Source organism: Hyperoodon ampullatus (genome assembly GCF_949752795.1).
Source record: "Hyperoodon ampullatus genome assembly, chromosome: 5".
NCBI lineage: Eukaryota > Metazoa > Chordata > Mammalia > Artiodactyla > Ziphiidae > Hyperoodon > Hyperoodon ampullatus.
The window spans coordinates 135,739,413-135,880,692 of record NC_136918.1 but is presented as its reverse complement, the minus strand read 5'-3'; the positions used below and the strand labels follow the sequence as shown (position 1 = coordinate 135,880,692).

The window sequence follows — 141,280 nt, the reverse complement described above, 5'->3', positions numbered from 1 at the left end:
AACAAGCCCCTCCCTTGAGTGTGGGCAGGCCCTGTGACTGTGACGGGCTATCACCCCCATGATGATATCATCTTATTTGGGAAAAGGGATTTCGCAGTTAGAACGCAGTACCCGACTCAGTTGACTTTGAGTTAATCCAAAGGAAGATGCTCCCGGGTGGGCCTGACCTAATCAGGTGAGCCCTCAAAGGAGGGCAGAGCTGTAGCAGGGTTCTCCTGGCGGGCAGGAAGGGGCAAGCTGTGAGAGGAGGGCCGTGTGCCAGGCACCTGGGGGCAGCTTCTAGAAGCTGAGAGCAGTCCCTGGCCAACAGCCAGCTAGAAAAGGGGATGTCAGTTCTACAGCTGCAAGGAAATGACTTCTGCTAACAACTGCGTGAGTTTGGAAGAGGACTCCGAGCCTCAGGTGAGATCGCAGCCCTGGCTATAACCCTTGACTCCAAGGGGGTCTCACCTGCGGAGAGACCGTGAGCAGAGGACGCAGCCATCACAGACCTGGATCCTGACCCACCGAAACTGGGAGATGATAAATGTGTTCTCTGAAACTTCCAAGTTGGTGGTAATTCGTTGAGCAGTGATAGAAAACTAATACAGAGGTGTAAGGTGTAACCTCAGAAGGGAGGTGTGGCATCTTCATCGGGCCAGAGTCACAGCACCGCATGGCCTGTCCAAGGCCAGCTCCTCTGGGGCAGCCTGTGTGGCCCTGTGAGCTGTCAGCCCCAATGAACCTGATCTCTCCTCAGGCCATCTCTTTACTGCACGCTGCAGGCCATGTGGACTCAAACACTGATCTCTCCTCTCCCCTTTAATGCGGCGTTTATAAATGTATTTTAGTAGTTACATTAAGCTCTTTCCTAAGCAATTTTGCAACAAAATACAACTTTGAATTTGGGTGGGTTTTGGGTTTTTTTTTTCCAAAGATACAATACTCTTAGTACAAAGCATTGTTATAAAATGTGCAAAGTAAGATTACTATGATTTTAAAAATCAGGCTTCCCATGATTATCAGAACCAGTGGAAGAGTAGAAGCCCAGATAGCGCCACACATAGGCCACTGCACTATTGTCATATTTCACTCAAGACTCACTCAGTAAGTATTTATTCAGCATGCAGATGTGCCAGGCACTGTTGGCAGAGCTGGAGATGAGGTGATGGAGATCAACACAGAGCCCACTCTCACAGCACTTCATAAGAGGAACTAGACAATAAACATGCAAATAAATTAATTAAATAACTTCAGATAGTGAGAGATGCCATGAAGAAGATAAACAAGATGCGTTCATTTCCTATGGCTGCTGGTAGCAAATTACCACAAATGCAGGGCCTTGAAACCACCTACATTTATTATCCTACAGTTCTAGAAATCAGATTTCTAAAATCAAGGTGTCCTCAGGACTGCATTCATTCCGGAGGCTCTAGGGGAGAATCCTCCCCTTTTTTAGCTTCCAGAAGCCACCTGTGTTCCTTGGTTCATGACCCCTTCCTTGCACACCAAGCCTTTGCTTCTGTCGTCTGTTTTAATCACCTCCCTTTCACCCTCTTCGTGAAGGAGGTATTCCTACCCCAGGGTTATGGGGATGGATGAACACACAACACCCAACACAGGACAGATGAGATAAAAAGCAATTTATTAGTCACACACACTCACAGCCCAGGAGAGGGGAATACAGCATACCATGCACGGCACATGGGGGTTACACTCAGAACAGAGTGAACAAGCAGGGTGGTGGAAGGCAGGCTCTGTAGTAACAAGAGGGTGGGGTGGCCCCTGGTTCCCACGGGAGGATGTGACCGGCTTGTCTGAGTAATTCTACCAGCCGGGAGGGAACAGAAACCCACTACTCAGGGGTAAGCAGGAACCGAGCCTGATCTGTTTGATAAGGGGCAGCGGGGCTGGGTGTTTAGCTGGGGGACCTTATCCACCGGAACAGAGTGGGGAGGGAAACTTGCTGTTGGGCCATAAGAGGGCCTCCAATTTCACCAGATGTCAAGACCACATCATCTCGAGTCTCATTTGATGTCTTACACCACATGGTCACATCTATTGTCAGGAAGTGGTTGAGTCAAAATTTCAACCTGTATTAGTCTGATGTCAGAGCTGTGGTTCTAACCACTTCACTGCTCATCCCTCTTGCACTGTGAACAGTGGCAACCAGTGTGCAAAGATGGCTCCCAAGGAGCCACACCTGCCAGCATCAGTGCCCTGGTGACGTCTGCTCCCACACTGAGTCTGCATTGCCTCTAAGACTTGACTAAACCCATAGAACATGCTGAAGGTGACACTGTGCCTGTTCTGATCCTAAGAGGGCTTGGCAGCCTCTGCTTCTGCCCTCTTGGCAGCCAGCTGCCGTGTAAGAAGTCCAGCTACCTCTTGTGGAGAGAGGCCACACAGAGAGACCCTAGAGGGTAAGACCCCTGCATGGAGAAAAAGGCCACAGGGAGGAGCACCAAGATGGCAGAGACGTCATCTTGGAATGTTCTAGCAAAATAGAGCCCTCGGAGACTGTACTGCTAGCCAACCTCATGGCGCAGAAGAGCTGCCAGCTCACACCAGCCAACCCACAGCCCAGTGTGAGAGAATACGATGGTGGTTGTTTTAAGTCACTACGTTTTGGGGTGATTTTTTACTTCTACATAATTAAAATTCCAGTTTATATCTTCTCTTAGCTAACTTTATATCAGTCCCATTAGTGAAGCATAAATACTTCAGACCAGGGCTGTAGTAAGGAATATGACCTAATTCTCTCTGTGTGAGAAGAACACTTGGGTGAATATACTTGTATATCAATAAAAAAAGGGTGAAGAGGGCTTCCCTGGTGGCGCAGTGCTTGAGAGTCCGCCTGTCGATGCCGGGGACGCGGGTTCGTGCCCCGGTCCGGGAAGATCCCACATGCCGCAGAGCGGCTGGGCCCGTGAGCCGTGGCCGCTGAGCCTGCGCGTCCGGAGCCTGTGCTCCACAACGGGAGAGGCCACAACAGTGAGAGGCCCCCATACCGCAAAAAAAAAAAGAAAAAAAAAGGGTGAAGAAGGACCTCTAGCAGTATTGCATTTTTTATCACATATATTCACTTCTATGGATATTTTTATAAAGGTGTCCAGTGACTGCTTGCTCACTCTTTGCATATTTCCCATGTTTAAAAAAATACATTCTGTCCTAATGTTTGATTATTCTGAAGACTTTCAAGAGGGAGTTACCTCATAGATGTCCTTCCAGAAAACACCAAATCGTGAGTTAAACCGATTAGCTAACCTAGACCTGAGGCGATGAGTTAGACTCTTTGTATGCCTCCGAAGAAAGATGGCCTGTGATTCTAGATGGTGCTGTCATTGTGCAGTCCCTGGTCTAAAAACATTCTAAAAGCCAGAGTAAGTGTCTCTACATTTTTTCAGATGCTAAAGCTGCTGGTCCTCAGTGGTCCTCTCACCTCTTACATGGTTTGCGATGCAGTGGAGTTTTAAGGCCAAGCATTGTATTAAACTGAATAGGACCTGCTCAGTTTCCTCTCATCACCGACTCAGATCCTCTCATGGGCAAGGGAGAGCCTGGGATATGCTACCCCTGCCCCATCATTTAATTCCCCCCAAGAAATATATTCAAGGCTGACCTGCTGGTGTGTGTTTATGTCTCGCACCATCAGAGATGTGCTTTCCTTGTTTCAGAAAGAAGTCTTGACATGCTTATGTGGATCAGGCCCTTGTTCCCTGAGCACTTTTCCACCCAGCCCTCTTTCAAGAACTCCAGAATTGACTATCCGGCAGGGTTTATTGATTTCCCACCCGCATTTCCAGATCTCAGCCCTGTCCACCCAGCGACTCAAGCTAGGGCCATGGAAAGCGGCCTCTGTCTCCTTATCCCCAACTTCAGTCACTTTTGCAAGTCCCGGTCCCTCTCTGTTCTATCTTTAGGATGTGCCCCCTGTGTTCCCACCCCATCAGACCCTCACCCTTTCTCACTTTATTATAGGCAAAGCGTCGCCCATCCATTCTCCACACAACAAACAGCTCAAGTGAGCTTTCTAACACGTATGTCTGATCTTCATACCTCCTTCATCTTCATCCTAAAGTCCAAACTCAGTCTCCTAAGGTGCATCCATTTACACTGGGAATTCTTTCTCACCTCCCACTGAGACAGCAAGCACAGTGGGCATCTGCGCTTCTCTGGACGTGCATGCCATACTTCCACTTCTGTCTTCACCTGCGATGCCTTTCTCTGACTTTCCAGCTTCTAGTTGTTCTCAGGGAACTTCTCAGGCATCATGTCCTTTGGGATGACTTGCCTGCTGCTTGCCTGTCCCATCAAATGGAACTGTGTGTCCCTGGGACTTGCCTGGCGGTCCAGTGGTTAAGACTCTGAGCTCCCACTGCAGGGGGCGTGGGTTTGATCCCTGGTCGGGGAACTACATGTCCCTGCCCCAGCTCCTGCAAACCCATTGAGTTCCCAGCACAGGTCTCACCCCACTGATCTAGACCCCAGTGGTTGGTCTCCCTTCCAACCCCCAGCCAGTTCACCAGCTCTTTTGATTTATTTGTCTCCGGTTTCTCAGCACCTAGCAGAGGCTTGGAATAAAATCATCACTCAATAGCTATTTGTTGAATGAATTGCTTACAACCCAGCTCGATCCCTTTTTCTTTAACTCTGTATGGATGTAGTTCCCTCAAGCACTATTGAGTGGGCCGTGTCTGTGTGGGAGGCTAGAACCTAAGGCAGGTGATGCACACGAATATTTCACCGGGGTGTTTTCTGGGTGCAGACTCTGTGCACCAACATGGAAACTGGGCCTGGCTTTCCCCAGATGCATCCAAGAGAGGCTGGTTCTTATCTCCACGCCCCCAGCTGTGTTCACATTGTGATCTGCCGGATCTATCCAACCAGCGGAGTTAAGCTAAAGCAAGAAATCACTGAGTGATGAGAAAACATTTCAAAGATATGATTAGTCTAGACACCTAGCAGTTTTCTGAAAGATTGTCCCCTTGGCATCTGCCGGGCCCGCCTTAAGGAGCTGGGACAGAAGAGACATTCCTGAGTTTTTGACCTGGACCTGCAATATGGAACCCCTGCAGCCACAGAATTCTTTTTTTTTTTTTTAAGAAGAAACTATTTATGTATTTATTTTAAATAGATAAGGGTTTATTTGTTCACATATACGCAGAAGCCCAAAGATTGGCAGGTCAGATCTGACACAGTGGCTCAAAAATCAACAGGGAACCCAAACACCTTCCCATTTTTCTTGTTGCAAGGCAGTCTCTATTGTGTCTGCTTTTGTACTGTCTTCCACGTGAAAAGCATGAGTTTGGAGGCTTAGTTTGATTATGATGTTTATTTCAATTTTTAATACATTGAATATGTAGCATCACATACATGGAATTCAACTGATATGGCTATCTTTGCTTCTTATAAAGTAAGGCACAGTCCTTCGGTCCTAGATAAATAACATACTCTTAATATATTAAAACTCATGAGAGGTACGAACTTCTGCATCACCATTTGATGGGTAGGAATAATAGTTGTAAAACGTGGTTGCTGAATTGAGGTGTTCTTTTGTAAGTGTCAAAATGGTAGCATAGGGAAAGAGTACAGGTTGGGGGGGGATATGCATTAAGAATCTTGTTATTGTTGCCGTCTAAATAGAATGGAATAAACAGATTATGAAGACTTGTATTTATAAAGATAAAAAACAATGCAGCCACATAATTCTGAATGCACAATAGTGATTCATTCCTGAGGAATTCCCTGTTGGGTCTGAAAACACAATAATCTCCGAATGTGAGGCATTTAACATACAAGTGCTATACAACTCACCTGACAAAGAGTATATGTTGAAATTACTTTTAAACAGTGTTCCATAAAAAAAAATACTGCCGTTAAAAAGTTTTTGTTTTTGTTTTTGTTTTTTTTCCCAGAAACTTCTGTCTTGTCTCACTAAGCTCAACACATGGGAATTTTTACCAACTTCGAGGTGGAAGCTAGATGTCTTGGGGGCGGGAGTGGCTAGGAGACAGCCCAAGCCAAGGTGTTTTCAGGGGTGTAGTCTGGCCTCTTTTGAGCTGGAGTAACCAGTGGAGTCTTTGCATGCATGTTATTTCACTTTTTCTCAGACAAGAGGGGAGAAGGAGAAATCTGCAAGATTTCAGTGGTGCTCAGGACACATTGACAAAGTGAGTACAGAGGAACCAGCACATTCCCAGCTCCTAGGGATTGCAGTGTGGATTAGAGGACATGTTTGCACCCTGATGTCAGCTGGTCCTGCTCTGGTCTCTAAGACATGGGTGAGTTCAAATCCCAACTCCATAGCTTAGGAAGCCCTGAGCCTTGTCTGGTGTCTGCTGCTTCCCACCTCACTCCCTCCCCACTTGCCTCTGCCTCTATTGGGACCCACATCTCCCAGGTCACCAAGTGTGCCTCAGTCACCAGCTGCCACAAGAAATCAAAAGGACAGAAAGAAGGTCTTTGATTTTGTCTGTTTGTTTTAAACGTCTTTATTGAGATATAGTTCACAGACATACAATTCACCCCTTTAATGTGTACAATTCAATGGTTTTTGATATATTCACAGATATGGGCAACCATCACCACAGTCAATTTTAGAACATTTTCATCACCTCAGAAAGAAACCCCAAACCCTTTATTATCACCTCCCTTATCTCCTCATCCTTCCCCTGCCCCCACCCCCAGCCCAGCCCCAAGCAACCAGCAAACTACTTCCTGTTTCTATAGATTTCCCTATTCAGGAACTTCATACAGACAGAATCATATAATATGTGATCTTTTCTGACTGGCTTCTTTCACTTAGCATAGCATTTATTAGGTTCATCCACATTGTAACATGTATCAGTACTCCATTCCTTTTTATGGTTGAATAATGTTTCATTGTATAAATATACAGCATTCTGTGTATCCATTCATCAGTTGATGGACATTTGGGCTGTTTCCATTTTTTGGCTTTTATGAATAATGCTGCTACAAACGTTTATGTGCAGTTTCTATGTGGACCATTGAAGTTTTGTTTCCCTTGGGTAGATACCAAGAGTAGCATGACTGGGTCATATGGTAACTCTATGTTTACGCATTTGAGAAACTGCCTTTCTGTTTTCCAAAGCAGTTGAACCCTTTTATACACCCACCGGGAGTGTATGAAGGTTCTGATTTCTCCACATCTTTGCCAAAACTTATTGTTTATTGTTATCTGATTTTTTCATGCTGGTCGTCCTAGTGGCAGAAGTGGCATCTCATCGTGGTGTGTGTTTGCATTTCCCTGATGACTAGTGATGTTGAGCATCTTTTCCTGTACTTAATTGGTCATTCATTTTGATTTGAGAGAAGCAGGTCTCATCTTGCAGAACATTCTACCATCTCCCTCTCCCTCCCTCTCTTCTTCACACTGTATCCTCCTGAATCCCACCCACCCACAAACGCTCACCTAGATCCAAACTACATAGAGTGGCTTCCTCTTCCTCTGAAGGCCCTGCGCCAGTCAACACAAGGTCCAGGGCTCAGGGTCTGCCACACGTGAGCTCACCTGATAAAGGCTGGACCTCTGACACCAGCTGCTTAGACGAAAATTTCTCTATCTTGTTGCATCTGTGTAACTGGAATATGGGAGGGGCTTACTAGGAAATAACTCTTGGTATTTACATGTGTTTGAATGTGTGTGTTTCCTGCTTTGGAGTGTTACAAATTCACAAGGTGAAGAGCTACTCCAAATGTTCAGAGTGAAGGAAAGAGTTTGGTGGCATATGTTGAAATTCTGGACCCCCAAAGAGCTCACTTTTTGTAAGGATGTACTTCCCTTAAAGTAAAGCAAGTGGTTTCCTAAAGGAGGAGACTTTGGAAGATGAGAACCTCACCCATGCCTGACAGTAGCTATGGTGAGATTGTATGGAAAACTCAGAAATTCTAGAGCCACCTTTCTTAAGGCAAACTGCCTGGCTTAATAAGGAGGATTGTGACCTCTGATCATGTGGTCATCTGACCAGCCTTGGCTGAGTTCCAGTCTCAGGCCAGTGCCCTTAACAACTATTTGCACTTCTCTTGTCTCAGTCAAGAATAATCGACAGTATGTCCTCAATGTACTCTTGTTGATTGATGGAGGGGCCAAGTCATCAGGTGGGGTCAGGTGAGTGAGTACAGGGGATGGGGTGGGGTGGGGCATGGGTTTTCCTCATTGTCGCACAATGTGAGCTCCACCCAGGTAGCCACTAGGGATTATTAGGAGTGACCAACAACAAAAACTCCATGGTAAGTCTACACCTGTATGAAGGACAGGACATGCCCTGAAATGAAAAAGCCAATCTGATTTTTGGTCTTTATTCCTGGTTGGTTCAAAGAGATGAGAAACTAACAAGCTGGGTGACTTTGTCAAATGGGCAAACCACCCTCAGAGTAGTTTCTGCACCTGATTTCATTCATTCATTCATTCATCTCTGAACATTTATTGAGTACCTGCTAGGTGCCCAATACAGGACAAAATGATGGAGCTAGAGATGAGTCAAAATCCTTATAATCAAGACAGGATGAAACCAAGCAGGACCCTGTGGGACCCTCCTGAGTATGAAAGCCTTTCTGTGTCCCCCATTTCTTGTGTGGGGGGAAATGGTTTCAGCCTCTTAGACCTTCCCTGAGTTCCAAAGGGCAGATTCAAACAGTCACTAATTAGAGGAATGAGGCAATGCAGAAACAAAGGAAAGGCAGTCAAGAAACAATAGTGCAGGGATGGGGCAGGGTCCTGGTTCCTCCTGGGGGATATACATGGCAATATGCCTCTGAGTTCTTCTATTGGAACCAAGGTCCCCGCCCATGAGGACCCCAGACTGGTTGGAAACAGAAGGCTGAACACCAACCTGCTACCTCACCACCAGCCAATCAGAGGAAGGTCACATACACTGCAGCCCACCCCCAAATTTTGCCATTAAAAACTCTTCCCTCGAGATCATTGGGGACTTGGGGCTTTTTTAACATGAGCTGCCTGTTCTCCTTGCTTGGACTTCCAATAAACTTTTCTCAGCTCCAAACTCTAATGTTTCGGTTTGTTTGGCCTCACTGTGCATCGGACACACAAACTTGGGTTCATCAACAAGGACTGAATGCAAGAGGAAGGATTGGGCCACTCAACCTAAGGGGACCCAGGAAAGGTTCCTTCAGCAACGTGATGCTAATGTTGACTCTTGGCAGACAGGAAGGACTCTCCCACATGGATCAAAAAAGGAAAGGTGTTTTAGATGGTTGGCACAAAAGCAAACTCATAGAAATGGAGTGCTTATCTCGTCTGTCCCCAGTTCCCAGGGCATCAACATTCCCACTCTTACCGAGGTATGGGACTTCCAGGTCCACACCCACTGGTTGGTGATAACACCAAGCTCAAAGCCCACCTTGGGATCTAGTGCTCCCCAAGGCTTACAGAGGTTCCAGATTATTATTGAGTTCACTCCTCCTGGAGTCCAGAGTGTAGCTGAGGTGTACCTTGACTGGAGAGTAACAGATGCTGCCATCATTAGCTTGCAGAAGTCACGGACACTCTGACTGCAGAGTGGGGGCCTGCGGGGATGAGGTCATAGTTCAGCGGTGGGTTCTCTGTCTGGGCTTGATCCTGGAGCACTAGCATGGAGCCCATGGACCTAGAGCTTTCTTCTGTGTACCCGCCTGTATGGTCCCAGGCTCTAATGGCTCTTTAAGACTCCCCTGTTCTCACCAACCACAGTTCTTGGACCCAAAGACTGTAACCCTTCTCATCCACCTCCACCCGGCCCTCGGGGTCCTGAAACCTATTTTTCAGGCCCTGACACCTGCAAGGTCTCATGATCTCATCTTCTTTCTCGGAGAGTTAAGTATCAACCTCTAGGACAATAACAAGAGTGGAGTCCAGGAGATGGGCATTTCCTCCCAGACCAGTGTCCACACTGCCATGCTAAGAAACCCCTTTCCCATTCCCAGTAGAGCTGTGAGCAGCAATCCTCAAGTTCTACCTGGGAAGGTGCTCTCATCTTCTCCTGGAGCAGACAACTTTTGTGTTTAAGAATGTGGGGGACCTTTTTCCATCGCTTTTTCTTTGGGCAGTAACTTACTATAGCAGGTAACCCTGACCTGCCTGGTCCTACTCTCTGCTGTGATATGTATGTGAGTTCCTGATCCCCCTTCTGTGAGATTTGGGATGGCCTCCACTGGTCAGCTCATGTGTGCTTATTGGGCAATCCAACTTCTATGGCAGTGCAGTTCCTACCTGGCATTTACACATGCTTATCCCACTTCGCTAGAGCAGGAAACAGCAGTGGCAGACCAGAACCACTCCTGTAGCTTTGGGTCGAGGGTGCCTGAGTCTGGAGTGATGCCCCCAAAGTCTCACCTCCCTCATCCACTCCCAAGCAGAATTTGGCAGGCAACACCTAATGTTAAGAAAAATTAAAATTCTCATGCCTTTGTCAAAGCAGGAAGTTACAACTTGGAGCCAGAGAGACAGGGAGTCAGGGTACCATCTTCCTGGATGTTCACATTTCAAAGAGATGGCTCCAAGGCCCCCAAGAAAGACGTCTCTGGAGAGTCAAACTGGTAAAGGGTTATTAGGTTATTTTGAAAGGCTTACACAAAGCTCAAAGAGACAGGGAAAGGATTGTAAAGGAAACACCCTAAGAAAGGGAGGGAGGGAGTTCTCTTTCCTTTCTGGCACCAGGGAAAATCTTTTCTTTCCATTTGTAGTTACCCTTACACGGCCTAGGGAAAAAGGAGCAGGTGAAGATCTGCTGAGGGGCCGAGCTGCCTGGGAGGAGGGTCCCCCAAGTGACAGTGCCCCTGTAGTTCAGGAGGACTGGCCCTCCTTTTCCTGTTCGCTGGCTGCTTCACTTCTCGGGCCACTGGTCAGTCCTGGGGCTGCTGTCTATCGAGGTCTCACAAGCACCCTCCCAGGTCTGGGTTCCCACATTTCCCTTCCTCATCCCCATCCCCATTTCTCTGTCTGAAACCTACCATATGCTGCATGGAGTGACCTTGGAAACACAACCATTTTTCTTCTTTTTGAGCCGCTGGAATCTGCAAATAGTTCAAGAAGGTGTCACCAGGTCTTGGGGAAGTGAACTAAAACTCTGGATACCTGGGACCCTCCCCAGACTGATTAAACCAGAACCACTGGGCAGATTTTGTTTTTGGTTTTTTAAAAATATTTATTTATTTGGCTGTGCCGGGTCTTAGTTGCGGGATGTGGGATCTAGTTCGTTGACCAGGGATCGAACCCAGGCCCCCTGCATTGGGAGTGCAGAGTCTTAACCACTGGACCAGGAGGGAAGTCCTGATTGGGCAGGTTTTCAAGCTCCCAAATCCTTAAAGGATTCTAAAATGTAGCCAAGGTTGAAAGCTGCTGGCAGGGGTCAGAAGGTGGAGGGATCTTTTGTGTATTATTAGGGAGTCCAGACTGGAGCCTTTAGAGAAAGGGAAGACCTTTGAATTTTTGTAGGGAGAAGGATAGTACTGATAGATTGGGGATTTTGAAAGATGCTCTGGCAGCCGTGTGAAGGGTGCACAGGAGAGGAACAAGCCCAGGGAACCTGGTAGGAGACTGTTGGGTGATCCAGATGAGAGCCTGGGCTGGAGTGGAGGCAGCAGGACAAAGAAGAAGACCCTCAAGGTCGTCCTTTCCCTGTCTCTCTGCTCTTAGGTTTCCGCAGCCTCTAAATCAGTTTCCAGAAGAACAGGAGTTAGCGTTCACATCTAGAAGTGAGGCAGATGTCCCCTCATGAAGGGGCAAAAACATCTGCTTATGTCATCCATCAAATTCAAGTGTAAGGTAATTCTAACAGAGCAATGATATGGGAGAGAGATTCTGGATAATTTTATCTGTTCTCAATTGTACGTGTTTTTGTAACATGGTTACATTACGTAGGTATAGGAAAACCAAGTCCATGATAGTGAAAAGCATCATTAAACAATTTCTTCTCGTGGTTAACATTCTTGTGGCCGATTTGAAGTTCCTGGGATGGAATGCTGGAGATTAAACCCGGGATTGCTGTCTTCAGTTTTCTTTGCCTTGTTTCTAACAATCTGTGAAGGAGAATGACCAGTTTCCCAATCTACTTGGCAGTAGAATTCCCTAAAATGGAATAATAGAGCCTTTAGTGTGGGGCTTAAGTCCTGGGAGCGAGCTGAGGTTCACGGAAATCTCAGGAGTGATCTAATCAGCCAGTATTTCTTCCCAGTAGGGGGCAGTGTTTGCTGCTCAGTCCTCCACAATGATGTACGGTGCCACCTGCAGGGACTGACTGGTATCTTCTCTTCCTAATTCATCCTCTTTGTTCCTGTTTCCAAGCATTGCCACAGGAAAATGTTTCTCCTGTGTGAGAATTCAGCAAGAATGGTGGTTGCATCTATTTTTCATCTGGAAAACCTCGATCTACTTTTGCATTTTCCTCTTATCAGACATTTCGGCGACCCTTGCCAGTTAACCACTCCCTCCTTCTGGAGACGCTTCATTTTCCTGACTCCCAGGATGGTGTTTTCCTTGCTCTTCCTCCTACCTCGTGCTCTTCCCTCTTAGTCTCCTCTTATGCTTTCCTCTCCAGAGAGACTGAATATACAAATGGACAATAGTCAGATCATATATAGAAAGAGAACTCTGACCCACAATCTGCAGCAACCTGTCCAGGAAACCAACCCCCTGACTACAGTAACCAGCCCAGGAAGCCAGCCTGCTGTCAGTCCGACGTGTAGGCAGCTAGACTGCCATCTCCAGTAACAATACAGGAAGTTCATCAATAACTTCTGCAACAACTGACCCCAAATGGCCAGGACTTAATAACGGACAGCTTTCCAATTTTTGTCCCCGCTTCCAACTTAAGGCCAACAGAGAAAGCCAAATATGCACCCTAAGCATTCACATAGGATGCCCCACTCTAATTACCCCACCTCCAGCTTCCCGAGGCCCACAGCCTCGAATCAGGGACACTGAAGCCGTCCCTTTCTTACACTACGAGGTTTTCCCGCTCTTCTGCCTGCCTTTGAGTCTCTGCCAAGATGCAAGTGATGGTGGCCAACTCCCTTGCTGCAGAAAGCTCTGGAATAGCCTTTGTTTTCTCATTTGGTTCCACACTCCTCTGTGAGGCTCGAATCCCTGGAGTGTCTCCAGACTTGAACCTCAGCCCTCTCTTCCCTAGCTACCTTTTCTCCATGGGGGTCTCATCAAGTCCCCTGACATGAAGTACCATCAGTATACTGATGACAGCCAAGTGTATATCTCCTGCCTGATTCCTCTCTGAGCTTCAAATTCAATATACAAGCGCCCACTTCTAGACTTGGACTTTGAAAGTCATCCCGAATTTCCCATGTTCAAAAGACAAACTTCCTAAATTTCTCCCTCATCTTCACCATCTCAGCTCATGACACCAGCCTCCATGCAGCCACTCAAACTTTGCTGTCAACCCTAGCTGCTGTCCTAAATTCCTCTCCTCATCTGTTGGAGTCCTGGGCTCTGCCACATTCTTCAGAGCCATTCAGCGACTTCTGAGAGCTCAGCCTCAAAACGTTTCTCTCTATTTGTTTGTTGACCTCCCCTCCCCCACTCCTCTGCTACCAGCCGAGTTCAGACCCCATCATATCTCACATGGTCCGTGCTGCAGAGTGAATGAACAAGCAGCTGGGTTGCTTTCTCATCGGCCTCCAATATCTGACTGTTCCCAGTGGTTCTAAAGAGCCTTGTCAGCAGATGTAATTTATCTTCCAGGAAAATTTGAGATTACATTTCATGAAAGATATGTTATTAACAAGGGGGTGGTGAAATGTAAAGGTAATTAATCTTTGAGTTAGGCTCTTCATAAAAAAAAAGCCATATGTTTCCATATTGCAAAAGATTTACGTATCCATTCATCCTCAGAAACCCTGAGGCCAAGTATTGATCACAAAATACTTATTAATTCTCCTAGGTTGTTATTGTTCTGTATGGTATTGGTTGCATGTTCTTATACCCCTTTCTCTCTCTCTCTCTCTCTCTCTCTCTCTCTCTCTCTCTCTCTCTCTCTCTGTATATATATGTACAAATATATGCAAGTGTACTAGGAAAAAGAACAGAGGTTAAAATCATGATTACCCGTGTAGCTGAACCCAACTATATCACAACTTTACATCTTGTAACATGTATTCCAGATATTTCGTATTTATAAAACATTATAAAGACCCTCCACACCTCACTCCTTCATTCTATTTCCATTCTTCCCTCTGCAGAGGCAACTGCTCTCATGAGTTTACTATTTATAATCTCATGTGTGCTTTTGTACTTAGACTAAATTTTATAAGTCTGTAAGTAAGATATAGTTTGTTTTACTGATGGTATGTTTTTTAAATGGGTATATTTTAGGCATTATTTGGCAAATTACTTTTAAAATTCAACATTGTTTTTTATGTTTACCCATGTGGGAACATATTCTGATTCATTCTTCATGCACCCTTGTTTTCTTTCCATCACTGAGGTTTATTGAGTTGTACAGAAAAGTAGACAAATAATGAGCATCAGCTCAATCAGTTTTCATAAAGTGAACATATGCCATGTGACCACAAACTGGATTAAGACATTGAATATTAATTACACCCCAGAAGCCCTCACATGACATCACCTGGCCATCACCTGCTCCACTTCCCCAGAGAAAACATTTCCCTAACTTCTCACGCCATAGTTGCCCGTTTAAGAACTCTGTATGGAAGGAATCAGAGTTTGTAGACTTGTGTCTGACTTCTTTCACTCAACTTTATATTCGAGAGATTCACCTATGTTTTTTGCATAGAGGTAGTCTGTTCATTTAAAATTTTCCCTTTAATAGACTTTACTTTTAGAACCATTGTAGACTGTCAGAAAAATTGGGAAGATAGTACAGAGAGCTCCTATATACCTCATCCAGTTTCCCCTATTACTAACCTCTTACGTTAGTATGGTACATACTAATGTAACCAGTATCGATACCTTATTATCAAAAGTTCATAATTCATTTTGATTTTCTTAATCTTTACCTAATGCTCTTCTTTTCTCTTCCAGGCTCCCACATGACATTAGTTGTCAGGCCTCTTTATGCTCCTGGTGGCTGTAGCAGCTTCTCAGACTTTCCCTCTTTTGATGCCCTTGAGAATTTCTATGAGGTCTGGTCAGGTATTTTGTACAGTGCCCCAATATTGGGATTTGCCTGGTGTTTTTCTCATGATAAGACTGGGTTTAGGTTGGTGGGAGCTAGACCACAAAGGTGAAGTGCTATTTTCATGACACCATAGCAAGCATATGTACTGCCAACATTATTGATGACTGTTGATGGTGGCCTTAGTCACCTGCCGGAGGTAGCGTTTGTCTTGTTTATCCCCTATAAAGTGACTCCTTTTCTCTCCCTTTCTATGTTGTACAGTTTGGAAGGAGGTCCTTCTGCACAGCCCTCACTTACAGAGTGAGCAGTTTTACTCCCTCTCCTAGGAGGCAGCGTATCTACATAAATTCCTTGGAATTCTTCTGTATGGGAGATTTGTCTCTTCTTCCTCATTTACTAATTTATTCAATCATTTATTTACATCAGTATGGACTTGTGGATATTTACATTATTTTCTGGGTTATAATCCTTTGACCCCTGGAACTCTTTCAATGGGCAACTGTGGTCCTTTGTCCTTTGACGTACCGGTCAGTGTTTTATTTTGTTTTGTGTTGAGCTCTTCCTCACTTTCAGGGACTACCAAGTTATCCAGGTTCATCTTCTATATGTCCTGCCTAGTCTTAGAATCAGCCATTTCTCCAAGGAGCCCTGGTTCATCTTATTGGAGAATGGTGTTAGAAACCAAAATTTGGGTACCAAGCCATGCTTGTTGATACTGGGATGTCATTTCTTGTTAGATATCTCCTAAGACAGAGCAAAAAATATATGTGTACTAAGTGGTGTGTATATAGTGTAACTATAAACCCTTGTATATGTGATCATCTGTATATTAAGCAAAGCATGAGTTCGTATTGATATCTCAAATCCATTACTACATGGATCCTACCCTTGTTTATCCATAAACTTCCATTCTAATACTGAGAAACCTGGCTCCACCATCGGCCATACGTTGATGTGATTGTTCCAGTCTAGTATACATATATAGTTGTATCAGAATTGTTAACCAGTACCCCGAGGGAAACAGCTTTATCCACTAGTGTACAGAGCTCATATGCAGTTCCTTTTGCCTTTAGTCTTAGAGATCTCACTCATTTCCAAAGACACTTAGGTCAACACCTCTCCCCACCCCACCTACCTATACCTTTCAGTGAGGTTGTTTCATGTTTGTAATAGTTAACTTGAGAACTGAAATAGTTAACAAGTTAGGGCTTCCCTGGTGGCGCAGTGGTTAAGAATCCACCTGCCAATGCAGGGGACACGGGTCTGAGCCCTGGTCCGGGAAGATCCCACGTGCCGCGGAGCACCTAAGCCCGTGCGCCACAACTACTGAGCCTGCGATCTAGATCCCTCATGCTGCAACTACTGAAGCCCGCACGCCTAGAGCCCGTGCTCTGCAACAAGAGAAGCCACCGCAATGAGAAGCCCGCACACCGCAACGAAGAGTAGCCCCCGCTCGCCACAACTAGGGAAAGCCTGCATGCAGCAACAAAGACTCAATGCAGCCCCCCCCAAAAAAGTTAACTAGTTAACTTCTCTTGTCACAGTCTGCATTCCTTCCTGAGTTCCCCCAACTTCTTAAATGATTTTTTAAAAAATTTGCAGTCATCAGATTTCACTCTTTGCTCTATAGATTTTGACAGATGCATGGTATCTTGTAGCCACCATTACTGTAAATTTACTGCCCTAAAAACTTACATTACAACAATGTTATTGCCCTAAAAATCCCTTGTGTTATTCATCCCTCCCCCTTCCTCCTGAACCCTGGAAACCACTGATCACTTTACTGTGTCTACAGTTTTACATTTTCCAGAGTGTCATATAAGGGGAATCATACTATATGTACCCTTTTCATACAGACTTCCTTTCCTTGGCAATATGCATTTAAGTTTCCTTCATGTCTTTTCATGGTTTGATAGTCATTCTTTTTATTGCTGAATAATATTCCATTGTATGGAGGCACCACAGTTGGTTTATTTGTTTGTTTAATCAGTTCCTGCTAAAAGTGTGTTAAAATTCCACCCTGTTTGTAGATTTGTCTTTTTCTTCTTTTTTTTTCCTACAATTTTTGCTTTATAAACTGATGGTATATTTAGTACATACAAATATAGAATTTTTATATCTCTCTGATGAGTTGAGTCTTGTCATTATGAACTTCTCCGCCTTATCTCTAATACGCTTCTTAGTCTATTTTGTCAGTTATTAGCATCCGTCTGCCAACTTTATTTTGTTTAGTGTTTGCATGGCATATTGTTTTCTGTTGTTTTGCTTTTAGCATTTCTGTACCCTTATATTTAAAAGGTGTCTCTTATAAAGCACATATAGCAGGCTTTATGTTTTTATCCTGCCTGATAATCCTTGCCTTTTAATTGAAGTATTCTGTCTTTCATATATAATATAATTACTGATGAATTTGGGTTTAAATCTACCATCTAAATAATTATTTTCTGTTAGTTTCACTTGCCTATGTTTCTTTTCTTTCTTTCCTTTTTTGGATTATTGAAGTTTTTATTTCATATTCCCCATAATTAATTTATTATCTATGCATTCTTTCATTATTATTTTAGTGACAACACCAGAGATTACAACATGTTCCTTGAATTATTAAAATCTTTATTTTGCTTTCAATTTTAAAGGATATTTTCACTGGGTATAGAATTCTAGGTTGGCAGTTATTTTCTTTCAGCACTTTGAAAATGTCATTTCTTTTTTTTTTTTTGGAGGGGGAGATTCTATCATTCCTTTTGAGAAATAAGACATATATTTTATTGGTGATTCTTTAAGTTATGTATATTTTTCTTTCCCCATCTCATTTTAAGATGTTCTCTTTGTCTTTTGTTTGCTGCATTTGTATTATGATGTGCCTACAGGTGACTTTCTTTGAAGTAATTCTGCCTGATGTTTTTAATATTTTTTTAATCCGTGGCTTGATTTTTTGAAATCAGTTTTGGGAAATTCTCAATCTCTACCTCTCCAAATATTTCTTCTGCTCCATTTACTTTCTTCTCTACTTCTAGGACGCCAGCTGCACTTGTGTTAGTCCTTTTCCCTATATTTCTTATACTCCTTTTTTGTACTTTCCATTATTTTTTTCCTTGTGCTTCACTCTAGTTATTTTTAACCTACTTCTTCTAATTCATGAACTCTTTCTTTAGCTGTGTCTAATCTACTACTAAATCTATTCACTGAATTGATATCTTTTTATAGATTCTAGCTTTCTGCTGAAATTGTATTTATTTATGAATTAACTTTGGTAATTTATTTTTTGCTGGAGAAATATTTCATCTAAATATTCAAATTATGTTTCTTGAGTGGCTTTTCATTTAGTTGATCCTTTCTATTTTTCTTTGTTCTCTTTTTTGTTAATTTCTGTTCTTGGCTTAAATTTTAATTTATTCTACTTTCTTTAGTTTATCTCATAGTTTTTGTGTGTGTTTGGTTTTTTTTTTTTTTTTTTTTGCCACATTGTGCAGCATGTGGGATGCTGACCAGGGATCAAGCCTGTGCCCCAGGTTAGTTCCCTGACCAGGGATCAAACCCATGCCCCACTGGCATTGGGAACATGGAGTCTTAACCACTGGACCACCAGGGAAGTCCCTCTTCTTTTGCTTTTTGAGTTAAGTTTCATTTATTCATATTATTTTTCTTTTTAAAAATGTATTTAATGCTATAAATTTACCTCTAAGAACCACTTTATGAACCCAGAGGTTTTCATATATAGCACTCTATGTCATTTAATATCTTATTGTTTCCACTGTGTTTACTTCTTCAGCCAATGAGTTAAGTAGACATATATTGATTTTTTGGTTCTCAGATATAAGAAGGTTTATTGACTATGTATTTATTATGGATGCATAACTTTTTTAAAAAATAAGAAACAGGATTTATTTTTCTATCAAATCTCTAATCCATGTTCCAGCCAATGCATGGAGCATAAATCAAGCCCCATGTAGACTCTTGGTAAAAACAATTGTAACTTTCTACAGGGCAAAAAAAAAAAATCAGCATTTTTTTAAAATTGGAAAACAATTATATTTTGGAAGAACTCACTACATAAGGTGACAGAATTCCAAAATCAAATTACTTGAAAATATACATCACAATTTCTTTGTACAATAGGTGAGAAAAATCTACAGTATGGAGAATACAGGCAAAGAAATATGAAGGGCTGAGGAAAAGGGTATGTGGGTAAACAGCATTTTAAATAGCAAACCCAGAAGTTAAGTAGAAAGCCTGTAGCTGTGCATGATTTATTCATCCAATATTCACATTAGGTAACTGAGGGCAAAAATAAAACCAAATCAGAATTTTTTACTGTTTGGGGTACATTTCAATAATTTTAAATCTGAATTGAATTCAGAACCAGCTCTTTTTAGTCCTTGGGGATAATGACTGAATTCAAGAGCTCTCAACAACGAAAACATGTTATTGAAATATCCAATCCAAGAGATGGATGCAAATATAATACAAAAGGCACCTAGTGACAACCATTCCTCTGAAGGCATCATTAAAAATCAAATAGTTGCTTATTGAGTGTTTCAGTATTTGCACTAAATGATTTGAAAACTTCCTGGTAGACAGAGGAGATAAAAGCAAAGGGAAGTGTGTCAAAACAAAGAAGATACAAAGTTTAGTAAGTGAAAAGAGTTTAATGAAGCCTCAATAGTTTAAAGGAAATTAAATGGAAACTTTTAATCCTAACTGCTTTTTATCTGACATGCTTTAAGGAGTCTTTTAAAACTGATAAGAAACAATGAATAGGAAAAGAAAACCTGCTAAAATCTTTTTAGAATTTACATGATTCTTATTTTACTACAAGAAAGCATTATTGGGTACAAGGTGTGTTTGTGGATGTACATGAACAGTATATATACTTTCCGGATCATGTTGTGCTCTATACAGGTCTTTACAATTCTTCCTGAAGGTTAAAACAGTTCTTTAGAATTCAAAATGCGTAATCATCTGTAAGTTGGCACTTGTTAGGCTCTTGTCAGCATTGATACTGACATGATTTATTGCAGCCCAGTTCCAGCCAGTGTTTGCCAAATTCTTACAACATAAGTCCAGCAATGGGTGGGTAGAGTGCAGGAAAAACAGTGCCATGTTTCTCGATCGGAGGTCCTGAAATGAGTGAAGTTACAGCTGTTGAATAAATGTCACTCAAAAGCAGTCTCTTGCTTTTTCTTACACAGCGGGCAACTTTCCTTTTGAATTCTCCATTTCTGTCTTCCCTCCATTCTTTTGCAGGATCAACATTAGCAGGTGAGTCTCCATTAGGATCTGGCAGCATAGAAATGACACTAATCATGATGGTTTCCACGGTGTGAATAGGCAGCCAGTGTTCCTCTGGCTTTTCATAGCCATATTTATCTTCCCCTGGCTAGTGAAGAATAGAAATGCATGCATCACCATTTTTGTCAACATTTGGGTGCCAGATTTCTGTAACGAATTTCATTTTAGGAGGCCTAAGGGGATAATCTTTTGGGAAAGTGAGATAAGCCTGAAAAACATCGCCTTCATAAAATGTATCTGGAGGACCAATCATGACTTTCCATCGATAGAGATCATTGTCATCTATTCAAGTTGCTGAAAAGCCTTCCACTGGATTTTTGTTGAGTTCTGCCAGCTGTCTTTGCAGCAGCAGCGCAGACTGCAGCTCCGTCATCCTCCCCGCCAAGGGCCCGGGCTGGCGCCGGGGCTTCCAAAGGACTGGGGACAGGCTCTGGGGCTGCTGGACCTGGGTGTGCTGAGGAACCCAGGCCCACACGACGGGAGCGCCGAAGGCGACGGAGGCTGGGCTGGGGCAGCGCCTCGCTGCCCGTGGAGTCCGCTCGCTTCTGCATTCCTCACAGCGCCTCACGCCCGGAAAAGGAGGGTGCCCGTGCCGCCGCGGTGCGCACAGGGCAGCATTTTTTTCTTTTAAAGAATATTCTGGATGTTTTTGTGCAGATGAAAAAGTTCACATATTACATGGGTCTGTGCTCTCTTCGTTTATGTACTCAAATGTTCCCTCCCTGCTGTCAATTCTGCACAGAGGAGGCATGAATCATTGCTCTGCAGCTGCACTAACGCTCCTATCTCCACGTCGCTGCACTAACGCTCCTATCTCCATGTCGCTCCATAGTTTGGTAGCCTAGAACCATGGTATGATTTCACTTTATAATGCAACTGGAGCAACTGGAAAGTTCTGAATTAAAGTCTTCAGACCTTTTTTGAGTGCCTACTCTTAAATCACCAGGAAATGCTTCCCACTAGCTATCTATTTTACATTTGGTAGTGTATATATGTCCATGCCACTCTCTCACTTTGTCACAGCTTACCCTTCCCCCTCCCCATATCCTCAAGTCCATTCTCTAGTGGGTCTGTGTCTTTATTCCTGTCTTACCCCTAGGTTCTTCATGACATTTTTTCCCTTAAATTCCATATATATGTGTTAGCATACGGTATTTGTCTTTCTCTTTCTGACTTACTTCACTCTGTATGACAGACTTTAGGTCCATCCACCTCATTACAAATAGCTCAATTTCATTTCTTTTTATGGCTGAGTAATATTCCATTGTATATATGTGCCACATCTTCTTTATCCATTCATCCAATGATGGACACTTAGGTTGTTTCCATCTCCTGGCTATTGTAAATAGAGCTGCAATGAACATTTTGGTACATGACACTTTTTGAATTATGGTTTTCTCAGGGTATATGCCCAGTAGTGGGATTGCTGGGTCATATGGTACTTCTATTTTTAGTTTTTTAAGGAACCTCCATACTGGCTGTACCAATTCACATTCCCACCAGCAGTGCAAGAGTGTTCCCTTTTCTCCACACCCTCTCCAGCATTTATTGTTTCTAGATTTTTTGATGATGGCCATTCTGACTGGTGTGAGATGATATCTCATTGTAGTTTTGATTTGCACTTCTCTAATGATTAGTGATGTTGAGCATTCTTTCATGTGTTTGTTGGCAGTCTGTATATCTTCTTTGGAGAAATGTCTATTTAGGTCTTCTGCCCATTTTTGGATTGGGTTGTTTGTTTTTTTTGTTATTGAGCTGCATGAGCTGCTTGTAAATTTTGGAGATTAATCCTTTGTCAGTTGCTTCATTTGCAAATATTTTTTCCCATTCTGAGGGTTGTCTTTTGGTCTTGTTTATGGTTTCCTTTGCTGTGCAAAAGCTTTGAAGTTTCATTAGGTCCCATTTGTTTATCTTTGTTTTTATTTCCATTTCTCTAGGAGATGGGTCAAAAAGGATCTTGCTGTGATTTATGTCATAGAGTGTTCTGCCTATGTTTTCCTCTAAGAGTTTGATAGTTTCTGGCCTTACATTTAGGTCTTTAATCCATTTTGAGCTTATTTTTGTGTATGGTGTCAGGGAGTGATCTAATCTCATACTTTTACATGTACCTGTCCAGTTTTCCCAGCACCACTTATTGAAGAGGCTGTCCTTTCTCCACTGTACATTCCTGCCTCTTTTATCAAAGATAAGGTGACCATATGTGCGTGGGTCTATCTCTGGGCTTTCTATCCTGTTCCATTGATCTATATTTCTGTTTTTGTGCCAGTATCATACTGTTTTGCTTACTGTAGTTTTGTAGTATAGTCTGAAGTCAGGGAGCCTGATTCCTCCAGCTCCGTTTTTCGTTCTCAAGATTGCTTTGACTATTCGGGGTCTTTTGTGTTTTCATACAAATTGTGAAATTTTTTGTTCTAGTTCTGTGAGAGATGCCAGTGGTAGTTTGATAGGGATTGCATTGAAACTGTAGATTGCTTTGGGTAGTATAGTCATTTTCACAATGTTGATTCCTCCAATCCAAGAACATGGTATATTAAGAAAATGGGAATAGGAACATACATATCAATAATTACTTTAAATGTAAATGGATTAAATGCTCCCACCAAAAGATACGGACTAGCTGAATGGATACAAAAACAAAATCCATATGTATGCTGTCTACAAGTGACCCACTTCAGACCTAGAGACACATACAGACTGAAAGTGAGGGGATGGAAAGAGATATTCCTGCAAATGGAAACCAAAAGAAAACTGGAGTAGCAATTCTCATATCAGAAAAAATAGGGCTTCCCTGGTGGCGCAGTGGTTGAGAGTCCGCCTGCTGATGCAGGGGACACGGGTTCGTGCCCCGGTCTGGGAGGATCCCACATGCCGCGGAGCGGCTTGGCCCATGAGCCATGGCCATTGAGCCTGCGTGTCCGGAGCCTGTGCTCCGCAACGGGAGAGGCCACAACAGTGAGAGGCCCACATACCGAAAAAAAAAAAAAAAAAAAAAAGAAAAAATAGACTTTAAAATAAAGACTATTAGAAGAGACAAAGAAGGCCACTACATAATGATCAAGGGATCGATCCAAGAAGAAGATATAACAATTGTAAATATGTATGCACCCAACATAGGAGCACCTCAATACATAAGGCAAATACTAACAGCCATAAAAGGGGAAATCGACAGTAACACATTCATAGTAGGGGACTTTAACACCCCACTTTCACCAATGGACAGATCATCCAAAATGAAAATAAATAAGGAAACACAAGCTTTATATGATACATTAAACAAGATGGACTTAATTGATATTTATAGGACATTCCATCCAAAAACAACAGAATACACACTTTTCTCAAGTGCTCATGGAACATTCTCCAGGATCATATCTTGGGTCACAAATCAAGCCTTGGTAAATTTAAGAAAATTGAAATTGTATCAGGTATCTTTTCTGACCACAATGCTATGAGACTAGATATCAGTTACAGGAAAAGATCTCTAAAAAATACAAACACATGGAGGCTAAACAATACACTACTTAATAACGAAGTGGTCACTGAAGAAATCAAAGAGGAACTCAAAAAATACCTAGAAAGAAATGACAGTGTAGAGGCGATGACCCAAAACCTATGGGATGAACAAAAAGCAGTTCTAAAAGGGAAGTTTATAGCAATACAATCCTACCTTAAGAAACAGGAAACATCTCAAATAAACAACCTAACCTTGCACCTAATGCAATTAGAGAAAGAAGAACAAAAAATTCCCAAAGTTAGCAGAAGGAAAGAAATCATAAAGATCAGATCAGAAATAAATGAAAAAGAAATGAAGAAAATGATAGCAAAGATCAACAAAACTAAAAGCTGATTCTTTGAGAAGATAAACAAAATTGATAAACCATTAGCCAGACTCATCAAGAAAAAAAGGAAGAAGACTCAAATCAATAGAATTAGAAATGAAAAAGGAGAAGTAACAACTGACACTGCAGAAATACAAAAGATCATGAGAGATTACTACAAGAAACTCTATGCCAATAAAATGGACAACCTGGAAGAAATGGACAAATTCTTAGAAATGCACAACCTGCCAAGACTGAATCAGGAAGAAATAGAAAATATGAACAGACCAATCACAAGCACTGAAATTGAAACTGTGATAAAAAATCTTCCAACAAACAAAAGCCCAGGACCAGATGGCTTCACAGGCAAATTCTATCAAACATTTAGAGAAGAGCTAATACCTATCTTTCTCAAACTCTTCCAAAATATAGCAGAGGGAGGAACACTCTCAAACTTATTCTACGAGGCCACCATCACCCTGATACCAAAACCAGACAAAGATGTCACAAAGAGAGAAAACTACAGGCCAATATCACTGATGAACATAGATGCAAAAATCCTCAACAAAATACTAGCAAACGGAATCCAACAGCACATTAAGAGGATCATACACCATGATCAAGTGGGGTTTATTCCAGGAATGCAAGGATTCTTCAATATACACAAATCAATCAATGTGATACACCATATTAACAAATGGAAGGAGAAAAACCAAATGGTCACCTCAATAGATGCAGAGAAAGCTTTCAACAAAATTCAACACCCATTTATGATAAAAACCTTCCAGAAAGTAGGAATAGAGGGAACTTTCCTCAACATAATAAAGGCCATATATGACAAACCCACAGCCAACATCATCCTGAATGGTGAAAAACTGAAAGCATTTCCACTAAGATCAGGAACAAGACAAGGTTGCCCACTCTCACCACTCTTATTCAACATAGTTTTGGAAGTTTTAGCCACAGCAATCAGAGAAGAAAAGGAAATAAAAGGAATCCAAATCGGAAAAGAAGAAGTAAAACTGTTACTGTTTGCAGATGACATGGTACTATACATAGAGAATCCTAAAGATGCTACCAGAAAACTACTAGAGCTAATCAATGAATTTGGTAAAGTAGCAGGATACAAAATTAATGCACAGAAATCTCTGGCGTTCCTATACACTAATGATGAAAAATCTGAAAGTGAAATCAAGAAAACACTCCCATTTACCATTGCAACAAAAAGAATAAAATATCTAGGAAGAAACCTACCTGAGGAGACAAAAGACCCGTATGCAGAAAATTATAAGACACTGATGAAAGAAATTAAAGATGATACAAATAGATGGAGAGATATACCATGTATCTAGCATTTCTGCATCTATTTTCAGAAGTGATATTGGCTTGTGATTTTCCTTTTTTGTCTTTTTTTATCCGGTTTGGTATGAGTGTTCTAGCTTCACAAAATGAGTCAAGGATTTTTGACTGTCCTTCATATTATATTTCTTCACATGTTTTAGAGTTTTGATTTTTAGGCTCATTTTGAGTGGGTTTTTGTTGTTATTCTTTTCATTTTTCTGCTCACCTGCCTCCACCCCACCCAATGAGCTTTTCCCTGATGATCGTTTTGTGATAGTTTTCACCTTGACTCTGTGACTTCATCCTGGACCAGTTTTTATAAAGGCAGTTTGGGGTTTCTGTGCCATACTGATTGTGTGGACACCCATGCCATCATGAGGCCAGCATGTGACTAGGCTCTGTTTTTGGCTGGGGCTTGGGTCTCCAGCCCCACATTCCTAGACTCTCATTCTTCTAAAATATTGGTCTCCAGGAAATGGAAAGCCATGGGGCTCCCACCCCAGTTCTTGACTTAAGCAATGTACTTAGCTCCTGTCTACCATCTTGGGTGTTTGTGTCTTGGGTTTATCCCATAGGAGCAAAACTCCCTGCTGATTTTAGACAAAGAGCCCCCTGGGTCAGAGGCTTCCAGGAGTTTTCTTCTGCCTCTGTTGAGCCAGATATCTCTTTTTAGCTTTCTATTTTTATACCTTATCTGTCATGGTTTTGTGTTCAGGCTAAAGGATGGATCAAAGCTAGAACTCATTGAGCTGCCTGTTCACAACACTCTTCCCTATCTTTCTTATTTTCAATTTACTGCCTTGTCTCACAGGGATTTAAAGAAACTATTTTACTTCATGATGCCAATGCAATGAGTCAGATAGAGCAGGTGTCCCTATCACCCCGAGCGACAAATGAGCAAAACAAGAAACAGAGAGTTCAAATGCTTTAGTTCAGGTTTAGGGAATAGCTGGTTACCTGCAGAGCCTGTTCCCCCAGAGCCCATCCTAATTTTACTTTTTAATCATTCTTGCCGCCAAGAGAAATAGAACACTGAACGATCACGGCATTCATTAAAGACAATTCCCTTGACCAATTTTTCAATGCTTTTGATACCTTGAGCATTTTGTAATTTCAAGAATAGTATCAGAGGAGAAAATGTCCGATCTGCTGTCACGGCACTGGATTTTAATTTAGATCGTGTCATTCCCACTTATTCCTCCCATTTACTTTTCTAGTACAAATTTCCATGCTCCAAAGTTCAATTCAATTCAGTTCAATTCAGCAAATGTTCACTGAGGCTCTGTCGTGCTCAGACACCACCAGGTGGTATGGTCTGGTCCATGACTGGTCCAGAAAGGGGCATCCCCCAAATCACGCATAGATGAGCAACTCGTTTTCCACTCAAGAAATATCTAGGAATCTCTTTCCACATGCCGAGCTCCTTGCTGGTCATAGTAGATGACTGAAAGGCAAGTCCCTTGGTAGAGGCTGTCCCTTGGTAGAGCTTACTGCTGGAGGACAGCTGACATGGTCATTGATTACTGACATGTGAGGCAGAAAATGAAGAGTGGTGAAGTGGACCATACAAGGATGGATGAAGAGGGCTGGACTGGGCCAGGAGATCAGCCCTGAAACTCTTGTGAGATTCCTGGTAAAAGTCGATACAGACTGGCCTTTGGTAGGGGCTTCAGAAATGAAAAGAAGTCCTGAGATCACTGTTGGGGGTGGAGGGCGTAGTCATAGGTGACACCCTGGTGCTGTTGGAACCTGCACAGCGGTCCCCAGCAGAGAGAGAAGATCACTTCTGCCAGAAAGTCTTTGTGTGTGTTGGTGGGGACATGGGGGAGGTTAGCAAAAGAAAGGATATTTTAGCTCTCATCTGCAAGATGGGTGAATTTGAACATACATTAGATTGGGCGCTCTACAACCTACCCATAGAGGAACTCAATAAAGACTGAACTGAACTGACTAGTCATCCAGGGAAAAGATTTATTTCTTGGGAAAAATTGTAAGGAAAGGGATCCGAGTTTAAACTAGGACACTACTTAGAATAAGGATTCAGTTTGAAAATCAAGATTGTTGTCAACCAACAGGACCTACTGTCTAGCACAGGGGACTATACTCAGTATTTTGTAATAACCTATAAGGGAAAAGAATCTGAAAATGAATATATAAATATAACTGAATCAGTGTGCTGTACACCTGAAACTAATACGATATTATAAATCAACTTTACTTCAATAAAAATTGTTTAAATAAAATAAACGACAATTTAAAAAATTAACAAACAAAAGACTGTTAACCAAAATCTTTTCACTGTTTACAAATTTTGCACTTAAAAACGAACTTTTTGGCCAACCCAATATTTTGGAATTTGCTTTTCTAAAGATTTCCTTTGAATATTTTTCCTCTCATCCCCTTTTGAGTCATGCTGGACACCACCCCTGATTTCTTCACTTTTTCTTTCAATCCCCGTGGAGGACCTGCAGCAACCCACATGAATCCAGACTTCCAGGCTGAGGTCCTGGTTGAAATAACACAGAAACCATGACAATGGCTGTGGACAGTCCGTTTCTAAAAAAAAGTGACCTTCACACACATTCCCAGAAAGGCTGTCTGCACTGGTTTTAAATTCAGGCTTGCCAATGCATTTCCATTTCAGGCACTTTGGCCACAAGAGTGCTTCTGTGTTATCAGGAATTGGAGGTACACTGAAATAATCTCAGACATGCAAAGAACTGAAGAGATGCTAATCTCACTCCTGCGTCTCCTTGTTCTTTGGCTGTGTAGAACAGCCAGCATATTGTTACCTTCGTGATTTGTAAATCCACAGCATTTAAAAGGATTAGATATATGTCAGTGTAAACTGGATGGATTGAGGGTTTTTTTTTTAAACATAAGGACTATGCTTGTATTCAAATGTCAAACAATGTATGTGTAGGTTTAGTGTTCTTTCTTAGCCATAAATAACATTCCAGGCTGTAATTAATTTATCCATGTTCCTATCAGCACAGCATTATTCCAGGACATAAAGGGGTGGAGAGAGGCGGGGGGCGGGGGCAGAAAACAACACTGTTATTTCTTTTGGAAAAGCTTTCTTAATTGGATCTGTGCTCTTTTCATAACAAGGTGAAGGCTGTGGTTATTTGTCAAATGCAAGGGCAGCTGGGATGCCTGAATCCATGGGTCTGTAGCCAGATGCGTCGTCTTCTTTGAATGACTCGAGGGTGACAAAAATTAGTGCAAGTGCCCCTGAGACCTGGGCAGAGGCTGCTTAAATGACTATTTTATTGGACAATCTTGCCATCCACCCACCAGGCAACACTCAGTGGCACCATGCATTGCAGAGCCCCATAGAATTGATGCCACAGAGTTGAATTTGTTTTATGGGAAAGACAGTCCTTGCCCTAAATCATTAGTTCCTAACACAGCAGCCAAGAATCATCTAGCACATCAGGGATCCATAAGTCTGCGGAATTGTAGCTAAAATGTTGCACGCGTGTGCATTTGGGGTAAGGGTTGGGGAGAGCCATAGCTTTTCTCAGATTCCCAAAGGAATCCTGAAAAATCCAGAATCATTGCTCTAAAAGGACAAACAGAAGATACACATCTGAAACAGCCAAAAAGCACGTGCAACACAATATCTGAGCAAGGCCAAAACAAGTCAATGAGGAAGTGAGTTCCCAGGTGTGCAAAGTGAAGGAACAGCCAGAGAAAGGGCATTGCAGGAACTTTTTCCTGGAAGGGAAGGGCCTAGAATAAAAGTGACAAACTCAGTCCCTGCAGAACCAGGCAGGGCATTCCGTAAGCGGGGCCTGCTGAGTGTCCTTGTCAGGGAGAATGTGGAGTTTGCATTTTTCTGGAAAGGGGCTGGTGCCCTCAGCTCCTGCCTCTTGTTCTGTCAAATATGGGCATACGTTTCTAAATCCACTGGGTTTTGTGAGAGAAGCCAAAGTCTAGGTATTTAGAATAAGAGCTCTCAATTTTTTTAATCTAAAAACCAATTCAAAATTAAAGCTAACAGGGACTTCCCTGGTGGTCCGGTGGTTAAGACTCCGCACTTCCACTGCAGGGGGCACAGGTTTGATCTCTGGTCAGGGAACTAAGATCCCACATGCCGTGCGGTGCAGCTAGTCTAAGACTAGCATTCCCTAGTCTTAGACCTTTGCTGAAGATCTGGGATTTGAAAAAGTCCTGAGCTCCAGCTGAAGGATTGGAGCTTCAATGACCATCATCAACCTCTGGTTTGTTAAGCTGGAAGCAGAGGGCCGACCCCATGAACAAGGGCCTGGAGCAGGGGGAAAAGATGGGCAGTGCCCAGGGGATGGAGGTGCCTCGTTTGCTGGTCTGGGAGCTCAGAGGGGCTGAGCCCTGGGAAATGAGCTTGGGAGCTGGAATGGCCTGTAGGGTCCCAAGCAGACTGGGAGTAGTTTCTTTTTGGAACAGGATCAGCCCTCGAGAGGGTTTTAGACGAATGCCAGGAGAATACCGCGTTTGGGAAGGATGCATCTTGTGTGCAGGACTCCCACCTAAAGAGGAGTCCTGGGAGGAAACTGAAGCTGGCCTCCTGTGACCAAGTGAATCAGGTGGGAGCTGTTGGCTAAGGAAAGGGGACAGAAAAAATGCGAGCATTGAATGGCCAGTAGAGAAGACGCAAACACGTCCAGCCACCTGCGTGGGATGGTGATGGAGCTGGGGCGGCCGTGGGGGGACCACACCCGAGGCCGCGGGGCCGGGCTCTCTTCCATCACTCTGTACCTCCTCACCCGTCACCGGGGGCAGGATGGGGACTTCAATGACCTTCCTCCTCCTTGTCTTTCTCGTGAGGAGGAAGTACTGCAATTTTCGCGTACTACGGCACCCAGGTTATGCTCTGTGGCTGCTCAAGAAAAGTTGCTGGCTTTCCAGGTGTTTCTCACCGACAGGTGAGAGCTGCCCTCGAGGGTACCAGAAGCTGTGCAGTAAGGGTCAACAAAAAAGAAGGAAGGGGTCCTAAGGGAAAGGAATGGTCCCCAGGCTAACACAGGGGCATCTGGATGCCAATGGAACAGCAGTCAGAGAAAATGGCAAAGAGCTATCTGCACGATCCTGGGTTCTGTATGTGCGTCCTGGGTGGGTTACAATGAAGACAGTCCTCTCTGGTGACAGGGACTCTGTTTCTCTGGCAGCGTGTGGAAAGGGTTAGACTCATGAGCAGGAACTCCAAGCTGCGAGTTGAGATTTGAGATCTTTCTAAGAAAGAACGAGAAGCGGCTGGAGCTCTGGCTTTGGATGTCACCTGCATTGAGGGGGGAGCTCGTGGAAGATGACGATAAACCCACCGAGAAGAGCAGAGCCCACATTTGCCATCCCCTCTCCCAAGGGACAGTTCCCAGTGAGGGGACCAAGAGGAATGGAGAAGGCGGAGGAGCCAGAGGAAAAAGGGAGATGACCCGAGGACCTTGTCGCTCAGTTGTTATGCTTGTTTAAGACCAATCACACCTGTACGATGGGAAGAGGCGAGAAGGAAAGAGTAAAAGGAGAAGGAAGAGAAAGAGAAAAAAAGCCATTTCAAGTTCGCCAAAGGCAACAAAATACGCTCTCTTATCCGTAATTGTGTTTTATCATTACGAACAGGGCATGACAACAACGGTATCACTGCAATAAAATAATTCATCACACGTGGGATGGAGAGAACCAGGGAGAGAAATAAGAATATCACCACTATTAGGACTCTGTGCTTGCTTCCACTGCAGGGGGCATGGGTTTGATCCCCGGTGGGGATCCCGCATGCCACAAAAAAAATTCACCACTCCCAGAATACTTTACTTTTTTTTTTTTTTTTGGCTGCGTTGGGTCTTCGTTGTTGTGCGTGGGCTTTCTCTAGTTGCGGTGAGCAGGGGCTTCTTTTGTTGCAGAGCACAGACTCTAGGTGCATGGGCTTCAGTAGCTGTGGCATGCGGGCTCAGTAGTTGTGGCGCACGGGCTTAGGTGCTCCGCGGCATGTGGGATCTTCCCTGACCAGAGCTCAAACTGGTGTCCCCTGCATTGGCAGGCAGATTCTTAACCACTGCGCCACCAGGGAAGTCCCTACTTTACCTTTTTGAAGACATTTCCAAACACACAGTCTGCACAGTAACTGGGTGACAGGTGGGCAGACATCGACCGCCCCATCCCCTGACAGGGGGGTCTCTGCAGTTGGTCTGGAGCACACTGTCCATGCATGTTTACCTGGCCCATGGATTATTACTGAAAGAGTAGCACATAAATTCTACAGGACAAACATTTTTGCTTCAATGATCCATTTTTTCCTTCCTGGTGGAGTCCTTTTGTGGAAAGGTGAGCAAAAAGATACTAAATACATACAGCATGACCTTGAGGGGGTAGAATGCAGAGAATTTTCAGATAAAGTTTATGTCTTTTTTCCTAAATATTAGAGAATATAGTTATTGCAAAAAAAAGGAAAGGAAAACATAGAATGTATAAATAAGAAAATAAATACCATGTAAACCCATAACTAGCACACAGAATTAACATCATGATGTGTTTTCTTAGTCTTTTGAAATAATGCATAGCATCTTGTATGTACAATTTAGGGGTTTGCATTTTTCACTTAACATTACCAACTATTTGTAAACATTATCTTAATGACCACATAAAACATTCCAGTATGTAGAATAATATTCTATCATATGTAACATAATGTAACCACTTTTCTATTTTGAGACATTTAGATTCTAGTTATTTTAAGTAAAACTACAAAGAACTTTTCTATGCATAAAGCTTTTCTACAGTTCAGATCCCCTCCATAGAATAGATTTCACACAGTATAAATACACATCAAGGCTATGGACATTTTAGAACTTTCCAGAGTGGCTGTGTGGGTTTAGACTAGCACCTGTGGTGCAGGGGAATGCCAGCTCTGCCTGTGCTAGCTGGGCTGCGTCCTAAAGTGCCACATCCAATGGACCCCCTCCCACAGCCTTCAGTGGCCTCCTCCCCAAGAGAGCCCCCAGGCAGAGGCTCAAGCAGAAGTGACTGGCCCAGGAAGACTAGGAGGGTCTGAGAAAATGTCTTCTATCTCTAGGTCAGGAATCTAATTTCTCTGTTCCCTGCCTGCAGACCACAAGCCTGGACCTTATTCCCCAGCGCTTTCACTGTCGTTTGGGAACTGCCCGTCTCACGCTCGCCAACCCTCTACCCCTCCCCAAGCTGGTAGGCAGCTGCTGTGAAATTTGCCTGGAGGTTCCTGGGGCCAAGGCTCAGTTTGCTCCTGGCGGCCTGAAAGGCTGTTCCCACTGCCCCAGGAACTTCGGAGCTGGGGTGCCAACGCATGGGTGGCTCCAACCACCGACACCTGCGCACGGGGACCCCTGTCTGTCTGGTCCACAGCTGCACCCCCAGCTCAGGACGGGACACCTGTCAGTAGGTGCTCAATAAATGCTTGCCGATAGTTGCATGGCCACTGCTGGGGTTCAGGACGCAGCTAAAAGGAGTCTGCTGTGGTTTTGAGCTGATCTGAAGTTCTTGTTTGGAGATGTGTGAAGGAGTGTTTGGCGAGTGCTTGGCCGACAGTGGGGTTCTCCGGGACGGACTTCTTTTGGCCACTGCGGCTTCTTGCCTGCCCGTCCCGAACTCCTCAGGAAGGTGTATCTGGCTGGCTGGCTGGCTGGCAGTTCTTATACAGACTCTCTGCCGGCTCTGCGCTTACCCTGGGTGACAGAGCGCTTGCTGGAGACGCAGGGTGCGGAGGATCCGGGGGGCCCCGGGATGGCCTGGGGTGGCCCGGGGGCCGCGGGCTCGGCGGGGACGCGCGGGGACGGGGCGGGGCGCCCTGTGGCTCCGGAGGCCCCGCCCGCCCCGCCGCGCACTTGCCCGCGGAGCGCGCCGCCTGGGGCGCGGCTGTCGGTGCCCTGCGCTTGGCTGCCCTGGACCCCGCTGCGCTCCCGGCTCTCTCCGCGCCCCAGACCTGGTAAGTCAAGGGCTCCTGGCTCCCGGCTCCTCGCCCGGCGCGCGATGCCCCAGGCCGGCGACCCTGAGCGGGCTCCAGGCACCCAGTCTCAGCCCCTGGGCCACAGCGGGTGCCCCCAGGCAGGAGGCGCCGCGACCCCCTTAGTGGGAGACAGAATCGGTGGCTCGGCCTCACGCCTCCTTTCCCTCTGCCTTCTACACTTCTAGAACGCATGCCTAGAAAATCATCTCACCACCAAACAACGACAACATTTTCCCATTATTATTAAATTACAGTCGTTCCTGGAGAAAATTGGGAAAATACTTAAAAGCATCCAAAGAAAACTAAAACCGCCCATGATCCCAGCCCCCCGCTTGGTTTCAAAGACCTCCAGATGGGGCAATATTTGCAAACACACCCGGCCTCAAAGGGAATCTTCTGTGGCTTTTTTTGGACCAGAAAAGTCTCTTGGGCCTTGGCATCTCCCCAGGGAAAAGGCAGGGGACACGCAGAACGTTACTGGTATCTGATCTTGACTGTAGTAACTGGGGGAAATGTGGAACTTTTAGAAGAAAGTGGACCCAGTAGCAGTCACGTGTTATGTGCTGAGTATATCACGTTACTCGGCCCCGCCCCATCCCCGCCCCCTGCCCCCGACCCTCCATTTTTCAGACTGCTATATGTGAGCTGTTTGAGTCCACTTTTAAGTTAAGAAGGAGCTTCCAGTTCCATTGAGGAAGGGCCTTGTCAATAACCACGTTGTCACGTATGGTCACCATGGCGGGGAACTTTGCTGTGATCACACCGTTGCTTTAATTCATGTGATGAGTGAATCGCCAGAAGGCGCTGTTGACTCTGCTCTATGGGTTTCTAACCAGGGGGCAAAACCCCTCCGCTTGCTCGGCTCGGTTTCATGCTGCTCATCCGAGATGAGCTGAGGACGGGTCTGAGGAAGGCATTCTCAGCTTCCAGAATATTCAGGTATGTCTTGCTTTTGACAGGTTATTCAAAAGTGGATTGTTTTGAAAATAAAAGTACCCCGTGAAGACATCAGAGGGATTCACTCCTGTCACCTTAAGTCTCTGAAGGCAGAGCCGGTGAGACAGTTTCTGTGTGGTTCGGGCTTTCCAGTAGTTGAGGGGGACATTTATTCACTCATGCATCCGTGCATGCACTCCTGCATCTGTGAATATAGGCTGTGCTCCTGCCACATGCCAGACACTGTTCTAGTCTTCGGGATACATGGGAACAACACAGGCAAAGATCCCTGCCCTCAAAAGCTTACATTTTCATAGGGAAGACAACCAATAGACAATGAACAGAATAAATAAGAAAAACTATACTAGGTGCAGGTGATCAAGTACTATGGATAAACAGGAGAGCAAGATAAGAGTTATGGGAATTGGGGAGGATGCGTGAAAATTATGCTGTATTATTGACAATTATTGATGGCTTTAAACCTTTTTAGGAATAAGGTGGGTTGCAGATATAGATAGTTATTAATATAGTTATACATAACTATATTAATAATATAAAATTTAATATACAAAATAAAGAATGCCAGTAAAATAAATATACATAAAAATAATGTAAATTTTATTATATCAAAACAGACTACATTGAAAGAGGTTTTCATTTGCTTACACCAAGCTCTTTCCAGAGTGTATTCTACTTTGTTGATCATTTGCCCTCACATTCACATTGTAGTTGTATTAAATTTAATACTTTGCATGCCCACTGAATTCAGCAAACCCATATGGACTCATTCTGGGGGCTGGAGTGAGGACAAGGTGAGCGATACAGTCTCTGATCCTCCTGAGCTCCTGGAAATGCATAGACAAGCCTACAAATGACTACAACACAGCTTAGAATCTGAGCAGTACGGACTGGGCACTATGAGGGCTCAAAGCAGGGGACGGGACATCTGGAAGGGGCTTCACAGGTTAGCATAGGAGTGCGCTTTTGGAGGACCAGTAGAATTTTGGCAGGCAGACATGGTGGTCATGACTGTCTTGCAGAGAGAGCAGCAAAAGCAAGAGACAGGAAAGTTGTGGGCTTGTTTCATGCCTCCCCAGTCGTCCCATCATCCCCAGCTTTCAGATGAGGAAACTGGGGCTCCCCAAATTCATTTAATTTGCTAAGGGTGATATTCTTCCTTCTATGTGACTTCAGCTCCCCTCCCAGAGTCTGGGAATCCTGCTGCCATCCATTCTCCATGCCAAAATGCTCATCCTTTTTCCAATGTTGAGTTTGACTGGGTCCCTCTCATCAGCTCCCTGGTTCACATTTCCACCTTCACACCCCAGAGCTCCTCTCTGCCACCCCTAGAGAGGTCTGGGATGCTCTTAGCCCTGTGACCAGACTCAAGAACCACACCACACATCCAGCAGGGAGGCGGCAGAAAGCCCTTTACAGATCTTTGAGGACAGGCAAATGTGGTGCCTCTGTATAGGTTTCATCCTGACTGTTTGAAACCTTGGCTACCTTAGTGATTCCTCTCCCGGGAGAGAGGAAGGTGAGAAACCCAAGACAAAGCCAGCTGACTGCCTGGAAGAGTCTGGGCCCCTCTTTGCTTCTTTGCTGCTAGGAGGTAAATATATCTCCAGAATTTGGACATCGTGTTTCGACAAAGTTGAAGACAGTTGACAGTTATTTCCAGGGAAAATTGGCTCACAGAATTCTTGACTCAGCAAGATCGATCATATTCCCCCAAATTAAGCTTATCCATAATTGTTTCTACCCTAATTCTGCTTCCTGAAACAAAAAGTGAGGATTTCAAAACTGGATGCTCTTTCGAGGAAATGCTGACAAGAATGGCAGGAATGTCATCCCCATCCCACCTAGATAAGCAAGCGAGGGTACCGTCTGGGAGCCGCGAGGAGTAGCTAGGACTGAGCCAGGGCTGGAACTCGGATCCCTGACGTTCCTCTTTCCCTGACTTGCCCCCAGAATCTGTCCCTCTCAGTAGAGAGCTTGGAGTCAGCCATGAAAGCCTTGCCCTTTAAGTAAATACGTAAGAAAGAATGAGAGGTGCGGTACTAGGAAATCTGTTCTAAAAGCCGGTTAGCGGTGCTGATATGAGACGGATCTGGAACTCCTGGGAGAAAAGCAGAAGGGGCGGTGTGTGCCGGGAACAGCGTGACATCACCTACTTCCCCCTCTCCCCTGGGTGCAGTCGGAGCGTTCGCAGGATCCCGGGGTGCTGGAGGCCCGCTTGCTGTCCATTTGCAGCTCAGCTCGGCTGTCCACAGTCCCGAATCCTGAGTGATTCTCAGTAGACCAGCAGCTCTGGGACTCAGCTTTGACAGAAAAAAAATTGCAGTAACCTTTGTTTGGGGCAGCGTCTATGCCTCCCGAAGAGTCTCAAACCCAGGCAGAAGCAGAAACTTCTAGACCCCCACCCCACTTCCTTCTTTCTGGGTCCAATAAGGCCAGTTTGAGAATGTTTATAGCACAGGCTGAGCATCAAACTGGTTGTGTTTGGAGCTGGACCTCCCTGGTCCCTGCTGCTTCTTCCTCCTCTAGCCCCCTATTCCCTGTGCAAGCTACAAAAAGCTGTGGTTCTCGCCAGTGGGGCAGAGGGGTCTTCTGATGGCATATGTAGGTCAGAAGCCAGTTCCCAATTAGGTAGACTCAGTTTTACCTGATACAAGTAGCCGGTTCCTTGGTCCCTTTGAGCTTAAATACAGATCTGCCTTCTCTCTGCAAGGTCCTGAGAACTCCCTTTTCTATGCTAATAAAATGTGAGTCCATGGCTAAAAGATTAAAGTTTAGATGTATTTTTGATCGGAGACGTGACCTTGGGCAAGTCAGCTCACCTCTGTGGAAACCAGTTTTCTATGAAGTTAAGACTGTTGGATCAGCTGGTCTCCAAATCCATTTGAGTCCAACAGTCCTAACTGTGGCCACTAGACAGTGCTTTGGCATTATAATGGATGTGAACTTGGGACATAAACCCACAGCTGTTGTGCAGATTGGGTTCTGTGCCGTTTACACCATGCTGATTATTAGAGAACATTGCCAAACTCATTTTGTGACTCAATACACAAAAACACCACGTGACCCAGCATGCAGGCCTTGAGGGCACAGAAGGCATTTAGCAAAAGCGATACAATAAATTAAGTGTAAAGTCAGCAAAAGATTTTTCGTTAAAAATGCAGAGTTGTTATTTGAAAGGCAGTTAAGTAACTTGGCTTTTCTGGTCCAGCATAAAGTTACGACAGGCTTATCATAATTTGAGGTGCCAACGTGAGTTAGGACAGGGACAGCTGAGGTCATGGTGATGACTTGAGAATTTCTTTCCGCAACTCCTGTTCAGATTTTCTCAGGGACATGCAAGACCGAAAAAGAAAATCTGAAAAACAAACAAGATTGGAAAATTATGCTATGACGTTATTATTTCTCTTCTTATATAATTCTTTCGGGTACTCTGCAGCACAAAAGACTGATTGGTTGATTTCCTAAGGGCCCACATCATAGCTCAGTGGTTCTCAATCTTGACTGCAAAGTAGGATCACCTGAGAAGCTTTGAAAAGTCCCAATGCCAGACAGGAACCCAGACCAAGGTCTGTCTTCCTCTTCTTATAAGGCCACCGTCCTATCAGATTAGGACCTTACCTTTGTGACCTCATCTAACTTAATTACCTCTGAAAGACCCTACCTCCAGGTTCAACCGCATGAGGGGTTAGGGCTTGAACATATGACTTGGTGGGGAGCACAATTTGGCCCATAGCGTATAAATTAAAAGGCACACGTACGACACAGTGTGTGTATTAAGGGAACCCGTTCTGGTGATCACCTATGGAGGTAGGGACTGGGAGTGGTGAGTAGAAATAAAAGTGAATCCATTTATCCCTTGATCAGACAAGAGAGGGCATTATGCAGATCCCAGGTGGCACACACCGTGACCGAGTACTCCTCCGTCATACTCTGGTAGGACACCCCTCTCACTGAGATTTTTAAAAACTGTGTGGGGTGTGTGTGTGTGTTGGGGTGGGGGGGTTTGGGCCAATACATATTTTTTGATTTCAGGTTGCACTTTTCTTTTAGAAAGTTTTCCTGGGAAGTTCCCTCTCCCGCAGTGAAACCTTGACTCCCAGGATGATCCTGTCTAACGCCACGGCTGTGACACCCTTGCTGACCAAGCTGTGGCAGGGGACAGTTCAACCGGGCAACAACACATCCAACCTAGCCCGCAGGTCCGTGGGCCACGATGACGGCAAGCTGGCGGCACTCTATATCCTCATGGTGCTTGGCTTTTTCGGCTTCTTCACCCTGGGCATCATGCTAAGCTACATCCGCTCCAAGAAACTGGAGCACTCCCATGACCCGTACAATGTGTACATCGAGTCTGACACCTGGCAGGAACAGGACAAGGCGTACTTCCAGGCCCGGATTCTGGAGAGCTGCAGGGCGTGTTACGTCATTGAAAACCAGCTGGCTGTAGAACGACCCAGTGCATACCTTCCGAGATGAAGCTGTCATCCTGACCCCGAGACTGGTCAGAATTGGACAAAGCCTCCCTGATGATCTGATTTTTCCAATTACATGTTCCTTATATTCTTTACTGCATGAATATAATTCGGCTTTTTTTTTCTATCATAAGGGGTGAAAGGTGGATTAGTAACACTATATTTCTAAAATCACTTTCCTTCTATAATAGGCTGTGAGCCGTTCCCCAGTATGTGTGCCTGCCTTGTTAATTGCAGCAAAATCCCTGAGATCATGGCCTCTGAGAATAAGAGCTGTCTTTCCCTGACTTCCTTGCAGCTAGCAAGGTCCTGTGTATGAAGTTATGGCCAGTTGAAGTGGGAATGATGAGGGCAATTTCCCAGTGAGCCTTGAGAAGGAAAGGATGCGTCCTCCACTCCCCTATCTCCCTTCCCCGTGGCTGGGACATGGATCAGGTGGTGAGCCAGTTTGGACTCTGGAAAAGGACAGTGTATTCACAGATGGCAGAGAAATAAGAGTCTGGGTCCCTGGGCCATGGCATGGGGCAGGGTCTGGTCAATCACCAGCTCAGACTTTAGAGGAAAGGGAAACTAACTCCGATCTTCCTTGGGCCAGTGTGATTTTGGTTTTTGTTAAAGTAACAGAATCAATATCCTAACGAATACGCCTTCCTTATGGGACTGAGACCAAAGGTATCATGTTTCCATATTTGTTGCAAGCACACTTCCCCACTTGCTACGGGACAGGACTTTGCCCTTTTCACTCGTACCCTCACCATGGTGGCTCTATCCTTCCCTTCCTCTCCTGCCTCCTCTTCCCCCCCATGCCCACCCTTCACACACACACACCCCAAACACACGCTCATACCCACAGGAACACACATGCACAGAGAAACACAGAGAAACACACACAGATACACAAGAATACACACATACACTACCTACTCACATAGCGCAGTTGAGATGCAGAAGGAAAAAAGTCCTGCTTCAGAATGTGTACCAAGGGGAAGGTACTCAGTTTTCATGGCAGGAGGGAGGGTTGCATCCACCACCTCAAGAGCTCAGGGGAAGGCGTGGGTGTGGTCAAGGGGCAACACATGGGACTGAGGTGGCAGGGCCTTTTGAGGTAACGTGCCCATCGTGGTTGAATTGTGACCCCCCTCTCTTAGCCCTTCAAGTCCTAACCTGTGTATGTGACCTTATCTGGAAATAAGGTCTTTGCAGATGTGATCAAGGAAGGTAAGGTCATTGGGGTGGGCCCTAATCCAATGTGATTGTCATCCTTATAAGAAGAGGGAAATTTGGGCAGAGATAGGAGTGATGCAGCTGCAAACCAAGGACCACCAAGGATTGAGGGCCACCACTGGAAGCTGGGAGTGGAAAGGAAGGATTCTCCCGGTCAGCTTTCAGAGGAAGCAGGGCCCCAAGACCCCGTGATTTCAGGCTTCTGGCCTCCAGAACGGGAAGGCAAGGGGTTTCTCTTGCTCAAAGGCACTCAGGCTGGGCTAGTTTGTTCCAGCAGCCATGGGAAGCTCACACAGCGCCTCTGCCCTGACCACCACTCCAGAGACAGCGCTTTCCTCCTGGCCCTTCTCCTCACAAGACAGAGATTCCCTTGGAAACTTCCCTCCCAACTGAGAGCTGGGAAAGGAATTCAGGGGTGGAGGCAGACGGTACCAGGGACTTGCTCACGGCAGTGGAAGGAGCCTCGTGAGCATGGCCTGGCCTGAGGGACTCAGAGGACGTATGACCTGGGTCTCAGCCTTCTTCCCTGACTGCCCTCGGTCACCTGCGCCGTCCTGAACACTCGCCTGCCTAGGCATTCCTTAAGAGGGTGGAATACTTAAATAAAACATACTTGTTAGAAACCTGCACATAATATAAATTAGAAGCAACACATAAGCATCGCTGGCCATCCTCCAATAGGCGAATGGGGCCCAGTCCTTGCTTCATGTAATAGACAGCGATTCCTTTGTGGACTTGGGGGCAGGACTCCCAATGGGACATCTCTTGGGCAGAAGCCTGGCAGAGTTACTACAGTCCTTGAGACCAGTGGTTATTTGCGTCAGAGTCCTTTGAAAATCTAATGAAAGCTATGATCCCCCCAACTCGCACACAGACACATTTTACCCACAATCTTGGGGGTTCTTGGGCCCCTGGAAGCCCACCTATGACTGCTGGCATCTCCTGGCCGCGTGTGACTTCCCTGCTGTGACAGACACAGCTGGCCCCTAGTGAAGGAAAGCAGGCTGGGCCTGAGAGTTTGGAGAGGGACCCAGAGCACACGTGGTCCACAGCGTGATTCACAGCGGCAGGCAGACTTGGGTATTCCAGGCACACAGACTAGTTCTTTATCACTGGTTCCCTTCCCCGCTGAGGTTCCTGCCCCTTTTAAGGCAGAGGGAGATCCCATGAGCTTTAGTCCTCCCCGTCGTTGAAGCACCAGGCATTCAGCTCACTTCCCCACACCCCTCAAACCTCTTATAAGCCACACATGTTCAAATGCTTGTTACCATATTTAAAATTTTGGGTGAGCATTCGTAGAATGCTTGCTAGGAGCCAGGCACTGTTCTAAGCCCTTTCAAACTAGAATCTCAGTGTTTTGTGCACAATATTTTATGTGTTCATTGAATAGGACAACATGCCTTTTGAGGTATTAAAAACATCTTTTTAAAAAACTAGAGTCTTTTATCATGATGTGTAGTGTGTGTTTTGTTAATATCACTATGATCCTTTTAGAAATTGGATGTGGGTTCTTGGGGGGCTCCGGAATAAGGAAGTATGATTGCCCATGGATAAACTCTGCCATAGACACCCCTGATCCTACAAGCAGAAAACAAGGGAGCAAAGCCCCAGGTGGAGCTGCAGGCAGACTGCCGAGCACCCCCTCCCCTATTACCCAAGCCTCCTGCTGAGGGGGTGGGAGGCTGCCACTGCTGCTGAATCCCAGACGTCCTCAGCCAGCCAGCAGCTTGGACAGACTCTTGATGGACTTGTGAGATTTTACTAGAAGTTGGAAATCTGGATATTTATTTGATTTTTTTTAAAGTTTTTGGCCTCACCCCACGGCATGTGGGATCTTAGTTCCCCAACCAGGGTTTGAACCCACGCCTCCTGAATTGGAAGGCAAAGTCTTAACCACTGGACCACCGGAGAAGTCTGGATATTTTTTGAAATCTCCTGATTTTTGAATGTGGACAACTAATTCAATTTATTTTTTTAAATGTGTGGGCCAAACAAGCTATGACCTTGAACTGACTTCTGCTCAAAGACCACTGATTTACAACCTCTGCTTTAAGGAGAAAGAATATCTCCGGGCCAGCCCCAGGCCACACTTGATAGAAACCAGAGTCAGGGAGGGGAAGCTGCATCTGAAGGACTGCCCAGGGCTTCCCTGGTGGCGCAGTGGTTGAGAGTCCACCTGCTGATGCAGGGGACACGGGTTCGAGCCCTGGTCTGGGAAGATCCCACGTGCCGCGGAGCGGTTAGGCCCGTGAGGCATGGCCGCTGAGTCTGCACGTCCGGAGCCTGTGCTCCGCAACAGGAGAGGCCACAACAGTGAGAGGCCCACGTACCGCAAAAAATAAATAAATAAATAAATAAAATGAAGGACTGCCCGCCATGGTGGCAGAGGCAGGTAGAATCAATGGCAGCAACCCCCGAGGTGTGGGCCTGGCCAGTGGACCCTCAGATCCCAGCCCTCTGATAGGATGCTGCATCGGGCTGTCTTTACCTGGCGCCTCCCATTCAGATGCCAGGCCCCTCACTCTCTGTCAGTAGAGAAGAGGGCATTACAGCTCCAATTTTGCTCTGCAGATTCTTGGAACCAGTTGTGGAGTCCGCCCTGGAGAGGTGAATCCACTCTATGAGCAGACAAACCAGGCTTGTCTACAAGACTGAGGGCTGACCATGGACTGGGGTACACTAGCCAATACGAAGAATGGCATGGCACCTCACGTCTCCTGGAGGCACGCAGCCTGGCTAGGCGAATGGCTCCAGATTAGATATGCCCCACGTGCAATTCACCAGACAGCTGGCCTTGGAGAGCAAGCTCCCTGAGGTTTAACTAGACCATGGCTGTCACTTAAACTGCTGAGGAAACTGAGGGTCAGCGAGGTTCAAGGACACACCCAAGGTCATCGCTTACCTGAAGGAGAAAGCCGGCAGGAGGTGTGCTTCCCTAATGTCTGCCCTTGCTGACAATTCAGGGGTTCCTGGGGGTCTGTGAGGTGGGGAATGAATGACGGGGCTCTGATTTTATTCTTTTATGCACACTAACTCGACTTGATCGTTCTTTTTTTTTTTTTTTTTTTGCGGTACGCGGGCCTCTCACTGCTGTGGCCTCTCCCGTTGCGGAGCACAGGCTCTGGACGTGCAGGTTCAGCGGCCATGGCTCATGGGCCCAGCCGCTCCGCGGCATGTGGGATCTTCACGGACCAGGGCACGAACCCGTGTCCCCTGCATCGGCAGGCGGACTCTCAACCACTGCGCCACCAGGGAAGCCCGACTTGATCATTCTTTACAGGATGTCATTTAATAATATCAGACAATTTACTCTCCAAAAGGGTCCTCCTGGTTCCCTCCCTTTCTAGGCCCTTTAATGGCTATTGTTATTCTCCTTTTTAGCCCTTGTTTGTCTAACCTTTTGGTTTAGTTTGTGTCTTTTAGGCTCCAACAGTTTGAAGTAAGGCTCATGATGGCTCAAGGAATTCAGCCAGTTCCAGAGGAGAGTGGCCCAAGTCCCTACAGGTCCTTGGAACAGTCAGTGAGGGACTTCTATACCTCTAGGATAGGCTAGGGTCTGTGGCCCCCATCCAGCAGGAAGAAGTTTCAGAAGAAGAGACCTTCGGCCCCTTACCCCTTAAGAATAAGGGTGTAGGGTCTCTCAGGGGGGAACGAGACAGGCTGACCCTTTGCTGCAGTGCTGCAGTACTTGCACCTGGACACACCTCAGGCAACAAAATACAAAGAAACTGTATGAGCTAAGTACAACTGCATGCATGCACAGTTAGGGCAAATTCTGGACAAAAGATACAAAGAGACCAAAAAACTCAACTGTCAATTTTGAAGAGCCCACAGGCAGGGGGTCCAGGGCACTGTGCATGCCTCCTGCCTGCAACACCATCTCAGGGGTGGGCAAAGCACCTAAGTCACCACTCCCCCCCGACCCCTGGACACACCCTTATTCTCACCGCATATATGGAACAAGCTCGCCTCACCTCAGCGAGCAAGCAAGCAAGGGAACCTATTGTTTGTTCTCGCTCCCCCTTGCTGCAGCAGGGACCCCATAAAGCCTTGCCTGAAAAAAAAAAGTATCCTAATACCATCTGCACTGTATACCTAGAGGTCTGCTTAGAGAGACAGAAGGTAGTCCAGCTTCTGAGCTGGGCCATTTTAAAAAAAAGGCAAACTGAGCCAAAAAGAAGCCAATTGCAAATTCTGATAATATGGCTTGAAATACTGTCTTTGCCCTGCCCCTGAACTTCAGTTTCCCCTCAGGATACTATGGTAATTCGACAGTAGCCATAACAAGAATTAGAAATAAGCTGACAGGCAGAGAAAACTGTTATGGATTCCACAATCTCTGAATCTCCAGACAAGCCTGTGTGTGACTTGTGTGTTAATGCGTGTGACTCTCTCCAGAGGATGCCCGATCTTAAATCCACATCAGTAGATGGCTTCTCTATGGGCACATACATACTAAAAAAAAATGAGAAGTAAATACTAAATCAGATTAAGGGAGATAGCCAAAGGCTATGAGAGCTTGAGGACAAAAGAAATGTACAGAAAGCTAAGGATGGATTGAGAAGTGGTGGTAAATTCTTTAACTGATTCACAAACAAATATAAATACAAATACAGAAAGGAGTCAGGGACTTAGAGCAATTGGCCCCTCAGTTTCCTCGGTGTGTCTGCTTAAGGTCAATAAAGCCAGGTGTCTTAGATATTTCCAGAAATACGGGGTTTTGTCTTCCAGTCTCCACGGGCAGAGGAAGGCGCCCTGGGTGTGGCTGCCCCCTGGTGGTCAGGTTGAGAATTTCCAATGCACATGGAGCCCCGAGCACCTGGAGCCAGGTGGGTGCCTGCTTGGGGCCGGCGAGGTTCTCCGGGTGGGCTTCAGACATCCTCTGGAGGCTAAACTTCTACTCGCTCATCAAGTTCAGCAGGACAGAGCCCACCATGGTCATCATTACGAAACAGGAGGGAGACAGAGAAGCAGGCCGCTGGAGGGGCCTTGGGAGGCACCTCCTCCGAGCAGGGGCCCTGGGGGCTCAGAGTTCTCAGGAAGTTGCTAGGACCGCTTCTCCCTTCCTCTGTGCTGGAACCTGCCCACCCCCTTTCTAGGAATCTCTTCCCCATCCTTTCCAGCCATTAGGAAACCATCTCTCACCCAGACCTCAGCCCCTTTCCATTCCAGGCCTGTGACCACTCATGCTCTCATGGAAGAGGCTCAGCAAATTTGGGGTGACAGTAACCTAAGTGACCCCATTCAGATATTGTCACAGGGAGGAGGAATGGGGAAAGTGGTTGCTTGTCTAGGGCCCCACGCCATGGGTGGTTTTTTTTTAATTTATTTATTTCATTTATTTATTTTTGGCTGCGTTGGGTCTTCGTTGCTGTGTGCAGGCTTTCTCTAGTTGCAGTGAGCAGGGGCTACTCTTCCTTGCGGTTGCACGGGCTTCTCATTGCAGTGGCTTCTCTTGTTGCGGAGCAGGGGCTCTAGGCACGCAGGCTTCAGTAGTTGTGGCTCGCGGGCTCTAGAGTGCAGGCTCAGTAGTTGTGGCACATGGGCTCAGTAGTTGTGGCATGTGGGCTTAGTAGTTGTGGCACGTGGGCTCAGTAGTTGTGGCTCGCAGGCTCTAGAGCGCAGGCTCAGTAGTTGTGGCGCACGGGCTTAGTCGCTCCGTGATATGTGAGATCTTCCTGGACCAGGGCTTGAACCCGTGTCCCCTGCATTGGCAGGCGGATTCTTAACCACTGCACCACCAGGGAAGCCCCCACCCCCCCACTGGGTGTTGTCCCTCTCACACCAGACAGGCGCCAGAAGCTGGCTCCTCTCAGACTACAATGACCCAGTGCAGTGGGAGGGAGTGTGAGGTGGGAGGATGGGGGCTGGCCTCAGCCCTGGGGGCGGGAAGTCTTCCCCCAGGACGAGGAGGGGGCTCTGGGCTAACTTGGCAATGAGTGACCTTAAGGAAGCATGAGGAATGGAGAAGGTGGCTTCTTTGCAGAAAACCCGGGAGATCCATAGAAAAGAACCCAGGTTTCCTAACTGCTTTTTAAACATAGCTTTTCTGTGAGAATTCAGTGGGCGATCATATTAATTTCCTGTGGCTGCCATAAATGATGACCACAAAATTGGTGGCTTGAAACAACAGAAAGGTATCCTCTCATGGTCCTAGAGGCCAGAGTCCAAAGTCTGGGTGTCAGCAGGGCCTTGCTCCCTCTGGTGCTCTGGGGGAGGACCCTTCCCACCTCTTGCAGCTTCTGGTGGCTCCTCGGCTTGTGGTCATGTCACTCCAACTGCTGTCTCTGTCTCACTTGGTCTTCTGCTCTGTGTGTGTGTCGTCTCCTCTTCTTATAAGGACATCAGCCATCAGATTTAGGACACCACCCCAGTTGCTCCTGTAAACCCAGTTGTGATTTTTCTCAAGTGATGTTTTCACTGCATATTCTCATCCTTCAACCACGGACTTTATCACTGACTTTGTGGCTGATCAGTCAGGGTCCAGTCAGGAAAAAAGAAACTTCACTGTTTTGGCAGAGAAATTAATAGGAAGAATTGCTTAAGCAGGTGTTAAAGAACTGAAAAGGCGAAAATGGGAAAACAGGCAGAGAAAACTAGGAGGTCCTAATGGCAGCCAGCAGCCAGCAAACAGAAAGACAGGAAAAGGTTGAGGGTCTTGTTACCCTGTCTCTTCTTTGAAGCTGATTGCCCTGCAAATCCTCCCACAGGCTGCCTGAAGCAGGGAACTGGAGGGAAGGTTGTTTATTTGGGGCTAAAATGTAAACTAACCCATGGGGGCTACTCCTTGGATATCAGAAGCTGCCTTCCAAGCTTCCACGCTGGACACATGCGAGGTCAAAGCTTCTTGCCTGTTTTATTTTAAAGGGTGGCCTTTCTGATATTTGTGGCAAAAAGAAAAGAAAAGAAAAACTCCAAAGTTTCATCTATTAAGCAAGTCCTCAAGAGCTGGCAAGACTGAACCCCTCCTTGTCAGGGATGTGTGAGCAGCTGAGGGCATGCACATGTGGGCTAATGCTGCATCAAAGGAGGAAAAGAAAGAGAGAAAGAAAAACATCACCACATAGTCAAGTCAAAGGGAAGGAGGGAGGCCCACGCAGTGCCAAGGAGGACACGAGGGAGAAGGTGCATTTTCCCTGTGCCCACGTGTTCACAGGACCTTTAGGAGAAATTGAAACAGGTGTGGAAATTTTGTTTTTTGATGCAGCCAGAGGAGGATGAGAACATTTGATGGCTGCATTTTTCAAGCTGATTTCTTGGATCAAAGACTTTGGGGCCTTATAGAGCACTGAGGCATTCAGGGTGTCACTCCCCCCAGTTCATAAAGGTCACAAGATGTCAGGACACACTGAACTTGGGAAAGACTCAAAGTGGATGTACTAACAGGGCAAACCACAGCCATTGACTCTGTGCATGTCCCACTGCTGGACAGCACTCAACTCTGTCGGACAGCAGACCACAAAACTCACATCACCAGTAAGGTACAGAATCACTGGGTTTTGGAGAAAGGAGGAGCAGTCTAGACTAGGGTTTGGCCAACTATGGCCCACAGATCAAACCTGGCCAACCACCTATTTTTTGTTTGTTTGTTTTGGTTTTGGTTTCGGGGTTTTTTTGTTTGTTTTTTTGGCCATGCCGCAGGGCTTGCTGGATCTTAGTTCCTCAACCAGGAATGGAAGCCGGGCCATGGCAGTGAAAGTGCTGAGTCCTAACCACTGGACTGTCAGGGAATTCCCCTGTTTTTGTAAATAAAGTATTATTGTAACACAACCACACATTTATTTACATATTGTGTAAGGGTGCATTCCTGCTACAGAGGCAGAGATGTGTTCTTGTGACAGAGATCATATTGAATCACAAATCCAAAAATATTGACTATTTAGCCCTTTACGGGAAAAAAGGAGGCTGACCCCTGTTCTAGAACGATCCTGAATTTTTTAATGACTTGGCCATACTTGGTAACGTTGGCACCATACGGCTCAGGGGATGCACATTCTTGAGCATGCAAGTACAGGAGACACAGGTGAGAGGCAGGTAGGCACTCTCTGGGGTCAAACTGAGGCAGGCCCGGTTCTTCCAAGTTTTGTCTGTTAAGCATGGAATACCAGAATTGGATTTTTTTTAAAAAAATCAATGACTATTGAGTTATGTACTTTACAATTTTTTTTAATGCTTTTGTGTGCATTATGTGTAAAATCCACATATCTAACCATTGTTCTAGAAAACAGAGCAGCTCCCGTGTGGCTGTCTCATCAGCTCCCTCTATTGAAAACCCTTGAGCTGGTCACCCAGGAAATCCGTCTGGGGCAGCTCCCTGGGGATGGCCTGCTTGTAATAGCAGCCTCTCGCCACAGGGTGGCAGAGCATCCATGGGTACCTCGGAGCCCTGCCCCGCAAGAATCCCGGAGTCCAGAGTCTTCAGGGACCTTTTGGAAAGAGAACGTCTAGTGGTGGTAACATCAGGACAGCCTACACTGAACTACTGAATCAGTAATTACCGGGGGCACAGAATCAGAGGGAAAATGAATTACTGAATTTCAAAGGGTTTTTGCAATAAAGTCAGGGCAAGCTGCACATACATAGTTTTCACATCTCTTGTGAGGCAGGCTATTTCTCTTACACAAGGGAACATTTCTACAAGAAGATGCAAATCAGGGACGGAGATGGACGTCTAGGGGATTGGATTTAAAATGTTTGGAAACAAGACTTTCAAACATACTAGCATAGAAACAGCTGATTCCATGTAAAGAGTTGATGTGCTCATTGCAAACCCCTCACTCTTAAAAAAATAGATTTGCCTTTTCAATAGGTAACAGACACATAGTAAAAAACAAACAAACAAGTCATTTAAAAGGAAACTGCCGGGCTTCCTTGGTGGCGCAGTGGTTGAGAGTCCGCCTGCCGATGCAGGGGATACGGGTTTGTGCCCCGGTCCAGGAAGATCCCACATGCCTCGGAGTGGCTGGGCCCGTGAGCCATGGCCGCTGAGCCTGCGCGTCCGGAGCCTGTGCTCCGCAACGGGAGAGGCCACAACAGTGAGAGGCCCGTGTACCGCCAAAAAAAAAAAAAAAAAGAAACTGCCCAAAGGACAATAAAAAGATTCTTAGGTCTCTTTTTAGAAATATTCTTTGCATATACAAGAATATACAGCTTTTATATACAAATGGCGGACAACACATCAATCTACATCATGCTTATTTTTTTCCTACATGTCAAGATTTTGAAGATTGTTCCTCTTCAGTACACAGACATCTGCCTCATTCCTTTTGATGCTTGACTAGGATCCCATCGCGTGGATTTCCATACTGTCCTTACCAGTCCTCTCTTGATGGACATTTAGATGGTTTCCAATCTCTTGCTTGCAATGACCAGACCTGTACATATGTCCTGGAAATATGCTCACATCACACTGAAGTCCCCCACATTCCCAGCAGATGACTGAGTGGTCAGAAGGCATGTGTGCTATAAAAGTTTAATAATCCCAATTATTTTCAATAATAATAATAAAAACTGACTTCTATGAGCTGTCACTGTGTGTCAGACACTGTTCACACTGTTTTGTATACCGTGGTGAACACACTGTGGATGGATAGACCCACTTTGCAAATGATCTTTACTTGTCTACCAGTAGTAAATGAGATCTCTTTATAATTCTGATTTGCATCTATACTGTTATGGGTGAGAATATTTTTTCTGTTTAAAAGATACTGTTACTTCTTTTTCTTTTCTTTTTTTAAATCATTTTTTTTCTTGGACTTCTTTTTCTGTGACTAGCTGTCTATGTGCTTTGATCATGTTTCTGTTGAATAGCTGACCTGTTTAATTTAATATTTAAAAACTTTTAAATATTAACAAATTTGACACTTTACCATATGTGTTGCTAATGCTTCCCCCAAGTTTATCATTTATTTATCTCTTGTCTCGATTGATAGTATTTTGCTTTTGCCATGAAGCCTTTTTTTAAAAAAAATAAATTTATTTATTTATTGGCTGAGTTAGTTCTTTGTTGCTGTGTGCACGTTTTCTCTAGTTGCGGTGAGCGGGGGCTACTCTTTGTTGTGGTGCACGGGCTTCTCATTGCGGTGGCTTCTCTTTGTTGCGGAGCACAGACTCTAGGCATGAGGGCTTCAGTAGTTGTGGCTCACAGGCTCTAGAGCGCAGGCTCAGTAGTTGTGGCACATGGCCTTAGTTGCTACTCGGCATGTGAGATCTTCCTGGTCCAGGGCTCGAACCCGTGTCCCCTGCATTGGCAGGCGGATTCTTAACCACTGTGCCACCAGGGAAGTACCCATGAAGGCATTTTTAATTCTTATGTACTTGGATTGATCAGTCTTGTCTTTTGTGACTTCTGACTTTTGTGTCATGCTTGGAAAGACTGCCACAATCTGAGATTATAAAAATAACTCTCCCATGTTTGCTCTAGTTCTTTTATAGCTTTATTTTTTAAAATTATAATTTAGCTCCATCTGGAATTTATTTTGGCATAGCAAAGTAGAGATCCAATTTAACTCTTTCCCAGATGTTTACCCAGTTGTCCCATGCATTTATTAGATAACCAATCTTTTCTACACTGATCTGAAACATTCTCTTTATTTTATATTATTTTCCTGAATGTTTTTGAATCTATTTCTGGAATTTATTCTGTTCTACTGGTCTGTCTGCCTGTTTATATGCTGGAATCAAGCCCTTTTAATTTCTGTGGCTTTACAATATGTTTTAACATCTTGCAGGGATATTTCATTACTTTCTTTTCCTATAATTTTCTTGGCTATTCTTGCATGTTCAATTTTACATATAAATTTTAGACTCAACTTGTCTGTGTGAATTTGAATGGAGCAAGGCTCTCAAAGTCTTTGTCTAAATAAGAAATTTAGCAAATTTATTTACCTCACGCTTCTTGTGAAAGAGGAGGGAAGCCAAACAAAGAAAGTTAACAAAGATATTTCCTTTGAGGAAAGTTATCAATTTATATCTCTGCCAGAGTCAACATAATTAAGTAAAACGACAAGTTTGAATGATAGCTTTGGGGGAAGTCAAGTTTACTTTTCTCAGAGGCAACCTTGAAAACCCTGGGGATTCGCCTATTCATTTGTTGGAATAATACCTGCACGGATGGGTGTTTATGATGAAGGATGCTGTCTGCTGCTCTCTGCAGCTGCAGGGGAAGAAGGACCATTTTCTCCTTTTGATTTTGCTGTGATTTTTCAAGCCTAAAAGTTGGAATTCTATTCGTTGAAACTGAAAGAAATATGGACCTGAAAACACGAAATATATCATTGGAAAGGAAAAGACAAGAATAAGATCATTAACAAATGGAGTAAGGGCTCTGAAAACTTGGCATTTAGTGTAGTCTGGAAAACAAAACAAAATGAGAACAACAAAACCCCAAAATCCTCTGTTGATCTTTTGTTGGGATTGTACTAAATCTATAGATGAATTTGGGAAGAATTATCATCTTTACACAAGTGAGCCTTTCTAAGAATATGAAATATTTGCATCTAGTCAAACCTTCCCTTTTGTCCCTCTTTTTAAAGATTTTCTCTGTGTGAATCTTATGCATTTATTGTACTCATAGGTGTCTTATCATTTTTGGTTCCAATTGTAAGTAGAATCTTGTCTTCAATTATATTTACAAAGTTATTGCTGTTAATATAGATTCTTGGATATTGATTTTTTTTAGTATTTATGTTGTACCCACTCAGCTTACTGAAATATCCTACTAATAGTTGGCTAATAGTTTTGCAGTTGATTCTCTTTATTTTTCCAATTATCCTACTAATAGTTGGCTAATAGTTGCTAATAGTTTTGCAGTTGATTCTCTTTATTTTTCTGATCATACAGTCAATGATAACTTTTGCCTTCTCTTTTCCAGTTTTAGTACCTCTTGTCTAATTGAATCGAATAATTCCTCCAGTATAACATTAAATGACAGTGGTGATAATGGGTGATTGTGTCTTTTCTTTCTTTATTTTCCTTCCAGTTTTATTTAGCTATAATTGACATACAGCACCATACAAGTTTAAGGGGTACAGAATAATTAATGATTTGCCTTACTTACATCATGAAATGATTACCACATAAGGTTATGGAACATCCATCATCTTACATAGATACAAAATAAAAGAAAAAAAATATTTTTTCCTCCTGATGAGAACGCTTAGGATTTACTTTCAACTTTTATATGTAACATGTATCAGTGTTAATTACATTTATCATGTTGTACATTACCTTCCTAGTACTTATTTATCTTATAACTGGAATTTTGTACCTTTTGACTGCCTTCATCCAATTTGCCTGTCCCCCACCTCTGGTAATCACAAATCTGATCTCCTTTTCTATGAGTCTGTTTGTTGTTGAAGTATAATTGGCCTATAACTATGTTAGTTCTTGGTCTACAACATTGTGATTCAATATCTCTATATATTTCAAAATGATCACCAGGATAAATCTAGTTACAATCTATCAACATACAAAGATATTACTTATTATTGACTGTATTCCCCACACTGTGTATTTCATACCCATGATTCATTTATTTTTTAACAGTAAATTTGGACCTCTTAATCTCCCTCACCTATTTCTCTCATTCCCTCACCTTCCTCCTCTCTGGCAGCCACTTGTTTATTCTCTGTATCTATGACTCTGATTCTGTTTTGTTATGCTTGTTCATTTGTTTGTTTTTTAGATTCCACATATATCATACAGTAATATTTTACTATTAATATTTGATTTATTTTCTACATAAATCATACAGTATTTTACTCTCTCTGACTTATTTTACTTAGCATAATAGCCTCTAGGTCTATCCATGTTGTCACAAATAGAAAGATTTTGTCCATTTTTTATGGCACAGTAATATTCCTCTGTGTTTGTGTGTGTGTGTGTGTGTGTGTGTGTGTATGTGTGTGTATGTGTATCACATCTTCTTTATCCATTTATCTATTAATGGGCACTTAGGCTGCTTCCATATCTTGGCTATTGTAAACAATGTTATAATGAACACAGAAGTGCATATATCTTTTCAAATTAATGTTTTTGTTTTCTTTGGATAAATATCCAGGAGTGGAATTGCTGGATTGTATGGTAGTTCTATTTTTAAGTTTTTGAGGAACCTCCATACTGTTTTCCACAGTGGCTGCACCAATTTCCTTCCCATCAGCATGGCACAAGGGTTTCCTTTTCTCCACACCCTTACCAAAAATTATCTGTTGTCTTTTTGTTAACAGCCATTCTGACAGGTGTGGGGTGATTGTGTCTTATTCCTGACTGTATCGATGTCCTTCTAGTGTCTCACCATTAAGCATAAGTCCAGTTTCTGACTTCAGATATATTTAATTTAGCATATTAGAGAAATATCTATCTTCTTATTTATCAAGATTTTAAAAATCAGGATGGAATTGAAATTGAACAAATACCTATCTATCATCTATAAAGATGAACACATTTTATTTGATTATTCTTATGGTAAATCACGTTAATGGATTCCTAATATTAAACAATTCTTTCATAATTGGCATGTCTGCATTTGTTTGTGGTGTATTATTCTTTTAGTGTACTATTGGGGTCTATTGACTAATATTGTATTTAGAATACTTACGTCTTTATCCAGAAGTGAAGCTGGTCTGTGGCTACCTTTTATCATGGTGGTTTTATAGGGCTAGGTTATCACCAATGTAGTGGCTTCATCAGAAAAATTCGGAAGATTTTTCCTTTCTCCATGCTCTAGAGCTGATTAAAAGCAGCCTTCTTTATCAGTAAAGGTTTAGTAGGATTCACCTGTAAAATCAGCAGAACCAGATTCTTCTCTGGGTGGATGACTCTTTCACAAGTTTTTCAGCATCTTCTATGGTAACCGATATTTTCTGATTTTTAAAATCTCTTTTGGGATCAGTTTTGGTCATCTATATTTTCCTAGAAAATCATTAGTTTGGTCAAAGTTTTCAAATTTATTTGCACAGAATTGAGCAGGTGAATTGAGGAATCATTTCTTTGATTTTCTCTATATCTATTGCTATTCCATTCACAATTCTTATTTTGTATATTTGTTCTTTGTCCTTTATTTCTTTATTAGGGTAGCTAATGGTTTATGCATTTCCTTCCTCACTTCCCTCCCTCCCTCTCTCTCTCTTTCTCCCCCGCTTCCTTCCTTCCTTCCTCCCTCCCTCTCTCCCTCTTTTGCTTTCTTTCTTTCTTTCTTTCTTTCTTTCTTCAAGGAAGCAGTTCTTAGATGTATTATTAGCATTATTGATTTTCTGGCTTCTAAATTCTGCTCTTATCCTTTTTAATAAACCACTCCCCACCCCCACTTTCTGTCGACGGACACTTAGGTTGCTTCCATGTCCTGGTTATTGTAAACAGTGCTGCAATGAACATTGTGGTACATGACTCTTTTCAAATTATGGTTTTCTCAGGGTATATGCCCAGTAGTGGGATTGCTGGGTCATATAGTAGTTCTATTTTTAGTTTTTTAAGGTACCTCCATACTGTTCTCCATAGTGGCTGTATCAATTTACATTCCCACAAACAGTGCAGGTGAGTTCCTTTTTCTCCACACCCTCTCCAACATTTCTTGTTTGTAGATTTTTTGATGATGGCCATTCTGACCGGTGTGAGGTGATACCTCATTGTAGTTTTGATTTGCATTTCTCTAATGATTAGTGATGCTGAGCATCTTTTCATGTGTTTGTTGTCCATCTGCATATCTTCTTTGGAGAAATGTCTTTTTAGTTCTTCTGTCCATTTTTGGATTTTTTTAAATATCTTTATTGGAGTATAATTACTTTACAATGGTGTGTTAGTTTCTGCTTTATAACAAAGTAAATCAGCTATATATATACATATATCCCCATATCTCCTCCCTCTTGCATCTCCCTCCCACCCTCCCTATCCCACCCCTCTTTGTTTGTTTTTTTGATATTGAGCTGCGTGAGCTGTTTGTATACTTTGGAGATTAATCCTTTGTCAGTTGTTTCGCTTGCAAATATTTTCTCCCATTCTGAGGGCTGTCTTTTCATCTTCTTTATGGTTTCCTTTGCTGTGCAAACGCTTTTAAGTTTCATTAGGTCCCACTTGTTTATTTTTGTTTTTATTTCCTTTTCTCTAGGAGGTGGGTCAAAAAGGATCTTGCTGTGATTTATGTCATAGGGTGTTCTGCTTATGTTTTCCTCTAAGAGTTTTGTAGTGTCTGGCCTTATATTTAGGTCTTTAATCCATTTTGAGTTTATTTTTGTGTATGGTGTTATGAAGTGTTCTAATTTCGTTCTTTTACATGTAGCTGTGCAGTTTTCCCAGCACCACTTATTGAAGAGGCTGTCTTTTCTCCATTGTATACTCTTGCCTCCTTTATCAAAGATAAGGTGACCATATGTGTGTGGGTTTATCTCTGGGCTTTCTAGCCTGTCCCATTGATCCATATTTCTGTTTTTGTGCCAGAACCATACTGTCTTGATTACTGTAGCTTTGTAGTATAGTCTATCAGTGCTTTATTCCTCTTTAAGGCTAAATAATATTACATTGTATATAGAGACCACATTTTGTTTATCCATTCATCCACTGGTGGACATATGGGTTGTTTCCACCTTTTGGCTATTTGAGTAGTGCTGCTGTATGCATTCATGTATGAGTATTTGTTATATACATAGGAGTGGAGTTGGTGGATAGCATGGTAATTTTATGATTAACTTTTTGAGGAACCAACACACTCTTTTCTACAGTGGATGTGGATGCAGCATTTTACTTCCTTACTAGCAGAGTTTAAGCATTCCAATTTCTCCATATTCTCACCAACACATGATCATTTCCTTTCTTTTTTTTTTCTTGTGAAGTTATATCTCATTGTGGCTTCGATTTGCATTTCTTTAATTACTAATGCTGTTGAGCATCTTTTCATGTGCCTGTTGGCCATTTGTTCCACTGGTTATTTTTAAACATACTTTTTATAATGTGGCTAATCCTGTTTCTTGAACAATATCCATTAATTATCTAATATGGATAAAAATAAAATTAGAATACTACTAATTGTCCTGCCTATCCTGACCACATTTTCTGATGATTTTTTCTAAAGAAATTTCTCCTCCTCTACCTCTTTGTTCCCTATTTCAGCATCTTATTTCTTTCCTTTATGGCTTGAAGTCCAGTTTTTATTAGTTTATTGTTTGTTTATATGTTTTTTTCTCTCTTCCCACTAGATATAAGCTCCTTGAAGGCCAGGAATCTGTCTTGTCATCATTGTACCTCCAGCATTTACCTAGTACAGTGTCTGAGTGGCATATAGCAGCAACAGCAGCAGAGGATTATTCAGACTAGTCCTCTGGGCTTGGCTGAGGAAGCCAGGCTTCCCTCCTTCCCTACTCTGGACAAAGTTCCTGGGAGTCCTGGTCAACCTGGGAGGCCTTAAGAAGGAAATAAATATAAGATTTCCTATGAATCAGATAACCAAGGGCTCAAGTAATTAATTGGGAGAAGAAATGAGGTGTGACTGTATTTGCCCCTTGGAGTCCTTCATGTCATCACAATTTATTATCCTTTGTTTATAGCAGAAGTTCAGGTCAGGGAAGTGACTTGACCACAGTCCCTCAATTAATAAGTGAGAAAGCCCCAACTAGAACCTGGGTCCTCCAATTCCAAAGGCTCTGAGCTTTCCTCTGTAACTCCCTGGAGACAGCAGAGAAGAGTAATGTCCCTAAGTGCTAGAAGATGACAATGAAGGTGAAAGGAAGGTCAGGAGTGACATATAAGTGAGAGACTTTTTTAAATATGCAAAACATCTTTTAAAAGTCCTTTGGGAGGTTGTACCCCCTGCAAAGGCAGAAACACCTGCAATCTGTGTTCTTGGCCGTATGACTCCTGGACATCAGCTTTAATGTCCTTTCACAGTGCAGGGTGTCAGACTTGGTTGGTGGGGCCTTCCTCCCACACCCAGAAAATACTTCTTAGAAAGAAGGTCAAGTGTGGATATAGGCATTTATTTACTGACATTTTAAAAATACCATTTCTGGCCCCATGAAATGCAAAAGCACTTCTTTTCTTTTTTTCTCTGTTTTGGAATGTCAAATCCATATCACTGCCACCTTGATTCCCAATTTAGCCATTCTCTAAGCTGACTGGTTCTTCAGTAACAAAGAAAAGCCATGGCTCCCTGGGAGAGTTCAGGTTCTAAAGTCAAAGGAGCCAGAGGGTATTGGGGTCCTTCCTCTCAGAGGAAGGAGGATATTTGCCCCAGCTCAGTCAACTATTTACTGGGTGAGTGGCTTTCCTTGACTGCCTTGAGGTTGGTATTTGTCTAGACTGAACCAGAAGGCCAGAGGAGACATACATAAGTGGGAAGGAAATTCTTGGCCCATGTGGTGGTACATTTTGCTGTTATGTAAGCATTCAGGAATGACAAATAGTTGGCATCACCCACACTGCATAAGAAGGCAGGCAGCTGCCCAGCCCCTGTGACTACAATCTTGACCATCCCCACCCCAGGCACAGGGCACTTTTCCTTAGATGGTATCATGTGGCCACAGCCATGACAGAATATAGAACCCTTTTTAAAAACAGCATTTGTATTTTTCTAGATAAGCCTGCAACTTTATTTTCCCATCGCCTATCAGGGCTTTCCATGTTAAACAGCAAGGTGAGGTCTGCAATAAAGTAGAACATACAGGGGCTTCCCTGGTGGCGCAGTGGTTGGGAGTCCGCCTGACGATGCAGGGGATGTGGGTTCATGCCCCGGTCCAGGAGGATCCCGCGTGCCACGGAGCGGCTGAGCCCGTGGGCCATGGCCGTTGAGCCTGTGCATCCGGAGCCTGTGCTCCGCAGCGGGAGGGGCCCACGTACCGCAAAAAAAAGAAAAAAAAAAGAGAGAAAATAAAGTAGAACATACATGCAGAAAAGTGAACACAATTCTAGGACGTGCCCCGAGTTGAACAAAGCCCTGAAACGGGACATGACCAACACCCTAGAGCCACCCCCCCACCCCGCCGCCTCCTCTAGTCACCCTCAGCTGTAAGGTACCTATTACCTTGACTTGTAACATAACGGTTTAATTTTGGCCAACAGGGAGGGTTTCAAGGTCATGGATATGTCTCAGCAATGACAGTCTACAAGTCAACCTGTAGGACAAGCAGTCCGGAGAATTCATGGGACTCTGGGTCCAGCTTGAAAGTGACATTCGCGGTGTGGAAGAAGAAGGCCTTTGGCACCTACAAGCTGTATGACATTGGGTAAGTCTCTTCTCTGAGCCTGAAAGGCGTTCCCCTCTTTAACTGGGAACGATACTCCCGCCTTGCAGGAATTCTAAGAGGCGGAATCCAGGAGGAAAACGCCTGGCACAGAGCTATTTCCTAATGTCAGTGCTCCCTTGGTGGTATGGATGAGACCAAAGGCCACCTTTCCTTACATCTCCCCTATTTTTCTGGAGCTTATCCCTCCAACGTCCCACACTGACATCCTGTGGAACTGAATGCCGAAAACTTCTGACTTCACAGATGACATATGCTCCAAAGCCTGCACCACTTGGGCGCCAGCTTCCCAAGCATGTTCTCTCTCTCCCGAGGCGGCCAGTGCTGGCAGCCTTCTTGTTCAGACACCCTCACAAGGAGCAGCTCTTCCCTACACCCCAGGCTTCCTCCCTGTCTCCCTGGGACCAGAGGATATTGACCCTGCTGCTCCTCCACCTTGCAGGGGAGGAAACTGCAGGAGGGGTGGGGACTTGCCCAGGGTTACACAACAAGGACAAATTGGGAACTAGAGCCCTGACTCCCCGCCCTCCTCACTGCCATTTGCCCCCCTTAAAAAAATTTTTTTTTATTGGCTACGTTGGGTCTTCGTTGCAGTGTGCAGGTTTCTCGTTGCGGTGGCCTCTCCTGTTGCAGAGCATGGGCTTTAGAGCGCAGGCTCAGTAGTTGTGGCGCACGGGCTTAGCTGCTCCGCGGGATCTTCCCGGACCAGGGCTCAAACCCATGTCCCCTGCATTGGCAGGCGGATTCTTAACCACTGCGCCACCAGGGAAGTTCCCATTTGCCCTTTATCATGAAGGATCTCCAATCTGCCCCTTTTCACTTCCCACAGTGGGTGTTGGGAATCCCTGTCTCTGTGGCAGAGCCAGAGGTACCAGGGTCCAGCCATCCCACAGCAAGAGACAGCAAGAGCCTAGATAGAGCTTTGACAAAGATTTACATTTAATGAATGGGTGTGTTTAACATGGTTAAACTTCTTTATATTCATAAAGAATATACAGTGAGCATTCTCCCTCCCATACCTGCCCTCCATCAACCCAGTTCTTGCCTCCCCAGGTTCCTCTTGCTCTTACTTTCTCGGGCATCCTTTAAGGGGCTCTTCAATGTCTACACGAGCAAAATCAGATCTGGATGATTTCCCCCCCTACTTTCTTACATAGATGGTAACATACTCTCTTCTTTGCTGTTTCCATTTAACAAAACATCTTGGAGATCTTTACACGTCAGTACACAAATAGCTTCCTCATTGTTGCATAGCCGGGTAGTATTCCATTGTGTACCTATATTATATTATTGAAATACAATCCACATCCCATGAATGAGACATTCATTTTTACCTCATGGATGCTAGTGCTATAGAGTTCACTGTCGTACACAGTCTGTTTTCTATTTGTTAGGAAAACTACAGCATCATTGCATAATTCTTGACGGTAATAAATTTGAATAATCAGATTTCTTACGAAAAAATTCACCCACTAAAAGTCTATGATTCAATGGATTTTAGTATGTTCACAAATATCACCAAATCAACTGCAGAACACTTTAATCATTCCCCAAATAAGCCCTGTATCCCTTAGTTATCACCCCTTAGTCCCCTACCCCAACCTTAGACAACCACTAATCTACTTTCTGCCTTTACAGACTTGTCTATTCTTGACCTTTCATACGAATGGAATCATACAACATGTTGTCCTTTGTAACTGGCTTCTTTCACTTAGCATAATGCTTCCAAGGTTCATCTATGTTGTAGCATGTATCAGTACTTTATTCCTTTTTATTCCCAAATAATGTTCCATTATATGGATAGACCACATTTTACTTATCTGTTCATCAGTTGATGGACATTTGGATAGTTTCCACTTTTTTGCTATTATGAATCATGTTGCCATGAACATTCACGTACAAGTCTTTGTCTAGATATTCGCTTGCATTTCTCCTGGGTATACACCCAGGAGTGGAATTCCTGAATCATATGGCCTATTTTAAAATTTACTTATCTAGTCCCTCATTGATGGAAATTTGATCAAATTACATCTTAAAAGCCAACGAGCCTCATGAGTTAGGCAGGTCAGGGCCACGTTAGTGAGAATTCAGAGAACAGTAGCTGCATCACAGAACCGGCCCAAGTCTTCCGACCTTTTCTCCCGGCATTCCCTTTTCTCCCGGACTCTTCTTCCCACCCGTTCTAGTTAAATCTGCTTTGATTCCAACGTGGCCTGTGATTCAGGGGTGTGGGAAAGAGTAGCCCCGTTCCTCACAGCCTGACCCATGAGCCCATCGCCCACTTATCCCTGAGGGGGACCCAACTCCCTCAGCTGTGTCCTCCTGCACAGGCTCCTTCCTTTCTGGGTTTCCTCATCCAGGACAGTCCTAGAGGAAGCTGGTGACTGACTCTTGACCATGGAGTTTCCTGGCCCTGTGACAACGGGTCTCTGCCACACCTGACAATCAGCCACACCTGCAACAGGTGCAGAACAGGGAATTTCAGGAACCCTCCAGGCTGTAAGCCAGCCTCAGAGAGCTTCCTGCCACCACTGTCCTGGATGGGACCTGCAAGAGCTGGAGGCTCCTTGGTACCAGCATGTTTGTAAACAACTCGTGTGCTTTGGATCTTCTCATCAAGCCAATGCCAGGAAGTGCTTTCTATTCTGAGCCAACAGGTGACAGATCGACTTCGATCCTCTGATTAATTGAAGGAGACAAAATGAGTCCAATTTCTCTCTGCTCAGTTTCTACTTGGTGCTTCCCTAAGATTCTTTGGGTGTCTCGTTGCTATCTACTCTTGAAACTCAGTGCAGCCTGACTCCAGTAGGACTGTGATCATTTGCAAAAAGAAGTTATTCTCTTTCAATGGCAGCTGCTTATACTTGCCTCTTTAAGAGTCAAGGAAAAGACCACCTCATGGAACTTGAGTATTCTGCTCTGACTCAAGGATGAGCAGTTTTAGAATTTCTTATATATGTCACATTATTAATTTATAAGTGCAAAACAGCACAGATGAAAAGCTTTGTCTCTTCTATAGGATACAGAATATACCGTCTAACTTATACATTTATAAAGAAGGTAAAGAACAATGTACTGCAATAATTAAAATACTGAGTTTCTTTCATGTGGAAAATGGACTGGCTTTCAAATAATTTAATGTTCTGTAGTACTTAGTTGGGTATATTTTATATGTATTTGAACATATTACATCATTCTATAACAATCCACAGAAAGGTCTATAAGTTTATACATGCGTTCCAGGTTTAAACAAGTTCTCTTGCCCTAATTAAAGTTTGTGATGTTCTTGTTGGGTTGATTTGTTTTTCAATAATTATGGGAACATTTTCCCTTTCCTTATTTAAGTTCTCAAACCATTCTATCAACAGCGGTAAAAAATTCCTGATCACTGTACTGTTTCTTATGAGTGACAAATTTTATATAATGAAATCTGTTTATTTGGGCTGTGACACATGTGGTTTGTACAGTTATTTTTAAATGGTTTCTCCCTTAATCTCAAAGTAATAGATTATTCATTCATTCGACAACTAACTATAATAAAACTACTGGTCTCTCTGAGCCTTGCATTAGCAAAATGAATTAACAACAAGTGAATATCAAATAGAAAGCACTTATGGAGCACCTTTGGTCTACCCAGCAGGTGATGGGATTTATCCTATGACATGTCTGGATACATCTGTGTTTACATAGAGCAAGAAATGAGAATTTGAACCCATAAAACAGCTGGAAAATGTCTCACAGTACTACGTCTCTGACTTTTATCATTTCATTTTCACTGGCTCTCCTAGTAGAGAAAACAGTTTTGAGTTAAACAGCAATTAAGATCTTAATCTTCTGGTCTTGGAAGGGCACACAGTGTCTTTACCCAGGGGCACTTCACCAAGGAGACCAGGAAAGTGCCCACTTGTACTCTTCCATTTTTAAATTAATTTCTTTTTGAAAATAAATACACATGGTAGAAAATGTACAAAAGGGCATCTGTGAAAAGTACATCCCCTCCTCCCAGTTCTCTTCCCCATGGGCAACCTCAGGTACCAATTTCTGTATATTCTCCCAGAGATATTTTACACGTATATAAGCTTCAAGCAAATACCATACCCTCCTTTATACATAGGATCGTATCAGCTATATCACTATACACTTTTTTATTTGTTAAGATTTAGTACCAAGAAAATTTTTTGTTACTTTTTATGGTTGCAGAGTATTCCACTGCATGGATGTTCCAAAATGGATTAAACCATCTCCCAATTGATACTATTCAGGCTGTTCTTAAACATTAGTCATCACAAGCAATGCTGCAATGACTAATCTTAAACATGCATTGTTTTGGACATGTTCCAGCATATTTTTAGGATAAATTCCTACAGGTAGAATCGCTATGTCAAAGGTACATGCATTTGTAATATCAATAGACCTTGTCAATCTGCCTTCCATATTGGTTGTATAAATTTACACTCTCACCAGCAATTAAGCAAGGTCCTGACAACCCTGCAGACATATCCAGTGTATTCTGAGACATCATGAGTTTGCAAACCTGATAGATAACAAAATGTTATCTTGCTGCAGTTTTAATTTGCATTTCTCCTATTATGAGTGATACTGAGAAGCTTTTCTTATGTTCAAGGTCCATTTCTTTTTCCGACCTAATTGTCCATATCCTTTGTATATTTTCTACTGGGGTTTTCGACTTTTTCTTATAGAACTGAAGCTTATTAAGAAGTTTAGTGGCATAAATTGCCATTTTTCTCTGGTTTGTCATTTGTCTTCTGGTTTTATAGTATGCAATCACTTTAAAATTTTCAATGTAGTTGAATTTAGCATTTTCTTTCTTTCTTCTTTTTTTTTCCACCTCTGAGTTTTTGTGTTTTGCTTAGAAAGGGATATCCCACTCTGAGATGATAAGGGGGAAAAAATCTACCATGCTATTTTCTAGTACTTTATTTCTTTTTTTAATGTTAAAACCTTTGATTTATCTGGACTGTTTTGGGGCATGAGGTGAGAGATGTGAACTCACTGCTGTCTTGTTTTAATGCTACTTATTGAATAATCCATCTTTTCCTTCCTGATCAGAAATACCCCTTTATTATCTACCAAATTCCAATTCCAACTCTACTGATGTTATTACTCTGTTCCTTGGTCTTCCTGTCTATGTATTATGTCACACTGTTTTAGCTATTGTAGTTTTATAGGGAGACTTTTTAGGGAAAGCTGTACTTGGTTCTGAAGAGCCCCTCATGCCCTTTGCAGAGCCCAGTAAGCCCCACCTGGGCTGTGGGCAAATAAAGCACTCATTCATTCAAAAAATAGTAAACATTTCTCTGGCTGGCTTGGTTTAAATTTCTGGCTAAACTAATTTCCACTCATCACTCTTTCAGAGTTTTCCTAATTAGGAAAACTTTTTCAGTATGCAGACTTTGTCTATTTCACAAAGAAATCCTACTGATCTTTTAATTGCAATTATGTTAGTTTTATAGATGATCTTAGGGACAATTGACATCTTTATGATGTTGCATTTCCTATTCAAGAATTTGGTGTTCTGAACTCTCTTGATTGTTAAAAATATATTGACATGGAGTTACTCAGTTTTCCTGGGTCTCCCCCATCTATACATGTTATTAAACTTTTGTGTGATTTTCTCTTGTCTAAAAGGAATAATTGACATGTATGTTGTTAGGCTTCTGCCCATTGAACAGAGAAAGCCTCGTTCAGCAGTCCCATTTTCCCACTGATGTAAAGACACTGCTACACTGCTATTGGCTTGGCCAGGCAAACTTTAGTCCAGAATGCTGGGTCTCATCTGGACCTCTCTGTTTCTCAGGGGATCAGGGAGCCCCCAACCAGACCCAGGCCAGCCCTGTCCTGGGGCACCTGCTGAGGGACCACTTGGAGGGAAGGAACAGCACCAACTCCACCAGGGCCCTGAAGCTTCCAGATGGGACCAGTGCCGCCTGGTATATCCTCACCATCATTGGCATCTACGGAGTGATTTTCCTCTTCCGACTGGCCAGCAACATCCTCAGAAAGAACGATAAATCCTTGGAAGATATTTATTACTCAAATTTGACCTCTGAACTTAAGAAGAAAGGGCTCCAGAGCAAGGCAGCCAAATGCTCTTCACTGCCCGTTAGCAACAGAGCTGTCCTGCAGCCCAACCAGGCCAGCCTGGGGATAATGTGTGGAAACAGCAGCCCCACACTGAAATCCAAGGAATCCCTTGAAAGTCTAGGCAAGCAGGCCTCCGTAGAAAAGGCCCAAACTTCTTGCTTTGGGGAGCAGCTTTGGATTTAACTGGAACCTTGAAAGAGGAGTCGAGCCCTTGAGTGGGGCTGGAAGAGCATCACTGAGCCACTGGTGGAGGGGGGTGTGACCAAAAGCCAGCATCCTGTTTCCTTCTCAGGCTTTCTGGTGCTTTGAGATGAGCAGGGCTAGTGGCTTCCAGCCCAACTCAACCTTCACGGGAAAAGCCTGTGCTCCAGGAAAGGGCATGGGACATCCAGTGATCTTAGAGTAATCTGGGAAACTCTTGGTGTATATGTGAAGGTGGCCTCTTGTCATGGAAAGAAGGCTGAATTTGGAGTCAAATCCCTTGGATGAATATTCAACTTCTAGAGGGCCACATGAACTTTGAGTGGCTAGTGGCTCATCTGGAACATGTGAGGGTTGGGATATATGGTCCCAGAGGGCCATTCATTCTAAAAACTCTGACTGGAATATCGAACCAAAGTTGTCAATATCAACATCTTCATTTTCAGAAGTTCTTCATTTTCATTGAGAGGGTGGGGACCATTGAAAAAAAGCGTTAGTTTTGGAGTCAGAAGAATCAGACTCTAGTCTGAGTTTGACCATTGACCACTTTGTTGTCCTTGCACACATCACTTCACCCCTCTGGACCTTAGTTTCCTTACAGATAAAGTGAGGATAGTGATTCCAGTTTTCTGCCAATCTTACAAAGTAGATAAGAGCTAATGAGATCATGCATACGAATGTATTTTGGAAAGTAAAATAAATATGTAAATATAAGCCCTGTTGTGGTGGTGGTGATAATGGTTGATGGTGGTGGTGGTGGTGATTGATGTTGATGGTGGTGATGGTAGTATTGGTGGTGGTTGATGGTTGGTGTTGATGATGGTGGTGTTGGTGGTTGATGGTTGATGTTGATGGTGTTGGTGTTGGTTGATGTTGATGTTGGTGGTGGTTGATGCTGATATTGTTGGTGGTTGATGTTGTTGTTGGTGGTGGTTGATGTTGATCGTGGTGGTGGTGGTGGTTGATGTTGATGTTGTTGGTGGTAGTTGATGTTGATGTTGTTGGTATTGGTGTTGGTGGTGGTGGTGGTTGATGTTGGTGGTGGTGGTGGTTGATGTTGATGGTGGTGGTGGTGGTTGATGTTGATGATGGTGGTGGTGATGCTATTGTGGATCAGGAAATGACTAGTCTACTGGTAATAGCTATAAGTAATGGCTGTATTACCTTATTCTACAGGAGAACCCATCTGCATAACAGTTGATGTCCTGTTCTCTGAGTCAAGTCCATGAAATTCAAGTTGTATATGTAGACAAAACAGTCACTTTTAATTTTTAGACATCAAACGATTCATTCAAATGTTTTACAAATATCTGTTACTTATATTCTTGTCTCTGCTTCAAAAAGAAATAAGATCTTGGGCTTCCCTGGTGGTGCAGTGGTTAAGAATCTGCCTGCCAATTCAGGGGACGTGGGTTCGAGCCCTGGCCTGGGAGGATCCCACATGCCGCGGAGCAACTAAGACCATGCGCCACAACTACTGAGCCTGTGCCCTAGAGCCTATGTGCCACGACTACTGAAGCCCGCACACCCAGAGCCCATGCTCCGCAACAAGAGAAGCCACTGCAATGAGAAGCCTGCCACCACAACTAAGAGTAGCCCCGGCTCGCCCCAACTAGAGAAAGCCTGCATGCAGCAACGAAGACCTAACGCAGCCAAAAAAAAAAAAAAGGATGTGGTATGTGTTTGTGTGTGTGTAAAAAAAAGAAAAGAGAGAGAGAGAGAAATAGCATCTTGCCTACCAGACTGATTAATTTAGAGAGATTGTGATTAGCTGAATTTCTACAAGTGGCTTTCAGTAGGCAAAGAGAAAAATATATTTTATACCAACTTCTGTGAAGTTTATCTAGTTTCGCTTTTGGAGGGGTCCCCTGGACTACAAATAAAATGTATTTCCCTGTCTTCAGACAGTGGTCAGCAGCCAGCCCCAATGATTTAATAAAGGTTAGAATTAAATGCCAAGCTTTTTTTTTTTTTGAGAGGATGAGATAGACTTCCAACTATTTTTCTTTTTTTCATATTTTCCACATCATCATCTCACAGGCTCTCCAGCAAAAGTGTTGGTTTGTTTATATAGTTTGGGCTGGGCTTCATCCATATATTTGAGATGCTAAGAGGGCCGGATAAAACAGTAGACACAAAGATAGATAAAAATGTAATCCACAGTGAATAGGAATGCAGAATGCACTAAAATGGGAGCAAAACATCAGAACTTAAGTGAATTTGAAGATAAAATACATACTCTCTTGTTGGTTGCTTCTTCATTATGCATTTTTTTCTTCCTTAATCCAACACTCCCTAATTTGCATTTGGAAATCCATATGGCTCTAAGAAAGCTGAAACTACTCCCAGTGCAAGGCTGAAATAAGAGACCTAGGTTAATCTAATCAGTGCATCCTATCTCCAGCTTCACTGACTGGGGCCAAGCTGGACCCATGACCTAAGTAAGCCTTAGAGTGACAAGAAGGACTTCCATGGGGAATTCTGGAACACAGATGCCCTCTCTTGTGCTGGATGGTGTTAAACACAGATCTGAGTCTGGAATTGCTGGAGCCATTTTTTCACCAGGAGAAAAGCCAATTTGAGGGCAAAAGCCAACCTAAAGAGGAGAACTGAGAAAATTACAGAGGCCAGAGTCCTGATCAGACTGTGCCCAAAGCCTTAATTTCCCACTGGAATGTTTTAGTTTATGGGCCAATAAATTCCCTTTATTAAGTCCTTTGGAGGTAGGCTTTCTGTCTCCCTCAACCAAAAATATCCTCAATGATACCACTGGAGAAATAATTTCCTGAAGGAAGTGGGCCTTGGAGTGGAATTTGATAAAAAAGCAATGTGACGTGGTAAGGTGGGATCATTTCTTTCAGAAAGATTTTTATATTTATAGGATTTTGTGTTTATAGGAAGAACAGAGATTTGGTATGCTTCTGTCAGCTCAATAGTCACTTGCAAGATTTCTCATAACTTGACCTCTCAAAGAGCATTCAGTGAGATTTTGTTCCATTTAATCCCTAACCCCTGACTCTTATTGTGGAAACTCCTTAGAGGGCTTGCCATGTTAGATATGAGGTCAGGACTGGCTCCAAACATATTTCCTAAGGAGCAAAAGCCACTGTCTTCCCACTGACATCCAGACACAGTTAGTTCATGGGATCCAAGGACATTTTCCCTGCTTGATCCAACTTTACCCACTTTCTGGGGAGCTGGGCCAAGAGTTTGCCAGGGAGATGTGTTCTTGGGTGGGAATTAGATTGGTGTAGGCTCCATTATAAGCTAGACTGGTGGGAAAGAACTTCAGGTATTAAGAATATTTTGTGCAAAATCCCTTAAATCTAAAATGTTTAGGCTCACAGCAATTAATCACTGTCTGGGCAAAACCTAAGTAGCTGGACTAGGAGGGAGAGGTTCCAGCACCACAGTGGTGTGTGTTCAAGTCAGTGACTGTGGAAGAGATTTGCATGTTTCACCAACCCTGGTGGAGACAGGAACAGAGCAAACTGAGTCCCAGATTCAGACACTTTTTCTTTCTTTGTCCTATAGTAAGTTTTCTCCAAGATTAGCAGATCAGGTCAGATGAAGGCCTTCCTCTGAAATGAGAATTATTTAAAATCAACATAGAGGGAATTCCCTGGTGGCACAGTAGTTAAGAATCCGCCTGCCAATGCAGGGGGACACAGGTTCGATCCCTGGTTCTGGAAGATCCCACATGCTGCAGAGCAACTAAGCCCATGCGCCACAAGTACTGAGCCTGTGCTCTAGAGCCCGTGAGCCACAACTATTGAGCCCACGTGTCACAACTACTGAAGCCCGCATGGCTAGAGCCCATGCTCTACAACAAGAGAAGCCACTGTAATGAGAAGCCCGTGCACCGCAACTAAGAGTAGCCCCGGCTCGCTGCAACTAGAGAAAGCCTGTGTGCAGCAACAAAGACCCAACCAGCCAAAAATTTAAAAAATTAAAATTAAAATCAATGTAGAATGGATTTGGTTCACTGTCTCCAAGAATGGCTTCCTCTGGGATTTGTGGCTGATGGTACCAGGGTTTTTACCAAATCAAATGAAGGTTACCACAGCTTTCCTGGGTGATCAGAACACATCTCTTCTAAATAAAAGTCTAATCAGCTCTGCTGCATTATGATTTGTCAGGTGTGATATAATTACAACAAGATTTTAAAAGAGGATTTTAAAAAAGAATTTAGAGGGTAAACATTTGTTAGTATTTACCCAGCTTTTCGTAGAGTGGCAGGTGGCTCTGATTCTCAGAACTGATTCTGATTGTCTAGACTTCCACCAGAGCAGAAGAATGTCGACTCACCCTTCAGTTAAAGTTAGACTTTCTTCTCCTGGCAAAATTGAAACCAACTCTAGCTAACCCATGAAAAAAATGGGGTGGCGGGGGTAGGATCTTGGAGAAGGCAACTGAGCTAGCTCACAGAATCTAAATGGCAGCAGCTTATCCAGGCCTCAGGAAGGAGAGAGGTCAGTTTGCTCAAGCCCCTCACTCAGTGCCCTCAGCTGGAGAACCTTCTTTCTAGGGTCCTCCCAGAAGATGGCTCAGCTCCCATGCTGTCTCTTTGTGCCTCTACTCACGTTTCAGATGTCAGAGGAGAGCATGGCATTGGATCAGGTATAGTAGGTGCCCACCCCTTGGACCAATCACTGAGCGTGGGCCCAGGGAATGGAGAGCTCTGACTGGCTGAGGCTGGGTCATGTGCTCCCTTATGTGACCTGAGGGCACTAAGTCTAGGAAGAAAATGCCAATAAAAAGAACCGTTGCTCAGACATCACCCTCTGTGGAACTTTCTTGACTCCTAAGGCAGACTTGTTTGCTCCTCCAGGGCTGCCATAGCACTTGGTAAACACTTGGATGGGTCAAAGAGAAAATTTTATTTAACAGAATCTCTCCAAGGATGAGAACTGCATTTGTTTACCAAGTATTTGGTAGAGGAAGTGAGACACCAGAGGCTCCTGAATATGGATGAAACTATTCTACAGGAGACCAGGAGAAGAATTTGCTTCTCAAGAGAGGTGGAGGGAGGAAAAGACGGAGGGGTGATTAAGGGATCTAGCTTGATGGCAGAACACACTGAGAAATGTCTCCAATGACTCGCCCACCACCAGTCCCACCAGCTCTGATCTACAATGTTAGGAAACTCATGAAACAAACACTTGAAGTGAGTGGTCTGGGAGACCGTGAAGGGACTGGGTGATGTGTCAAGTCTGTGGCAGGTAGAGTTGAAGCAGCAGGAGGACATAGGATGCTGGGGACAGGAACGCTTTAGTTCCAGTTTAGTTTTAGCTAAACTATCAAGAAGTAACAAAAGTCATGGAGAAGCTGGTACCAAATTTAACCAAATCCCTGTAGAGTGGGTATGGGGCAGAGGGAGGGTGGGGTGAGTGCTTGAGGGGGGCACCTGAAAACTTGGTCCATCTATTAGAGAACTTATCACATAAGACTACAAATACTGGTCTGCAGTCTGTGTCCCCCACCGACGCATGAGAATATGATTTTAAAAATGAAGACAAGGGCTTCCCTGGTGGCGCAGTGGTTGAGAGTCCGCCTGCCGATGCAGGGGACACGGGTTCGTGCCCCGGTCCGGGAAGATCCCACATGCCGCGGAGCGGCTGGGCCTGTGAGCCATGCATGGCCGCTGAGCCTGTGCGTCCGGAGCCTGTGCTCCGCAACGGGAGAGGCCACAAAAGTGAGAGGCCCGCGTACTGCAAAAAAAAAATAAATAAATAAAAATAAAAATGAAGACAACATCTTATTAATTTTGACATCACTCACTCCTTGCAAACACACCATAAGTATTTGCTGAATGAGTGAATGTTGCAAGTGTGTCAACTTAGTTATTTACAATGGGTGCTATTCCATTTGGGACAGTAGGTACTAACAATTTTCTCTAGGCACTTTCTTCTGGCGGAAATGTCCAGTCCTCAGACAAAATATAATGAGCATGGAATTTGCACAGGGGACTGGTTGTCCTTAAGGTCTGCTTCCAGCAAGCAAAGGGAGTTGGATTATTACTGTTTATAATCTCTATGTTTACAAAGTACACTTATCTTTCTGTCTCATTTCAGTCCTTATAACAACCATGGGAGGTGGGCCAGTTCCTGGTTTTGGCCCTGATGGCTCCCTTTCCACCCATAGGCCTGACTCCCTAGTCTGTCTTCAAGCCAGCTCAGATATCCTCTCCTCCAGAAAGCCTTCTACCCTTGCCCAGTCTCCTACAGATGTGCCAAAAAAATAGCAAAATTCATTTAAAAATAATAACAGCTAAAATAAAAGGACTTGGTGTGTACCAGGTACTAAATGTTCTACATGTATTATCTCATGTGCCTGTTACCCATTCTCTGCATCCCCAGGTCCTATGCTGCCTCTATGCTAACACGCACCAATGAAGCTAGAGATAAACCATGCAGTCATTTGAACAGAGGAAGCTTCATATAAAGAACTATTAAATGACAATAGGGAAGAAACTATGAAGATGTAAAGAGAACTCTAAAGCATATCCAAGGTCTGAGGGAGAATGCCCAGGGAAGGACAAACTTGGAAGGGGGTCCCCTCCCTAAGGCTGAGGTGCAGACCTCGTTGGAGAAGATATGGCTGCAGCCACTGGGTGGTGGAGTGGTTCACAGGGTTGCCTGGGCCACAGTCTCTGGGCAGCAGTTAACAATTTCCCTGGCCCAGCAGAGCCAAGGTTGATGAATGGGTGCATAAAGAGAATTGGGGTATAGGCAGCCCACTCACGGGCAGGGTACCACATAGTCTGTTGTGCACTGCACCACGATGGGAAGGCTGCAGAAAACAACTGCCCAGGACAGAGGCCAGCACAGGCTAGTGGACCGCCAGTGGGGGAGTTAGGCCATTGGTAGCATGCTTATGGACTGAAAGTTTGTACTCCCACCCCCAAATTCATATGTTGCAGCCCTAATCCCCAATGTGATGGTATTAGGAAATAGGGCCTTCGGGAGGTGATTAAGTTTAGATGAGGTCATGAGGGTGGGGCCCCTACCATGGGATTAGTGTCCTTATAGGAAGAAAGACACAGGCCATGAACTCTTCATAAAAGAAGCATGTATAAAGTGTGGGTGATTCGGGACAATGTGTTACAACAGAACTGCAAAATTGATCAGTAAACCTCAGGTCAGAGCAGAAAAAGAAATTTATGTCATACACCATCAGTGTTAGCAATATAATTCGACACACTGGAAAATTTAATGAAGTGAAACCAACCAGTTGATGAGCCTCCAATAAAAGCCATAATTGTCAAATTAAGCCACATCACTTCCATGACATGGATTTCTGTGTTGCTCTCATGTGTGCACAAATCCTGAAGTTCTTTGGAGAGTATTATTATTGTAATTATTATTTGCTGGGGAGATGCTGAGCTGTCTGCCCCCGAGTCGTATTCCTCCTGGGTTGTTTGAAACCCTGATCACCTCATGCCTTCTGCCCTAAGCTGCCACCAATCCCAGATAAGCACTTTCATGCATTTGTCTCTTTATCATCAGGAAGTGCAGAGGGGAGCCTCTCTAGGCCAGGCAGGGCCATTTACCCCACACCCCCTGCCTTGTAAACCCACTTAGTACAAATTATATTAGGAAGTTTAATTAGCAGAAAACAAACAAGTGGGGAGGGTCCCAGCTGGAGCCCAGGGGACATCAGGTCCCCTGCTGGGGTCGGATGTGTCTGAACAAGTGTCAGCGAGGCTCTTTGCATGAAGGACAGAGGACAGATCTCCTCCTGGGGAAAGAGAGATGAGAGAAGTAAGGTTGGGCCCCTCTCAGGTCCTGACGGCCCAGAAGTCCTGGCAAGAGCCCCAAGATTTACTGGGGGCTGCTTATGTCACGAGCACTCCCTGAACCACGCAGTGGCTGGAGGAGTGGGATGTGCTGATTGGCTTAAGTTTGGAGCAGGAGTTGACATGGCTTCCTCCAAAAGAACCTGAGCTTCATGGGAGACAGGTGAACACTGGAACCGAACTCAAGGCACTGTCGGGGAGTGGGGTGGGGGGGTGGTCGGGAAAATGGAAGCAGGGAGGCAAACATGTATCCATTAAAGGTGCCGTAGGAAGGGAAGAAAACTAACATTTAATGAACACTACCAAACGCTGGGTGCCTTGATGTACACTAGCTGGGTGATCCCTTTTATAAACACCACGAGGTGCATGCTATCCAGGAATTGAGGTGCAGAGAGGCTAAGAAACCTGTATATTGTCAAACAGCGGGCAACAAGTTCAAAGCTAGGTCCATGTGATATTTCTGTGAATTATTTGTCCAAAATATACCTTTATTTTCATCCAAGGTGAGGAATGAGAAGGCTACTGGTTTGGGCTAGGTTCATTTCTCTCTCATGCCCCCTGCACAAGGTGGGTTGGCTGCGGCTCTGCTCTGTGTCATTACTGTCCTTGCTCTGAGACCCAGGTTTCTGGAGCAGCCACTGTCTGAAACATCTCTGGTCTTGGTGTTGAAGGGAAGAGTTCCAGAGAGTCGCACCTGGATAGTTAAATGCTCCAGCCTGGAAGAGACACACATCACACCTGCCTACCACTGCCCATGGTCCTCCTAACCACAAGGGGGTGGGGGAAGTGCCATCCTACCCTGTGCCTGGAAGGCCAGAGCCAAACAATCCAGGAAGAGTGCCAATGGCTACTACAGAATTGAACCAGATCCCAGGTTCTCAAACCATGTGCTAAGGACTGAATGTTTGTGTCCCCCGCAAAGTTCATATGTTGAAATCCTAACCTCCAATGTGATGCATTGGGAGGTGAGGCCTTTGGGAGGTAATGAGATCATAAGGGTGTGGCCCCCACAATGGGGTTAGTGCCCTTAGGAGAAGTGACCTGAGGGCTTGCCTCCTACAATTTCTGCCCTCTTCATGTGAGGAAACCTTGAGTAAGTGACTGTCTGAGGGCCCAGGGAGTGGGCCCTCACCAGACACTGTATCTACTGGGTCTACAGGCACCTTGATCTTGGACTTCCCAGCCCCCAGAGCTGTGAGAGATAAATGTCTGTTATTTTTAAGCCCCATCTGTGGTAACTTGTTATAGCAGCACAAAGGGACTAAGACTCCTTTTTCCACGGAGGTTCCTCGGGTCTCCGTAGGAGTGAGGAAAGGCCAGTCCCATTCCCTACATTCTATCCTTTTCATTCATATAAAACTCAACCTTTCTACATTAAAAAGTAGTCTATAAATTTTATGTGAGGAAAAAAAATTTGTTCTGTTCCCTTTAAAACTAACTCTGGGGTCCCTGCCAGCTCTACACCCATAGGTCCCCACCAGGCTCTGATCAGGCCTTGCACTCAAAAGGGGGTTTCAACTTGGCCTCACCTTAGAATCACATAGAAGTCTGTAAAAAGCTTGATGATGCCTGGGCCTCGCCCCAGACCAATTCCATCAGAACCTCTGAGCTCGGGGCCCAGGCATAAGCAAAGCTCCTCTGACAGTTCCTCAGTGCTGTTCCAAGCAGTGTCAGGAAGCAGCTGAAGCACTGAGGGCTGGTCCTTGTCTTCCAGGTGAAGGCGGGAGGAGAAGCTGGGGGTGGGAGAATTGCCTCCGTTAAACAAGGCAAGAAGCGAGCTGAGGAAGGTTGAAGAGAATTTGGTGATTACCTTGATGGTTCCAGCTCCTTCCCAGCGGCGGGGAGCTGGGGATGATGTGGCCCATGAGCCGTGGGAGGAGTGCCCAGCGGGGGTGCTGTCACGCTGGGCCGGGCCTGAGGAAGGCGGCTTCTTTGAGCACTGCTGCTCGGCTGCTGAGAACACAGGAACTGAGTCCAGAGCTGCACGTCCTCCCACAGGTCCAGGTGTTCAAAATTCACACACACGACACCGTCCACACACACCCGCACGCAGACACACACATTCATACACACATCTGCACACAACACATGCACAGCATCCCACACACATATACACAAACACACACTCACGAATGTGCACACACACATACACACTCACATGTGTAAATCTACCCCACATATACACCTCACACACACACATACTTCCACATATGTAAACACACTCTACACACACACACTCTTACATCCACACTCACATGCATCTTTTTTGTTTCACAGGAAAGAGAAAGATCACATTTTGGGGTGAATGAAACTCCTCCCTTGCCTGGTCCAATTCTCTCATCCTACGTGTGATGAAAAGCAGCTGTGAGGAGGGTCAAGGCGTGTGAGAAGCACCCCCTTGGTTCTGGTCAACTCTCCTTAGCTCTAGAAAGTACATTAGAAGGATTTTTTTTAAGGATTTTTTTTTTGTGGAAAAAAGGTGACTGGGGATTCTTCTCCTGGTTGGCAAAGAGAGGAGAAGGGGCACTTTTGTCCTCTCTCCCCAAGCGACTTGTCTCCCAAGCGGGGTGATAATCATTCCAGCTCCATGGGTCGCCGTGAGGATTAACCAAGATGCTTCATGTTGAGGGACCAGTGCTGTTTCCAGCACTAAGTGCTCTAGAACAATATCATCACCCCCAGTCACCGACAGAGCAGGGGCTTCATGACCTCACTTGACAGACATGTCTCATTGGGGGTGACACTCCAACAGCGGGTTGTGGGACGATGAAAAGTCCGATACACACGTGTACACACACACACACACACACACACTCTCAGTGGTGGATCGTCTGCTGAGCAGTGAATTTGGGTTTCTTCCCAGCAGTTTTTCCTTCTTGCCCTGCCCTTTGTAGGGGGTGCTGGGCTCTGTGCTCGTTGACCTGGAGGAGATTCAGGATGCCAGGCCGAAAGCCTGAGGGCAGGCCCTCTTCCCCTGTAGCTGAGATTGTGCTACTTGTCCTGCAGAAGGTAGGGGAGGACAGGGCTGCCTTGGGCCGGACAGAGCCTCTTGGGTTGGGGGAACTGTGGGGTCCTCAGCCTATTCACTCTTGGTCCCCCTGGAGTTGGCTGGGTCCCCTGGGGCAGTGGCCTTGGGCACACACCTCAGTGGGCCGGATCCTAGCCTTGAGGTTGTTAGCCCCAGCAGGACTGCAGTGCCTAGGTGCCAGGACCACAGGGTTGGATGCAGGCACATCCACATGTGCCCACAGTGAGCAGCGGGGAGGGGTGGCCTCAGCATCCTGCCAACACTCTGGCCTTGAGGGTGGGGTAAGGAGCCCCTACAATGCCCGAGTCCAGTGTGATTGATTTATATCAATAAGAGGCTGTCTTACACAGTGAAGAAAGTCAGAAAGAAAAACAGATATCGTATATTAACGCATATATGTGGAACCTAGAAAAATGGTACAGATGAACCAGTTTGCAGGGCAGAAATAGAGACACAGATGTAGAGAACAAATGTATGGACACCAAGGGGGGAAAGTGGCAGGGGGTGGTGGTGGGATGAATTAGGAGATTGGGATTGACATATATACACTAATATGTATAAAATAGATAACTAATAAGAACCTGCTGTATAAAAAAAATAAAATTAAATTCAACAATAAAATAAGCATAATGTTTCCTGCACAACCAAGTTTGTGGAATAAGACTCAAAGTAGCACATGTAAACACACATCTGTGTATATGTGCGGCAACTCTTTCAGTTTATGGGATTTGGTGGGGGGAGGTTACAGTTGCTGAAACCAGTTTCCAAACGTTCCCCCCTTTTGGTGACGAGCACAATTTGTGGCAGGTGTGCCAACAGAACCACACTAATACTTACACACTGAGTTAAGATTTCTGTTACTCTCCGTCTTTGAACCGAACAAACTTGATCTCCCAATTATACAAAATTCATTTCAATGAATTAAACATGTGACAGCATTGTACCTTAGAATATCCCTTACCCAGGCAGTGGAGAAGAAAGAAGTACAGAAATGTTTTCTAGAAAAGCAGATAGTAGTGACTCTTAGGGCCAAGGGAGAAGGTTGTGACTGGGTAGGGGTGTGGGGTGTGAGGCTTCTGGGAAAGCAAGGTTCTATCTTGAGTCCTGGGAGGTACTTAAAAGGTGTTGCCTTATAAGTCATCAAGGAGATGTATACCTACTGCCTCCTGGCGGTCCTTCTGCCACCCTGCACACTCTCCAAAGTGGGACGTGACCCAGGTGAAGCTTTGTTCTTTCTCCCAAGCCCTTAGTGTCTCCCAACAGCACCTGAAGTCAAGAAGGGGAGAGCCACAAGGCATAGCATCAGGGGAAGGAGTGAAGGGAAGGGTTCTCTGAGTTTCTCTGGCCGCCCATGGTGCGATGCTTTGCTTGAGTCCAGACCCCACACACTTTGCTGCCTGGCAGGCTACTTCTTGGTCCTGCCCGGATGCAGGCTTGGCCTCTCCCTGGGCCAGTGAGGGTGGATGCTTGTGGTCTTTGTTGCCTTCCTTTCTGTCAGGCTGGACAAGATGTCCCAAGCTCATCTTGCCCATTTCCTTCCCCAGACCTACAATCAAAGGACCCCTGATTCCTTCAGTAGGAAATAATATTGAGAGACCATAATCTGTAGGAGTATACATTGCTACTGAGTTTGTTTGTTTGTTTTGGTTTCTGACATGATAAATAGTGAGGTTCATTAGTTTCCGTTTTAGAGATCATTGTGTTTTAGTTTTCTTTTTTCACTCTTGTTTTTTTAAAAAATGTGAAATGTTTACATTTTCTAGTCAAAACTATAAAACAAGATACATTCAGAAAAGATTTCTCACTTTTTTTCCTCCTTCCTGTTCTATCCCTTCCCCTATAGGTAAGCATTTTTAATTAGTGTTAGGTTTATTCTTCTGTTGTTTATATTTGAAAATGCAAGCAAGTATATATATTCTTTATCATTTATACACACACATATATTTACACAAAGGTAACATTATACATTTTCTTCTACACTTCTGGGCATGTTCCTCATATCCATACATAACTGAAGATTGGATGAGAGAAGCAAAGAATTGTTGTCTTGGAATTGACTTCATTGTATTACATAATGTTTTCACATTGCTCCAGGCCACAGGGTCCTGTGGGAGAGCAGGCAGAAAGGGGTGTCTGAATAGGGGGGGGCTCTAGGACCACCATTACCACTTCAACCGAGCAGCCACACTTCTACATATTTAGCATCCATATCAAATTTGGTCTGAAAATGGTTCCTGCCACCAGAAGAAAAATTCTAAGAGAAAACGGCCACAATTATCAACCCAAACCCACTGATTCTAGCCTCTGAGAAAGTTGCTTGGAGAGCAGGCTTCATGTTAACTTTACTATGCTAGGTTAGTCCTACTGTCTGGCATTGCCTAAACTTGAGTCCCAAGAAAACTTTGTGGGAAGAAAATCTTCATCCATTCAACAGTAGAGAAAAGGACCCAATAAATCAGTTTGTCCACATCTTCATTTGAGGGAACCCATTATTCACATTTATGAAAGATCTTTAAGGAGACAAGAAAATACAAAGGAAATTAAAGAGGCTGCTAGAGTTTGAAGTAAACTGTCATTTTGCCTTGAGTATATAAAATTAAAGTCCTTTGTAGACAGGGTATTGAATTAGCTGAAGAATTGGCAGCCCCAGTGAAAGACAGGTATGCAGGCTGACTTTCTTTCGCTGTTTGCCATACCCTTTCTGCCACCTGGAAAAGCCACTCTTGATTGTGAAAGTGGACAGGCAGCAGGCACTAAGTTCATGTGTACACAGACATAAACCATATATGTGTCTAGGCCTCACCGGACATATCATGACTGTACCCCTGGGGCCTGGCACAATGCCTGGTGTATAGTAGGTACTCAGAATGGTTGAATGAACAAATATATTACACTCCATCCTCATGACCTAAGTGGAAATGAGTCAGGAACTTGGCTCATCACTGTTAAAAGGTTGCTTTAGGGGCTGAATTGTGTCTCCCCCAAATCTCATGTTGAAGCCCTGACCCCCAGGACCTCAGAATGTGACTATATTTGGAGACAGGGTCTCTAAAGAGGTGATTAAGGTAAAATGAGGTCATATGGGTAGGCCTTAGTCCCATAGGACTGGAGTCCTTATAAGGAGAGAATAGGACAGAGACACGTGGGACACAGAGGAAAGGCCAAATAAGGACATAGGGGGAAGGTGGCCATCTGCAAGCCAAGGAGAAAGGTCTCAGGTGAAACCAGACCTGCTGACACCTTGATCTTGGGCTTCTAGCCTCCAGAACTGTGAAAAAAATAAATTTCTGCTGTTTTGTTACGGCAGCCTTAGCAAACTAATACAATTGCCAATCTCTCTCCAGACCTACTACAGATGCAATGTCAAAGTAACATCTTGGATGGCTTGCCATTCCCATTCCCACGTCATATAAGCCAGAAAGGAATTGTTCTGACTGTGTGTTTCATGATGCTTTGAAATCTAAAGTGTATCTATGGGACCAGCTCAGCAGTAACAAAGCCCTTTATGAGGTCATCATCCCACTCTTGCCAGATCTCTGCAGATGGAGACACTCAAGCTTTGAAAAACACTTGAAGAGCTACCATGCCTCACTTTGCAAAACCTCTTTTAAGAAACATTATTATCAGAAATCTATTCAATAGCATGAAGAGGAAAAAATGTCTCCAGTATTTGAAAACCCTGAGAACACTGCAATATGATGGGTTTACAACTGTATATTTTGGGGAAACTGATATCCCTGAGAGTCTTGTAACAGGGGAAGATTTTAGTGATGGCTATTTCATGCCAACTCCAACTTGGTGTATTGTGCACGCCGGTGGTAGTCAAGGATGGATGCCTTGGAAATATCGGATGTTCCTAAGGGATGAGTTATGCATCAAACAAGAAGACAGCCTCTTCTCTGAGTTCTGTGATGTGGCAAAGAAGACCTATGGGCAGTGCACCATTGTGGTCAAAGAGAGAAGGCGGCAGGATGAGATGAAGCCAAAGGAAGACAAAGAATCCGAGGCCCAGGCCCATGTCCCATCAGTCATTAACTTAACTAACATCACATGTTGTCCTGAGGTGGCCAAGTCCTATGGCCATAAACTACTCTCTCTGCCTTCCCCTTATAGTTATCTGAACCCTCTAGACTCAGCCTGGTCTTCTCTGAAATGGTTTATCATCAATAACAGAAAGGAGTTTTGTTTGCAGTCCATTGATGGTGTCTATTCCTACCAGTATATACTCTTCAATGATTTAATTAGCAACGGGATTGAAAGGATAAACCCAAGCGAATGGAGAACACTAACTAACAAAGTACAAAGATGGGAAAACTACTATCTTGGTAAATTTTCTTAAGTGCGATTCCTCTAACAAACAGGAGGGCTGTTCTGTGGGCATGATCTTTACCAATTCTGTTGGGTTTGATTCTGGACCACTGCAGCCAAAGATACTCCAACAATGACCTCACAGGGATGCTGTGAGGACTGCTTCCTAAGGGCATTGGCAAAGTGCTTATGGTTTGCTGAAGGTTTCATTAAATCTTGTTGGTAAATTAGTGATCTTGACTTTCATCTGGTTAAGGCCACTCTGAGGGCTATTATGTCAGTGAGAGGATGAGAGTTAAGCGAGCCCAAAGGAGCTTGGAAGTGAGCAGAGATGAACAGAGTTAAAGGTTGTGTGAGGAAAAAAAGAGAACCAAGAGTGTGCTCACAAAAAATTGAAATTCACTAGTGTGCCTACCGGTTTCAGTCCACCAAAATAATCCCCAGGGAGCCGGCTTGCCATCAACAGATGTGGTCCAGATGGTGGCTGAACAGGCTGTTTCCCTTCCATTGCTTGAAAGCAAGGAGGCAGAGGGTGAGCAAGGGACATCCAAGGAAGTGAAACCCCATCCAGATCCTCCAGGCAAGTTGGTGGTCCCCATAAGGAACCTGGAAAGCTATGACAGTGATTGGTTCAAGTTGGACTTGGTGGGTGAATAGGTGACGTAAACAGGAGGGTCTACAGAACCCATTTATCCAATCCGTCTCCCATTCCAATTCCAAGAATCCCAACGGGAGGTCATTAACCTGTCATGCAGTTGCATCTCGGGGCCCTGGTTGCTAAGCCACCTGTGGCCGGTACAACTGCACCCTAAAGTCTGGGGCTGCTGCTAATGGTGGCTGTAAGGATTTGTGGTGGTATTTTTCACTTTTATTAAAAAAAAAGCCCTGCCTCCTATTAAACATATCACAAAATTCACACTTGTTTATGTATGTTCAGGCAGTAATTTTATAATAGAAGTAATTATTCTGGGGTATGTCAAAAACAACGTCTGAAAATTGCTACCAACTCCCAACAGACTTGCCTATATATCAGATGGTGAGGCCAGGTTCCCGGTAGCCAAGCACAGAAAAATCAGATTCTTTGCTTGTCTTCTGCCCTAATTCCTTCCTGAAACTCCCTGGATTATTTAGAAACACTTCGTCAGAAAACAGATGTTCAGTGCTTTTCAGCAACTAAGCGGTGGACTTCTGCAGCATCCTGTTATTATGCATTTTATCTGCAGATGAATCACACTCACCACCTCCAACCACTGGGAACCAGACACTCTCAGCTGCACCTCCCACTTTACAGCCGACTGTGCAGTATGAGTTTCTTGTGGCTTCTGTGACAACTACCACACACTTGGTGTATTAAACCAACAAAAACTTATCCTCTCCCAGTCCTGGAGGCCTGAAGTCTGAAATCAGTTCCGCTGAGCCAAAATCAAGGTGTCAGCAGGGCCACGCTCCCTCCACAGGCTCTAAGGGAGAACCCATTCCTGGCCTCTTGTGGCTTCTGGGTGGCTGCCCGCCTTCCTTGCCTTGTGGCCACATCACTCCAATTGCTGCTTCTGTGGCCACATTACTTTCTCCTCTTCTGTGTCAAATCTCCCTCTGCCTCCCTCGTATAAGGACACATGTGACTGCATTTAGGTCCCATCCAGATAATCCAGAATCATCTCACCATCTCAAAATCCTTAATTTAATCACACATGCAAAGATTATTTTTCCATATAGGGTAACATTCACAGGTTCCAGAGATTCAGACCTGGATACATTTAGGAACCGTTATTCAGCTGAGCACAGGTTCTAAAGAAGGTTTTCTTCTGCCAGCTGAAATACTGCATTTCCCACTGGCAGTTACCCCTGATGAAATGGCTCTCACTGTGTGGTACTTTTATTTTTAAACCTTTTATTTATTTTATGAAAATTTTTTATTTTTATATTTTGGCCATGCTTTGCGGCATGCAGGACCTTAGTTCCCCAAGCAGGGATCAAACCTGCACCCCCTGCTGTGAAAGCGGGGAGTCTTAACCACTGGACCGCCTGGGAAGTCCACTATGTGGTACTTTTGTGTGGTTTTTTTCACTACCTGTTTCATGTATGTTTTAGAATTTATGTTCCTTAGGGGTAAGTAGTAGGACTCAGACCTCCTTGGTGACTTCAGTGTCAGTAGCCTGGGCTGGGGATGTGAGTACGTTTTGCCCTTACGTCGCATTTATCTCACACCTGTCCGGAGTTCTGTAGTGACAAGCACTAACAGCTATACACGCTTAACTCACTTAATCCTCACAACAGTCTGCGATGTAGGAACTACCATTGTCTCCATTTCTCAGAAGGGTAAACGGAGGCACAGAGAGATACGTAACTCTTCCGCTCCAGTGCGGAAGAGCTGAGGTTCAAATCCAGAGTTCCCAGGAAGAACTGTTATTCACACAGCCTCTCTACTAACGAGCAGCTCAGTTCACCCTCAAAACAACCTCTCAGGTAGGTTCTATCACTTTCCCATTTTACAGATGAGGAGACTGAGACACTCAAGCCAGTCAGATCCTAAGCCCATGTGCCCAGCTGCCACGCTTGGCTTGGTTATTGAAACACGGTGTAAGGCTTGCCTCTGACATCAGACAATCATCTGGCAAAGTGACTGCCTCCAATTGGACACAACAAAATATGCTTCAGCACAATATTGAGCTAGAGGCAGGTACTTTTTAAAGACACATTATTTTGCAGTGAGAAAAAAAATGGGAGGTTCTTGGGTTATCAGATGAACAAGATAGACCAACAGGAGCTATTTTTCTTGGAAAACCGAGACGATCTAATAAAACGAGTTAGGATTGTATTCCTTTGAGGCCTTGTTCAATCATTAGAAAGCAAGTAGGGGAAAAGAGAACATTGGTATAACCAGAGATCAAAGGGCCACGGGTAATGTGCAATTGAGTTACATAATATTGTACTCGTAATTAAGAAATGCTGCTTTATGCCAAGCATGGAAACTTCCAGGAGAAAATAATGGAAAGTACACGGGGTTTTGGGAATCGGATGGATCTCGTTAGAATCAGAAGTTTCCAGCTTGTTAACTATGAGACTTTGGACAAGTTACTTCCCTGAGGCTCAATGAACTCATTCATAAACCAGAGTTGAGGGCTTTAAACACTTAGCACACACCAAGCCGCTACATCATGACCAGCCTCGACTCAGTGCTCAATAAACTGGAGCTCCTGTTATTGCAGTGCAGGCTGGGCTTCCAGCAAGCGCATCCACAGTTACATCTACTGTAGCTGACCTCATTTCCTTTTCACTCTTTGTGGCAAATTCTTGCTGCTTTTTATCACTGGGTTGTAATCAGAGTAGACACATCTTAAGATGTGTCTTTTGATCAAAGGAAATTCTTTTCTCTGGCATTGCTTTTAAGACCGTCTGAGATAGGTTAGGGAATTAAGGATAAGAGGTCTCTTCTGGTGGTGTGGACAGCGAGGATGGTGAGTACAGCCTGGAACCTTTTGGGGAGCAGCACTTGTATGAAATAAACAGTGGGTGACAAGGCCCAGCAGCCCTGTGGGTGTGGACACATCCTCTGGAAGACCCTTTGTGATGTCGGTGGCACTGACTCCTTCGGAGAGGTTGGCTGAGGGAACATCTCATCCACTTTGGTCCTCATCAGGACCAACAACCACATGCCCACTCCCTTCCTGTGGGCCAGGCTCCCCCTGGGAGGTGGGGCATTGGAAAATGCGCTGCCCTGGAAAGAGCCCAGAGGGAAATAGGCAAATGGAGCTGAACGCCCACTGGCTCAGGCCTTGACCACTCAAGGAAGGTCCAGGCTCAACTGAGTTGATCGAGCTGCACCTGGCCAATCAGGGGACCGAGTTGGCCCCCCATCCCCACAGGTGGTACACACTCCTTCCATTTGTAATCATTTTACATGTACAGAACATTTTTATATACTTGACCTCATTCAGTTTAGACACCCACCCTGTACATAGGCAGGGCAGTGATCGTTAAGCTCATTTTACAAATGAAGACAAAGTCGGTTGGTAACTGACTCACCTGGAGGGATGCCCACCTGTAGTGACAGGAGGGTCAGGACTAGAATCCACGTCTTCCTATCAGGAAGTTCTCACACCCCTCTCTAGCTGGCTCTATGGGTCAGTTAGGATTAGGTCAGACTATGAGTAGTGGAGACCTAACCACAGAGATTTAAACAAAATAGAAGGTACCCTCCCATCCCCCACCAAAACAAGAAATGCTAAGGTGGCAGTTTAGGGCTAATATGATGGATCCACGATCATAAAGAACTCAGGGCCTTATCTTGTTCCTCTACTGTCCTAGACTTGGTTCCATCCTCAAAGTCACCTCATAGTCCAAAATGGCTGCTGAAAAAGCCATTGCATTATCATTCCAGGTAGCAGAGAAGGAGACAAGGAGGAAGAAGCGCTCATCCCTTTTCTTTTAAGGGGCTTTCCAGGAAGTCTCACACTTAAATCTTCCACTTAAATCTCATTGGCCAGACTTAGTTGCAAGGGAAGCTGGGAAAAGTAGTCTTTATTCTGGGTGGTGATGTGGCCAGCTGAAAATCCCCGATCCCCTTCCTTTGGGTGTTACCATTCATCCACTCACCAAATATTCAAGCACCTTCTATGTGCCTGTCACATGTGGCCCGGACAGGGGCCCAAAGAAAGTAAGCTCGGGCCCTGGAGGCAGTCAGGTTGGTGGTGTGGAGTACCTCTCGGTCAGTGAGATTTTGGAGGTGTGGGGAGTGAGGGCTCAGAGTCCAGGGCCTGGCTGGGGAGTCAGGGGCAGAGCGGCAGGAAGAGGTGAAACTGGAGCCGAGGCCAGAGGAAGAGCAGGGACTTCATCACAGTGGGTAGAGGGGGAAGGGGACGGCCAGCCCAGGAAGAAGGTCAAGTGTGCCCAGCCTACCCACTTCCCAGGGCACGGGGTATGTGAGTGCACGTGTGTGTGTGCAAGTGTGCGTGTGGCGGGCAGGGAGCAGTGCGAGTGGAATGAAAGGAAGAATGCAAGTGTGGAAGGGACAGGATGGAAAAAGAAAACAACGTGTTGTATGAGAAGGAGTTTGGGCTATTCTAGAAGGAAAGGAAAGACACTGAAGGGTGCTGAGCAGGGCGATGGGTTAGGGTTTTCAGGTTAGGGCGGGGAAGCATAAGTTTTCCCACCAAGGAGTCCAGCTCCTGCTTAAAAACCCATGTGTGGTTTTCCAGGCCCGACTGCAGGCAGTTACAAAGGTGTCACCCAGCAGGGCTCATGGGGGCAAAAGCCACCCTCCCCACAGCAGACTTGGTGACAGCCAGGGCCCTGCAGTCTCTGAAGGAAGCTGTAGTCCACGACTCAGGCCCCTGCCCTGGAAGGAGAGGGGAGAGGCGACTGCAGACCCCAGGTCCTCGGGCTCTGCCCACCGCACCCAGCATCCCTCCCGCGCTCAGAGCAGAAGGACTTGCCTCAAGCTAAAGGGGAAACCGAGGCCTTTACCCAGCACAGCTTCCCTGGGTATCTCCTCGCCCTGCATTTACCGGGGCCTTCAGTGCCCGGCCCCCAGATGCCACCCACCTCCAGCCCGGCCAGGTTTCCTTCCCTTTTCCTCTCGCATCTCCTTCAGCCTGTGATCCTGCTCAAGCTTACTCCTTCTGGAAAAACCTTTCCCTCAACCCTGCCTTCCCCTAAGGCTACCAATGTCTCTGTCCCCACCTTTGAGGTGCACAGCAGGCGGCAAAGTTGGGAGAACTTCTTTGACAATTTTTAAATAATCAGCTCGCCGTGAAGTCCCTCCAAATTTAATTCCATGGGGCTAATTGTGAATCTTTGAAAGGTACAATCAGTACATTAGAGAGTGTCCAAAACATCTGGAAATTCAAGGGAAATATTGAGCCAATTATTTGAAAGCTAACCAGTTATGTGTAATTAACATATTGCTCAGACAAAAATTTGTTTCCTGACTTTGCAGACCACACACACACACACACACACACACACACACACACTTGAAATTAGGATGCAAACGGCACTGTTTCTATTTCCTCCTACCCTCCCCACTTCCCACAGCCTGGCCTCTGTCCTCAGCGTGTCGTCTTGAAGACTTGATGACCCACGACTTGGAAAAACAAGAACGCCTGCCCACCTGCCCTGTCCTTGCACGGGAGTGAAAAGTACAGGCCCAGAGCTGAACTGCGAGGTCCACATCCTGTCCCTGCCTCTTGCCAGCTGGGGAACCTTAGACAGAGAGGTTAACCTCTCTGTGCCTCGGCTTCCTTATTGTGAGACGGGGACGGTGACACATGTTGGGGGTAATGGATGTAAAGCAGGAGGAAGAGTTAAGGGCTAAACAAGGATTCGCAGCTACGTTCCTTCCCTGCTCCCCAGCCTACTGGCTCCAGATGTTCCTTCCCAGCCGGGCTTCTGGCTCATCACCCTCCGCCCATCGTTTAAGGCTCCAAAGGAGATTCAAGGACCACCTCATCGGCATCCCCTTGGGGTTTTCAAATTTGTTCACAGATTCCTGGTCTCTCCCGCATGGCTTTTGATGCCGTGGGTCTGGAGCCCAGCCCAGGAATCTGCATTTTAAACAGCCTCTCGTGTGTGCTCACATTAAAGAACCCAGCCTCAATCCTCTTTTCCCTCCAGACTCTCCATCACCCGTAGCTTCCCTCCGACAAGGACGAGACCTGTGGTATCTCAGCACCGCTGGGGATCTCAAGTCGGCTGAGTCGCAGTACTGCGCATGTGCAGGCCCGGCCCATGCAGGAGGCTGGGAAGGCTGCGTGGAGACAGATGGGCAAGAGGTGACCTTTTTTCAAACACCCGGGATTTTTTGTTTGAAATATTCAGTTCCTGAAATATATTATGTACGTCTCTGCCTCATTAAGCAAAGTATATAAAGACAGTTTCACCTTTCCTTAATGACTAGAATCATCATCATGAACAAGTCATGATGGGTGGCGTTCCTGGTGTGGGCTTGGCGATCGTACAGATGAGTTCTCAGGCCTGGTGTGCTGCTCAAAGACCGTCTCTCTTGCTCTGAGGTATTTCTGCCGCCAACAGCCTTTCTTCATATCTGATTCTAGTATGTTGTAAGCTCAAAAACCAAAAACGTGTTAGGAACCCATCTAACAAGATGAAATATGATCTGTGTGAGGGATCCTGGGGCTCTCTTGTGCGTGGAAGCCATAGATTCCAGTTTACCTTCTCTGAAACATTTTTCAGCTGCCCAGGGACGGTGGTCTTATGGAATCGTTCTCAGTTATGGTCCCGAGAGAGGCTGGGTAGGTGCAGTCAGATGGGGTCCTGGGTGTGGGCTTTACCAATCACTCCATCCACCCAGGTGTTCAGGCATCCAACCACTTATTTAAAGTCAAGCTACAAATCTACTGACTACATGTACACAGGGTTGGAATAGTATCAATAACTCCAACTACAGTAAGTCCCCTACATACAAACCTTCAAGTTTCAAACTTTCAAAGATGCAAACATGCATCTGGTTCCAGCAAGGAACCAGAACCTGTGCCATCAACGTCAGGCGTGAGTGAAACTGCAGCTTGCCCTCCGTCTCCTGTTGCTGACGACCCTTCAGCTCCACCATCTCCCACCTCCTCTCCCTCCTCCAGTCAGTAACTCTTCTTGCCTGTTCACTCGATGCCAGCCCCTGGATGCCAGCTGTTGTACTGTACTGCTGTACTCTTCAAGGTACTGTACTGTAAGATTAAAAATGTTTTCGTGTTTTTTATGTATTATTTGCGCGAAAAGTATTATAAACCTATTACAGTACAGTACTATAGAGCCGACTGTGTTAGTTGGGCACCTAGGCTAACTTTGCTGGACGTACACACAAAATTGAACTTCCGAACGCACTCTCAGAACAGAACTCGTTCGTATGTAGGGGACTTACTATAGTGATTATCTCCCCCTAGTGGAAGAAGAGAGTATCAGAAAGGTTAACTTAAACCCCAAAACTCCATTTACAGAAAACCTGTGGGTGCGGTCAATGGTTTATTCCTATCCTTAGATGATCTGCTACCGAATTTTCCAAGAAGACGGCCAGATGTTCCACCAATTCCAAAACTGAGTTCTAAATCCCAAAGCCTAGAAACACACCTGTGTTTAAAATAAACCTGAGCATCTACTAGGTGGGCATAGAGTCTCCGTGAAAAGCCAAGGCCACTCTCATCTCATCTCTCTCTCATCCCCTGCCCTTGAATTTATGAGGCACATAGGTGTAAGTACATATGAGGAAAGGGTGCCCAGAGGTAGTGGGTGTGATGCCAGGTGTGCTGGGAGCCCATTATGCCCTCATCCTGCAGAGAGGTGAGGAAGTAGAGGCCGAAGCCCTAGCGCAGGAGCCTAGGGCAGGGTGGGTGGGTCACCCGCCAGGATGCAGAGTCCACCCTGACAAAGGCAGGAGGCTAGGCCATGGCCCAGGGTCAGCTCTGGACCCTACCTGAGCAGGTCAGGGAAGCGAGGGTGCCAGGCTGCAGAGATCGCAGGGCATCTCACCTCTGCTCTGGTCATCTGTTCCTGCTGCACGAGACCCAGGCCACAGCGAGGCTCCCAGGCAAAGGCCAGAGCAGCATCCTGCAGGGAGGCTGAGGTGCGAGCATGAGGGAAAGTCCCCTTCTATTTTGGGATTTGTCGCTTGTAGAGTCAAAGTCTCCTGTACTTAAAACTTTGATTCTGTGTAAATTCTGTTTTCTAAATTGTGATTAGGAGCAGCCAGCAATCACAGTAAAACTTAAGAAAAATATAATTCCCTTTATTCCTCATGCTTAAAATTCCAAGTTCTGCCAACCTGGGCCAGGATGGTGTGGGGCCGGGCTGAGGTAGGGGGAGTATCTACTAACATGCCCTCGCGCAGATTTTCCACGTGGCTGCCTGCAACGAGACCAAACATTCCACCATACTTGTGGCTTTGGTTACCGTTGCCTCATTCCCCATCCTCTGTGGTATCTTGAGAGAAGTGAAAAGACAGGAGCCTTTTGATAGAGACCTCAATCGGTTAGGGGCTGAGTCAAAAGACTTATGGACCCCACTCCTCTCAAATCTTACAGTCTGCTGGGCATGTCCTGCCCTCCATCTCATATCAGCAAATCGGAACAAGCAAACTGGTGGGGAGAGAACAAAGCACACCTGGGATCCTCTTTCCTCCTCACAAACAGGCAATTCCTCCTAGACTTGGTACCCACCGGGGTAGGAGGGTCTCAACCCGTACCCCTCCCTGCAAGGACCTCACAGGTCAGCAGAGGCACGATGCTCCTGGAGCAGCGAACAGCCCCTCCCCCCAACAATGAAAACACAAGAAAGAGCCGCAGTGCTCGGAGGAGAGAAGAGGAGGAAAGGAGCGTAGGCACTGGGGCAGCAGGTTGGAGGGCCGGAGGGGTGGGTGAGGGAGAGCAGGCTGATGCGACAGCTACGGTCCTGTCGTCTGCGGAGGTGCACCTGTGATCTGGTACCCATGGCTAGGAGGTGCTGGAAATGCAAAATTCCCTCCTCTCACTACACAGAGGGGTGTGTGTGTGTGTGTGTGTGTGTTTGTGTGTGTGTGTGTGTGTGAGAGAGAGAGAGAGAGAGAGAGAGAGAGAGAGGGAGGGAGAGGGAGGGAGGGAGAAGGAGAGAGAGACATACACATACTTTGGCTTATTCCAAAGACCAGAGACACCCTTTTTACAAAGCTATTTTATTTTAGTAAACAAAATACTGGTTCTTTTAAAAGCACAGAAAAATTCACATCATTTTAAGACTATAGGCTGGGAGTTTATCTTCTGACATACCATTCAATAATTAAATCTTTCATCTCAGCCGGAGTCCACTCAAGCTGACATTTAAATTACAAAATCTAGAAAGGAAGACCAAAGGGAGAAGTATGAAATGTCTCACAGAGTAAGAGTGATTGTTTTACTTGTTCAGCATTAACCTTTATGTTCAGCCATTCACAATTAAACAGAAACCACTGAAGCTTATCTATTAAGGAATGAAGTTTTAGCATCACAATTTCCTTTCGTCTAAAAATCGCTTTTGTTTAAAACAAGGCTCCAGGCCAAGCTTTGATAAGCTGCCAGCCTAGGATGGGAAACGGACTGCCCTGGTCAGTTCTAGGCTCAGCTGGACAAGCCATCCATCCCTACTTCACTGACGGGCCTCTACTGAAGTCTGTGGGAAGGAAGAGGCGTTTATGACCTCACGCCTCATCTTTTCTTTCTCTTTGCGGTTAACACACAAAATGATGACTCTACGGATTAGAAATCCCATCAACGTTTCAATGGAAACTGCCTTCCCTCACCTGTTTCAATTCTGAAGTGCTCCCTCTTTCCCCACTCTAGTGCCTACTCATGAATTTCAGTCAATAAAACATCTTTTTTTTTTTTAAAAAAGGCACAATTTCATTAACAATAACTTCTTTGGCCTGGCAGGGTATCCAGCTCACTAAGGACCAGTGAGAGGATGGTCTCCTCCTCTGGGGTGAGGAACAGGAGCTGAGCGCTTCCCGCAGCTCCCTCCCTGAATTCGGCATTCAGGACCAGGACACCGTGCAACCGGGAGTGACACACTGGGGTTGACCTTTCGACCTGGGTTCAATTCTGGTTCTGTTCTGCACCATGTACAGTGGGGGCCATTTGTCAATCTGAATGGACCACACGGGGTCGTCAGGAGTGGTCAGTAACATCGCTGTATGTGAAATGCTCAGCAAAATGCTAGCCCAGAACAATCATTCAATACGTCATTATAATTATCACTCATAAGTATGCTTTTTAGCCTCAACAAGTCTACGAGTATTGTAAGGGAATTCACGTCTACAGAAGCCTGTCTCAGAGTGGACAGAGGTTTTGGAGGTCACCAACCCAGTGGTTCCTACAGTGACCTGTTGCTGAGAAGACAGCATAAGAATCACCTAAAACGTTTTCAGAAGAACAGGTGCCAGATGCAACCACAGGCAGAATGGAATCTCTCTGAGGCTGGACCCTGGGAATCTGCATTTTAACAAGCACCCCAGGCAAATCCTGATCATTAGCCAAGTTTGGGAACCACTGACCTAGAATTCTCTGCTACCATATTTGAATCCTCTGATTTTTAGAGAAAAGCATAGAACTCAACCTGAGAAGTGATGAAACTAGATGAGCACAACAGAATTTAGGAAACTGCTAATTGTCCTAAATTCGATCTGTAAGGGGGTGTTTAATAACTTCCTGGTGCCTTAACTCAACAAACACATTCGGGGCACCCCCTGTGCTCTGGGACAGGCACTGGGCTACAACAATGAGGAAGACTTTGTGCCCAGTGAGGCGGTCATCGGGAAGGCCCTCTGGCCAGGGGACCAACCAGCAAAGGCCAAGGGGCATGAACGTTTATCGTGGTGAAGGAATGGTCTGCAGGAGCCTAGAGAGAGGCAGCAAAGGGGGCAAACGTGACCGGGGTGAGGATACACTGGGAAGGGATTTATATGCCATACCTAGGAGGCATTATCCTGAGCTTAGCAGGGCTTCTTAATCTTAGGTACAGGCAGGGGTCTTAAATGACCTGTGACCCCACTTCCTCCCCACCCCTGTCTGCAATTTTATGGACAATTTGGGTGTTTCTAGTATGTGAGCTTCTGCAGGGAGAAGGTCCACAACTGTCATGATATTCTCAAGAGTCCTGGGGCCCAAATCCTGTTAAGCACCATTGCTCCCAATGAGAGGGAACCAGCGCAGGCTGAGAGCAGAGGCGTGGACTAATCACACGTGCCCTGCAGCTCACGAGCAGACGGGGCTCAAGGGTCAGGACCTGCACCCCGCATCTTATACATGGCTGTGCTATCTCCTGTGACAGGTGGGGCTCCGCGCTCACCCACAGCCTTCAGACCGAGGGATCCGGAATCCTCTGAACTATCACATGCAAGGACAGGCCCGCCCTAACCCACTGTGCAGTCTGCATTTGCAAAGTCCCAGTACCTTTGATTTCCCTTTAGTTATCCTTCTTCTCTGACTGCTTCTTCTTTTCAGCTTCCAGTTTTTGCTGTTTTGCTTCCAATTTTTTCCTTTGGTATACTTTGGCTCCGGCAAATGCCAGGCAGAGAATTAATGTTTTCGCTGCCAAGATATACAGCAGCAGGGGCACGTGTTCGAGAACCTTAAAGAGGAAAGAAACTATCCTAGATGATCGATAATTGATAAGGAAGGTTTCTTTCATGTTCCTTCATTCAACACACATTTCCTGTGCACCTATTACGCAGCAGGCACTACACTAGATGCTAGAGCTTCACTGAGGTAGGACAGACGCGGTCCCTGTCCCCGTGTCACTGACAGTCTAGTTTCAGGTGCCCTTCGTCACTCCCTTGTTGCTGGCTTCGCAGAGGCCCACCAGCGGCCGGCGGGTGTCACAACTCTGTTCCCTTACAACCTGACCCTGCACGCTGCCGACCACCTGGCCCTCTGCGTCTGAGGCAGCAGCTCGGTCCAGTGCGAGAAGCCGGAGCCAGGCGATCGGTCCCAGCCCAGCTGTGCCGCTGACTGACCCACTGACAGACCGTGCGACCTGGGTCCGTCACTTGACTTTCCTGAGCTTCTGCTGCTTCACCTGCAAAGGGAGGTTGGAACCAAACTTCCTTCTGAATTCGCCACCCTTAGAGGATGCTACGATTTTCTCTTGGTTCCAGCTACTCATGAGCACCGGTATTTGAAGATAAAATAAAAATATAAATAAAATACAATGAAACTTAAAACATTAAAACTTAGCTACTTGTTTATTGTTCCTATAATTTCCTGTCGGAGGGAAGTTTTAACCCATTGGCTAGAATGAAGGCTGGGGAATAACCAGGGGTTGGAATTACTCACTTTTTGCACCAGCAGGCTTTATTATGAAATTCTGTATATCACAGGTATCTCAAGGCAAATACTATACTAGTTTTGTAAACATGATTAGTATGACCTGAGTGATAATTATGAGCTTTCTGTGTGATTAAAAATTCCTTCCTAGGGCTTCTCTGGTGGCGCAGTGGTTGAGAGTCCACCTGCCGATGCAGGGGACACGGGTTCGTGCCCCGGTCTGGGAAGATTCCACATGCCGCGGAGCGGCTAGGCCCTTGAGCCATGGCTGCTGGGCCTGCACGTCTGGAGCCTGTGCTCCGCAACGGGAGAGGCCACAACAGTGAGAGGCCCCCATACCGCAAAAAAAAAAAAAAAAAAAAAATTCCTTCCCAAATAAAGTGAAAAGGTATGCCTTCGTTGAGAGATCATGATGCTAGAGGACTAGGTAGGATTTAGTCCAATGAAACGATTAGGTTAAATGCCAAACATCACTTACTATAAGCAGCACCAGTATAATGAGACTCTGCAATGGACAGTGCATTAGTCCCTCCCTCCAATGGTTTCACTAAAGCTCATCTGAAACTAGTTAGTGAAACCTTTAGCTGAGAACAGTAGGCTCGCAGACATGGAGGGCTAGAAAGGATTTTCAAGACGACTTGGTCTACACCTTGTTATACAAGCGAGGAAAGTAAACCTCAGGGCAGTTGAGAGGCCCATCCACGTGACACGGCTAATTCATGAGGAAGCCAGAGCTGGAACAGAACATTCCAGCCCCTACGCCAGCTGTCTTTCCACTGATTCTTGATTTTAATGTAGTGGAATTAATGAAATCAACTAATTATGTCCCAAGAACACTCTGAGTAACTAGATAATGGTTTTCAACCACAAAATCATTTTAAGGTAAAGAATAAGCACAACCTATGCACTTCAGAATGCTCACTCTGGCAACAGTATAAAAGACTAAAAAGGTTACAAGAGTGAAACCTTTTATCCTGATAAGTAGAAGCAGCTTAGAATCCTGATTTGGTGTCCAGGTCCTTCCTGCCTCAGACCTATGGCTAATCTCCCCGACCTCCCCCCAGTTACCCTCTAACTCTTCTACTTTCTTGAAGGCTCACATTTTAGGGATGAGGACTGGCTCTATGTTTAGAAGCCAGCTAAGAAAGAAAAGATTGCTAAATTGTACCTCCCTGGAGGCAAAGATCACCAGTTTGGAGATATAAACTTCTTTTTACGTCCACTAGGACTTTCCAGGCTAACCGAACCCTGGCTTACTCTGGTAAAAGTTACTGTCTTCCAATTCTCTCAATCTCTATGGATGAGCCTCTGTAGTCCTGTTATAACCGAGGCAACATCACAGCCCATGGCTCCTGTGACCTAAACCCAACACTTAGCTGTGGCAGTTACAGGAATGTACATCATTGCAACCAGAAGTTAGAAACCCACTGAAATGGAAACACATCAACAAATGGACCCAGGTAAGTGGTCTCAGTATTTACTTTCTTTTTAAAGGCTGTGGAGAGAAGGTGACAAGAAGCGGAAGTTTCGGGACTGCGAAGGTGCCGGGTAGAGGCAGTGGAGGTCAAGGACACCACAAGGGCTAAAGCGAAAGGTTTCAGGGCCCCTGTTCCTGCAACGCTCTTGGACGGTTTTGCTAAATCTTCAGTCGTGTTCAATCTCCTCCTCTGATTTCCAACAAACCCCTCACGTTAACTCCCCAAACCTGCAAATCTTCAAGGAAGTAAATGAGTAAAATATAGTTGGGTGGATTAGATTTATAACAATTTTTTAAACAAAATCCCAATACCTGTGTCATGAGAATGACTGACTTTTTAAACACACTCTGTTGCTAAAGTACTAATACACAGGTAGGGCTGACTGTCGCTGATGGCCACAGGCCGACCGAGCTAGAAAGGGAAGCACAGGACTCACCGGGGGCTCCATAATCCTTCAGCCTCCTGGGGGGTCACCGCAATCAGGGCAGGAGAGGCCATTCCTTTCTGACACTACATGGAAGGGCGCCCCCCCTTAAACATGAAGCTGCTCCCTGGCAGCCCTGGAGCTGGGTGTCTGCCCCAAATTGGGAAGGTACAGGCAGATTTTGCTGCTGACACAGGAAAGGACTCCTTTTGTGACGAGCAGAATGGCCCCGGGTGGTCAAGTGGGTCAATGTCACTCCACAATGAAAAAGAAAATGTTCTCTGCGTAGTGCCTCACCGGTACACATCACAATCGCCTGGGAACTCGCTAACCCCAGGCCTACGCAATCAGAAACTCTGGGCACGGGGCCACAATCCATATTTTAACTAGTCCTCAAGGTGGTCGTGCTACACGCTGCGGCCTCGCAGCACCAAGCACACGGTCTGACCCTCGCTGGCTGACGTGGCCTCTGGTACCAGCTACCGCCTGTTGTCAGGCTCTGCAGAGGCTAAAAAGCCTTCCCTACATCTCACCCCACACTGCTCTCTGCTTCCCCTACCCCACACCCTCTTACTGCCTTGTCTTTCCTTCCCAGCCTTTCTACTGGCAGCGCTGGAACCCCAACACAGGCGAAACAAACGCTCCCGCATCTCCAAGCCCTGCACAGAATGCTCACTCCGCCTGCTGAATCTCAACCAGGCTCAGTCCCCAGAGCACTCCCGCAGGGCCCCCCAAGCCCCATGGAACTGGGGAAGGAGGGGGGTCTGTCCTCTCCCGCCTCCCAGATCCTGCTTCCAGACCTTTCCACGTCTTGCGATGAAAGCCAGTGGCTGTTCTGAACAAGGAAATGCTTATGATCATTGAAAAAATACATACAATGAGATGCTAAGTTTGAAAATACACACATTACACATATATGTGGAAAAAGCACAGGAAGAAAATACACCAAAATTGTTAACAGTAGCCATCTCTGGATAGTGAGACGATACATGATTTTGATTTGATTTGACACTTCTCAAAGCATCTATTTTCGTGACTGCTCTCTCAGCCAACCTCCAACCTACCCCACTCCATCTCCTTCCGGGAGGTAACGTGACACTCCCCTCTCTAAGACGTGCTGACTATGCCCACAGCCCTCTGAATGCTCGCGGCTAACAGGGAACTCTTTGCTTGCCCTTGAACTGCTGCCCCCACCAACTGCATCTAAGGTTTTACAGGGGTCAGTTGTGTTTATTCTGCAGCCAGTTTACTCAAGTAGCACTTGATGTTATAATAGATAATTTATTTAAACACGAGACTCATGAACTATGACTATGTAAAGGAAAGTCTGCTTCCATGAAAACTAAGTTGCATGCTTTGAAAGACTCAGTTTGAATTGGAAAAAAATGATACTGTTGGCAACACAAATGTAAAAGATTAGGGAAGAAGAGCATAAAAATCGGGAAAGGGGGCTTCCCTGGTGGCGCAGTGGTTGAGAGTCCGCCTGCCGATGCAGGGGACGCGAGTTCGTGCCCCGGTCTGGGAGGACCCCACATGCCGCGGAGCGGCTGGGCCCGTGAGCCATGGCCGCTGAGCCTGCGCGTCCGGAGCCTGTGCTCCGCAACGGGAGAGGCCACAGCAGTGAGAGGCCCGCGTACAGCAAAAAAAAAAAAAAAAATCAGGAAAGATTTTGTATGCAGATTGCCTCATCAGATCCTTACTCATCCACTTTAAAGAAACCAAAGTGTGAAATTATAGGTGACACTTCAAAGGCATGGTTTTTGCAAGAAAGGTGAGGCAGATCTGAGGGCAGTCGATGTCCTCTCAAAGAAAAGGCCTAGCCTTCCTCCAAAAGTCTGGCGAATAAATGTACATTTATCTGTTTTCATTTAAAATATTACATATTATTAGGATTCCTGCTTTAATCTACTTTTTTTCCTTCTTTTCTTTCTTCTCAATCAACCCATCCCTACAGAACTATTATTCTGAATTTTTATGATCAGGAGAAAGAAAAACCCCAAGCCATAAATGTTTAATGGTATTCTTACCTTCCAGTTCATGCTGGGCCAACTGGGAGTTCCCTCCTGGTCAGTGCGGGCCACTCCACTCAGGCAAGTTGGAGAGGGGGCTGGAGCGGCAGGTCTCACTGTCCTGGTGGGGAAGAGAAGCAGGTTAGCGTGGGCTTTCTAGCGCAGACCACCTTAGGAAGACTTCTCTTGGATGGAGAGAAGGCCCATGAACAAAGACGGCAAGCTCTGCAGAGAGGAGGGTAAGCGTCCCCAACAAGGTGACCAGAGCCTGCTGGAAAGCAGAAGGCCTGGGTGAGGGTCGAGACAGCCTTGCCTCTTGCTGGGCAGAAAGATGTCCTTGGCTGCACTTCACTGGGGAAGGGAGCACAGCCCAGCGGAGGTGGCGGCACTGCTCCTGAGGGGACGTACGCTCCCATTCCATTCATCTGTAGACACAAGAGCCCAGGTCCAGAATCTGTTCTTCCACCCACCCCCTGCCTTGAACGAGAGCTGGTCTGTGGATGAGTGTCATTTTATTTCTCAGGTCGTCTGAGTGTTAATTCAGGTAATCTTGGTTTTTTTAAGTATCTGGAGGGAAGGGAATAAGTGATGGGGGAACACAATATCCTAAGAAAGCCATTCAAACCTAGAATCCCCTCTAAAACGTGAGGGAGACCTAGGGGAAGGTGAGGCAGGAAGTGACAAGGCAGGGACACGGCTGGAGCACAGGATTTGCTCTGAGGCCTCCGACGTCACTATTTTTAGAATACGACACCCCAAGAGTCAGAAGACTTGAGCTCTGGATGAAGAGCCTACATACTCTGGTAAGTGACTTCCCTCCGGGGGCCTCCGTCCCATCTGCAAATGAAGATGGGGGTGTCAACTAGATGGGCTCTGGGGCCCCTACTTTTTTTGCAGTTCGGCGACCTTGAGCATAATAGTCACAGCTTCACTTCATTGTGCCCGGCTGTGCTGAAGTGCACTACATGCGTTAACTCAGCTCGTCTTCACACCAGCCCCAGGAGGTGCAGTTTACCGTCTACACTTTGGAGATGAGGAAACAAAGTTTCTGTGACACGTCCAGAGTCACGGTGGGGACTGAGATTCGAACTCATCCAGTGCGGCCCCAGAGTCTTATCCTAATGCAGACAGAGAGCTTTGCAGTAAAAAATCATGGGGATGCTTCTCTTTAAATGTACTTACAATTAGAATCAAGAAAGCAGAAAATTTCACACGCCTTTAGAATGGGGCTAATGAGATAAACTTCAGGGAAGATGGTTTTTAAAACTTTCACTTACAAAAACATCTAAATAGAAAAAGTTCAGACCTCATTTACTCAAGGTCATAGTATCTTGAAAACAAGCTGGCAGTTGGCACAAGATAGCCAAGTTTTCCCCGTGACTTTTTCAAAGTCAGATAAGCTACCAACAGGACTTTACACCATAAATCTGTTTCAATGCGATGACCATGGTTGAAGGTGCTTATTACCTTCACGTATATATGGCCTATTTGTCTTTAAGTAGCAGCAGATTCTGCCCTGCACTGGAGAAATATGTTCCTACCAGGTTATAACCCGTTGCTGGAATTTTCACTTTGAATAATCTCTAATAATCTCAGGAATCAGCCATGTTGTAAATTAAAATGTTTAAGGCTGTGCAAATTTTATTTTTACAACTCCTGCTTTTATTGAGTTGCCTGCAGATATAAGTAGACAGGTTTGGCTGTTCCCTACACATTTTCTGAGCCCAAATTACATACTCAGTGAATTGAAGTTGGTAAGATATTAATTCCCAAGGTCAAGGACCACGAATAGGTCCAAAAAGGTTACGGGGGAAATAAAAAGAATGCCCAGTGGTCTGGCCCTCTGGTAAACATGTACTATGTTTACTAGCGGTGTGACCTTGTACGAGTCACTGGGCCTGTCTAAGCCTCAGCTCCCTTGTCTGTAAATTCTCCTTCAAAGATTGGATCATCTAAGCGCCATGTTCAGCACATGAAAAGCACTGAACAAATTATCAACCATAACTGTTACGATAAATACCTCTTTCCACTAATGGACATGTCAAGCTACAGAACATAAGCAAGTGGCATCCAGGGCGAAGTGAGACAGCAGGGTATGGTATAAAGAACCACCACTGGGCAAGCAGGAGAACTGGAGATCTGGACTGTATTCTTGGTGGCACCAATGGCAAGGCATGTGACCTGGGGCAAGCCATTAGCCTCTCTAAACCAAAGTGTTATCATTTTAAAAACCTGAATCCAAAGAACAACGCTGTAACACTGAAATGCCTAAGTCACCACTCTCTTTGATATCACAGAATCTAACTAAAAATATACTGGCAGCTGCCTCAACATCATATCTAGAGTGATAAGATTCAATCTCTTTAGGAAAGAGACATATTTAAAGTCCATCTGCAAAGCAGTGGAAGGAGTGCATTGAGGGTGGGAGATGAGAGGGCAAATCAATCAAACTCATCCCCACCCACTGCCTCCAAATGATAACTTTTCTCCATCTCCCTTAAATTACAGGCTCCAACTCAGCTAATTTTGTAGCACCCTGCAGGACTTCAGCAAATGAGAACAACTGAGAAAGCTAAAAATATCGTCAGGCTATTTGCTCTGCTGCCATATGTACACCTGATGCAATATTAGAACCAGGAGGCAGCTGGCATCTGAGGGCTGAACTGCAAAAGCCAACAAGACGGGGACAATTTTGAGAGGCATAAAATCTGTGAAGTGCAGGAAGTTTTAAGCTTCCCCTGGAACTATCCACCGTCTTAGCTTAAAACCCCAAAATAATAATGGCTTAGGAAGAAATAGTTCTCTTTCCTTCACTGCAAAAATATCCTGATTTCTCCTTTGCCAGATTCCTCCTAAAAAATAGAAGAGCCAGTGGCTTATTTTGATTAGGCCAATTACAGCAATATGGACAATGTGTAGTCCACAATTTTCTTCTTGGCACACCTAACACACCCAAGGGTCTGTCTGTCTCTGGGTGTCTCATTACAGCTACTCATTAGGCTGTGTCCTTAGTTTGAATTGTCCGAAGCCGTTCTCATTCCCCGTCTCTACCGTTTTCACCCCAACCCTTCACCCAGTCATCTGAAGTAGAGGTAGGTGCGGGGAGGAGAGGGTTCCAGTTGAACCTTGGGTATCACTTGGTCGACCTCTGAGCCCCACGCCCGGGTCGGCCGGGGTTCCCAGGGCGACGGGCTGAGCCTCGGCTCCTCCGTAGCCGGAGAGCCGGGCCAGGGTCCGCTACAGCCGCGATACCTGGGAGCAACGCCTGCCCCGCTCAGACCAGAGGATGAGGACCAAGGGTGACCACTGCTCCCCTCCCCCCCCCCCCATTCTACAGAACATTCCAGGGCATTCGCTCGCCCCCAAATCTCTCTGGCGGGAACCACCTCTGGGTCCCCCCCCGCCTCGGCCTGCGTGCCAGCCTCAACACGCCGCCCCCGGCGCCGGATCCGCCGATTTCGCGGCGCCTGGACAACCTAGCCAGGCAGGACGCTCTGCGGGGGCGGGGGGACATGACCGCTGTCAACCCCGCGGTCCCCGGGGGCCCGCTGGAGAGCGTCCTGCAGAGAAAGTGCAAAAGCGGGGCGGGTCGCCGAACTCCACAGCGCCCCCAAAGAGCTGCCGGGTCTCGGGTCAGGATTCGGCAGACACGGACACCATCCACTTACAACTCCAGGCCACGGAAGATCCAGCTCGCCGCCGGTACACGAACCACGACTCCCACAATGCCGCGGGGAAACTACATGTCCCAAAATGCACCGCTCCGCGCGCCGGCGCAGTGGGCTCCGGCCGCCTCGGAGCGTGCGCCGCGCTCGCGCCGGCGCAGTGGGCCCGGGCCGCGTGGGTGGGTGCGCCGCTCGTCGCGCATGCGTTTTGGGCCGGATGGCCTTCGTGGTGCCGTGACGTGGGTCGCCGGGCGGAATCGGTCTAGCCCCGGGCAGGTTCTCGTTCTGAGCTTACCTGAGCTGGAAGATGGCGGTCGGGGGGCGGGCGTCGCGGGGTCTCTTGCCGCTCAGCCGTCTCGCATCCCTGGACGCTCCTCGCTGTGTGCGACTGAGGGCACGTGGCTCCCCAGAAGTTTCCAAATTTAGCGTTCATGTTCTCTGCCAAAAATGCTTGTGGTTTCCCTTGGGATAGCAGTAGGGTGCCCGGTACTAGGTTCCCAGATTCCTTCATTCAACAAGCGCTTAGAAAACGGGAGCGGAGTTTGACTCCACTCAGTCCCTGCCGCACGGGAGGGCGCAGACTGGACACCCTCCCCCCGCAATTCAAGGATAACGAGAGGGAGATTCACAGACTTCTTACTACGTGCTTGGCCCTCCATTTTTTGGTTGAGGAAACTGAGGCAAGGGGAGATGATGTGGCTGGCGCAAGACAACGTGTGAATTCGAGTGGCAAAAGCTAGATTTGAATCCGGGCAGTCTAACTCCGAATCCCATCGGGACATCTTGGTTGTAGTGAAGAACGAAATGTTAGGGTGTACAAAGGAAAGGACAAACTGGAGGATTGGGGAGAGGGGGTTAGTTCTGTCAACAAGTGAAGTTTTCCTGGAGAAAGTAACAAAAATAGCTTTGTTCTAAGCACTTCGCGGCAATTTTCTATTTGAAGTCTCCTAACAAGCCTATAAAGGACATAACATGACCATAACCACTTCACAGCTGAGGAAATGGAGGCACAAACTGATTAAAGTAAATTGTCCAGGGTTTTAAAACCAGCAAGCGCCAGTGCTGGGGTCTGAATCTGGGTAATCTGGAGCTAGACTCTCTCAGGGCAGCCACTACCATAGGTTCCTTTTCAAATCGCTTCTGATCTATGCTGTAAGAAGTAAATGGGGCTCAGGTCATTTGGAGCCAGTAGACCAAGCAGAAGGAACTCTAAAAGCAAACGGGGTGGAAAAGAAAACTAGCAAGTTGTTTGAACTGGGATTTTCAGTTGCCAGGTTGAAAGTGGCAAGCCTGGGTTTGGTGGAAATTGATGCTGGAGTGACAGACGGGGGCAGGTGGCAGCAACTGTGTACCCAGAATGCTCGTAAACATTGGGCATTTCTCCCATTCCCCAAAAGTAAAGTTGATACTGATAACCATCTATGTTGGCCCCATATACTTTAGTGATGATAATAAAACATACTTAATTAGGAAAACCTAGGTTTTTCCCCCCTTAATTTGTTTCCTTGTGTCAAAGATAAACAAAGCTGGACACCAGTTCAAGTGTTAAGGATAGACTTTATTAAGCAACTATTGCAATAGGGGAGCGAGTCCAGCATGAACTGAACTCAGCTTTGTCTTGTGCAGAGGTAACTGGGCATTTTAAAAGGGGAAGGAGGGATTGGGGGGCAGGCACTTGAGCAGAGTCAGGGAAGTGGAAATTTACAAAAAGCAGAGGGGATTGGTCAACCTGACCCGGGTTTGTTAACAGACGCTCATCTGGAAGAGAAACAAAGTTCGATCTTTATGACTGTCCGTAGTGGTGCCTGTTAGAGCAACGTGCCCACAGGTTGGGGAGAGTTACTCCTTGAATGTTGGCAGTTCAAAGAGACAAGACAGTTCTGGGTGGTAAGGGATTTACACCCCAAAGAGGGAGATCAAGGATTTATAATTATAAGATTTCTAAAATAACTGCCCTAGGAGGGATTCAGGGGGCTGATTTGCCTACCATCAGGTTTTGGCTGGCATAAAAAGTAAATTGAGTTTTCTTAGGCAAGCACTTTAAAGCGGGCTGGGGTCCCCTTAGGGATGCAACCTAGAGCTCTTAGAAACTATGGTAGTGTTTGTTCAGATGTGGGGAGGTGGATGATATTTTTTTGCCAAGAATGTGCAATGTTTATAGGGCAAGAGGTCTAGTCAAGATGAAGGCTCAGAGGAGCCTGACCAGAGTTTGGTCAAAGAGATAGTCTTTGTCAGATGGTAGAAACCTTGGATTCCTGTCTGGATCCAGACCCAAGGCTGAGGTTTTGTAGCCTGGGTTGCTGCTCTGGGCACACTGGTGAGAATGTTCCATATGGTACAGCATTTCTGGGTTTCTGATCTAAGGAGGGAAACCACTCTTGCCGTGTCTGCTCTTGGAACATGAATGGCTGTCTCCAAAACTGTATTTAACGCTTCTGTTAGCATAATTGCATCTTTGTTATTAGGAAACAGACCTTGTATATATCTCACTCTAAAGACACAAAGCTTGTAATCCATATAAGACGTTGAAGAAGGACTCCTGTTTTGAATTTTGTCTTAGTGCCCTGAGACTTGAGGCTCTGCTCACAATTGCTCTGCTTGGCTGAGTAGATGGGAAGCTGGAGGAAGAGAAGAATGTAAGGGGGCGTGAAGCTTCGTGAAGCTACAGCACGTAAGTCCGTCTTGCCATTGGCTTTCTCCCCTCAGCTACTCTCTAGACCTTAGCCCGACTTAGGCGGGGCCTCTGTCCCGGCTCTAGCTCCGCCCCCTTTGTGTTGCTCTCCGTTATAACGTTGTCACATTATATCGTTTTGATGTTCACGTGTCTGACTCCGCCTCGACCGAGTGAGTTCCTGCAGCTCTGGGAGTCCCGTTCGTCTCTGTACTCCTGGGGTCTAGGCCAGTGACCCAAGTAGATAGATATTAAATGATGCTTGATTGAATTGATGAATGAAGTTGCCTAATCTGTGGACTGGAGATTCCCATCTACAAATGAATGGATTCTCCCCTAGAAGCTCTAGAAGAACACAGCCCAGTGAGTCCCGGTTCAGACTTCTGACCTCCAGAAGTGTAGGAGAATATATCTCTTTGTTTTAAGCTGGTACATTTGTGGTAATTTGTTACAGCAGCAGTAAGAATCTAATACAGGATTAGGAACCAGCATGGTGCTGACCTTGGGTTCCAGACCTGCTCATAACCGTCCTGAGACAACCCATGAACCCTTGGTGTGCCTGTTCTTTGAACATACACTTTCTTGTAAATTACCCCTTACAGCCATGGTTGCTTCAAGACTAATGTTGACACAACTGTTTCCATTAGCAAATAACTTCCAAAACAGGAAGCATAGAGGCTATTTTCTTAAGGAGTATGTTTTGACAGTCTTTGGCTAACTCTTGACTAGGCTTATTTATTTATTTGTTTGTTTGCTTGTTTTTTTCCTGTGCCTAATTTTCTGGTATTAAAGCACCCAGACTCTAGACATCTGGAAAGAAAGAAAAAAAAAAAGAATACTATGATCTCCAAGGTGTCTTCCAGCCCTGACATTCTGTGATATTGTGAACCCCAAGCTTCAAAATACTAAGCAGTTAACAGTCTAGCTCTTCAACAGACAGCAACAATTCAGCCACTTTCCGTATGTCAGTGAAAATAAGTTTCTTGAAACTAAGTGGAAATAAGTAATTGTAAATAGGGAAAATAAACTGAGTGAAAAGAGTTGTTTATAAAGCAGTGTTACAATGTTTTATTACTTTTTCTATAATAACAAGGACTTTTAAAAGTTTTCTGTGAGGAGACTTCCGGGTAAGATGGCGGAAGAGTAAGACGCGGAGATTACCTTCCTCCCCACGGATACACCAGAAATACAGCTACACGTGGAACAACTCCTACAGAACACCTACTGAACGCTGGCAGAAGACCCCAGACCTCCCAAAAGGCAAGAAACTCCCCACATACCTGGGTAGGGCAAAGCGGAGAGATTCCCGCACAGAGGATCAGTGCCGAGCGGCACTCACCAGCCCGAGAGGCTTGTCTGCTCGCCCGCCGGGGCAGGCGGTGCTGGAAGCTGAGGCTCGGGCTTTGGTCAGAGCGCAGGGAGAGGACTGGGGCTGGCGGCGAGAACTCAGCCTGAAGGGGGCTAATGTGCCACAGCTAGCCGGAAGGGAGTCCGGGAAAACTCTGGAGCTGCCGAAGAGGCAAGAGACTTTTTCTTCCCTCTTGGTTTCCTGCTGCGCGAGGAGAGGGGATTAAGAGCGCTGCTTAAAGGGGCTCCACAGACGGGCGCGAGTCACGACTGAAAGCGCGGAGCCCAGTGACGGGCGTGGGACGCTGGGGCTGCTGCTGCCACCGCCAAGAAGCCTGTGTGCGAGCGCAGGTCACTGTCCACACCGCCCTTCCGGGAGCCTGTGCAGCCCGCCACTGCCAGGGTCCCGGGATCCAGGGGCGGCTTCCCTGGGAGAACGCACGGCGCGCCTCGGGCTGGTGCAACGTCACGCCGACCTCTGCCGCTGGAGGCTCGCCCCGTACTCCGTGCCCCTCCCTCCCGCCCGGCCTGAGTGAGCCAGAGTCCCCGAAGAGGCTGCTCCTTTAACCCTGTCCTGTCTGAGCGAAGAACAGACACCCTCCGGCGACCTACACGCAGAGGCGGGGCCAAATCCAAAGCTGAGACCCAGGAGCTGTGAGAACAAAGAAGAGAAAGGGAAACCTCTCCCAGCAGCCTCAGAAGCAGCGGATTAAAGCTCCATAATCAACTTGATGTACCCTGCATTTGTGGAATACATGAACAGACAACAAATCATCCCAAATTGAGGAGCCAGGAGTCAGTGCTGTGCCTCTGAGGTGGGAGAGCCAACCTCAGGACACTGGTCCACAAGAGACCTCCCAGCTCCACATAATATCAAACGGTGGAAATCTTCCAGAGATCTCCATCTCAACACCAGCACCCAGCTTCATTCAACGACCATCAAGCTACAGTGCTGGACACCCTATGCCAAACAACTAGCAAGACAGAAACACAACGCCACCCATTAGCAGAGAGGTGGCCTAAGATCATAAAAAGTCCACAGACACCCCAAAACACACCACCAGACGTGGACCTGCCCACCAGAAAGACAAGATCCAGCCTCATCCACCAGAACACAGGCACTAGTCCCCTCCACCAGGAAGCCTACGCAACCCACTAAACCAACCTTACCACTGGGGACAGACACCAAAAACAACGGGAACTACGAACCTGCAGCCTGCAAAAAGGAGACCCCAAACACAGTAACATAAGCAAAATGAGAAGACAGAAAAACACACAGCAGGAGAAGGAACAAGATAAAAACCCACCAGACCTAACAAATGAAGAGGTAATAGGCAGTCTACCTGAAAAAGAATTCAGAATAATGATAGTAAAGCTCATCCAAGATTCTATTTCCAAGATCCAAAATCTTGGAAATAGAATAGACAAAATGCAAGAAACAGTTAACAAGGACCTAGAAGAACTAAAGATGAATCAAGCATCAATTAAAAACACAATAAATGAAATAAAAAATACTCTAGATGGGATCAATAGCAGAATAACTGAGGCAGAAGAACGGATAAGTGAGGTGTAAGATAAAATAGTGGAAATAACTGCTGCAGAACAAAATAAAGAAAAAAGAATGAAAAGAACAGAGGACAGTCTCAGAGACCTCTGGGACAACATTAAACGCACCAACCTTCGAATTATAGGGGTTCCAGAAGAAGAAGAGAAAAAGAAAGGGACTGAGAAAATATTTGAAGAGATTATAGTTGAAAACTTCCCTAATATGGGAAAGGAAATAGTTAATCAAGTCCAGGAGGCACAGAGAGTCCCATACAGAATAAATCCAAGGAGAAATACACCAAGACACATATTAATCAAACTGTCAAAAATTAAACACAAAGAAATCATATTAAAAGCAGCAAGGCAAAAACAACAAGTAACACACAAGGGAATCCCCATCAGGATAACAGCTGATCTCTCAGCAGAAACTCTACAAGCCAGAAGGGAGTGGCAGGACATAATGAAAGTGATGAAGGAGAAAAACCTTCAACCAAAACTACTCTACCCAGCAAGGATCTCATTCAGATATGATGGAGAAATTAAAACGTTTACAGACAAGCAAAAGCTGAGAGAGTTCAGCACCACCAAACCAGCTTTACAACAAATGCTAAAGGAACTTCTCTAGGCAAGAAACACAACAGAAGGAAAAGACCTACAATAACGAACCCAAAACAATTAAGAAAATGGGAATAGGAACATACATATCGATAATTACCTTAAATGTAAATGGACTAAATGCTCCCACCAAAAGACACAGAGTGGCTGAATGGATACAAAAACAAGACCCATATATATGCTGTCTACAAGAGACCCACTTCAGACCTAGAGACACATACAGACTGAAAGTAAGGGAATGGAAAAAGATATTCCATGCAAATGGAAACCAAAAGAAAGCTGGAGTAGCAATTCTCATATCAGACAAAATAGACTTTAAAATAAAGACTACTAGAAGAGACAAAGAAGGACACTACATAATGATCAAGGGGTCGATCCAAGAAGAAGATATAACAATTGTAAATATTTATGCACCCAACATAGGAGCACCTCAATACATAAGGCAAATACTAACAGCCATAAAAGGAGAAATCGGCAGTAACACAATCATAGTAGGGGACTTTAACACCCCACTTTCACCAATGGACAGATCATCCAAAATGAAAATAAATAAGGAAACACAAGCTTTAAATGATACATTAAACAAGATGGACTTAATTGATATTTATAGGACATTCCATCCAAAAACAACAGAATACACATTTTTCTCAAGTGCTCATGGAACATTCTCCAGGATAGATCATATCTTGTGTCACAAATCAAGCCTTAGTAAATTTAAGAAAATTGAAATTGTATCAAGTATCTTTTCCGACCACAATGCTATGAGACTAGATATCAATTACAGGAAAAGAGCTGTAAAAAATACAAACACATGGAGGCTAAACAATACATTACTTAATAACGAAGTGATCACTGAAGAAATCAAAGGGGAAATTAAAAAATACCTAGAAACAAATGACAATGGAGACACGACGACCCAAAACCTATGGGATGCAGCAAAAGCAGTTCTAAGAGGGAAGTTTATAGCAATACAATCCCACCTTAAGAAACAGGAAACATCTCAAATAAACAACCTAACCTTGCACCTAAAGCAATTAAAGAAAGAAGAACAAAAACATCCCAAAGTTAGCAGAAGGAAAGAAATCATAAAAATCAGATCAGAAATAAATGAAAAAGAAATGAAGGAAACAATAGCAAAAATCAATAAAACTAAAAGCTGGTTCTTTGAGAAGATAAACAAAATTGATAAACCATTAGCCAGACTCATCAAGAAGAAAAGGGAGAAGACTCAAATCAATAGAATTAGAAATGAAAAAGGAGAAGTAACAACTGACACTGCAGAAATACAAAAGATCATGAGAGATTACTACAAGAAACTCTATGCCAATAAAATGGACAACCTGGAAGAAATGGACAAATTCTTAGAAATGCACAACCTGCCAAGACTGAATCAGGAAGAAATAGAAAATATGAACAGACCAATCACAAGCACTGAAATTGAAACTGTGATAAAAAATCTTCCAACAAACAAAATCCCAGGACCAGATGACTTCACAGGCGAATTCTATCAAGGATTTAGAGAAGAGCTAACACCTATCCTTCTCAAACTCTTCCAAAATATAGCAGAGGGAGGAACACTCCCAAACTCATTCTACGAGGCCACCATCACCTTGATACCAAAACCAGACAAGGATGCCACAAAGAAAGAAAACTACAGGCCAATATCACTGATGGACATAGATGCAAAAATCCTCAACAAAATACTAGCAAACGGAATCCAACAGCACATTAAAAGGATCATACACCATGATCAAGTGGGGTTTATTCCAGGAATGCAAGGATTCTTCAATATATGCAAATCAATCAACGTGATACACCATATTAACAAATTGAAGGAGAAAAACCATATGATCATCTCAATAGATGCAGAGAAAGCTTTCGACAAAATTCAACACCCATTTATGATAAAAACCCTGCAGAAAGTAGGCATAGAGGGAACTTTCCTCAACATAATAAAGGCCATATATGACAAACCCACAGCCAGCATCGTCCTCAATGGTGAAAAACTGAAAGCATTTCCACTAAGATCAGGAACAAGACAAGGTTGCCCACTCTCACCACTCTTATTCAACATAGTTTTGGAAGTTTTAGCCACAGCAATCAGAGAAGAAAAGGAAATAAAGGAATCCGAGTCAGAAAAGAAGAAGTAAAGCTGTCACTGTTTGCAGATGACATGATACTATACATAGAGAATCCTAAAGATGCTACCAGAAAACTACTAGAGCTAATCAATGAATTTGGTAAATTTTGCAGGATACAAAATTAATGCACAGAAATCTCTGGCATTCCTATATACTAATGATGAAAAATCTGAAAGTGAAATCAAGGAAACACTCCCATTTACCATTGCAACAAAAAGAATAAAATATCTAGGAATAAACCTACCTAAGGAGACAAAAGACCTGTATGCAGAAAATTATAAGACACTGATGAAAGAAATTAAAGATGATACAAATAGATGGAGAGATGTACCATGTACTTGGATTGGAAGAATCAACATTTTGAAAATGACTCTACTACCCAAAGCAATCTACAGATTCAATGCAATCCCTATCAAACTACCACTGGCATTTTTCACAGAACTAGAGCAAAAAATTTCACAATTTGTATGGAAACACAAAAGACCCCGAATAGCCAAAGCAATCTTGAGAACGAAAAATGGAGCTGGAGGAATCAGTCTCCCTGACTTCAGACTATACTACAAAGCTACAGTAATCAAGACAGTATGGTACTGGCACAAAAACAGAAAGATAGATCAATGGAACAGGATAGAAAGCCCAGAGATAAACCCACGGACATATGGTCACCTTATCTTTGATAAAGGAGGCAGGAATGTACAGTGGAGAAAGGACAGTCTCTTCAATACGTGGTGCTGGGAAAACTGGATAGAGACATGTAAAAGTATGAGATTAGATCCCTCCCTAACACCATACACAAAAATAAGCTCAAAATGGATTAAAGACCTAAATGTAAGGCCAGACACTATCAAACTCTTAGAGGAAAACATAGGCAGAACACTCTATGACATAAATCACAGCAAGATCCTTTTTGACCCACCTCCTAGAGAAATGGAAATAAAGACAATAATAAACACATGGGACCTAATGAAACTTAAAAGCTTTTGCACAGCAAAGGAAACCATAAACAAGACCAAAAGACAACCCTCAGAATGGGAGAAAATATTTGCCAATGAAGCAACTGACAAAGGATTAATCTCCAAAATTTATAAGCAGCTCATGCAGCTCAATAACAAAAAAACAAACAGCCCAATCCAAAAATGGGCAGAAGACCTAAATAGACATTTCTCCACAAAAGATATACAGACTGCCAACAAACACATGAAAGGATGCTCAACATCTTTACTCATTAGAGAAATGCAAATCAAAACTACAATGAGATATCATCTCACACCAGTCAGAATGGCCATCATCAAAAAATCTAGAAACAATAAATGCTGGAGAGGGTGTGGAAAAAAGGGAACACTCTTGCACTGCTGGTGGGAATGTGAATTGGTACAGCCACTATGGAGAACGGTATGCAGGTTCCTTAAGAAACTACAAATAGAACTACCATATGACCCATCAATCCCACTACTGGGCATATACCCTGAGACAACCATAATTCAAAAAGAGACATGTACCAAAATGTTCATAGCAGCCCTATTTACAATATCCCAGAGATGGAAACAACCTAAGTGTCCATCATCGGATGAATGGGTAAAGAAGATGTGGCACATATATACAATGGAATTTTACTCAGCCATAAAAAGAAATGAAATTGAGCTATTTGTAATGAGGTGGATGGACCTAGAGTCTGTCATACAGAGTGAAGTAAGTCAGAAAGAGAAAGACAAATACTGTATGCTGACACATATATATGGAATTTAAGAAAAAAAAATGTCATGAAGAACATAGGGGTAAAACAGGAATAAAGACACAGACCTACTAGAGAATGGATTTGAGGATATGGGGAGGGGGAAGGGTAAGCTGTGACAAAGTGAAAGAGCGGCATGGACATATATACACTACCAAACGTAAGGTAGATAGCTAGTGGGAAGCAGCCGCATAGCACAGGGAGATCAGCTCGGTGCTTTGCGACCGCCTGGAGGGGTGGGTTAGGGAGGGTGGGAGGGAGACGCAAAAGGGAGGGAATATGGGAACATATGTATATGTATAACTGATTAAATTTGTTATAAAGCAAAAAAAAATAAAAAATAAAGAAAAAAGTTTTCTGTGAAATTTTAAATGTTAATTAAAAGGTATGTTTCTGTTGCACCAGGTAGTTCTTAAAGATTCTATTCTCTGGTGTGGACTTTGCCCTTGTGAAATGTTTGTTCTGTCTTCAGACTTCCAAATAAGCTCAATGCTAGGGAAACAATACACATAAAGGAATGCTGTGGTTCTATTCATTCATCACTTCAGACTCCACATTCATGAATTAATAAATAAATGCTCCTACATCAATCCAGTGAGCAAGTGACGGATTTTTGAACCTCAGCTTCTGGGTAATACACCTGGGTTATTTATAAATTGATTTAGTCACAAACAAAATGTTTCATGAGGAAGAAGATTCAATGATTTGTTAATCTCTCCTTTCTGTCCCCACTGCCACTGCCCAGGCATGTTACTTCCACTTTGGCTTTATTTTCACTATTGACATTGATTAAAATGACATTGACATTGCACGGAAAGGAAAAGAGGTCTTCAGCATAAATTACTGCTCCAATGAGCAAGCATAAATCACTGAGATTGAAATGTCCCCTGTCTTAGTTGACAAGCCACCTGATCTCCCTGAAAATTCTCAACAGAGAGCGAGGGACTTAGTGTCTTCTAAGCATGGCAACTTGGATTGGCTCCATGACACTGGCGTCTCTTCATATTTGCATATCAGCCGTTGGCTGTATGCCTCTCTCGCTAATCAATCAGACAGTCTGAGCCCTGCTGCACCAGGGTTCTCGTGGATGGTGGCCCTTGGTTCTCCTAGGTTCAAAATTTGACTCTTGTACTTGTCTTGCCAGTCCTCCACTATGTACTGGTGGTACGGGTCATTGGAGTGTTCTCGTCTCTTGGATTTCACTGTGCTCACCAGGATGGCTACAATGATGAAAGAGAACATTCCAATCATAACCATAAGGTACAAGATGACGTAGTAGAAGTTCTCAGCATTGACTTTGGCTTGCAGGGCCTCTTGCTCAGCTGTTGTGTTCCTGCGCCAGTTGTCCATGTAAGTAACAAAAATCTTTTTGAAGACATATTCCAGTGTCTGTGTCAGATTGGATGGAGTAGGCATATTTCCTTCCTGCTGCAATTTAAAGAATAAAATATATGAACAAGCTTAAGGAAATGAATTCTTTCTGCATTTGGCTACCTTAAGGGATGGCGCGAGGGGTATGCAAGGGGCGGGGGGAGTAATATTATTTCTTCTTTACCTGGCTGGTGACTGAGTTTGTGCATATTTTGTTATTCTTTAAATTTTGCTATGCACTTGATGCATTGTTTGCATTCATGATATCTTACAATAAAAGTTTAATGGAGTACATAAAACTATATGTATTATGATCCCAATTTACATATGTGAAGAAATATACATGCAGATGAAAATGGAAAAAAGACTGGATAAATAAATAGTTCAAAGTGTTAATAGTGGATGGTATACTCACAGATTTTTTTTTCCTTATATTTTTCTTCCGTTCAAAATTTTCATCAATAATCTTGCATTCATTACTTTGTTTCTAAATAGGTCGGTCACCTCACAATGGCTAGCACAATGCCTTGTTCATAACAGATACTCAACAGACATCAGCTGAATGAAGCAATGACTGATGTATGTTCTGTGTTTTCAGAGACTTATGGGTCAGAAGCTTGCAAGGGACATTGACAGACTTTGAAATCTGCTCCATCTCCTGTGTCTAGGCCGTGCTTTTTCCAGTTATACCAAAGAGATGAGTATGTGCATCCATATTTGAAAGAAGTACTTTAGGTAAGTGATACAAAGGAACAACCTGAGAGATCATTGATATTTCTCAACTCCCACTCTCTTCTCCATCCTCACTTTCACTGCCCAGCCACCAGCATCTCTCACCTGGCTGATACAATGCAATGCAATACAACCCTCCCCCAAACTACCTCCCCAAGGTCACGTCTGCCCCTCTCTGCCCTGCACAGCAGTCAGTGTGCTCTTTTTAAGAGGGAAATGGGAGTACATCATTCCCCTGTTTTTAAAATGATGCAATACCTTCCTGTTCACAAAATAAAATCCTCATTCTTTAACGGGTTTACCTGGCCTGACCTGGCTGGCCCCTGGCCACCTCCCCAGGTACTCTCCGCTCGTGGCAACTGGTCTTCCTGGCCTGCCTTCCTCCACATCAGTAAACTTTCTCCTGCTTCAGGACATTTGCACATTCTGTTCCCTCAACCTGGAATACTTTTCCCCTTCTCTTCCCTCTGCTACCTCCTCACCCTTTGGGGCCCAGCTTAACTGTCACTTCTGAGGAAACTCCCCTGGCCCTGCTCTCAAACCCCACCCCCATCATCACTTTTCTCCAATAGCATCTTATTACTTTTCTTCAAAGCACTCTTCCCAATATGTGGTGCTTCTGTGTATATGTCGCTGTGTGTGTGTGATGATTGGTCTTTCCCACCCGACCATGATGTCTGTGAGGGCAGGGCTCACATCGCCTCTGTCTACCTTGGTTTAGTGAATGTTGGCACTAAACCAACTAAACTGGCACACAGTAGGCACACAGTGGATGTCTGATGAGTAAATGAATGTGCCGGGAACATGCTGGCATCGGAAATGCAGTGATGATGAGTACGAGAATTCTGCTTGTGGAAGCTCGGTGTAGTGGGAGAGATGCAAACAAACCACCACGCAAGGTGCAGAGAGTTGTAACAAGTGTGAACAGAGCGGGTTGAAAAGAAACTTAACAAATAGGTAAGATTGCCCCAAAGTACTCACCAAGCATATTTTCCAAGCAATGTGACAGAGGCACGCTTTCTCCCCCTTAAAATAACACAGTTCACTGTGAAAGAGTATAGCTAAACCGGCTTTAATCCGAGTCAAGACTTCACCACTGCCTCCTTAACCCTTGAAGAGCCCAGGTCTACTCATCTAGGGGGAGCTCACACTTGTTTCATCCATCCAAAAAAATCCACCCCCCCTTCCCGTGGTCTGTAGGGCTCACCTTACAAATGTGACGGGGCAGGATCACTTCACCTCCCAGGGCTCTCACCCTCTGTTTCTGCCAACCCTCTTCCACAGCTTCATCCAGTAAAGAAAACTGTGATTTTCCCAGCTTATATATCCCCCTGCTGCACCCTCTGGAGAGAATCCAGTTTCCTTCTGTGAAGCCCAATTGAAGAATGGGTAGAACATAGAGACAACTAAAAACCAAACAAACAAAAACAAACAAACAAGAATTCCAGAGGAGCTAAGTGTGCAAAAGCAAACACTGGTGGGTGACGAGGGAAGTTTGGTCTGGTGGAAGGCCCCAAGGGACTGTGGACTAAGCGGCAACTGACACGGGGAAGACGGGGACCTCTTCAGGGCAGAGAACTGGATCCTCTTCCTGTTCTTCCTGCCAAGATGGGAAATAGTCTACTTATTTCTGCTCATTGGACAGTGGTTCTCTGAAGCAAGGCCAGCATGCACCGGGCTACACGAGGCCGCCTTGGATCTGGGTTCCCCCAGAGAGGAGGGGGCATCACGAGCTCCTCTGTGCTCTGAGCTCCTCTGCCCGCCCGCCTCCCGTGCATCTCCTTCGTGGCTGTGCCGCTGTGCTTGGAATTCCAGGGGCGCCCCTGAGTGGAGAGAGTAAAGACCCCGTGTTACGGGGGAAGGACAGCAGGGTCGGTCACGCTCACTGCCAACATCGTTCTGCGAATGCTTTCATCAAAGCAACTCTTTAGCTTTTCACCACCTGTGAAAACTCAGGGCCTGTTCCTTCAGGGCTCCGAGAGACCACGGCGGACACAGGAGAGGCATGTTCTGAGGCTTAGCAAGACCCTCCAGGACAGGGTGCCTCAAGGGAAGCCACGCTGGAATGTGGATGGGCACTTTAAGTATTGAGGGGAAGGGGCTGTGGGGCGGAGGGAGAGAGGAGAGAGTACTGATCTTCTCCAGGCCTTTCCCTGGGTTTACCTTCTCCCTCCCACCCTCCCCATCCCACCCCTCCAGGCGGTCACAAAGCACCAAGCTGATCTCCCTGTGCTATGCGGCTGCTTCCCACTAGCTATCTATTTTACACTTGGTAGTGTATATATGTCCATGCCACTCTCTCACTTCGTCCCAGCTTACCCTGCCCCCTCCCTGTGTCCTCAAGTCCATTCTCTACGTCTGCGTCTTTATTCCTGTCCTGCCCTTAGGTTCTTCAGAACCATTTTTTTTTTATATTCCATATATATGTGTTAGCATACGGTATTTGTTTTTCTCTTTCTGACTTACTTCACTCTGTATGACAGACTCTATAGGTCCACCCACCTCACTACAAATAACTCAGTTTCGTTTCTTTTCATGGCTGAGTAATATTCCATTGTATATATGTGCCACATCTTCTTTATCCATCACACTCACACATTTTAAAAAGATGGTTTGCTCTTATCATTTCAGAAACCTAGGTCGGCAGTCTCCCTGTCCACAAGCTTTTCCCCGACTTCCCAGTGTGGGCTGGAGATCCCTTTTCTGTGTTACTCCTGCAAACTGTCATGTTTGTTTGCTTGCTTGTTCTCAGTTTTCCCATTTATGGTGTGCTATTCATGGGATGCTCAAAGCCACTCTAAAATGTAAGCAAGTGCCTCCATTTTACAAACGAGGAAACTGATGTTTAGAGACAAAGTCCTTTGATTCCAAATGACATAAGCACTGAGCTGCTGGAGGGCAGAGATTGTTTTATTCACCTTCGCATCCCGGAACTGCACTGGGGTTGATGGAGAGCAGACCTTCATTACAGGTTCGGTGAATGAATGAACGCTCCTCTCCTGTGTTCTACAGAATTCAACTGGAAACTACAATAGTGATTCTTAACCTATTTGTGGGGAGGGGAGGGTCCCTAGATTCCTTGAAAAACAAAATAAAACAATTTGACTTTATTTTTCCCCAGAAAATTGTACATATGCACATATGAAGCTCTACATTCACTTTCAGGGGACTCCTGGGGCCCCTAAAGCCTGATCAGAAATCTCTGCCACGGGGCTTCCCTGGTGGCGCAGTGGTTGAGAGTCTGCCTGCCAATGCAGGGGACACAGGTTCGTGCCCTGGTCCGGGAAGATCCCACATGCCGCGGAGCGGCTGGCCCCATGAGCCATGGCCTCTGAGCCTGTGCGTCCGGAGCCTGTGCTCCGCAACGGGAGAGGCCACAACAGTAAGAGGCCCGCGTACCGCAAAAAAAAAAAAAAAAAAAAAAAAAAATCTCTGCCATGAAATGTCTTTGAGATGAAGGACTTCAGTGCCGAGATCCCCTGGAGTTGGGTTTATTTCCAGGTATGGGCGAGGCAGCATTCACGGGCCTGTTAGAGCTAATACTACTGATTATCTGTTCAGCTCTTCTGTATAATATGGACAAAGGCCCACTGCTAAGCAGGTCAGGAGGTGCTTTCTGATAAAACTTAATCACAGAGCTGAAAAGGGCCTATGGGGATTAACTGCCTAAGTGCTGACCCCTGGCCAGGCTGAGTCCAAGGAAGGGTCACTATTCAGACACTGTTGCATGAGGCATGGCTGGGCAGCCCATCGTCCACAGGCAAAAATCAAATTACAGTGTGTGAAAGCTATTTCATTGACGGACATTCTGCTAAAACAAGCAGACTAACTTTGCTGCTACCCAGAATAACTGTTTAACTGATAGACGTTGACCACGTTTGGTATAAATACTTATCCCTCCTCTAAGTAGAACACCACATTAGGCATTCACCCTTGGAATGTGAAGGCAACGATTATTTATGTTCTGTTGAACCATTTGAAGTTACCCTTTATAGAGGTTAAAAATGGTCAAATATTGTCAATGTCCCATATAGTTCAAACTAATACACGTGGTTCTATATTTTCAGGCATTTTTAATAGATGGTTCTTGCTCAGTCAGATAACAGGATGGGCTCCTGGAGATTCTTTGGGCTGGTCTGCTCCTTTGGCAGGGGGAGTAACTACAGCCCAGCGAGCTTAAATCACCTGTCCAAGGTCACAGTGCTGAGTCTAGAAACCCCAGTCACCCAGGCTGGTGCTCAGCCCCCACTCTGTCTTAGCAGAGGTCACGAAGCCCACTAACTCCCTGCTTCCGTTGGCTGCGACTGGTCAGCTCACTGGGCAGAAGAAATGAGACCAAGACCAAGGCTCGAGCCCATGTACATCAGTTGATTGTGCCCTATCTTCAGGACACATAATGACCCCCTAATTCCAGCTGTGCCTGTCACAAATGTGCGTAATTCATGACAAGGACAATCTGACATTATGAGGAAAGTAACACGCCCTTGATCCCCAAATCCAGAGTTCTCTTTTCTGGAGAGCTTGTGGACCACTAGCATCATCTGGACCTACAAAATGCAGCAGTCTTTCATTGTTATAACAGGAAGAGAAAGAGATGATTATCTACATTTACCATGAAACTCCCATTAAAAAAATAAACGCTCAAAATTTTCATCCAAAGGCAATTACTGAAGAAATGAGTAAGGAAAACACTACAAAGAGGAGATGGAGGAGGAGGAAAGAAGGAGAAGAAGAAAGAGACAGAAAGTGTGCAAAAGAGGAAAGAGAGAAGGAAGGCGCGAAGGAGGGAGGGAGGGAGGGAGGGAGAGGGAGAGGGGTGAGGGAGTGGGGAAGGGAGGAAAGGCCAGGTCTTGTACCAGGAAAATCATTCCTTTTATAATTTTCTGTAAAAAAGAAATAGCTTTGTTAGTTAATTCCTAAAACAATAAAGTATTTGCAATGGAAACTGGCCTGTGCGGCGCGCAGCAGTAGGGAATTCCTCGCTGCAGAGTCAGGCTGTCCCGCACCTTCTCGCTGGGGCCAGGAGCTCGAAGGATGCTGCATAAACCTGGCCTGTGGGCAGCTTCAGCCTGCAGCCAGCTGAGCCCTCGCTCCCCGCAGTCTGCAATCCTAGGCTTTTATGAACCCAAATATTTAATCTAATCTTATGCGGAAAGTTAAATACTGACCGGCAGTTGGGAATTAACCTTGGTACAGGCGGCGGTGTGCCTGTGTGGAGTCTGGCGTTGGGCACAAGTTCCCTCTTCAGGCCCAGTGATGCCAGCTCCAGCCGGGCCAGTGCCGGGACACAGGGAGCCGCCCAGGCTGGGACAAGTCTTCGTGGACAGCACCCTTCCGTTCAGACCTCGTGGGGAGGGAAAGCGTCCCAGACATTGGACATGAATATGGCCATCTCTGAGGGGTTGGTGTGTGTTGAGAAGGCCAGTATGATCTGCGGCGAACATCCCTGTTCTGACCACTTCCTGACGAGCCAAATTTCGTTTAATTGTCCTCTCTAGGACAATTTCCACATGACTTATAAGTACACGGTTGTCTGGTAAAATAGAAACTTGCCACAGAAAGGAGTTATATGGAGGAGATGGAAGCAAGTCTGCAAAGTATACAAAGAGCTGACAAATTCTACTTACGAAAAGATCCTTTTCTATCATAGTGGGAGTCCTTGGAATTGGTCAGAGTGGGATTTAATAAAAGCTGACACCCACCTACTGAGTACTTACCATGTGCCAGGTTCTTCTCAAACGCTTTTATTGTATCAGCATCATGTGATCATTGCCACACCCAGCGTAGAAGGTACGATGAATCTTACAGCTGAGGAATGCAGACACAGCAGGTCAGAAGGACGTAGAAGTAGAGGCAGGATTTGTGTCCGGTTCCTGAATGGCAGCTGCAGAAGTTACACACCACCAAAGTCACTTGAAGGTCACGGAGCTGGCCAGTACTCTGTAATGGACCTGTGTAAAGGAAGGTTAACTTTGCTTCATTTTGGATTTTCTCATTAAATGATGCTCTGAACAGTATGGTTTGCAGTACACTCGGTGGCAAGAGGAAGATGGCTGGGATTGAAAACTACCTACAAAGTATAGTAGTTAATGTAAATAGTAGGTGTGGGCTGAAGAAATATAAGGATTTCTAAAACTGCACCAGCTTCTCATGACACCACGTGTTCTCTAAAATTGCCTTCACTGCACAAGACTAAGCAAACCCCACCAGAAAGGAATTGTTCGATGGTCCAGTTGGACTGAAAGTGCCTCCGTAGAAACAGAAGCAGGAGGCTCAAATGGCTCCCTGGGAAATTCAACTGAGGTGACTGTGCCCCCTGCTGGTGAAACAAGGAACAGAGACCAATCTCACTCCTAAGGCAGCCCTGGCCGTTTCATGGCATATCTTGAATTCTCCTAAGAGCAAATGTAAGAAGAATCAAAAGAGTGTGCAAGTCTACACTGTGGTAATTAGGGAAGGACTGGAAGGCGATATATCCTGGAGGCTAAGAGCTTGGCTTTGGAGGCTGACAAACCAGGTGAGCAAATTACATAGCATTCCTGATCTGTGGATTCTTCATCTGTAAGATAGAGGGAAGAAGAGTTTCTACCTCATTGGGTTGTCATAAAAGTTAGATGAGAAAAAGGACATAAAGCACTTAGTACAGACCTGGCACATAGTAAGAGAGTAAGTGCCCTACACATACTAGCTTTTGTTATTATTATTATTATTATTTTGTGTGTGTGGTACGCGGGCCTCTCACTGTTGTGGCCTGTCCCGTTGCGGAGCACAGGCTCTGGACGCGCAGGCTCAGCGGCCATGGCTCACGGGCCCAGCTGCTCCGCGGCATGTGGGATCTTCCCGGACCAGGGCACGAACCCGCGTCCCCTGCATAGGCAGGCAGATTCTCAACCACTGCGCCACCAGGGAAGCCCTGTTATTATTTTTAAGAGAAATAAACAAGGGGACATGACAGTGAGAAGCAGAGCTTGACCAGCCTTATTAAGGAAAAGAGCTTCCTAGCACCTGGTGAAGAGTAGCTCCTTAATGGTTAATTTTTACATAGCTCTTCCAGAAGCCTGATATACAATTCATATGACTGCAATCAGGTGGGGACCTGACAAAATGGTTTCAGAAGCAGAGTGTAAGTGTGACCCAAGTATCCGTTACAGGCTGGAGAAGAAAGAAGAAAGAGGACAGAGCTGTCTCCTGTTTCCCCCATGGGCATCAGCCCCCTTGACTTCTGCAGAAGTTTCTCGATAGACTCACTCTGCATCGTCCCCAACAGTAAAATGCTATCTGCCCAGAGAGCGAGGCACGTAAAAGCAAATGTTCTCTTTCAAAACTAAATTGCAACCCACATCTTTACTTACCTCTGCCTACACTTGGCATGTTTTTAAAATCTAGTGAGTTGAGTCTGCCTTTGGATTTAAATGGAATGTTATTCAGTCTGATATCCAGCACTTACAAAACCCAAAATTCCTTCGAAAGAGAAGAGCGTGGAAGACTTTATTTAGGATCAAGTCTGTCTCTCAAATCACCTGCATTGTTCTTCGAGCATCTCTATGGATACAAACCAAGGGCTAACAACCCTTCTTAAGTAGAACGTAACTCTGGTAACAGATAATGGTGAAGGTGGAGGGTTGATAACTGTCTTTGGAGAGTCTCAGGTCAGTGAGTGCCTCTGCCTCAACACTGCTAGGAGAGATATCCTGCACAGACCCTGTCTGTTGCCCTCCTGTGATGGAAGGTGACTACATCCACATCCTCTTCCCTCCTCCACACCCTCCCAGTACAGCTCCATCACAATTTAAGGTTAAATCCAACCTCAGAGTTTGCATTTCTATGATGATAGAAACATTGTTCTTTGATGACCCACGTAGTGGGCTGTAATTACATCTTTCCGACACAAATTTTTGTTTTTCTTCGAGCTGATAATTATTTCTTTTCTTTTCTTGCTATCCTTGAACCTTTTCCTATGGCCCTCAATGGCTCAGCATCATTAGTCAGCAGGGAAATGAACTTACAACCACAGTGAGATGCCCCACAGGCCTTCTAGAATGGCTAAATTTTAAAAAGACTGACGACACCAAGTGTCGGTGAGGATGTGGAGTAACTGGAACTTTCATCGTCGCTGGCGGGAATGTACAATGGTACCACTGCTTGGAAACAGTTGGGCAGTTTCCTAGTAAGTTACTGTAAGGCCCCCAACAATCCCACTTCTAGGTATTCACCCAAGATAAATGAAAAACGTATGTCCACACGAAGACTTACACATCAATGCTTGTAGGAGTTTTATTCGTAATAGCTAAAAACTGGGAATAACCCACATATCCCTCAACAGACAAATGGGTAAATAAATTGTGGTATATCTAGACAATGGAATATTGCTCAAAAGTAAAAAGGGACACACTAATGATACATGCAACCACATGGATGAATCTCAAATACATTATCTGAGCAAAACATGTCAGACAGAGAAGAGGTTTTACTGTGTAAGTAAGTCCATTTCTAGAAATTCCAGAAAGGGCAAAAGTAATCTACAGTGATAGAAAGCAGACCAGTTGTTTCCTGGAGCCAGGTGAGGGGAAGGTTGAATGCAAAGGATGGAGAGAGAACTTTTGGGGGTGACTGAGTTGTTCTGTATCTTGATGGTGGTCTTGGTTACTTGGGTGAATGCATTTGTCAAAACTCGTTGAACTGTACTCTTGAAATGGGTACATGTAATTTGATGTAAACTATACCACAATAAAGTTGATACCTTAAAAATCCATATTTATAAATTTATACCTCCAGCCCAATTCTCTCCTCTAAACTTAGTCTCAAATGTCCAAATGCTTACTTAACGTTTCCACTTACATGTTTAACTGTCATCTCAGCTTCAAAGGTCCAGACAGAATGCTTAATCCTCCCACCATCACAGTAAAGGGGTCCCCACCAGCCTCTCAGTTCCCTAAGCCACAAACCTAAAAATTAGCTTCGATTCCTTGCTTTTCCTAACCTCCTGCATCCAATCCATTAGCAGATATTGTTGATTGACTCCCATCAAGAAAAGCCTCTCCGGAACTTCCCTGGTGGCGCAGTGGTTAAGAATCTGCCTACCAATACAGGGGCCCTGGGTTTGATCGCTGGTCTGAGAAGATCCCGCATGCCGTGGAGCAACTAAGCCCGTGCACCACAACTACTGAGCCTGCGCTCTAGAGCCCGCAAGTCACAACTACTGAGCCCGCGGGTCACAACTACTGAGGCCCGCACACCTAGAGCCCATGCTCCGCAACAAGAGTAGCCACTGCAATGAGAAGCCCGCGCACCGCAAGGAAGAGTAGCCCCCGCTCGCCGCAACTAGAGAAAGCCCACGCACAGCACGAAGATGCAACACAGCCATAAATAAAGATTAGAAAAAAAGAAAAGAAAAGCCTCTCCAAATCTTGATCATGGATGTGTGAGTCTGCCCTCTGGGTGATACTGAACCAGCCAGAACTGTAGCAACCCAACTCAACCTCTTTGGAAACTGCGTCTGGGCTTCTGTGTTGTAAGTTAGTGTGATGGCCAATTGCAAAGAAGAGTTACAATCCATCTTATGAGCCAATCAGACACCCTTTCTCAGAAATGTGCCCTTTTCTGTTGTACATTTTTGATTGTTGCCCTAAGCTTCATTCTTCCTATTTCTGCACAGACAGACCCTTTGAACATGTCCCTTTGTCTGGCAAGCAATAGATTCAGCTTCATTTCTTACTGCTTTGGTGCTTTTGGTGGTGGTCAGTGGTTTGCTGACACTTTAAAACACATCCCAACTCCGTCTACTTTGAACCACCCGCCTCCTGGCTGGACTGTGTCATGGCTTGCTCTCTGCCTTCAGCCTTCCACTCTTTGTCCTCATTCATCCACTTCTAAGAGCGACCAGCATGACCTTTTAGAAACATAAATCAGGACATGCTATTGCCCTGCTTAAAACTCTCCAATGATTTCCCATCACCTTCAGAATAAAATCCAGACTCCGTAGTGCAGCCCAGAAGGCCATAGAGGACCCCTGGTTCCCTCTCTGATCTCATCTTTGCCTCAAAGCCTGATCCTGCTTCCCTGCTCTTCTTGTTTCTGCCTTAGCATCTGTATTAGTTTCCCATTGTTGCTGCAATAAACTATCACAAACTTAATGGCTTAAAACAACATAAACTTATTATCTTAAAGTTCTGGAGGTCAGAAGTCCAAAATGGGTCTCACTGGGCTAAAATCAAGGTGTCAGCAGGGCTGATTCCTTCTGGAGACTCTGGCAGGGGAAACCTGTTTCCTTGTCTTTTCCAGCTCCTAGAGGCTGCCCCCATCCCTTGGCTCATGGCCCCTTCCTCATATGACTCCAACCTCTGCTTTCATCATCACATTTCTTACCACTAACTCTGACCTTCTTGCCTTTCTCTTACAAGGACTTTTGTGATTGCCCTTGACCTGCCCAGATCAACCAGAATAATCTCACCTCAAGGCTTTTCATTTAATCAGAACTGCAAAGTCCCTTTTACATGTAAGTTAACTTAATTCACAGGTTCCAAGGGTTAGGAGGTGGACGTCTTCGAGGGGCCATCATTCAGCCTGCCCAGCATCTTTGCATCAGCTGTTGCCTCTGCCTGGAACGATATTCCTGCAGATCTTAGCACAGCTTGCTTCTTCTTCACTTCAAATGATATCTTCTCAGACAAGTATTTTCCCTACCCACCCAATCTGTAACACTGATGCCCACCACCCTACATGATGGCATCTTTGAATTCTGAAGTTATCCTGTTTTGTTGCTTTTTTTTTTCTGTCTCTAACTAGAACTTGAGTTCCATGACAGCAGAAACCTTGTCTGTATTGCCCATCCTGAGTCTGGCTGAACAACAGTTCTCAGTGCCTTCCAGATTCATGGGAAAAGGTAACAATTCTAGATTTCACCTCTGATGAAATCAAAACCCACCTGTTTACAAGGTATCCAGGTTATTCTTCCAGTCAAAAATAAACTCTTTGAAAAAAAAGAAAACTCTTCACCATTTCAGAAACATCAACAGCACTTGAAGTTTCCAGATGGAGCTCATAAAATAGGAGGTTTTCATTGATGGTCTTGGTGTGAGCATGATGGTTTTGTGAAAAGCTGAAGCTGGCTGTGCTGAGAAACACTGTGAGTTTCATGGAGCTGCACAATGAGCTTTAGATTTCTCTGCCCAGCTGCAGAATATTGGAAGAGATGACAATGGTTCTGGAGTAGATGACACTATTTGACTGAGGAACTACTGGAATTTTCTTCTTCTCTGAGCCACAAACAAACTTGACCATTTCCAACAAAGAAGGCTTCACCAAGGACTCCCCAGACATGTGGAGATTCTTTGGTCTAGCAACAAGAGAAGCAACCCTGTAGGATGCCTTGGAGATGCTGCTTTACTGATAGAGCAAACCAAGTTTTGTTAAAGTTTATCCTCTTTATGTGGAGTCTTGACCCAAGGTGCTCTCCGAGCTTTGCTTCTGGGGATGAGAATCTTGCCACCAAGAAGCTGTGAGCCTAATTTGGAATGTAAAGCCAGAAGACGCCTCAACTTCATGGTGTTCTATTTTCCTTGACCTTACTCAGTGTCAGAGAGGCCCAAGTGCACCAAGGCCTAATGGCAGGGTACTGTCTTTAATTTCTGTGAGCAGAAAATGAGGGCTGCACGAAGCTCACCCCATGGTCTTGGGGAGCATTTCTTCCCCTGTGCGTTAATCTGGAGTGAATGATACCTTACTGTGATACCAAGGTTATTTTGCAAAGATGATTTTCAAAGAGGAAGAGAATCAAAACAAAGAGAAAAGAATCCTCAGCATGTGGGCCACAGGTGTGTGGGGACTGCAAGTGGATGGAAAGGTGAGAAGGGAGAGCCTTGGGGGCTTCTTCTCCCCTAGAAGGAGTGGGAGGCCCGTGGACCCTTGTAGGGAAAAGCCGATCAACCCAGACCAGGAAAGAGAGAAGGGGATCTCACCAGCAAACTTTGTCTGCTTTCCAGTTTTGCCAGGAATGAGACCTGTCTTTTGGTCTCTGCTTAGAACCCAGCTTCCTGTTAACGCATCCAGTGAAACTCGTTCCAGATGTATCCTTGACCACATCTCTCCTTGTTCCTGAGCCATTTGTTTAGGAAGATTGTTGAGTGGGTTTTCTTTGGAACTTTTGTGTCTGATTCAAAGACAGAAGCCTGGGATGGAGAGTGTCCAGCTCAGGAAGAGTCCCCGAGACACCCCACCAACCCCACCCCGGCCCTATCACTGTGGACCCCAGCCCTTCTGCCCTCTTGATGCACTCAGGTCAGACCTCAAGGGAGGACCAAACCCAAGCACCTGCTCCCTTAAGAAATCATTTCTAAGAATTCCATCTCCTTGAACATTTAGAACAAGTCCTTGCCTTGTCTGGGAGAAAACTGTCTCCAGGACTCTCCTGGATTCCAAAGTGTGGTAGCTTTAAGAATTTGCTTCAGGCTTCCCTGGTGGCACAGTGGTTGGGAGTCCGCCTGCCAATGCAGGGGACGCGGGTTCGTGCCCCAGTCCGGGAGGATCCCACATGCCGCGGAGCGGCTGGGCCCGTGAGCCATGGCTGCTGAGCCTGTGCGTCCGGAGCCTGTGCTCTGCAACAGGAGAGACCGCAACAGTGAGAGGCCTGCATACCACAAAAAAAAAAAAAAAAAAGAATTTACTTTACTTCACACCTGTCAGGGTGGCTATTATTTAAAAAAAAAAAAAAAAAAAAAAAGACAACAAGTGCCAGGGATGATGTGGAGAAATTAGAACCTTGCACACTGTTGGTGGGAAAACAAAATGGCAATGTTGCTACGGACAAAGGTATGGAGGTCCTCAAAAAATTAAAACTAGAACTACCACGTAATCTAGTAATCCCAGTCCTGGGTATTTATCCAAAAGAACTGAAATCAGGATATTGAAGAGGTATCTGCACTCCCATGTTCATTGCAGCACTATTCACAAGAGCCAAATGTGGAAACAACTTAAGTGGATGAATGGATGAAGAATATGTGGTATATACATATAATGGAATACTATACAGCCTTTAAAAAGAATGAAATTCTGTGATACACAACAGCACAAAAGCACCTTGAGGACATTATGCTGAAGAGAATAAACCAGTCACAGAAAGGCAAATACTACATGCTTCCACTTACATGAGACACCTGAAATACTCAAATTCATAGAATTGAAAAGTGGAATGGTGGTTGTAGGGGGCTGGGAGCAGTGGAAATGGGTTACTAATCACCAGGCATAAACTTTCAGTTAAGCAAGATGAATAAGCCCTAGAGAGCTGCTGCACAACACTGCACCTAGGGTCAACAATTGGATGTATTGCACCCTTGGTTAAAAGGGTAGATCTCATGTTAAGTGTTTCTATGACAATAAAATAAAACTAACAACAAAAGAATCTGCTTTCAGTTAGCGACCTCAAGGAGACAGCACAGCTTTATGAGTATCCCGAAAAGGGATGGCCCAGAGGAACCTGCTGTCCACCTCTGGAGAATGCCCTGAAGACCACTTTCTAGCTCATGGTCTTCCAAGTCTGACTAGGCAGGGTGTTTTTAATAGGTTCTCCTCAGCTCAGACCAGAGAAAGAAAATCTAAACCAGAGGCTGGGGTGCTCAAAACGGCCACACTGTGTCCCCACAGTGCTGTCAACTGCTCACAAAGCAGCCCGGTCCAGCCGGGGTCAGTTCTGGGCATAAGGTAGAGCCTTGCCATGCTCTGGCTGGTGGGCTCTCCTCCCTGCCTGATCTAAATGCCAATAGCCCTTAACAAGGTTTGGGCTTATTTATTTTTAAAATTTTTATGTTAGAGTGTGATGGATACAACCATTCTATACATTTCTTTTAAAATTATTTTTAGTTTGAAATCATTATGACTTAGAGGAAGTTGCAAAAATATTGAGTCCCATGTACCCTTCACCCAGCTTCCCCCAATGATGACATCTTACATAACTATATATAATAAAGTATCAAAATCAGGGAATCCACACCAATACGATGCTGGTTAACTAGACCACAGACCTTATTCTGATTTCGCCGTTTCTACCTACATTCGCGTGTGTGTGTGTGTGTGTGTGTGTGTGTGTGTGTATAGTTTGGTGCAATTTCCTCTAATGTATAGATTCATGGAACTACCACCACAATTAAGGTACAAAACTGCCCCCTCACCTCTAAGGAACTCCCTTGTACTCCATTGTACACTTGTACCCCTTTCTCCCGCTGTCTACCCTCTGGTCTCACTCTCTATAAACCTGTCATTTTGAGAATGTTCTAAAAATAGGATTATACAGTAAATAATCTTTTGAGACTGGCTTTTTTCCACTCAGCATAATGCTCATGAGATCCATCCAAGTTGCTCTGTATATCAACAGCTGATTTCTTTTTATTTCTGAGAAGTGTTATAGGAATATTTAACCTTTCACCTGCTGAAGGACATTTGAATTGTTTTCAGGTTTTTGCTATTGTGAACAGAGCTACTGTGAACATTCTTATATAGGTTTGGGTGTGAACATAAGTTTTCATTTCTTTGGGATAAATGTTCAAGAGTGCCATTGCTGGGTCACATGGTCGATGCTTGTTTAGTTTTGTAAGAAACTGCTGAATTAGTTTCCAGAGTTGTTGTACATTCCATCCAGGAATGAGTAAAAATTCCAGTTGCTCCGTATCCTCACCAGCAAAGCTTTGTGTTTTGCATCCATGGTTATGAACCCTGGGTAGAACGTTAGGACCATATGGGGCCTTAAAGATTTTCTAGTCCAGCTCATTGATTCTACACAGGGAGGAACCAAGACGCTGAGAAGGGACATCATTTCCCCTTTCTCCAATTTTTCTCTTATTATTACCATCTTCCCTGTTTGCCCCGTTGACAGTCTCAGGCAGAGCTGTCTCATGTTTCTGATGTCTCTGCAAACTTGTCAAAGGTAGAGCAGGACCGAAGATCTGTGTTCAAGCCTCAGGGAAAAGTCTTGCCCGGGAAATTCAACCTCGGCTTTGCTGCCGTTGATGCAACCAGGCTCCACCTGCACTTGTGGATTCTCGCACGGCTCTAATGCACCACTGCATTAACCTCGCTCAGGAAATTACTAACATCACCGAAGTTCAAATACAGTCTGAAATCACAGCCCACAGTTAGCTTTCCCAGGTTCACCCAGTCCCCTGCCCAGCAATAATGTCAACAGCCATTGTCACTAGCTCAGCTATTCCCGTTTATTGAGCACCCGTTGTGTGCCAGGAAATGTACAAGGTATTTCCGGTCTTTACCCCAACCTGCAAGCCCCGTCTGACACCTGACAAATGAGAAAAAAATGGCTACCAGAAGTCATAATCTTGGCCACAAAAGTTTTAGAATGAAAGAACCAGGTCTGGGTCATTCTGTTGCACAACTGCTTACAGTAAAAAAATTCATGAAATGTTTTTGGTGATCTAAATGGCCTTTCCTGTCACTTTCCGAGCTTAAATGAACAATGTGCCTCGCTCTTATTTATGTAGCTGACACCAGGTGGCGCCAAAGCTAAGCTTTTTTTCATTGCGTGGACCAGCTGGACTTTCCCAGAAGCCCTCCACTGATTCTCATATCCTGTGCTTCCCACTCAACTATAGTATTTCTAGCACATTAAGCTCTTTATTAAAAGAGCAGACATCCTTGCTTTCTTAAAAATCAAATCACTAAATATGAACATCCACGCATCTTTCTAGAAGGGTTACACTTTACAGCAAAAAGTAAAGAAATACAGCATCTAGGTAGAAGATAGAACGTTCACACTAAACATTAATTGCTTTAAATTGCTGCTTATTTTAACTACAACATTTCCTTATATGAATGCTCCTGAGACATAGGTAACTGTTGCAGACACGTACAGCATTCTGAGTGATTAAAAGCCATGATTTCTCTGCAGTTTTCTGTGGAGATGAAATTAAAACCTATCTGTAGCTTCGTTTACTGTGGAACTTGTTTGAGAATATTTTAAGAACTGAAGCTCTCTTGTTTTGCTTGTCAGTGCCCAATTCCTCCTAACCTACTAATTTCCCTGTTTCTTTCTATGTGGATAAATTACTTTCTGCTTCTTTGTTCTCCTAAAACATGAAAGGAGAAATACAACTGCTACATATATACTGCATGTCCCAACGACCTCCCATTTTTCCCAGTTCAGATATTTCCTTTCCAGAAGCTTTTCTTCTTCCTAGTTCTCTTTTCTTTGAAGTTTTGAGTAGGGTGACCAATTTGTGCTGGTTTGCCTGGGAATTCTTTCCCATCCTGCCTCCTGGGAACCCTCTGAGTTCCAGGCTGAAAGGGACAGTTTGGGACTCTAGCTTTAAGTTTTACTAAAAGTTAACTTGCAATGAACTTAAGATTAGGGTTCAATTCCAACCACTGTAGCAGGCTTCAGTCTCAGTTACAGACCTGTTTTTCATTCACTCATTCATTTAGCAAACATGTGTGTGTAAAATAAAACTCAACTCCCTTTGCCATTCTAAATCCATCTACATGACTCTCTTTTTTTAAAAATAGATATTCTCATATATTGTTAGTGAGGGTGCAAAGTGGCACAGCCCTTTTTTTAAAAAAATGTATTTATTTATTTATTTTATTTTTGGCTGCATTGAGTCTTTGTTGCTGTGCACCGGCATTCTCTAGTTGCGGCGAGCGGGGGCTACTTTTTGTTGTGGAGTGTGGGCTTCTCATTGCAGTGGCTTCTCTTGTTGTGGAGCACGGGCTCTAGGCGCACAGGCTTCAGTAGTTGTGGCATGCAGGCTCAGTAGTTGTGGCGCACAGGCTTAGTTGCTCCAAGGCTTGTGGGATCTTCCTGGACCAGGGCTCAAACTCATGTCCCCTGACTTGACAAGCAGATTCTTAACCACCGTGCCACCAGAGCAGTCCCATCTACATGACTCTTAATGTTCCCACCTTTCACTGAAGCTCTTTGCTGCCGATGGTTGGTGTTAGACATCTTCCAAGGTCCACAATGAGGAATACAGCATCTAATCCACATAGATGCTTCATTAATGATTGTTAAATGAAGAAAAAGAATGAATGCCTCTCTTCCCCTTGAGGCTACCACTTCTCTGTGGCTCCAAGGATACCTTCATTCTAGAACGTTAGCAACCCCTGCTTGAAACTGACGAAAGCTCTTAGGTGGGAGTAGCAAAGGGAATGTCGTGATGTCAAATGGGGTCTTGGTTCTGATAGAGACAGCAGTGCCCAACATTTTTTTAGAACCTGCCTCAAACTTCAGAATTCCTTGTTACCCTTCCGAGAATAAAATCTCCCCAAATTTGTTTTTTGTGAGGTTTATATGTATATTTGTGAGAAGCCAGTATTTACAAGGGACTCATAACTCAGGAGCAGCCTTAATTCCCCACCAGACCTCAACATTTCAGAAGAGGAGGTAGTGGTTACAGGAGTGGGAGACAGGAATTTGCCTGAGAGATTGCCCACTGTTCCCAAATAAGTTCTGTCTCTCTTTCCCAGCCAGACTCTCTATAAAAGGGAAAACTGGACAACAGGCAGCAGGAAAGGAGCACGTCCTGGCAACTTTCTGTGAAACACGTACACCACGCTGTTTACAAATTCCTGCAGCCAGCCCCGGAGTCCAAATGTAGACAACTGTGTTTATGTAACTAAAATAGACACTTATACCGTGTGATTAAGGTGGCTACTGGGAGTTGGGTCACGGTCGGGAGACATTTGCTGCAGCTGAGACCAGAAGGGAGCATAGGGCACAGGATCCCCTGGGACCCTGGGCAGGTATGAGTTTTTTAAAGATGACTTTTCCGGTCTAGAAATTTCCCAGGGTCAGCATGTCCAAAATGCAAGGGAGAAGTCATAACCTGGGATCCTTGGTTTCCTGTCCATCACAGAGGATGGAGCTCTTCATCAAAGAGGGACCAGCCCAGCACTGCCCCTCCCAGCCAGCTCCTTTCTCAACACTGTGTTAGGAATGAAGCCCCCCTCTTGCACCAACAAGAGAAGACTTGTTCCAACATATGGCTCCAATCAGCCACCCACTGCCTGGGTCAGTCGGGAGGCTCGAATGTTCTAGGGTAAGGAGACAGCCCAATTTAACATTCCCTCCAAAGTCTGGTCTCAAACTCACCATGGCCTTCCTTCCTCTGGACCCGTGGCCTCAGGACTGGACTGGCTTCCTCCACAAGACTCATTCAAGTCTCAGTTCCTCTCCAGACATCCTCCAACCCCTCCCCACCTGGAAGAAGTCATGGCTCCCTTCTCTGGGTGATGAGGTCACCCACCTCCAGGTCCATCCACCCCACTCATAGGTGAGCTCCTTGGAATCAGGGTCTGTGTCTCATCATCTTTATACCAGCCTTGGCCCATGACAAGAAACAGGCAGCCACATTGGTCAATGGCTTATCTTGCTGAGTCAGGGGAAGACAACATCCAGTGGCCGTAGGACAGAAGCAGGAGCAGTGGTGCTGCGAATTCTGCTTCAATTCACCCCATCAACTCCCTGTGTCCTGGAGAAGGAGGCCCCGTTCTCATGGCTCACAAGGCCGGGCATGGCCTCCCTGCTGCCCGCTGCAGCTCACCTCATGCTGGACTGCCACTGTTCTCCTTCGTGCTCCGGGCTCTGTAGACTTCAGCTGTTGGAAGGAGCCATGGGCTTTGAGGGCCTTTGCACACTGTTTCCTCTCCTGATACCTGCTGTCCCACCACCCAGATCCACTCTCTGCTTCATCCAACTCCCTGTTCAGCTGTCCACCTAAATGCCAAGGAAGTTAGGGACCATTTCCCAACTACACCTCCCCACGGTCTAGATTATGTCTCCTTCTTATAGGTTTGCACCACTGGGTACCATACTGGGTACTGCCATAGCATCACCTACTGAGTGTCAAAGCGGGGTTTTATCCCCATGCATCCCCCCCTAGCACTGGCCACGTGGTACTTGGTTATTCCTGTAATTACTTGCTTATTCTCTACTTTCCCACTTCACTCCCAGAGAGCAGGAAATCCATCTTCCTCTCCACTGTCATCCAGATGCCAGTTGTCTGGTTTGCTAGGAACAAACGAACAAATGAGCTGATGACTGGATAAACTAATGAATCAACCAAAGCAGGCCTGGAGGAACTTAGGAGAGCCTTGAGCAACCAGAATTGAGGTCACCATGAGGAGAGACCAAACTGGAACTTGCCCATGGCCCACCATGAACGGTGCTTCTGGGGAACAAAGGGTGACTGTTCTCTGCCCAGATTAACAGGATCTCATACGGCAAAGGGTCAGAGGAGAAAAGGCAACAGAAAACCCCCAGAGTTTTAACCTGAATGTCGTTTTCTCTTTTCCTTTGGAAAAAATAAACACAAGTGTTCTTCACTGAGTCCTGAAGGGGAAGTGGGTGGCCGTGCCGTAGAGCAGGAGGAAGAAACGTTCTTGACCGTCAACATCTCTGATCTCAGAGGCAGACTCAAGGAGAACGAGGCCCCTCTGAAGTCACACTTGGATGCCAGACTCCCGGCGCAAGGGAGGGCGCCGCAGCTGCCAGGACGAGCTCGGGCACACACAGGGGCATTCACAGCCCTGTGGTCACAGCCCCTCCCACCCGTGCTGTGCACCCCAGCAGCAAACAGAACTCTCTGTCTCAGTTCCTGAGTCAAGCTAGCACAGAATTAACTGTAATAATTGGCAGGTGGGCTGCTGGCTTCTGGGTTTCAATTCAGCAGGGGATCATGGAAAAAAAAAAAACAACCCAAAGCTGGATGTTCTGCTGTAGCCAGTATTTAGCTTGGGCTCTGAGAAGTTTCAGCTTTCCATGACAAGAAACAAACTATGAGGCTGTAGCTGCCCTGGGCAAACATAGAGCTCCAGAACAGCCTTGGAGAAAGAGGCCCTTGCTGGCCCCCGATCAGCTTGCTCCTTGGGGAAAGAGGAGGAAATAGCCCTTCACTGCTGCTCTTCTCAGGGGCTCAGATAGTGGAGAAGAAAGGAACCTTTCTGGGAGTTTGTTTCCTTGGATGGAAGGGAGTGATCATCACCTCCAAAGTTTCTCCATGGCATGAATGCCTTGGTAACCTTTTACAAGAATACTTGTGATAATAAGGTTGTTCGCCCCAGCCCACAACTGAGCCACCATTTAACAACTGGACAGGAACTACAGGTCAGGAACCAGCCTCCACTACTCTATTTCTGCTATTTGCCCACTGCAGACATCACTAATCAACAGTGGTTATCTTTTCTACTGAGCCTTAGACATGGACTCAGAATCCTTCTCAACATTTTACCCCAGGAAGCCACTAGAAATGAATAGGCATTGGCATGAGAGCTGAAAAATACTTGTTGCTTCTATTTTAGTAACTCAGAAGAGGCCAAAGTTACAATCGCACCAAAGTTTCTGCAAGGACAGGAATCCAGTTATGTCTAACTACAGGACTGTGGCTTTGATGCCAATTACTGCCCAAACAGAGAATCCTTATCTCTGCTCTCCAGAGAGTGGGCTCCGGTGATGATCCTTGGTGAGGGGGACACTGCACAGGATTTCACTGGAGACCCAGGCACAGTGGCCCGTGGCTAGGTCAGCCAATGCCAAGGGCACATCTTTTCTATTCACTGCACCTGCACTTGAAGCTTGTCCTTCAACTGGAGATTTTGCTTCCAGTCTGTTATGACAGGACAGAGCAGCCGCCATCCTAAAGTGCTTTCTTGGAGACAGTTGCCCCATCCTCAGTGATTCCCACCATGTGTTTCTCCCTCACTCTTTCTCAACAGGCCTGTTTGCCCCTTTTTTCATAGGAAACTAATGTGTAGTGCTGGTGTGGGACAACTCTGACTGTCAGGGCTAGGAAACATTAAAGAAGTGGCTTCCCTTGGGGTCAGGCCCACATTCTTCCCAGAGCAGAAGGTCCTTAGTTCAGGATCCAGGTAACACCAACTATTCCTTCCTGGATGATGATCCTTGGGCTTCGGGACGTGTCTTCTTCTAGATTCCTACCTCCATCCCTGTTGTTCACTACGTTAGAGACCAAAGCCTGAAGCAATTACAGTAGTGCCACCACCTTCTCAGCCCAAGGCCAGAGAGGAGCCTCCTCTGCCCTCGCAAGTTGGATGTTGTGTCCTGAGCACTGACCTACTGCTTTAAGAAGGAGGGAGACCCTGGCAGCCCCTCCCTCTCTCTCACCTTGCTGTATGGTAGGAGGGCTAACTGCGTGGGATCTCGGGTGGCCATTTCAGCTCTAGAAATCTGCTTCCTCACCTGCAAAATAGGAATAATGATACCACCTCCTAGGATTGCTCTGAGGACAAAATGAGATCATCTATGTATCAATAAAATGCCCAGTGTAGAGTCAGCACCCAGGGGATACAGGCTATTATCAGTATGGGGTAGATATTTCAGCTATAATACCACTCCTATGGATTTTTTAAAATTGTGGTAAAATACACATAACATAAAATATACTATTTTGAAGTGTATAATTCAGTGGCATTATGCATCTTTACAATGTTGTGCAACCATCACCATGATCTAGTCCCAGAACTTTTTCAGCACCCCAAATGGTAACCCTGTACCCAATAAATGGTCTCTCTCTATTCCTCCCTCCCTGGAAACCACTTTCTGTACCTCTAGATTTGCCTACTCTGATTATTTAAATAAATAGAATCATACAATATGTGGTCTTTTGTGTCTGATTTCTTCACTTAGCTTAATCTTTTCAAGGTTCATTCATGTTTCAACATATATTGGTATTTCATTCTTTTCATGGCTAAATAGTATTCCATTGTGTGGATATACTATATTTGATTAATCCACTATATTTGGTTAATCTCCTCATCTGTTGATTGACATTCCTTCGACATTTGGGCTGTTGTGTATGAACATTTGTGAGCAAGTTTTTGTTTGAACACCTGTTTTCAGTTTGGGGGTTTATATACCTAGGAGTGGAATTGTTGGGTGGTATGTAATTCTATATTTAACTTATTGAGAAATTATCTATTTTCCACAGTGGCTGCACCATTTTACATGTCAATCAGCAATGTATGAGGGTTCTAATTTTTCCACATCCTCACCAACGTTTATCATTTACCCCTTTTTAAAAAATCTTGGCCATCCTAGTGAGTTTGAAGTGGTATCTCATTGCGGTTTTGATTTGCATTTCCCTAATGACGAATCACATCGAGCAACTTTTCATGTGCTTCTTGGTCATTTATGTCCCTTCTTTGGAGAAATGTCTATTCAAGTCCTTTACTCATTTTTAAATCGGGTTGTTTGTCTTTTTGTGGTTTCTCCTATGAATTTTAGGTCATTTTCTAACCAATGGGGTTAGGAAAAAGAATCAAAAGACATGAAAATATGTGTGTGTGTTTGTGCACGTGTATTCAAATTCCTTGTACAACCTGAATGTGCAGGGAAAAAAATGAGTTCTTTTACTTTGTCTATAGTTTGTCTTCCTTTTGGGCCTTTACTGCTGGCTAACAGGGAAAAGATTAATTTTTAATCCAATCTGCTTTGTAATTTAGATCCTCAAATTTAAACAGTCCTTTCAGTTATGCTCAATCTTTCTAGGAAAAAACAAAACAAACTCAAATTCCAAATCTCTGAGATTTCTCTTCCCTGGTCCCAAGATAACCATGGCCTCTCAGAGTATGGGGTGGTGATGGTTTGGAAAGCTCAAGGCAGAGGGGACCTCTCAGCACCCTTGGTGTGGTGACTTCTGCTTCCACTGGACTCCTGGGCCATGTCCCTTTTCTGCTAGTTGAGCCTCACCTTGCCAGAAATGGTGGCCAAAGGCTGGGGCCATGTGGTCCACCTTCCGGTCTCGGCTCCACCAAAAGCTGCCTGCTTCTGGAGACTTGGCCTCCCCTGTGAGGTCTGGCTGTGACTCCCCTGCTTTACCCTAGCCAGACCATTGACTCCTCCTTAGTCTCGCTTTCACCACCTTCACCTAACCCGAAGACAGCTCAGGAAAGCTAAAGCCTCGGGACCCATCTGCCAAACCACTCCACACCAGAGTGTCTGCACAGATGAACTGACCCCAGGGCAGCTGCAGCATCCTCCCAGAGCAGCAGAGATGGAGCAGGTGCAGCAGCAGCATCCTGGTGCCTCAGAGGAGGGAGAGTTCAGGAGGTGGCAGCTAAGCCAGTCCTTGAGGGACAGGGGAAGTGTCTCGGGGTGGGAACTCTGCCATCTGATTGTCCTTTGCGCCTTACAGCACTTGACAACGTGTTAGATAAGGAGGCGGTACTCAAGCCGTCGATTGCTTGAGGTGACTGTGAGAGATGAAAGCCCTGGGAGGTTGAAGGACGCAGCTCAGTGGCTGTTTCTTTTTGAATCAGAGGAACATGGCCACCGCAAACCCAGTCTCTACCACTGACCATGAACTCCCTTAACTTACTGCTCACAAAATGACAAGGGCCTAACCCCTCCAGCCAGTCCTGCAGGTCAGAATAAAGTATATTCCCCTCCTCTTTGGAGCTAATTCCCCCACCTGTGCTCTTCCCATCCCTTCATCCTCTTTAAGATCTAGACCTTGATCCCAGGAGCTCAAAGAGAGGATGGCCTGCTCAGATACAGAGAAGTGGTTGACCAGTTGGCTTATTGCTGGCTCCCATGAGCAGAAACTGTTGAACCTTCCCTTGCTTTGCTACTGCTTGACAGATGCTCTTGTCCTGATCCACCTGCCAGTGGACTACAAAACCAGGAGCATTTAAGGGTCTCTGTGATGAGGTATAGAAAGACCAAGCCTTTAGCCCAAAAGGCCCCCATTTGAGGAAGACAGATGAAATTGCTCAAATGAACAAGTAATGAAGATGCTCAGAGAACATGATTAGAGTCTGAGAAATGGACTTCCTGGAACTAAAAGAAAACTGTTCTTTATTTTAAAACTTGGGAAATACACTGAAAAGAGGATGACTGAGCAGTCAATTAGAGGTCTAGAAGATCAAGGGAAAGAAATAGCTTATGATATGAAAACACAAAGGGATGGAAACCAAGAGGGACCAGTAAGAGACTTAGAGGACCCAACAAGAGAGATGACATTCAAACAGTAGAAGTTTCAGAAGTTGGGATGGGGGGAGAGGACAGATGATGAAGGAAAAGTAATAGTTAAATAACAGAAGAGATTTTCCATGATCTGACACAAGATTGAAGACTGTAGATTGAAAGGCCCAAGTTCCAGACAGGATTATTTTTTTTAAAGACACACACCTAGATATAACTTGGTGAAATCTTGGAATTCTAAGGGTAAAGAAAATTGTTTACCAAGATGAGAGAGAATGAGAGGAATGAAGGGAGAGACCACGTTTTCTTGCTGTATCTTTGCATCGTTTCACTAATAAAAATGAGTACTCCTTATTTGAAAATTGACAAAGAAAAATATTTTAATGCCTTCTCATGATTCTCATTTGTCTATGGACCCTCTTAACCCAGCATCTAAAGACATGCATGGCTCTGGATCCAATTTCCAATTATTTTAATTTTTTTGGTTTTTCTCCTCATACTTGGGCCCTGGCCAGCCTGGGCTCCTTCAGACCAGCAAGCACTTCTTGTGCCTTTACTTTGAGCCTGGAACTGTACTTGACTTTGAAATGCAATGATGAGTAGGTATGGTTCCTACACTCAAGAAGCATAAGTCAGGAGTGAGCTGAATTTATTCCTTGGGTTGAGCCTCTGGGCCTTTGTACATTGCTGATTCTCAGGGGAAGTGGTGAGACTGCAAAAGATCATGCACATTTCTTCCATCTGCTTACCTAGGGCCCCTGTTAAAAAAAAAGTGACCTGACACTATAGCCCTGAGGTTTCCATGACAACCCTAGGAAGGCATTTCCTGTGACCCAGCTGAGGTTCTTCTGAGACAGGATGGCTGACTTGGCCTCCCTTCACCCCCATGAATCCCAGCTCCCTTCCCCTCTCTTTGCACCCACCTTCCACATAAGTCCCCATATCATCTCAGTCACAATGGATGTGAGGACTCCCTTATTTTCAGGAACACGTTCTATATTTGAATTCCGGCTCTCCTCTTGGGCTTGTTTTCCAAAGACAATGAAATCAGGTCCCAAAGGCAGGCCACCTTGAAACAGTGTCACCCAGGTGGGACAAGGGACTGCTCGAGGTTAAGAACCAAAGAAGAAACTAAAAGAGGGAACTCCCCAAATAGGGGGATTTCCCCCTTTTTCTCTGGTGTCTTTCTGGTAAGGGGAGAGAGATGGGGATATAAAAAGCTTTGAGGGAAGCCAGAAGTGGCAGGGAGGAATGGAGAGGTGGTCCCCTACAGGAGGAACTGTGGACGGCCACCACCCCTGCAGTGCCAGGATCTGCCTGGGGATAGCTTGTGAGTGATACTCAGTGGGGCCGGAAGGTTGCCACATTGGACAACGCGTCATACATGGCTGCAGAGCTAATGCATTTGCATGTCTGGGGGTACCTGGCTAGGTAAAAGGATACAATTCCCCAGGTGCTCAGTAACTCTGAGTGACACCAGATACACCTTTAGCACAAGCACAGGGTAATAAACACAGACTCCCTGCTTGTTTGCCATCTTCCCTCCCCATTTGGTCATTCTAAAGCCTACCTCTCGGATTCCCATTCCACCTGTCTTGTCAGAAACTGGACTCTTCCCAACCCCAAAGTTTCTTCTCAATTCCAGAGGCCAAGAAACCAGACCATGGGTCACCCCTCCTTCCTGCTCCGAGATAAGCAGTCAAGTTGGAACCTAGAGCGCAGAGGCCCAAATGAAGAAATGTCAAGGTCACTCAGGGCAGCTCAAGGCCACGTTGCCAACACTGGCCAAGGTCCTAGCCAAAGGACATAAAGAAGCAGGCTTTCCATGGAGAGTATCTCCGAGGATTTGCACGCCTGCCCAATTGACAAAAGCCCCAAAGTGTTGGCCCGGGGAGGGAGTGCCAGCTTTCCGCTTAGTCTGGCACTGTTCTGACAGGCCTGCAAGGATCTGCAACCCGCAAGGATGGGTTTCAAGGCCCCTGAGTACCCATGTTTATCTTCAGGCTCAGATCCAGGAGCTCAGCAATGTGTCCATTTCAAAATAATAATTACAACGATAGCCTGTCTTCAGTAAGATGCAGACTTTGGAATCCATGTCAAAGTACAATAGAACAAAACACCCTAAGAGAAGGCGACATTGCCTAATGCCTCTGGTGCATGAAGAGTGGAATTTATCCTAAGAATTCTCAGAATCCATATGGGCCCCAAACACCTCAATAAGAAGAGGATGTGAAGACATTATAATTGGAAGAGATAATTGGGGAGATGGCTGGAGCATGACTGTTTTGCAAAATTGAGTGTTTCAGCTGGTTCTGGTCATCGGACAATGGAAGGACCAGCATTTGGATATTCAATTACCTCCTGAAGCTGAGGACTAGTTGAATATATTTCATTCCGGAAATGTCCCAATGAAGCAAGAGAAAAATGGGACAAAAGGCTTTGGCAGAAGCCAAGCGTTCTCCCAGCTGCAGAAATGAAAGACGAATCCCAGAGCACCCCGTACCCCACCCTCACCCCAGCCCCAACTTGGCCTAGGAGAATGCATGAAGCTGGGCTTAACAACAGCCTGGCTGCTAGCAAGAGGCATCACAAGCCCCTCAGGAAAACTCCTTGTGTCAGCCCACCCTACCCCTTAGGGCATACCACCTTGCTTTGCTAAGAATGAGAAATACTGAAAAAAACCTTTCTGACTGTTGGCACCAGGCACCCAGGCATTTACCAATCGACTTCCCTACCACCTTATAGAAAACTGCCAACTTCCCAACCACACGTTGACATTCCTGGCAGAAAAAAACCTTATTATTCCACCTGAACCAATGAGAAACAAAGCCAGTCAAGAAATGTGCCTGTTGGGACTGCAAGGCCATCAGTCATGTGGAAAACGTGGAACTGAGCCTGGCATTGTCCTCCGAGACCTTCATGCAAACAAGAGGCCGCTTAGAGCTTTCAAGCCCACATGGAGGGGGAACCGCTAATCACAAAACCAGGCACTGGCCTCCTCTGATGGCCCTAATGAGGACCAGGTGAACACAGATGAAGGCGACCACACTGTGCTTGCATTTGTCAAATCTGAGATTGCTGCAAAGCCTGGAATGAATGAGCCTGCAAACAAGAAAATCTATCTGTGTAGGAGCTGGAAAGAATAGGATGTGGAAAAGGAGGGTGGGAGGTTGTCATCAATTACTTGTGGTTCTCGGAGAGCCAAGAATTATGCTTGGAAGTACAACATCTGAGCATCTGGAGAAGTCTTTGGTCAGCATCCTAAGTTTTCTGGATAATATCACAATCATTCAGACCGTCCAAGCCAGGCCAGATGGAGGCAATACTGTGTGTAGCGTGCAGACTTGCCCCTCTCTGCCTTCTCACTGCTTCTTGCCCACCTTTCTGCTGGTCCCCAGCCCCCTCTCCACCACCACCAAGGACAGCTTAGGGTCTTCCCTCCTCCCCCACCCAAATCTGCTCCTAGGAAAGGATCTGATGCAACTGTCCTTGTCCTGATCACAGGTCGAGTATTCAATATCAGTGTATTGACGTCATAATGGGAGTAAATGCCATCACGTAAAGGGTTAACAGTTCTCACTGTGGAAACTGAGGAATTAGCCAGAGGAGGAGGCCAAGAGTCACAGTGACACAGCCCACTTCACGTCACACGGCGCCTCGTGCGTTGGCCTCCTTCGCTGAGTCTCAGCGTCCTCGTCTGTGTGAGGACGGGTTGGTGCGACCCAGGGGACTCTGATGTGCCTTCCATCATGACCAGCCTGCGGGCAGCAGGGCTGTGGGAGCCTCTCGGGAGCGTTTGTGAAGAGGTGGTGATTCCTCCGTGGGCAGCCTGCTTCTTAGAGCCTGAGAGCTGTTCCGCCCCCTCCACGGAAGAGCCTGCTGCAGCCTCTGGGAAGACTGATGCGCGCGCGGGCGGGGGTGTCCTGCTGGGCCCTGGGGGACCGGACATGAGCTGCCACTCTCGAGGTGCCCGGGCGGTGGAGGGCAAAGCATTTTGATGCCATACTGAGGACTCGGTAGTAGCCTCCCCGTGGCATCCCCCCGCCCAGCCCTGCTTCCACCTCCCCCAAGCCCGCCTCTGCGGCTACATGTCACCTGGCCCAGGTGTACCTCGGTTTTGCGCCCCTGCAGGGGTACCCCTCATGCAGCAGTTGAGACAAATAGCTGAGCTCTGCCAGGGTGAAGGGGACCCCCTGGAGCTGTGCAGCCCTGCATCCTTCAGATTCCTCCCAAGCAGGGCTGCAAACTTGGGAGGGTTCTACGGTCCTCTGCAGCCAATTTCCAATTGCTCATCATCGTCACCCCCTTTTCCCTCATGGCAGGAGGCTCATCTTCCTTGTCTTCATCTCTCTCTGAGCCTCGTACAGGACTGGACACCAAGAGGGCCCTGTGAACCCTACCTCCTTGGCCGACTAGAAGTCGGGGCTACAAATGACCATTCCTTCTTATTCAAAAGTTTTGTGAGTTTGTTTTTTCTTCTTCTTCTTCTTCATATGAGAGGTATTTGGGTGTCTGGGAAAGAGCTTTAAAATGGCTTTTATAACTAATGAAGAATTTTAAACTATCCTTTAGAACAAAAGGCTTCTTTGAAGCCCGGTCCACATAGGCACCCTGTTTACTTGCTACAAATTGTTTACTTTGCTACAAATTGAATGCAGAGAAAATGTAGGCTTTTGCATGGAAGTCAGCCTGGAAGAGAATTCCAGTAACCTCAGCCCCATTCCACACACTCCATGTCAACTGTGTGCTATGGAATAAGGCTGGGTTTGGGGCAACTCTCCAGCGGCTCTGTCTTGGCCCTGAGCTGGGCTTGGGGGTGACCCAGTCTCCCATTATAACTCTGTATTTTCGACCCTAGGGTGAAGGAAATGCATAGAGCAACTCAGTACTTTTGACCTAGAGGAAAGACAAGATTTGGGGTTGGAAACGAGGGTGTGTAGGAAGCGGGGAGAGAGAGGGGCTTTCCCCTCACAGCCTATTACGGAAGCTTACTGTGGAATTCCTTTACTGCCTGCATGC

The 141,280-nt window shown here is 45.2% G+C and overlaps 5 protein-coding genes and 1 pseudogene across 7 annotated transcripts; 3 read left to right on the top strand and 3 right to left on the bottom strand.

Moving 5' to 3' along the window:
• Positions 1 to 20,245: 20,245 nt before the first annotated feature.
• On the bottom strand, positions 20,246 to 20,754 carry LOC307053861 (ubiquitin-conjugating enzyme E2 G1-like; annotated as a pseudogene). The gene has a single exon. The product of its transcript is annotated as a ubiquitin-conjugating enzyme E2 G1-like (transcript).
• A 17,798-nt stretch (positions 20,755 to 38,552) lies between these two features.
• On the top strand, positions 38,553 to 38,927 carry KCNE1 (potassium voltage-gated channel subfamily E regulatory subunit 1; the record flags this gene model as incomplete). The annotated part of the gene is made up of 1 exon (XM_079704804.1): positions 38,553 to 38,927. One exon carries the CDS (start codon positions 38,553 to 38,555, stop codon positions 38,925 to 38,927), a length of 375 nt encoding a protein of 124 aa, XP_079560930.1.
• Positions 38,928 to 42,523: 3,596 nt separating this feature from the next.
• SMIM34 (small integral membrane protein 34) lies at positions 42,524 to 64,592 on the top strand (the record flags this gene model as incomplete). The annotated part of the gene is given in 3 exon segments (XM_079705295.1): positions 42,524 to 42,566; positions 64,193 to 64,561; positions 64,564 to 64,592. Coding segments are annotated over 3 exon segments (441 nt in total).
• A 12,948-nt stretch (positions 64,593 to 77,540) lies between these two features.
• On the bottom strand, positions 77,541 to 100,213 carry SMIM11 (small integral membrane protein 11). 2 transcript variants are annotated; one of them, XM_079704446.1, is made up of 4 exons: positions 100,176 to 100,213; positions 96,526 to 96,628; positions 91,724 to 91,901; positions 77,541 to 77,611 (listed from the first exon to the last, which is right to left on the bottom strand). In XM_079704446.1, the coding sequence occupies exons 2-3, from the start codon at positions 96,535 to 96,537 to the stop codon at positions 91,737 to 91,739; spliced, it is 177 nt and encodes a 58-aa protein (XP_079560572.1). In that variant the 5' UTR covers positions 96,538 to 96,628; positions 100,176 to 100,213; the 3' UTR covers positions 77,541 to 77,611; positions 91,724 to 91,736. The 2 variants fall into 2 exon arrangements, with proteins under 2 accessions (XP_079560572.1, XP_079560571.1); XM_079704445.1 differs by lacking the exon at positions 77,541 to 77,611 and adding an exon at positions 89,476 to 89,631.
• Positions 79,090 to 79,845, top strand: LOC307053340 (uncharacterized protein C21orf140 homolog; the record flags this gene model as incomplete). Its single annotated transcript, XM_079704714.1, has 1 exon — positions 79,090 to 79,845. One exon carries the CDS (start codon positions 79,090 to 79,092, stop codon positions 79,843 to 79,845), a length of 756 nt encoding a protein of 251 aa, XP_079560840.1.
• An 11,054-nt stretch (positions 100,214 to 111,267) lies between the features above and the next one.
• KCNE2 (potassium voltage-gated channel subfamily E regulatory subunit 2) lies at positions 111,268 to 111,639 on the bottom strand (the record flags this gene model as incomplete). The annotated part of the gene is made up of 1 exon (XM_079705294.1): positions 111,268 to 111,639. One exon carries the CDS (start codon positions 111,637 to 111,639, stop codon positions 111,268 to 111,270), a length of 372 nt encoding a protein of 123 aa, XP_079561420.1.
• Between the last annotated feature and the right edge of the window lie 29,641 nt (positions 111,640 to 141,280).